This window comes from Carica papaya, chromosome 8, assembly GCF_054855325.1.
Source record: "Carica papaya isolate Zhongbai chromosome 8, ASM5485532v1, whole genome shotgun sequence".
NCBI classification, from domain to species: Eukaryota; Viridiplantae; Streptophyta; class Magnoliopsida; order Brassicales; family Caricaceae; genus Carica; species Carica papaya.
The window spans coordinates 27,114,658-27,256,578 of NC_142316.1; the positions used below are offsets into that span (position 1 = coordinate 27,114,658).

At 36.1% G+C, this 141,921-nt stretch overlaps 11 protein-coding genes and 1 non-coding gene across 30 annotated transcripts in view; 6 read left to right on the forward strand and 6 right to left on the reverse strand.

The window, feature by feature from the left end:
- Positions 1-1,144: 1,144 nt before the first annotated feature.
- Positions 1,145-4,272, forward strand: LOC110817119 (dnaJ protein homolog). The gene is made up of 7 exons (XM_022045525.2): positions 1,145-1,284; positions 1,438-1,612; positions 2,095-2,260; positions 2,351-2,492; positions 2,611-2,887; positions 3,020-3,218; positions 3,688-4,272. The coding sequence occupies exons 2-7, from the start codon at positions 1,463-1,465 to the stop codon at positions 4,005-4,007; spliced, it is 1,254 nt and encodes a 417-aa protein (XP_021901217.1). The 5' UTR covers positions 1,145-1,284; positions 1,438-1,462; the 3' UTR covers positions 4,008-4,272.
- An 800-nt stretch (positions 4,273-5,072) lies between these two features.
- Positions 5,073-5,145, forward strand: TRNAK-UUU (transfer RNA lysine (anticodon UUU)). The gene has a single exon. It is a non-coding gene; the product is annotated as a tRNA-Lys (tRNA).
- A 974-nt stretch (positions 5,146-6,119) lies between these two features.
- LOC110817227 (Glutaredoxin family protein) lies at positions 6,120-7,617 on the forward strand. Its single transcript, XM_022045673.2, has one exon. The coding sequence runs from the start codon at positions 6,270-6,272 to the stop codon at positions 7,494-7,496; it is 1,227 nt and encodes a 408-aa protein (XP_021901365.1). The 5' UTR covers positions 6,120-6,269; the 3' UTR covers positions 7,497-7,617.
- Positions 7,618-7,658: 41 nt separating this feature from the next.
- LOC110817218 (obscurin-like protein) lies at positions 7,659-13,415 on the reverse strand. 2 transcript variants are annotated; one of them, XM_022045666.2, is made up of 6 exons: positions 11,297-13,415; positions 11,004-11,154; positions 10,713-10,860; positions 10,379-10,624; positions 9,785-10,051; positions 7,659-8,245 (listed from the first exon to the last, which is right to left on the reverse strand). In XM_022045666.2, the coding sequence occupies exons 1-5, from the start codon at positions 12,963-12,965 to the stop codon at positions 9,794-9,796; spliced, it is 2,472 nt and encodes an 823-aa protein (XP_021901358.2). In that variant the 5' UTR covers positions 12,966-13,415; the 3' UTR covers positions 7,659-8,245; positions 9,785-9,793. The 2 variants fall into 2 exon arrangements, with proteins under 2 accessions (XP_021901358.2, XP_021901357.2); XM_022045665.2 differs by having other exon boundaries at positions 9,785-10,072.
- Positions 13,416-13,566: 151 nt separating this feature from the next.
- LOC110817219 (5'-nucleotidase / magnesium ion binding protein) lies at positions 13,567-28,408 on the forward strand. 3 transcript variants are annotated; one of them, XR_015814051.1, is made up of 10 exons: positions 13,567-13,724; positions 13,889-14,015; positions 14,380-14,440; positions 14,518-14,650; positions 24,403-24,526; positions 25,282-25,338; positions 25,415-25,511; positions 25,959-27,227; positions 27,768-27,828; positions 28,256-28,408. XR_015814051.1 is itself a non-coding variant. In XM_022045667.2 (10 exons), exons 1-10 carry the CDS (start codon positions 13,648-13,650, stop codon positions 28,322-28,324), a joined length of 1,014 nt encoding a protein of 337 aa, XP_021901359.1. In that variant the 5' UTR covers positions 13,567-13,647; the 3' UTR covers positions 28,325-28,408. The 3 variants fall into 3 exon arrangements, 1 of the variants encoding a protein (XP_021901359.1); XR_015814052.1 differs by having other exon boundaries at positions 25,959-26,733; XM_022045667.2 differs by having other exon boundaries at positions 25,959-26,166.
- Positions 28,409-29,139: 731 nt separating this feature from the next.
- LOC110817076 (splicing factor 3A subunit) lies at positions 29,140-33,681 on the reverse strand. The gene is made up of 4 exons (XM_022045472.2): positions 32,587-33,681; positions 31,331-31,480; positions 30,534-31,187; positions 29,140-30,427 (listed from the first exon to the last, which is right to left on the reverse strand). Exons 1-4 carry the CDS (start codon positions 32,917-32,919, stop codon positions 29,408-29,410), a joined length of 2,157 nt encoding a protein of 718 aa, XP_021901164.2. The 5' UTR covers positions 32,920-33,681; the 3' UTR covers positions 29,140-29,407.
- Positions 33,682-34,919: 1,238 nt separating this feature from the next.
- Positions 34,920-39,094, reverse strand: LOC110817228 (Mitochondrial glycoprotein family protein). 3 transcript variants are annotated; one of them, XM_088209782.1, is made up of 4 exons: positions 38,769-39,094; positions 37,398-37,732; positions 36,705-36,757; positions 34,920-35,512 (listed from the first exon to the last, which is right to left on the reverse strand). In XM_088209782.1, the coding sequence occupies exons 1-4, from the start codon at positions 38,940-38,942 to the stop codon at positions 35,493-35,495; spliced, it is 582 nt and encodes a 193-aa protein (XP_088065908.1). In that variant the 5' UTR covers positions 38,943-39,094; the 3' UTR covers positions 34,920-35,492. The 3 variants fall into 3 exon arrangements, with proteins under 3 accessions (XP_088065908.1, XP_021901366.1, XP_088065909.1); XM_022045674.2 differs by having other exon boundaries at positions 34,920-35,516; XM_088209783.1 differs by lacking the exon at positions 34,920-35,512 and having other exon boundaries at positions 36,284-36,757; positions 38,769-39,092.
- A 625-nt stretch (positions 39,095-39,719) lies between these two features.
- Positions 39,720-46,010, forward strand: LOC110817208 (ubiquitin carboxyl-terminal hydrolase). Of its 3 annotated transcripts, none has more exons than XM_022045650.2 (3): positions 39,720-39,879; positions 39,974-40,212; positions 45,378-46,010. In XM_022045650.2, the coding sequence occupies exons 1-3, from the start codon at positions 39,831-39,833 to the stop codon at positions 45,726-45,728; spliced, it is 639 nt and encodes a 212-aa protein (XP_021901342.2). In that variant the 5' UTR covers positions 39,720-39,830; the 3' UTR covers positions 45,729-46,010. The 3 variants fall into 3 exon arrangements, with proteins under 3 accessions (XP_021901342.2, XP_021901343.2, XP_021901339.1); XM_022045651.2 differs by having other exon boundaries at positions 45,381-46,010; XM_022045647.2 differs by lacking the exon at positions 45,378-46,010 and adding an exon at positions 43,857-44,162.
- Positions 46,011-47,300: 1,290 nt separating this feature from the next.
- NUP1 (nuclear pore complex protein) lies at positions 47,301-55,920 on the reverse strand. 2 transcript variants are annotated; one of them, XM_022045493.2, is made up of 9 exons: positions 55,488-55,920; positions 53,909-53,955; positions 53,209-53,324; positions 52,467-52,665; positions 52,025-52,318; positions 51,848-51,940; positions 51,030-51,737; positions 50,089-50,558; positions 47,301-49,528 (listed from the first exon to the last, which is right to left on the reverse strand). In XM_022045493.2, the coding sequence occupies exons 1-9, from the start codon at positions 55,762-55,764 to the stop codon at positions 47,701-47,703; spliced, it is 4,032 nt and encodes a 1,343-aa protein (XP_021901185.2). In that variant the 5' UTR covers positions 55,765-55,920; the 3' UTR covers positions 47,301-47,700. The 2 variants fall into 2 exon arrangements, with proteins under 2 accessions (XP_021901185.2, XP_021901184.2); XM_022045492.2 differs by having other exon boundaries at positions 53,209-53,333.
- A 4,908-nt stretch (positions 55,921-60,828) lies between these two features.
- Positions 60,829-69,242, reverse strand: LOC110817101 (calcium-dependent protein kinase 1). 3 transcript variants are annotated; one of them, XM_088210033.1, is made up of 9 exons: positions 68,925-69,238; positions 68,512-68,677; positions 67,468-68,370; positions 66,835-66,978; positions 66,561-66,713; positions 63,860-63,975; positions 63,570-63,737; positions 61,655-61,879; positions 60,829-61,209 (listed from the first exon to the last, which is right to left on the reverse strand). In XM_088210033.1, the coding sequence occupies exons 3-9, from the start codon at positions 68,267-68,269 to the stop codon at positions 61,084-61,086; spliced, it is 1,734 nt and encodes a 577-aa protein (XP_088066159.1). In that variant the 5' UTR covers positions 68,270-68,370; positions 68,512-68,677; positions 68,925-69,238; the 3' UTR covers positions 60,829-61,083. The 3 variants fall into 3 exon arrangements, with proteins under 3 accessions (XP_088066159.1, XP_088066160.1, XP_021901192.2); XM_088210034.1 differs by lacking the exon at positions 68,512-68,677 and having other exon boundaries at positions 69,088-69,242; XM_022045500.2 differs by lacking the exon at positions 68,512-68,677.
- A 25,223-nt stretch (positions 69,243-94,465) lies between these two features.
- LOC110817139 (fasciclin-like arabinogalactan protein 17) lies at positions 94,466-99,771 on the reverse strand. Of its 2 annotated transcripts, none has more exons than XM_088209377.1 (3): positions 98,121-99,769; positions 96,134-96,260; positions 94,466-94,924 (listed from the first exon to the last, which is right to left on the reverse strand). In XM_088209377.1, the coding sequence occupies exons 1-2, from the start codon at positions 99,424-99,426 to the stop codon at positions 96,187-96,189; spliced, it is 1,380 nt and encodes a 459-aa protein (XP_088065503.1). In that variant the 5' UTR covers positions 99,427-99,769; the 3' UTR covers positions 94,466-94,924; positions 96,134-96,186. The 2 variants fall into 2 exon arrangements, with proteins under 2 accessions (XP_088065503.1, XP_088065504.1); XM_088209378.1 differs by lacking the exon at positions 94,466-94,924 and adding an exon at positions 95,801-96,022 and having other exon boundaries at positions 98,121-99,771.
- Positions 99,772-102,463: 2,692 nt separating this feature from the next.
- Positions 102,464-141,921, forward strand: part of LOC110810403 (ubiquitin C-terminal hydrolase 13-like) — a 71,403-nt gene continuing 31,945 nt past the window's right edge. For 2 of the 8 annotated variants that reach the window (XM_088209082.1, XM_088209084.1), the window contains exons 1-22: positions 102,465-102,707; positions 102,913-102,976; positions 103,609-103,756; positions 103,861-104,018; positions 110,213-110,478; positions 110,580-110,798; positions 110,920-111,028; positions 111,113-111,228; positions 111,620-111,718; positions 119,726-119,835; positions 119,929-120,003; positions 123,578-123,656; positions 123,741-123,887; positions 123,975-124,055; positions 124,190-124,309; positions 136,573-136,695; positions 138,822-138,899; positions 139,011-139,099; positions 139,198-139,306; positions 139,398-139,466; positions 139,552-139,593; positions 139,697-139,777. In XM_088209082.1, the coding sequence (XP_088065208.1) occupies positions 102,687-102,707; positions 102,913-102,976; positions 103,609-103,756; positions 103,861-104,018; positions 110,213-110,478; positions 110,580-110,798; positions 110,920-111,028; positions 111,113-111,228; positions 111,620-111,718; positions 119,726-119,835; positions 119,929-120,003; positions 123,578-123,656; positions 123,741-123,887; positions 123,975-124,055; positions 124,190-124,309; positions 136,573-136,695; positions 138,822-138,899; positions 139,011-139,099; positions 139,198-139,306; positions 139,398-139,466; positions 139,552-139,593; positions 139,697-139,777 (2,403 nt within the window). In that variant the 5' untranslated portion in view covers positions 102,465-102,686. Of the gene's footprint in view, positions 102,708-102,793; positions 102,827-102,912; positions 102,977-103,608; positions 103,757-103,860; positions 104,019-110,212; positions 110,479-110,579; positions 110,799-110,919; positions 111,029-111,112; positions 111,229-111,619; positions 111,719-119,725; positions 119,836-119,928; positions 120,004-123,577; positions 123,657-123,740; positions 123,888-123,974; positions 124,056-124,189; positions 124,310-136,572; positions 136,696-138,821; positions 138,900-139,010; positions 139,100-139,197; positions 139,307-139,397; positions 139,467-139,551; positions 139,594-139,696; positions 139,778-141,921 lie in introns of those variants that run through there. The other 6 variants (XM_088209089.1, XM_088209085.1, XM_088209086.1 and 3 more) reach the window with 6 other exon arrangements.

The following is a 141,921-nucleotide window of genomic DNA, read 5'->3' on the forward strand; positions in this document are numbered from 1 at the left end:
TGTAATTAAGCTGGGATATTGTAGATGATTAATGATTTTGACGTAGAAATTATTTATTATGATAAATTATTTAGTATTATTATGATTAACTTTTTTTTTTTTTAAAAAAAAAAAAAAAAAAAAAAAAAAATTTATTAATTAAGTAGACTAACGAACTGTCCCAAATATGAAAACAAGGAAAGAGTTGTTCAGCTCTGGCAATCCTATGAGCTACGTGCTTACATTCGCATCTAACTAACTAATAGTTATACCATGCATGCCTTTTAAAATGTCTTTACAATTTTGAATAACAAACCTCAAATTTAGAATTATCTTCCTTGCAAGATTGCAAAGTTGCAAAAACAATTTAGGCGTCTATTTTTTTCGTACTAAATCTTAGAACATAATCGAAAATATATTATAACGTACGACAGTAATCCAAAACATCAATAAGGTAAGATAAAGAGTGTCAATTGAATATACTCGTGAATACTACAGTTACGCGTCCGGTTGAATTTCGTATAATTGTACTAAAATCTGAATTAATATTAGTACCATACACTACTCTATTTATATTGCATTTGCTGTCGTGTGCTCTTCTGATGTCTTTTATCTGTTTTTATTTATAGAGATATATGAAATTTTATTTATTTTATCATTTTATTCATTTTGTGTCTCAGTCTTCATAAATAATATAAAAATATAATTAAATTTAATATTATAAAAATTTAAAGTTTTAATATTTTATTGAATCAAAATATTTTCTTAATTATTTTCAATAATAACAAAATTCATGTACTAACCTAGATACTTTTGTAACTAACGCATAATACATATTTACTTATTGTTTCATTTTTGTTAAATAGTTTTCAATTGGGCCGAACGAACGCAGCCCCTCGTGGCCCAATATGCTGCAGACCCTACTGGGCTAAATGTACAGAGTGTATAGGCGCAGCTTGTCCCACTCTTATTTTATTATTATTATGTGAAATTTATTAATATTTATATTTTATTTTTGGAGGTTGTAAATTCTCAAAATATTTTTTTCCCAGTAATACAAAATAAAAGTGTCACAAACGAAATCAACGGTCGCGATTCCTTCTAAGACCAAGAATAGCACGGAGAATTCTAGATCCTTCTATTGTTTCAAAACCAAAATCCGTAAGAATAAATCTGGACCGTTCACTAAATCGAATATAATCAAAGATCTAACCTCAGATCCACCCTCTTTCTTTCTCTCGCCGTCTAGCGGGTGCTCTGCTCTTTCGTTCTCTGCGGCCAATCCTCGGAACCTAAACACTGCGAGTAAATCTCTCGTCACTTCTCTTTCTGTCTCGATCTTTTTTTCTTTCGCTGCTGATCTTCATTCTAGGATGTGGTTTTTAAATTGATTATTTCGATTGTTCAATTTATTGCTTTTTTGGTATCTCTTGATCTTTTTTGTCTGTTTGGAATCAGATAAAAAGAGAAAAAAGAGGTAAAGATGTTTGGGAGAGCTCCAAAGAAAAGCGACAACACAAAGTACTACGAGATTCTTGGAGTCTCAAAAAATGCTTCGCAGGATGATCTGAAGAAGGCTTACAGGAAAGCCGCAATCAAGAACCATCCCGACAAGGGTGGTGACCCTGAGAAGGTCAATAACAATATCTTGTTTTATATTTGGGGATTGTTTTATATCTCAGTTTTCTTTTTCTATTGGACGGGTAAGCTTGTGAAATGGGGTTTCTATTGATTGAAACTATTCAGTATTTTGATGGAGTTGAGTGTCTCAGTAGTTGATTTGATTGTATTAAAGGACTTGTTTGCTAGGACTTTCTGGTTCTAGCTTGCAGATCTGGTGTAATATGAGACTATATCTCTTATTTTACTTGTCACTTTCTGTGTATATGCGTGCGCTTATAGTCACATAATTTTGGCTCCGGTGTTTGTTACTCAAAGCAATAGATCTGGGGAGCTAATGTTTGGTTTTTGCCCATTGGTGACTGTTCCCTGGATTTGTTTACTAATTAGGAAAGAAGTTGACTATAAACAGTTGATTTCTTTCTTAGAATTTTCATATTGGCACATTTAAGTTGTTAGTAGATGAATCTCTAAAATGTGGAACTGCAATTTCAGTTTAAAGAATTGGCCCAAGCTTATGAGGTTCTAAGCGACCCGGAGAAACGTGAGATTTATGATCAATATGGTGAAGATGCTCTCAAGGAAGGAATGGGTGCAGGTGGAGGTGGCCATGACCCATTTGATATTTTCCAATCCTTTTTTGGTGGCAATCCATTTGGTGGTAAGAAAATTATTTTAATTTGGGAGTTAGATTTGATGATTAAGCAATTTGTTGTTTCATTATTTAAGCTAAAAATTATTGTTAATCTAGGTGGTGGAAGCAGCAGAGGGCGAAGACAGAGGCGGGGAGAGGATGTTGTGCATCCACTAAAGGTTTCTTTGGAAGATCTGTATAATGGAACGTCCAAAAAACTCTCTCTTTCACGTAATATAATCTGCTCCAAGTGCAAAGGGTTGGTGTTTGAAAATCTTATTTAATACACCCTATCCATTGTCTATTTTGCCTCTTTCAAGTTCACTTTCTGTAAGGTTAATGTGCCTAACATTGGTATTTTAATATGAGTACCACAGAAAAGGTTCCAAATCAGGTGCATCAATGAAATGCCCTAGCTGCCAAGGTTCTGGGATGAAGATTTCAATTAGACAGCTTGGCCCTGGTATGATCCAGCAGATGCAGCATCCTTGCAATGAGTGTAAGGGTACTGGTGAGACTATTAATGATAAGGATCGCTGCCCACAATGCAAGGGTGATAAGGTTGTACAGGAGAAAAAAGTATTGGAAGTCATTGTTGAGAAGGGAATGCAAAATGGACAAAAGATTACATTCCCTGGAGAAGCTGATGAAGCGGTATGCTAGAACATCCGTTTGTTTTTGGTGGCTTTTGTATCCTGTCATGTTTATTTTGTTAACAGCTGTGTAGGGCTAGATACTGCCATTTGTTTGTTTTTGTGGGCTTATATGAATTTTGGTCTCTTGCAGCCTGACACCATTACTGGGGACATTGTATTTGTCCTACAACAGAAAGAACATCCAAAATTTAAGAGAAAGGGTGATGACCTCTTTGTGGAGCATACTCTGTCCCTCACAGAGGCGCTTTGTGGTTTCCAATATGTGTTGACCCATTTGGATGGCAGGCAACTTCTAATTAAATCTCAACCTGGGGAAGTTGTAAAGCCTGGTAAGCGTCCTTGTGGCCCATTTGGTTTGCATGAGAATACCTGGTGTGCAATAGCTGTTTTTAGTCTTTCTTTATTATGTATTTTGGTTCACGACATTTAAGGAATAGCAATTTATGTGGGCATTTTGCTTCAAATTAGCTGCACGATTAACCTGGTTGGCGTTCAGTGATTGCAACTTCCAAACCTCGTTGATTTATCATGTCCAATTTCTATATCATTTGTCTCTCTTGTTTTTCCTTTTGCTATATGATCCCAATGATGTTCCCAGTGGGTTTTTGAATTGTTAATTTCATTTTATTAGAGGGTTGTATATATAGTGAGAAAGGTTGTATTTATGCTGCTCTAAATTAGAGCTGTCTTTATACATTTCCAGAACTTTGAAATATGAAGTTTTCTTTTGATACTCACTTGCATGACAGTAGTTTTATTGTTTGTGCTATTGATTTTCTTAATCTCTCGGTAACACAGATCAATTTAAGGCCATTAATGACGAGGGAATGCCAATATATCAGAGGTCATTCATGAAGGGTAAATTGTACATTCACTTCAGTGTTGACTTCCCAGACTCGCTAAGCCCTGAGCAATGCAAATCTTTGGAAGCTGTGCTACCGCCGAGAACCTCAGTTGAGCTGACGGACATGGAGCTCGATGAATGTGAGGAGACTACTTTGCATGATGTTAACATTGAGGAGGAGATGCGCAGGAAGCAGGCTCAGGCTCAAGAAGCATACGAGGAAGATGATGATATGCATGGAGGTGCGCAGAGAGTGCAATGTGCTCAGCAATAATCAATGACTGGAGACTGAGGGAAAGGATTTGACATCATGGGCTTTACAAGATCACAGAACAGATTCTTCTAATTGGTATCTTCTACTGTTATAATAGGGGATTACAGTTCTAGCTTTTCCTTGTTTATGGGATTTTCGTTGTGCTTGCTTACATTTTAATGTGTATTTCAGGTTTAGCACCTGAATTAGTTCCATATCTCTTGCGTGAATAATTTAACAATTCTCTGTGATGCTGCGATCAATTATATGATTGATAATTCTTGCATCTATTTGAACTTAAGTAAGTACAGGACTTAGGAGCTGGAGGAAGGAGTCACCCAATTTATATTGAAAAAAATCGATAAACCCTTGAGGGATGAGTATAATGTGTTTTTCCGTTTAATTATTTAAGAAGAATCCAAGTCCATGGTGAGGTGGTCTTTTTCTTGGTCGGTCACCTAATCAATAATTTTGATGATAGTCAAGGCATTGTGATTTCTCCAAATTGTAATATAGATTTTAAAGTTATTGTTTATAAAAATTTACGAAAAAGAAAGATTCTTAAAACAAATATAAAATTTATAAGATTTCAAAGAAATTACTCTAATTTGATAAATTTCTGTTTTTTCAAGAAAGGGTTTTTGTCAATTTTTTTTTTTTTTAAAAAAAAAAACATTTTTCAAAGATTGCATGTGTTTTGAGATGATGACTTTTTGGGAGTGTCATTTTGAGGGAGGGGGAAGAAAATGATTAAAAAAACATTCATTGGATTGAATATGATAAATTATTGTTTTATTATCTGGATTATATATGAAATAATTTTTAGTTCATGGTTTCTTATGTAATTGTAAAAATTTAAACAGAAAATTATAGTTCATGTTTGTTTTTAGCGGAGTTTCAAATTTATAATAACAACAGGTAAAATTAGATGAAAAACTAATGGATTGCTTGACTTATATTGTAGTTCCGTTAATCACTGGATGGAACTGTTCAAGTCTGGTATCTCTTAGTCTCCGGTTGGGTGAATTCCTCCATCAAAGATACGTCCTTTGCGCCATAATAGTTTAATTATCCCCTTATGACGCAGCCGTCTTAGCTCAGCCGGTAGAGCGCATGGCTTTTAACCATGTGGTCGTGGGTTCGATTCCCACAGACGGCGTTTCCCCGACGATTTTTTTTAAAACGTTTGCTTCAATCCCGTCCGATTATTTGTGTGGGCCATGGTCCGGCCTCCAACAGCGAACTCCACGCCCATCTCCCTATTCCAGCCCTAGTCATCTTCACATATGATAAGTGGGCTAAAAAAAAAAAAATATTATTAAATTAATTTTTAAATTTTAATATTTATTACAATTTTATAATAATTTAATTCTGGATAATTTTATTTATTTATTTTAAAGTTTCATTTCTTTTTATTCCTTAACGAAAAATTTTAAACTATTTAGTGTATATCTAGACATTTCAAATAATACCTCAAAATTTTGATTTTAGTTAATAAACTAAATATAATATAATAATTTTTTTTTCTTTTATTATTATACTATAGAGTTTAATTTTCCTCTCTAATTTTTACATATAAATAAGGAAATAATACTAGAATGCATTGTTCCTATAAAAAAAAGGGGGGGAAATATTAGAGTATTTAAGTAATAAATTCTCTCATATAAAAGTAATTTTACACTAAATTGTGAAATTTAGGCTCCTAATTTATTTCATAATTTTTTTAATTTTTAATTTTTAAATTTATGTGTTTATGCAATAACCCAAGACTAATCCTTTTTTCCTTTTAATTTTTCAATCTTCCTATTCATCAAAATATTCTCTTTCTTCAAATTTTGCTTTTAGAAAATCGAAATAATATGTTATTTAATTAGACTGTGAACTACAAATTTATGAAAAAATTTAATATTTTATTTCAAGATAATTCACAATGATGGAATCCATGTGCTATTGAAAACGGAAATTGAAATGTAAAGAATTATGACCGTTGCTACTGAAAGTCATCCGATGGTTCCACGTGTCAGCACAAACAATTGTGATGCGACTATGCCTGTCCTAATGCTACACCTGATTAGTGCCCGTTCGCCCACTTCAACGCCTTTGAATTTTAAAATTATTTCTTCTTTCTAGCCGTTGAAGCTCCACCTCCTTGCAACAAACAAAAAGGAAGAAAACTTTTTGACCCACTCTTTTCTCGTGTTTTCTCTCAGCTTAATCACCCAGAAATTTTATCTCGCAAACCCAGATTGGATTCTACCGGCTGAATTTTCAGCAAGGGAGAACATGAAATCAGTGAAAGGCAGGTTACTGAAGAAGCTCAAATCAATCAAACCCATTGGCTATTTACAACAGGATCGAGTTCTTCAGGTACTGGCAGCAGATGCCATTCTTGATTTTTATCCCAAGAGGAGTAACTCCACATCAGGAACACAAGAGACCCAGTTGGTCCCAAAAGACCAAGATAAAGAAGAGGAGAATAATAAGGTGAGCACTGTAGCAGGTCAAGAGCCCGACATGATCGATGTGGCGGAGCTCATGAGAGAACTCAGAGAAGAAGAAGAAAAAGAAGAAGAAGAAGAAGAAAAAAAAAAGGAAGACATGGATTTGGATCATTATGACGACGATAAGGAAAACGTTGGCATATCCATGAAGGGTAAAGACCCGGTAATTTCTAGCAATGAAAATGTGAAGACTGCTTCAAAATCAGAGATGGGTGAGTGTAGGCAGAAACCCTTATCTGAGATCGATATATCCTCGTTCCGGCGGCCGGAATTGGAGTCGAACAGCCTTTTTGATCCAAACCTACTCGCGGCCTTTGAACAAGCAGTAAAAGAGCACATGAGGACGAGGGAAGCAGAGAGAATAGAGAGAACAGAACAGAAGGAGAAGCTTGGAGAAAACAGAGAATTAGAAACAGAGGAGGAAAATGATCTCCAGGAAATCGCAGAAATGGAGCCCCCCCAAAAAACCCGCCGACTAGAAGACGACGGCAACGAAGTTGTTAATAATAATTACAGTGACAATCCATTATTAGAATTCGAAGAGAGGTGTCCGCCGGGCGGAGACGGGTCAGTAGTCTTCTACAGCACGACGCTGAGAGGGATTAGAAAAACCTTCGAAGACTGTAACAGAGTACGGTTCCTGCTAGAGAGTTTCCGGCTGGTGTTTTTGGAGAGAGACGTGTCAATGCACAGGGAGTACAAGGAAGAGTTATGGAGAATAATGGAAGGGAAGACAGTTCCGCCAAGGCTGTTTATAATGGGAAGGTACATAGGAGGAGCTCAGGAGGTATTAGGTTTGCACGAGCAGGGAAAGCTCAAAGTGCTTTTCGAAGGGATCCCGCCTGCTGACATGTTCAGCGAGCCATGTGAAGGATGCGCTGGAGCTCGGTTTGTGCTTTGTTACAGATGCAGGGGAAGCCATAAGCTTGCTGCGGATGGTGATGGGTTGTGGAGTAGATGCCCTGAGTGTAATGAAAATGGATTAATCATATGTCCATTCTGCTGCTAGTTAAACTTCATCTTGTGTATCATTTAGTATTTGATTGGATTCTTTTGCGTGTTGAGATTTCTGTATACAATTTCCAATGTTGTAAAATTGGTTTACAATAAATTTTTTGGGCATTTTACCATCGTTTTGGTCATAACTGTCAACTAGGACTGGGTATACACATTTTAAAAAATAACATCAGTTGTTTCATTATTGTAAAATTACAAGAAGTTCATGTACAGTTATACATGCTGTTCCTATGTTCTAGCTGTTATTAGGCCAGTTATGTCCACATTGAAAGCTTTGATGCTTGGCGTCTTCCCCATATAAACATTAATTCTCATCTTTCATGTCTGACCCTTTCGCTGAAATGCCCTTCTAAGCTTCTAACAGAAAATAATCGCTGAAGAGCATAGCCAACATCAAGTGAACCATACGTTGTAACAACAGGAATACAGAACAGATGCCACATGACAATCAAGATTTTCATCCAAACTTCAGAAACCTCCCAGGCAGGTTGACTGTTGAGTTGAGCTATGTACTTGCACCTCTCTTGGGATCTTGCACCAAAGAGAAAGATGTCAACTTTAGCTTCACATGGGACTAATTGAACCCATAAATTTTGATGCCAGCTATAATTTGTTCCGTATCAATCAAATTTGTTCTTGAGTTTGTCTGTGAAGTGTCAATTTCAGCTTTTGAGAGAATGCACTAATTATTCTGCACGGTCATGAAGCCTGAAGTCTATTAACTCCCAAAGCAAGGAGACCCTGCAAAAATTATCTCACAGGTAAAACCTATCACCACAAATACAAAGAATGCAAGTATCTGAATACAGATAGAAGGCCTTTCTGTTTCAAATTCAATTCATCCATTCCGAGAAATCAGGTAGTTGTCAGGATCTGTTTCAAATTCAATTGCCAGTAGCTATATATAGATCAGTCTCCTGTGCAATCTTAATCAGTCTTAAGTAACAAAAAAGTACTACTAACATAAGATATGGCAGAGAAGTAAGGCCTCTTCCGTAGATGGTCATTTCTTGGCCTCCATGCAGTCAGTAACAGGGCTCAATTTCAAACCTAACAATCTGTACTAACACGCCCTTCTCCAACCAGTTTAAAGTATGCAGAGAAGATTGAAGGAACAGGCATGACATAAAATAGCAACCAGCTAGAAATGCTCAACACAGGCTACTACAAATTATAGCCTTCTTTTCTATTATGTTCAAGACATGAACCTACAACAATCAGTTGGTTGAAAGTACTATGTTGAGACATGCACCAACATACATTGTTATTGCATGGCTAAGCATTTGGTTATCATATGAAATACAAATAAAAGGTTATTGAGATGTATGGCAGACTAATTATCTGCTTTTAAACCCTAATCTGAGCAAGGCCAGGACCAGCATATTCCACCTCTCATCTAACCCTCTTACTTATTGTCTTAGTATATTTAGTCCCACTTCTTCCCTACTTGTGTTTCTAGATTTATTCTTCTTTTAGATGTCCATATTGTTATGCTGGTCTAAATTTCTCCTCCCATAGGCTACAAATACTTAACCTTGGTTAAATATAAAAAAGCACAAGCATGTATATTAGTTAAGTCCCATCTCTTAAGAGGAGAAATTTAAAATAGCCCAGAAAGCATTTATCAGTCTGACAGCACCAGCTTGTTTAGGGATGGAATCCAGTCAATAATCCCCCAACTGTGGCAAAGTTATTAGGCTAGACAAGTTGGTTTCTAAATCTCCCAGTAGCAGGGCTGTAGAGCAGATCTTTAGGATGTGACACGCCATTTTATTCTAATACTCCCCATAAAGAAGTTGCCCGGGCCCTCAAATTTATTATTGGATTTGCTGTGGAAAAAATGTTTTCCAAAGGGTGTTAGAAACCAATAATAATACCAAAAGAACAAAGAGCCACCACTTCTACACTAAACTTGGATGGGAACAGACGATTCCACATCTCACCTTTCCCGCTTCCACTTTCACACTCTAAACCTATAATGCTCTCGCCCCTCCATCAAAATTGATCCCCGACAAATGTAGCTAAAATCTCTCTTTCTAAAGCTTTCAATCTACCCTATAAACCTCCATATATGTTTCCATAATGGCCCGTATATGAATTTCTATCAACAAACATTAGAACAAAATTGCAAGATAGAATTCGTTATTGAAATCAACAACATATCTAGGCAAACAACCATTCATTGAATGTCTCTATCAAATATTCCATAATAGGACTAACTCAATGATTGAACCAGCTGAAAAATAAAATTAAGGATGAAAAATGATTCCAACGCCTCACCTCATAGTCTTAGAGTCGTGCATTTAACCTATTCAAGCTTAAAGCATCTGTAGTACTTGCAGCACAAGAGCTTTCTTGGTGTGTAATGCCTTTGGAAATTGCACTCCCAATCATACTTTGAGAACAAAAGTAAGATAGTGTCTGCAACCAAGAAACTAAAGTGGGCTTGCGTATGACATCTTCAGATTCAGAAACTTGTGAATGTAGCTCATTAAGAACCAATTTCTGCCCATCTTTTGGTAACTGGACAACCAACTGTGCTAACAGCTTCAACAAGTTTGGCAACACCTAGGCAAGTAATTATAGATATCACATAACTCGATAAATAGTAACAGCTTCATCACATAACTCGGTAAATAGTTTCAAATCTCACATTGTTTAAGGACACTGGTGTATTAATTTCCGTCAGGACAGGCAATCCAGAGAGTGAATCAACATACATATGAAAATAGAACTAAGGAAAAAGAGAAACACTAGATTTAAACTCAAAAGAAAAAAAGAAAAGGAAAAGGCAATAGACATAAATTGTCCTGGATAACTTTGCATTCGTTACAAATAACTTATACCTGCATTTTTCTGAAAGCAACTTATTACCTGTATATCAACCAGAGAAATAAGCCTCAATAGCAACTCTATTATCTTTTTACAAGGCTCAGATTCTCCTTGCCAATTCTTCCAGACATCAGTCTCCTGAGTGAAAACTTCGGTGCAAAGTTTTGTAGCTTTCTCAACAAGAGAATTGACACAAAAAAATATGGCTGGACTTCCAGCAGGAAGATGTCGAATCAATGCTGCAACCCCAGAAGCCATACCCTCAAATGGAGTAATCCCAGGATATCCCTGCATTCACATCAAAGAAAATTTTCATTACCAAAACTTTATTGACACTGCTAATATAGGATCATCAAGATTCTGTCACTTTCAATACCTCCAAAGATCTTTGCATGTAATAGAAAACAAGTTGCTCCTTCAACAACCTTCTTTCATTACCATCAGAAATTTTCTCGGAAGAAACAAATGCTACAAACAGAGAATGTGATGCTCGAGCTACTTTTCTGTTTGGATGTCCCATATATCTAACCGTACATGTAATAAGGAACGGAAATTTGTATTCCAAAGCTATAAATACTGAAAAATAGAGTGTACATGTAATCACAATTTGTATACTATACCTAAGTACCAAAAAATGGAGCGAAACTAGTTATTTGAGTGAGGATACAGAAACATAATTGGAGCAACCACTCTCCTAAATAAAGGAGCTGGCAAATGTTCAATGCAAGTTGGAATAACTCTCAGGTAGAACAACATGCGAGCAGTTTGTACCTCATCCTTGGACCATATATTTTCCATTTTTGGCATAAATGACGAGCCTACAAGGCAAGAAGTTAAATTCTACCAAAAGCTAGCAATTCAATGTCTAAGATGAAAAGAACTCATGTGAACCTTCATATTATCACATGAATTTCTGGATCCTGAAGATGAATGGCCAATTAAATGGAAGACAGACATTACCTTGCTGATTTGTCAGATCATCATAAGATGGTATCGATTCTATGAATGACACAAAAGCAGATTCATTCTTCTGAACATTGGCAATGACCGCTCGAATTGTGTCCATATATTCTGGCAAACGCATTCTGCGGAAATACTCCACACAAGAGAATGAAATTAATATCTGGACTGATGTTTCCATTTGTAATTCCTGGGAGTATTTTGAATTTAGCCTGTGTTTTGTAACAGCTAATGCGAAAAGTACAACCATAAGGAAAGCAGATTCAGCTATCTTCTCCATATCCCCAAGCAATTCATCTTCCACACCACGAACCAACAAAGCAACCTGTCGGTGTTTCAAGTAAAGATCTTGACAGAAATCCCATATAATTTTTTCCACTATTCTTCTGTTGTCTTCATCTGCTGATGCGTACTGATTGCAAAACACACCAGTTATGGCCCCAGCTTCTTTAAAAGGAATACTATTAAGATGCTCTTTAACCATGTTGAGCCCTAGTCCAGGAACAATACCGTTATGGGACTCAAGGACCACTTTATATATGTGCCGTAAAGGAAACACTTCAGTTGATAATGTTGAACCCAAACATATAAATAGAGGATTGCTGAAAGATATTGGCCCACATCGAGCCAATGCTACTGATAAACATTGTAGCAGAAGACTGTCTGCAGGACTTTTGCCCCAATAATAAACTCCTTTGATGTTAGCAATCAAACATTGTGCTATAGATTTTATCTGATTTTCTGCAGAGATCCTTAGTTTGAAGATGTTGTCCAATCCCTGCCCACCTGATATAAATCTATTAAAAGCTCTCAACACTCCAGCTGCAGTCATGACAATGGCAAATGGAACATAACTGGGCTTTGAAGTTTCTAAAGCCTCTTCAACAAAGACTTGAATTTTAGCAAAAGACTGAGATTTGATGAAACTAGATATAAGCCATTCAACTAAATGAAGAATCATAAGCCCATGAGAAACAGTCCCAGCAGGTCCCCCTTCCTTACCCCAAATTCCAAGCAAAGCATCCAAACATCTGGCGCTATAAACATCTAAAGAAGAAGATAGAGCATACCCAATCCCTGCAAGGATTTCAGAAACAAGTCCTTCTTCTGATCCAATCAGTCTGTACTCTCCTTCCAGAAGACCGCAAAGCAACTCCAAGCAAACATTTTTTGACGCTTCAGACAACAGAGGCCTGCAGGCAAAAGCCCCCAAAAGAAGAACGCCTTCGGCCAACAAGGAAGGACTGCTGTTAGAACCAAGCTTAGAAGTAAACACTTGAGAAAGGACTTCCACAGCTGAATCAACGAGCACCAAGGATGGCCTAAAAGACTTCCTGATCCAGACATAAAGAAGCCTGAGAAAGAGAGGATATGACTCACAAGGGAGAGCAAGATTCTGAGAGGATAGAATGGATACAAGAAGCTTTGCTTGTGGGTCGGCAACGTGAAGAGTAGCTTGCGAGTTAAGTAGGGTTTTTAAGGCTTGAAGGTGACGGGTATTGAATGATTGATTCTGTAGTGAATCTCTAAGCTCGGCCCATGCTTGAATAATGGCTCGTGCAGACGATGCAGGTGGCCTAGACGCAACAGTACCACTCCTACTATCACCACTGCCGGTACTGCTCCTCAACCATTCTTCAAGAAAAAGGGTATTCGCTTGTCTTGCCATTTTTATTATTATACCCGGCTGCAAATGAACTGGAAATTCCCAATTCAGATAATTAACCTCTAATCATCTACCTACAAGTTCCATATTCTAAACAACATAGCAAATGAAGATTGAAGCAGAGGACTGAAAACGCATCAAGTTCAGCTAAATCTATCAAGTTCCAAGCATTGAACAGTGATTTTCAATTCTACAGATGTCCCATGTTTCCAACAACCAGAGTTCGACAAAAGAAAATAAGCATATTGTTAGAATCCAAGACGGAGAATAACGTCGAGAGAAAATTCATTAGATTGAGAAAGAAATGGAAAATCAAACGTTTACGTCATAAACCGCAAAGCTTCTTCTTTTCAGTTCTCCTCACTGTTTAATTTTCCCTGAAAAAAAATAAGAAAGTGAAGCAGTCCAAGACAAACTGCTTCTCATCAGAGTTGAAGGCTTCTGTTTACATACCTCGGGATGCGGCCCTGTTTTATTATTTTATGTATTTAAATTAAACTATATTTACTAAAAATCATAACTTTTTTATTTTCTTCGGTAAAATTCGTAACTTTTCGTAATTTAGACATTATGTAATTTTGATATTATCTTATTTAATACCTAAATAACATTTAATTGAGAGGGTTTTTTCTTTTTTGGTAAAAGAGTTAAATTATTATTTGAGAATCTCGTTGCTTCAGCTGTGATGAGTTATCGTCTTCCAAGTATCTTCACTCTCTCCCATTCGCTGCTTATTCTTCCCTATTCTCACTTCACTCTCAGGTGCTTCCTTCCTCACTTTATCTGCAAACCCCATGGCTCATGCGTGTTTACACAATTTATTTGCACATAAAAGCTTCGCTACATATCTTACTTCACTTTACGCCAGCTGGAGTTTTGCTCAGTGTGTTGTAACTTTTATGTGCATTCTTTCTCTGATTTTGTAGGGTTTGGTATTGCCGGGGTAGTGAAATGGAAGGCCGTGATCTCTCGGGGGTCACAGTAATAGGTGATCCACAGTCTCTGGAGAATAAAATTTCCGCAATTCGCGCCGCGGGTGCGGCCAAACTCCAGGTTTATTGTTCTTTTTTTTTGTTTCACTTCTTGTTCAAGTATTGTAATTGGCGGCTTTACCTTCTGATACGTTGCTTGCAATACGTAAAAAAGACGGGAATGATTTACAAAGATATTTATGTTAGTATATACCAATATATTAATTGTACTCATTTGGATTTGTTCATCTTTGCTAGATATTCTAATCTTCTATATAGGTGCAGTGCCACAATAATGATGTGCTATATTAGAGGATTGGTTTTTCCAAGTATGAATTTAGAATAATGACTTGTCATAGTTTATTAGTAGGAATTCGAAGTATGTGTAGCATGCGCAGTCTGCATGATTCTACTGGCATTGTGTTTATTTGGGTTTTGATTATCAGGTAATTGCTGATTTTGATGCAACTTTAACGAGGTATTGGATCAATGGGACTCGAGGACAAAGTATGTTTTTGTGATTCCGGTTCTTATTATGATTTTGTTTCATACTCTATTCCAGTTTTCTCTAATAACATCTGCAGCCAGTCATGGCCTTCTGCAGCAAGGGAATCCGGAGTATGATGCCAAGAGGCAGGCATTATATGAATACTATCACCCGCTTGAGTATTCTCTAACACTCCCTATTGAGAAGAAAACAAAACTCATGGAAGAATGGTATGTAATTTGATCATTCAATACTGAAACTGCTGTGTCCCAACAATTTTTGTCCTTGCAAGTTCATTCCACTATATATTTGTAGATAGCTACTGCTGTTCCTTTTAGTGAAAACAAAACGGACTTCCTGCTTGCAGGAGGTATAGTATATCGATTGGTTCTTGTTCTTCCATGTAAATAAATGCAACGATTCACGCATATATTTTGCATATTAGTTGAAGAGTTGAAACTGTAACGATGCGGAACTTAAAATAAAGTAAATTATAAATTAAGTGCGGAAGCAAAATAATTGCGTTAAACTTTACATTCCTTACACAATAATTTAGAATACCCAATAGGAATACGGCAATAACCCTTCTAAAAGAACAATTAATAATTGAAGGAGTAAATGAAAAGTAAACAAACTGAACATTCTAATCGCAACTCTCTTGTGGATCGGGATCTAAATCTTGGTTCTCTTGATCTGAAATAGTTAACGAAAGAGTGAATTACACTCACTCAGTAAGAATGTCACACTACTCAAAATGAAGGTTGGTAAAAATCATGAAAACAACTAATGAAACTCTTATTTTAAGTAAATTTATTTATCATAAGTAAATTTATTTATCATAAATAAAATCATTTATTGTACACTTACTGTAGCGAAATTTCCAAAATTGACTTATAGAGTCAATAACAGAAACAATATTATAATCTCATGTATAATTAAATAGAATAACAACTTTTCTTTTTTATCTATCTACTGGTATTCATGGGGGTTCATAGGGATGTCCCCACTATGCGTGAACCCTTATTCAACATTTTCAATTAACCGGCCGTTCCCATACCCCGTCCAGTATGATCGTCAAAAATACTATCCCTCAATACTCTGTCTGATATGAGGGTGAAATAGGCTGCCCTCATACCCCGTTCGGTATGACCACCAAAGTACCAATCATGCATATCCCGTCCGGTATGAGACAATGTTTACGGTAGGGTTCCTTATGTACTCGGTCCGTCCACCATCTTTCAGGATATCCAGTAAAGCTATCATTCATTCACTCACTTAATCAAATAATTTTCCGTTTACATTTAATTTCTAGTTTCACAATTTAACTGTAAATTACGCAAAACAAACAATACATGTATCAAAGAAACACAACTAAATCATCTTACCAACTCCAACGTCTTATCATGTATTAAAAACTGTAAAATCAATCAAACAGGATAAAATATGGATAATAACCGGTTCCGCCTCTATTAGTAACTTGTGATTAATTATCGAGATTTCCTAAATTATACAAAACACCACATTATTTATAATTAAACTTCAATTCTATAACAAGGAATAGGATAAGTGATTTTTACCCAAATCGGTATCCGAATGCTAAACTTTTAGCTGTGCCTATTAGTGGTCCATGGGTTCCCTGAATTTTTTTCGGAGATTAAAACACACTTCAAATACTTAGAAATACCCCAAAAATCCAAAATCAGTGTTAGAAACCCTTTCCGGCCAATTTCGGGATTCTGGTACGATGGCGGTTTACCTTAGATTGGCCATTTTCGGTCAGTTTCGGTCAATTTTGGCCTGTTTTGTACTCATTCATGCGAGAAAACACGTTAAGGGGTCTCGGTTGGCCAAAAAAAGTCGAAAAACAAAACCTTATCGGCAGCGGGGTTTTCCGGTGCAGCGACACCGCCAACTCACCTTCGCGGTTGAGCATTTTTCTTCGGTCAACCTGTGAAAAACAAAATGAGAATCGGGAAATGCCTCATCAGAGGCAGTTTTTTTATTTTTTCCGCGCGGTGCTGTCGGGCTTTACCTATGGTTTCGACTCATTCGCCGGTCCTTTTGCTCCGATTTGGCCATGAGGGTGTTCAAAATGAAATTTCGAGTGAATGAAATTTTTTTTACCTCTTTTGGCGGTCGGAGGTGGCTCTAGCACAGCGGCGGGTGGCGGTCAGCTCCATTCCCAGCGACTAGTTCTTCTCCGATGAGGAGTCTGGCGGTTAGGGGTAGGATTTGGTGTGAAGTGAGGTATTTACATCCATTTCCTTCTAATCTGTACTGTCCATCGCGTTTGATTTAAATCGTCCGATCGCGTTTAAATAGAAAATCAATTTAAACCGTTCATTGCAATTTGATCTGAACCGTACGATCGCGTTTAAAGAGAGAACAGATCTGGACTTTCTGCACACGCAAGAACAAATCTGGACCGTCCGATCGCGGGCACACTGATTGCTCGCGTGGTCTCCCACATGGCATCGCGCCAGCATGCCTTGCCACGCAGCCGCTCCAGTTTGTCGGGGCTGCTGACTGAGCGACCCTACGTGGCATATTTTTCCTAAATTGGGTTTTGATCCCTAGTTTCTGATTTTTCTTTCAAAAACACCCCCAAAACCTAAATTTTCACTATTTTTTTCTAAAATTGTTTTCAATTTCATCATCCACATATTTTTCTTCATTTTTACATTAAATAAAAATTCAAAAATTTAAAAATTATATTTTATACATTAATTTTAAATATATTAAAATTAATTTCGGGTATTACAACTCTCCCCTCCTTAAAAGAAATTTGATCTCTCAAATTTTTCTCTCTCATTCAATCAAATAGTTGGGGATACTGGGTTTTAAAATCTGATTCTAACTCCCATGTGGTCTCTCTTTGTGTGTGATTCTACTATACGACTTTAACGAAGAAAATTTTCTGGTTACAGAGTATTCTGCTCTTTCGGTTCACAATACCGATCGGTACCTCCTCGTAGGACAGATTCTCCTGAAGTGAAAGAGACTCGTGGGTCAAAATGTGAGAGGGGTCTGGGTTATATTTGCGTAGCATGGACACATGAAATACATTATGAATCTTGTAAAGTTCTGGAGACAGTATCAGTCTGTAGGCGGCGGTGCCAATTCTGTTTAAAATTTCAAATGGTCCAATAAATCGAGAATTTAGTTTCTCCCTCTTATCAAACCTACTGATTCCCTTGAACGGAGTGATCATAAGGAACACCCGATCACCTTTCTCAAATTCTAAATCTCTCATCCGGTTATCCGCATAACTTTTCTGCCTGCTCTGAGTCGTCTGGATGTTTTTCCTGATCTTAACCATTTTGGCTGTAGTGTCTTACACAAGATCTGGACCAAACAATTTTCTATCATCCACCTCTTCCCAACAAATCGGTAGTTTGCATGGGCGGCCATACAACATCTCGTACGAAGCCATGCCAATACTTACTTGGTAGCTGGTATTGTAAGCGAACTCTATTAGGGGTAAATGATTATTCCAATGGCCCCTGAAGTCAAGAACACAAGTTCGGAACATATCCTCCAGTGTGCGGATCGTTCTTTCTGATTGTCCATCAGTCTGAGGGTGGAATGTAGTACTAAGGGATAGTTCGTTCCTATGACTTGCTAAAAACTAGACCAGAATCGAGAAGTGAATCTGAAATCCCTGTCGGACACTACTGTTACTGGCACTCCATGTAACCTTACTATCTCCCGGATATACATTCTTGTTAGCTTGTTCAAGAGGTCGGTCATCCTGATGGTTAAGAAGTGAGAAGACTTGGTGAGGCGGTCAACAATTACCTAAATGACATCATGTCCCGAGCGTGCCCTAGGCAATCCTGTCACGAAATCCATTGCGATATGTTTTCACTTCCATTCTGGAATTGGTAATGGCTGAAGTAACCCGCCTGGCATTGATACTCTGTCTTGACTTGCTGACATACCAAACACTTGGAAACAAAGTCGGTCACTTCTCTCTTCATCCTGTTCTATCAAAATCGGGATCGCATACTTTGATACATCTTAGTACTTTCGGGATCCATGACAAACTTTGAGATATAAGCCTCTGTCATGATGTCCCTTTTTAGCTCACTGTCACCTGAAACACACAGCTTGTCCTGAAATTTAAGTAATCTATCAGCAGAGACTCGAAATTTTGAATTACTTCCCTGTTCTGCATCTTTTTTGAGAGCTGTTAGGGTGGAATCAGCGGATGAGACTTCCTTTATTTTATGAATCAACTCAGGTTGAACAGTCAGGTGGGCCAAACATGTGACTCTCTTCAGGTCCTGAAATTGTAACTGTTATGGCCCATATTCCCCTGCATTCTGAAACCATTAGGTGAGCTAATATACCTGCATTTTTTCTGTTGAGTGCGTCGGGTACCACGCTGCTCTTACTCAGGTGATACAAGATGTTGCAATCATAGTACTTGAGGAGTTCTATTCATCTTCTTTGACGCATGTTGAGATCTGAGTGAATATGTGTTTCAAGCTCTTATGGTTGGTGTAGATCTGAAAGGTCTCTCAATGCAAGTAATGGCGCCAAGTCTTCAAGGCGTGAATAATCGTGGCAAGTTCTAAGTCATGGGTGGAGTAGTTTTTCTCATGACTTTTCAACTACTGGACCCATAGGTTATGACATTTCCATACTGCATCAGAATACAATCCAACTCCAGGTAAGAGACATCACTATAAACTGTATATCCATCTGTTCTACTCGGCAAAGCCAACACAGGTGGAGTAGTCAATCACTTCTTTAATTCTGAAAAACTTCTTTCACAGTTTTCGTTCAACTCAAACTTGATGTTCTTCTTTGTGAGTCGAGTCAAAGAAGTAGGTAGACTAGAAAATCCTTCCACAAATATGCGGTAATAACCTGTCATTCCCAGAAAATTACGAATCTCCTTGACCGAAGTTAATTTTTCTCAGCCGAGCATTGCCTCAACCTTTTCGGGGTTCACTGAGACTCCACTTGATATGATGTGCCCTAGGAAAGTAGTTTGCTCGAGACAGAACTCACACTTGCTCAGCTTTACATACAACTTCTTTTCTCAGAGGACCTGTAAAACCTGAGTGAGATGGTGAACATGCTCTTCTCTGCTTTTTGAATAGATCAGGATATTATCGATAAATATAATAACGAACTGATTCAGGAATTGTCTGAAAACCTTATCATCAAATCTATGAAGATGGCTGGTGCGTTGGTCAGTCCAAATGGCATGACCAAGAATTCATAGTATCCGTACCTGGTCCGAAAAGCTGTTTTGGGAATGTCTTCTATCTTGATCCTTACCTGATGGTAACCTGAATGCAAATCTATTTTGAAAAAGACTTTGGCACCCTGCAACTGATCAAAAAGGTCATCAATCCTGAGGAATGAGTACTTGTTATTGATCATGACCATGTTCAGTCCTCTGTAGTCAATACATAACCTTAATGTCCCATCCTCCTTTCTTGCGAATGTGACTTCGACACTCCAAAGGGACACACTATGTCGGATGAATCTACTATCCTGCAATTCATTGATCTGTTTTCTCAACTCCTTCATCTCAACACGACTCATGCGGTAAGGGGCAACCGAAATAGACTAAGTGTCTTGCTGAAGGTTTATGGTGAATTCAACTTCTCTGTCCACTGGCAATCCAGGTAATTCATTCGGGAACATATCTGGAAAGTATCGGACTACCGGAATCTCTTGAATACAAATTTTTTTTTAGATTTGCCTAGTTAGAAAAAACAGTCGGCTTAAAGCACTTGATAGTAGGAAAATTTGCTATGAGGGAACATATGTAAAATAATTTTATTAATTTCTAAATGACTTCTCATTAGAAGGGTTGAATACAAGTTTCTTATAAAAATAATCTACGGTGACGTGATACGCCAGTAGGCAGTTCATTCATAGGATTACATTAAAGTCCCCCCGTGTCAATCTTTATTAAGTCCACACTCAATTTTTTATCTGTTATATTTATGACACAGGCTCTGTATATAATCTCCCCCAGTAGTGTCCTACTCCCAGGAGTAGATACAAACAGTACAAAATCAAGTCTTTCAAGTAATACATTTAAATTTGATGCAAAAGTATGTGAAATAAATGAATGTGAGGCACCAGTATCAATCAAAACATGTGCAAGATGATTACAAATAATGTACGTACCATGTATCACGTCTGGGTTGGCCTCTACATCCTGCTGAGTGAAGTTGTAAGCCATGTTCTGGATTGGAGGTCTGGTCTAGTTCTGATTCCTCGGACACTCCCTCGTGTAATGCTAGGACACTCCTACATATGCAGCAGGTATTGTTGAAGCGATAATAGGGTTGGTCCTCATTACTCTTATCACAGTGTTGGCAAGTCTTGCCGCGTCCTGTTGTTGGAATCTGATGAAGAGCCTGAGTCATTGGTCTAGTCCTCTTGTTCTGCTGAACAGATGCAGTAGGTGCTGGTCTACGGTGTGAAACCGGAGGCCTGAGGTTCTCTACTGCTGGAGGAAAAATGTGAAGGTTCCTCTCTACTAGTTGTGTTTTGGCCAGAACAGCCTAGTAAGTACTAAGCTCGAATACATACAGCTGCTGTCTGATATCAGGATGGAAGCCCCACTCGAACCTTCTTGCCTTTCTGTCTTCATCCATCATACTCTTAGGGGAATATCGGCCAAACTTTAGGAACTTTCAGACATATTCTGATACAGTCATGTCACCCTGGATCAGGTGTGCAAATTCTATTTCTTTCAGATGTCGGAAATGTTCTGGTAGGTACTCTGCATTAAAGGCCATCAAGAATTGTTCCCAAGTGACTGAAACGTGCAGGGTGGTCTGCTTGAGTTGTCACCAGCGGCCTGCCTCTCCCACCAGCATGTAGGTGGCAAGTATAACTCTCTGTTCATGAATCACCCCAAGAGTCATGAAGGTGATAAATATAACTCTCTATTCAGGAATCACCCCAAGAGTCATGAAGGTCGTCTCTGTCTCAGCTAATCAGTACTCGATCTCTTCAAATGAAGATCTCCCTGCAAAAGTAGATGGGTTTAGTGTTTTATATCTCTCAATGTAGTTTGGGTCCATCATGGGAGGAACTGGGTCCCGTGGGAAAGGGACTGGATTGTGCTGGGGATGGACTAGATGGCCCTGTGGTGGTACTGGATGATACGGTGGAGGCGTCGGATTGTACTGTGATAGTGCCGGGTGACGCGGTTGGGACACTGGGCTATACTATGGTGGCTCCGGATGGTACTATAGTTGGGGCACCAGATGAAATTATGGTGGTGCCGGATGGTACTGTGAAAGAGCAGGGTCGTACCGAGGTGGCTTAGGATTCTCCCGCTGCAGGGGTGGCTTAACCTGTGGTAGCGAAAGAGGGTCAGGTAGCTCTCTTTTTTCCTCCCAGGCCTGCTGGGCAGCGTTGAGTCTTTTCAGCATTTCAAATAATCGGTTAACATCCTCTCAAAGTGAACCCTCCCGGGCTGCTCGGTTTAATGGGGGTCTTTCTCTCCTCATCTATCTGTACCTGCATTTCATAAGTAATAATTGAGTGATAATTCATTATTTGATGTTTTCTAGGATTTTTGTGTAAGGAATGGTTTCGAGAAATGTGGTTCTGATACCAACTGTAATGACCCGGAACTTGAAAGGAAGTAAATTATAAATTAAGTGCGGAAGCGAAATAATAGTGTTAGGGTTTACATTCTTAGTAAATTATAAATTAAGTGCGGAAGCGAAATAATAGCGTTAGGGTTTACATTCCTTACACAATAATTCAGAATACCCAATAGGTTTACGAGAATGACAATTTTAAAAGAACAACTAATAATCAAAAAATAAATGAAAAGTAAACAAATTGAATATTTTACTCGCAACCTTCTTGTGGTTCAGGATCTAGATCTTGGTCATCTTGATCTGAAATAATTAATGAAAGAGTGAGTTATAATAGTCCAGCAAGAATGTTACGCTACTCACCGATATAGAAATGAAGGTTGGTAAAAATCATGAAAACAACTAATGAACCTCTTATTTTAAGTAAATTTATTTATCATAAGTAAAATCATTTATTGTACACTTACCGTAGTGAAATTTACAAAACTGACGTATAGAGGCAATAACACAAACAATATCATAATCTCATGTACAATTAAACAGAATAACAATTTTTCCTTTTTATTTGTCTACTGGTATCCATGGAGGTTCATAGGGATATCCCCACTATGCGTGAACCTTTATTCAACATTTTCAATTAACCGACCGTCTCCATACTCCGTCCGGTATGAGTGCCAAAAATACTATCTCTCAATATCTCGTCCGGTATAAGGGTGAAACGGACCGTCCCCGTACCCCGTTCGGTATGACCGCCAAAGTACCAATCATCCATACCCCATCCGGTATGAGGCAGCGTTCACGGTAGGGTTTCTTATGTACTCAGTCCGCCCATCATCTCCCAACATATTCAGTAAGACTACCATTCATTCACTCACTTAATCAAACAATTTCTCATTTACATTTAATTTTTAGTTTTATAATTTAATTGTAAATCACGCAAAACAAGCAATACATGCATTAAGGAAACACAACTAAATTATCTTACCAACTCCAGCGTATTATCATGTATTAAAAACTGTAAAATCAATCAAATAGGATAAAAAGTGAAAAATAACCGGTTCTGGCTCCATTAGTAACCTATAATTAATCATCAAGATTTCCTAATTTGTACAAAATACCACATTATTTATAATTAAATTTCAATTCCATAATAGGGAATAGAGTGAGGGATTCTTACTCGAATCGATGTCCAAACGCTAAACTTTTAGCTGCGCCTACTAGCGGTCCCCGAGTTCTCTGAATTTTCTTTAAACATTAAAACACGCTTCAAGTATTTAAAAATACCCCAAAAATCCAAAATCGGTGTTAGAAATCTTTTCTGGCCAATTTCGGGATTCTGGCACGACGGCGATTTGCCTCAGATTGGCCATTTTCGGCAAGTTTCGGCCGATTTCGAATGGTTTTGTACTCATTCCTGCGAAAAATACGTTAAGGGGTCTCAGTTGGCCCAAAAAATTCGAAAAATAGAAACTTACCGACAACGGGGTTTTCCGGTGCGGCGGCTCTGCCAGCTCACCTTTGCGGTTGGGTGTTTTTCTTCGGTCAACCTGTGGGAAACAAAATGGTCAATATAATGATGGAAAAATTACACGAAACGAGAATCGAGAAGAGCCTCATTGGATGCGATTTTTTTTATTTTTTTCGCGGTTTCCGGCTTATCCGCTGGTCCTTTTACTCCGATTTGGCCATGGGGTGTTCAAAATCGAATTTCGAGTAAATAAAATTTTTTTTACCTCTTTTGGCGGTCGGAGATGGCTCCGGCATGGCGGCGGGCGGCGGTTGGCCCCCTTCCCGGCGACTGGTTCTTCTTCTCCGACGGGGAGGTCTGGCGAATAGAGTTAGGATTTGGTGTGAAGTGAGGTATTTTATATTCGTCTCCTTTTAATCTGATCCATCTATCGCGTTTGATCTGAACCGTCCGATCGCGTTTAAATAGGAAATGAATCAGAACCGTTCATCGCGATTTGATCTAAACCGTACGATCGCGTTTAAAGAGAGAACAAATCCGAATCGTCCACACGTATAGGAACAAATCCAGACCGTACGATCGCAGGCACGTGGATTGCCTGCGTGACCTCCCGCGTGGCACCGTGCCAGCGCGCCTTGCCATGCTGCGCGCTCCGGTTTGTCAGGACTGCTAACTGGGCGGCCTTACGTGACACATTTTTCGTATATTGCATTTTGACTCTTATCTTCCAATTTTTCTTTCAAAAACACCTGCAAAATCTAAATTTTCACTCATTTTTTTCAAAATTGTTTTCAATTTTATCATCTACCTATTTTCTTCATTTTTATATTAAATAAAAATTTAAAAATTATATTTTATATATTAATTTTAAATATATTAAAATTAATTCTGGATATTACATAAACATTTAACTTATTTAATGCAGGTGGGGTAAAACACATGATCTGCTTATTGAGGGAGGCCTTACATATGATGCAATAAAGAGTTCTGTTGCTAGTGCCTACATTGCTTTTAGAGAGGGTGTAGTGGAACTCTTTGAATTTCTGGAGGTAATTCTCTCTTTCTATGGCAATCTTCTGAGCTTTAGCTAGGAGTATGGGTGAAACACTGATAGTGCCCTCAACTAGCCAAGCACTTGACATGAAAATTCTTTCCATTTCTATCTCATTTCTTCATAAACTATGTTATTCTTAATTTTTCTTTTTTTTTAATCAAATTTATGGATGAGTTTGCATATTCAACTATAGAGATTGGATTAGCTTATGGACATTTTTAACTAGATAGACATGAAACAAAAAATTGTTCATTTTTGTGCTCAGTTTATTGACAGTAACTTAATGTAATCTTGAGATTTCTTTTTTCATGTCTTTCTAAATCACTATCCTTTTCTTTCTGGAACCATTGAAGCCACATTCTGCAATATCATCCAAGAAATGTCAGGAAAAAGAAAAGAAATAAACAATACATGCCTATGTTTTTCAAAGGAGTGGACAATATAGAGGCATTAGCTTCTTACTATAAGTACCAGGCATTGTTCTGTATTCCACCTCATCTGATTCATCATGCCATTTGTACTTGAGGATAAGATACTTTATTCCACATATCTTTCCTCAAAACTTGTGTCAACTTCATATTTGTAATTTTTGTTGCATATTTTAACATAGTTGATCCTTCAAAGTTACACTTATTGTAGCAATATAAGGCAAAGGGCTTCCACTATGTATAACATGTAGAGAGTTAACTATCAACCAGCACTATTCATGTGAAGTTCTTGCCATTTACCATGTCTCTTATAATCATGCAGGAAAGAGAGATTCCAGTTCTTATTTTTTCAGCTGGGCTTGCAGACATCATAGAGGAGGTAGCTTATAAACTTACATAATGCATCATTTTTATGCAGTCCTCTCATGCATTGACCAATTTTCTCAATGAGCTAGGTCCTGAGGCAGAAAGTTCACAGATACTTTAAAAACATTAAGATTGTGTCAAACCGAATGGTATTTGATGACAATGGTCGCCTCATATCTTTTAAAGGTACCCTCAGTGCTTGTTGACTTAAATGATACTTCTATGGATGATATATTTGATGAGATAGTCTGCTGTTCAAGAAATGTTCTTGATACTTCTATTGGTTTGCTCTTCTAAGATATTTCTGTTGGTGTTACTCTTCCAAGGAGTGACACAAGAACTTGTCTTATAATTTGCAACACCATCTTATGGCTTGAAAGAGGAGTATCTTGCACTAGTAGCCACAATTATGCAAAACAATTTACATATATCATCCAGAATAGGTAATTCTTTGCAAAAAAGCTGGAGAGATCCATCACACTGAATCATGTTTGGATGGATACTTATGTTTTAGACTCTTATTTTAATGTTCTTATCCAAATAAGATATTGTAGGAATTCAAAAAATATATCTTTTGTTGCTGTGCATTTTTGCTTTCTGTTGACTTTTGCTTTAACACCAATATGTGTACAGGGAAGACAATCCACAGTATGAATAAAAATGAGCATGCTCTTGATATGGCTGCTCCTCTTCATGATCATTTAGGGGATGCTAATGGGCCGATGAATGACAATGCTTCTGTGAAGCAGAGAACCAATGTCCTGCTTCTTGGTGATCATATTGGAGATTTGGGAATGTCTGATGGTTTAACTTATGAGACTCGAATATCTGTTGGGTTTCAGTGAGTATATTAGATTTACTTGCTGTCAGATGATATCGATTCTTGACTTATATATATCTGTGGTTAATTGATAATATATTTTCCAAAAACATGGTTGCCTTCTCTCTATATGGAACAGCATCCGAAAACAAGCTGAAGGCGGCATCTATTGAGAATAAGTTCAGAGAAGGTTGTTTAAGATGATTTTGACATGCTAAAGATGTCCTAGTTCCAAAACAGTGAGTTGCTCCAAATGGGAAGATATCAAAACAGGGAAATGGTTGACCTAAAATAACATGGATTGAAATGCTAAAGAATTTACTGCACCAGCAAATATCAGAAATTTCAGTTCTAATAGGACTTTAAGATAAGCACATCTCAAAAACATAGTTACTAAAATTGGAGCGAACTGATATCAACCGTATAGCGAAGTGGGAATATTCGATGTGGGATCCAAGTCTTATACTTAACAAATAACACATAATAATCCACCACAACTTTGCAGACAGACTTCAGCAACCATGCGGGCCTGCTCTGCATTAACTGCAATTTTTGGGGTCACCATCTATGCTGCACAATTGCAACTAGGTATGGTGGTGGAGGGCTCTGATAGACTGATACCATTAACATGAGTTTAGAAGAACAACATGTTTAAAACTAACTATTACGATCGGAGAGTCTAAACTTCTATAAACCCCACAATAGAGTTGCGTGCATTTGATATGGGATTCAAGTCCTAATATAATTAAATGGGGTCAAGCAACGAAATGATTCATATGGAGTCACAGCTTGCTGAGAATTAAGGCCGCACAGAGTCAAGTGAGAAATATTTGTCTCCACATGTTTTTCTATCAACTTCATTGTATTTAAGCTGTATTTTCTGTGAGGTTTTTAACTTCTCCTGGTTATGACTCATCTTCAATGGCCTTCATACACAGCTTTTTCATCTGAACTAGTCAGAAACAGATAGATAAGCTATCAACTTTCATCTGCTTGTCTTTGTTAGATTTCAGTCTGCGTCTACGAGCCAACTAATCCCAATTTAGATTTGTACCCTTATGATTACAGAAACAGTTTGCGAGGTGATTCCATTTACTTCATTCAGCAATAAATTTGAAGCTTTCGTTTTCCTAACTACTTTCATTTAGCTACATGATTATTTCCCTGCATCCCACAGTTCAAGAATGAGTCTTCCAGAACTAGCTACTTTATATACTTTATTTCATGTTTTCAATCCCATAAATTAATACACTGTTTTGGAAGCCCTTTTTCTTTTGTCCTGAACTTACAGTCTTCTGATGGCAGTTTGATTTTGTTCTCATGATTTTTTCTGTTTTGAACTTACATTTGTCTGGTTATCTGACTCGCAAACTATCAATTGCCAACATTCTTCCATTTCAAATTTTAGCTTGAAAGTTTTGCTTGCATCCAGATTTAAGTTTGGTCTGAATGGAGTTAATAGAATTTTTCTGTTCTGTGCTCTCTGCCTATGTTGCTTCCTACATTCTGATTGTCACGGCTGTTTGTTTGCTTTCAGTTTCTGGTTTTGGTTGTGATTATCTTCTAGATATATGATAACTTAGTTGACATGCACTATCTTATAAACTGCTCTTTTTTGTTAGGAATGACAACATTGAGAAAAATCTTGATCGTTATCGCGATGCCTTTGATATTGTTTATCTGGTGAGATGCTTTTGTATTCATTCTCCCCGTTTTTTGGTTATTGTTGTTTTCTTTTGAGTGTCGAGAGGGGTGAGTGGAGGCTGTGGAAGTAATCATGTTGATGTAGAAACTCATTAATTGAACTGCGACTCAAAAAATTGCATTTTGGATTTTTTTAACAACAAATAGTTCTTTTTCTTTTTGTCTTAGTTAATAGCCTTGGACCTCCCTCTAATTGGTTTTAGAAACACAGTTGAATCTGAATTCCAGTTAGCTTATCCTTTTCTACCTTGGTTGATTTCGGGTTAAGACATGCATTATATGACAAATCTGCCTAGCAATATGGTAATTGTGTTTGGGGATAGAGTGAGCCAAGGATAAGAAAGAAGAGAAACCCTTCTGGTAAATGCTCTATGTGTAACTTCCAACATTCATGCTGTTGTTGCAGAATGATGCTCCAATATGGGGAGTGGTTGACCTTGTCTCTCGGTTGTTCCCAACAGAAGCCAAGTTATGACCTTATTTTCGACTTGCTACTTTGTTTAGGAAGTCGGTGGTGACTGATGGCAACTGCAGAATGTCACATACCTACACATGAAAAGAGATTCTTCTAAAAGAGTAATGATCGGATGAATTTTCCAAGTCTTAGGCTGCAGCCACACCTATTCATCCAAGTCTTTTAGGCCATAGCCACCTGAAGCAAATGCCTTGGCAATATTTTGAATGAAATTGCTGGATATTGGAGTTATTGATCTACTTAGGAGTTTGATATCTGTAGATCAATCAGGTGAAATCACAACATACATCTTATTACTATTGATTTTGTGCAAAAAGAAGGTAGAAACACTAGACCTACTCTAAATTCTTTTAATTTTCTTGGTGATTAGGGGGCTGGTTTTGAAGATTTCGTTTTTGATGGTTGTACTGATGTTCGGAGGAGGGATGTGATTAAATTCCAAGAAAATATTCTTGTACTATTTGTTGTGAAAGAAGTAAACATTTGCCTTTCTAAGGCTACCTTTGGACAAAATAAATAGTTTTTGCGAAATTATTTAAAAGTTTACACTTAGCTTAAAAGATAATGAAAATTAATTTTATAATAAATTTTATATGAAATAAAAATAATGCACTTCAAATTTTTGTATCATTATATTAAGTTTAAATTTTTATTAAGTTTCACACAGGTAATGTTTATTTGGTCCAGCTTAGATTTTGAGCATCAACTGAAGTTCTTTCTTCTTTCTTAATCAAGTGTCTTAGCCACAGTGCTGCCAGTCACTGTAGTCTGTAGGCCATAGTCTTGTCTGTCCTTCAAAATTGCATCAAATCTGGTTCAGACTAAGGGTCTAACCTCAATAATAAATTGCAATGTCTTTAATTGAAAAGACAATTTGAGGTTTATGATTCCACTTGCTGCCTTACAAATGGAATGAAACCACCCCTGTACAAAAATAAATTCTTTTATTTTTAAACCCTCTTAATAAAAGTGCATCACCATGCAGCATTATTGCGTGACAAAGAAGAGTTGAATGATCACAAATATGGAAGAATATACAATTCCATGTGGGTCACTTTATATGACAAAAACTTTATCTGCAAATCACCTTTCCGCTTCTTCTATTGCACAGTCGATAGCAGGCTGTAAGAACTGGGCATAATGGAACTCAATCTGGAGACGATGATGAAGCACGGATCCCTTCAAACCTTTCTTCATATCAGCCTGCAATTCCCTTATTGGGATTGCTGCTAGAAAGCTCTTGATGTACTCCTTGCATGACACCTTACCTCTGCACACAACAACTGAGTTCGCGCTTGTTTCCGACTTAAGGGCAAGATCTGGAGCTCCCTCGTTTACAATATTTTTTGATGCATCTGGCTTCTTATCATTGGAGTTCTCATTTGATGAGTTACTGTTGTTGTTAGGAATTTGTTCAATTACTGTGTCTTTGTCGAATTTCAAGACATAGGCCTGATTACATCCCTCGTACAGTCTCTCCCCTAGTGTGTCAATAATGTAATACGCATCCTTCTCTACCTTCAGGATAAAAAAATGATCATTCCAGCTGACAATATAGACCAGGGGCTGGATATTACTTTCCAGTTCAGATTCCTGATGACTGAGTTCGTCCCAAATACTGTCAAAAGACATTGCACTGTGAAGAAAGTCAAACCCTCCATCTTCTGATCCTTCTGGATGAAAGAATCCAATGAATGACTTCTCTGGAACTACAGTGAGGGGACGAATTTTAGCTTCAATGACTGTCTCGAGATCAAAGTGCTTATCAAGAAAACGTTCTCGATAGTCTTCATTCTTGCAGAGATTTCTCCATGCTAGAGATCCTAGTCTAATTAGGCTATCGAATTCAGACTTAATTGGCATTTCATCTCTGTTGGATTGCAACCAATTGGCAATGACAGCAACGAGGACTGTGCATGCGCTCTCCCCAGCAGCACGTTCACTTCTTTGGTCAATTGAAGCAAAAAACACCTGCGCTCTAAGCTTCATGAGTCCATCACGACTGATAATTTCTTTCATCTCCCAGCTGCCAACAGCAAAGTTGTCATCCCCAAATTCGGAGTCTGATGTTCGAGTAGTTGTGGAACCATCTGACTTGTACCACTGAAAGGGAAAAAGAAAAACTTAAAAAATTGATGATAGGTATTTGAACCAATTAATGAACCAAATGAAATGCTCAGTCAAGAGTATCAAAAGGTTAGACATGTACCCCAAAACTTGACTCATCGGAGGAACCAAGCTGCCTTCGATCAAAATCAATGTCATCACCGCCTTCTTCTCTATAATCTTTTCTAAGAAGAGGCTCCCCTTTGGGTTTAGTAGATCTGAAGCTCAATTGTCTCTTCTTCCAAGATAAAATTCTGCGTTTTGAACCTTCCTGTGAAGATTGATCAAGTATTGCTGCATCTGAATTCTCGACATGGAAGCGTAAATCATTTCTGTGGCTGCTATAGTAAATCCAACTCTCATCCTTACAATTCATACTGGAGTGCAGTGATCCTCCAAACCAGTTTGCATGAGCCAATGTTTTGTAACTGATTGACTGACCACTAGAACCTTCACTACTCTCTTCTGATTCTCCCTCAGCATCATCGAGTGAATCTGTATCAAATGGATAATTATACTCGGGATCCTCACCTCCGTCAAAGCTCCTTCTACCACTGACTTCTTTGTGATGGTGCACAGTCGTCTCATTCTTTGCTCCTTGGTATGATACACAGCTTGTAAACAACTTGACTTTTCTTAACCCTTCTTTACTTTCTTCTGCTGCAAAAGCTCTTGGAGAACAAGGAGACAACAGAACAGGTAGTACCAATCTACGCGTTGGCTTTGGAGATTCTTGATCAGTTAACCTGAGCGATAGCTGCAGCACCATTGCATTTTTACTCAGATAAAAGAAGGAATCATATAGCAATTAGCATCAAAACTAATAAAGGAATCATGTTGCTAGGAGAAAATTAAGAATTAAGAAGCATATGAGCAAAAGCATGTTAAATGTATACTTACAAGAAGAATTGGACAAGCCTTGATGTTGCTACCAGGAACCACCAGAGGAACTTTAACTTCTTTCTCTTCAGTTGAGGAAGCAAATACTGCAAGGTTCAAAGATGCAGTTCCAACAATGGAGGTTTTGTTCCTTGGATCATGGTTCAAACTCTAGTCATTATAAACAAAAACATCATTTCATAAGTACTTTTTATATACATTGTAGCACTACTTGTCCAAAAAGCATTCACTAAACTAAGAGAGTACTTGTGATTACTCAAAATAAAAAAATACTTGAAAGCAATGTAGTACTTTATGCTACTTCTTTTATTACTCATTTAGATGAAACACTGAATATAAAACTAACAGTTTTTTTAAAATATTAATAAAATATATTTACTTATCATAAATATTTTATTATTATATTATCTTAATTTTAAGAGACACTGAGAATGTAATTAAGTAAATTTATTAAATAAAAAAAATCTAAAATTTAAAATTAGCAGCTTATTGTCTACTTTCTTTTGTTACTTCTATCTTGTTTTTGTGCTACCAAACTAAAATCTCATAGCTTAAAGCTGTCTGTAATCACCTAGTAATTCCAAACACTCTAAACTGCCATTAAAATGAGTATTAACGTTATAGAACATTATTGATTTATGTTGTATGAACATCTTTCAACATTTTTATAGCAGATATTATTAGATCCCAATTCCTTTTTAACTGCATTAAAAGATTTGCAGAAAATTCCAAAAGTATATATGTTTTTTATTGCTTTTAATTATTTAAAGAAAGCTTCAGGAAACAAATTATTCTTTTTGTCAGCTTTTCTTATTGAGTTTCTTCCCTCTGGCATATTTTCTTTCTGTAGCACAAAACTGTATCTTTCTACCAAAAAAAAAAAAAGAGTTTTTGAAAAAAAGGACAAAACCATTGGATAGCGTTGATGAATCCACACAAGTGCATCTTCTGTTTCAACAGAAAGTTTCAACTATGAAATCTTCATCATCAGTATTTTGGGAGAGAAAATCTTTTAACTGGAAAAATCCATTCAGAAATAATCAATGGAATAAAATAATTGAAACAGAAGATGCAATACCCAATGATGATTTCAAAAGTTAAACAGAGCAACATAAGATAACAACATAACAAAAATTAATCTGGATATATCAACATAAGTAATAATAAAAACAGAGAGAGAGAGAGAGAGAGAGAGAGAGAGAGAGAGAGAGAGAGAGAGAGAAGAAGAATCAGAGGCGAAGAGCACGAAAACTCACATTAAAAACTGTAAAAACAACCTCCCATGGCAAAAACACGCCGTCTTTATAAGAAGAGAAAGAACATAGGGTTGAAAACTCCTCGTTCCACTCGACGATTCCATCGCCCGAGCACTCACCTTCCTCTGTTATATTCCTCCTGATCGAGCGTTTCAACGAACTTAACCCCACACTCTTTTGACCCGTCCAGTTAATCCGAACCACAAACCTTCTCCTCACCTCTTTCTCCCCGCCAGATTCGCCCGAATTCAGACCTTCAACTCGATTGACAACAATACCCACCTCCATTTTTCTTGAGATTAACAGTGGTTGCCATGGTCGCCACTTCATCATTCTCACCACCAGGGACTAAGACACAGAAACTTATCTCAACATTATCCCAAAATCAACACACGCAAGAAAGAAAAGCCAATCCGCTGAACTGGGTAAGGTTTGATTTCATGATTTGGTATCAGGATTATTTGGGTAAGAACAGATTCTTAGAGGAAATGGGCATTGAACATATATGGTAAGTGTATAAGAAGTACCAAAAGAAGAAAAAAAAAACAAATGAATTTGACTTTGTAGAAAATGGAAAAAAGAGAAGGAAAAGGAAATGGGTATGGTGCTGTTTGGATCTTGGAGAATGATGATGAGATTTAGAGTAAACAAAATTAAATTGAATAGATATCTTTTGCCCTTTTTGGATTTTTGAAATTTGAAGTGTCGTTTTGTTTGTTTAGCAAATAGTGGAATGTGCCGTTCGTTGTTTACGACATACAGATTTAAAAGGAGCAGAAGGAAAAGGAAAAGCCGGCCGGATTTAAAATAAATAACCGGACGAACAAATGTCTCTCTGAGCCGAGCCGAGTCGAGCCGAGCTGGCTTTTTGAAAGATTAATAATTCGAAGAACTAACTTTTCTATACAGTTGAGCTGAGCCGAGCCGATCCGAGCTGTGTTTAAATGTCATCATTCAATTCTAAAGTGCTTGCTTCCTTCTCCTCTGTTTACTTCTTCTACTGGTCAACCCTGTATCTGTTCCTCATTTATCTCCGCAACACACTGGTTAAACTGAAATTATCTTATATAGATTATTAATTTTTTTATATTTTTATGTATTTAATTTTAAAATTTTACATGTATTTATATTTATATTTATATTTAAAACTTAATAGAAATATAGGAAATAAATTATTTTTACTAAAAATTTAAATTTAAATTACATCAAACAAGGGATAATTCACTACATTCTAAATCTCCTGCTATGCTTGTAAACTGACTCAATTATTATTTTCTAGATAATTGTTAATTATAATGAAATTCTCTGCATTTTTAAATTAATATTAAATTGAATTTTGAACTGACTAATATCAATGTTTCATTAAAGTTGTGTTTCCAACAAAATTTCAAATTTTTTCGAAATTCATTTATAATTTTAATGATTGGATTGAATTTTCCAAATTCCAAATTCATGGAATAAGCATGAAATAAAATATATAGTATAAATAAAAATAAAAATACCATTTTAATTCTAAATCAATTTTATATTTAATTAAAATTAAATATTTTTTACCTTTTATTATTTGACATATAGGAATATAAATCAAAACTAATTTTTATATATTAAATAACTAAAAAATTTTAAATTAAATATATAAATTTAAAAGTAATGGGTATAATGTACATTAATTTTTTTTTATTTTGTATAAAAATTTTAAAACTTGTAAAATTATAAATAATTTGCACCTAAATCGACGTATAGATCATGCATTAATTTAATTTATTCCAAACCAAAAAGCTTTGAGATCGTATATATAATAATAATAATAATAAGAAAGAAAAAGATGACGCAAGGGTGTCTCAAAGTCAAAAGTAATGGCAAGCGATTCATGCTTATGCATTTGGTTTTGACAATTATGCGTTGACTTCAAACCGTATATTTTTGTATATTCAATTTATATTGTTTACTAGAGTTGTAAGTATTGCCTACATACTACACAGAGAAAGTTGTGCTAATTTTTTTTGTTCTATTTTTCTCTTTCTCCTTTTTTTTTTTTTTTGTAAATTTTCTTCAATTTTCCATTTCCTTTTAATTATTTAATTATTTATTTTTTAATTCAATTTCTTTTATCTATATAGTTCTTTAGTTTTATATATTTATGTTGAAATCTTAAAATTTACTACTAGAAAATTTCACGATTTTCTTCTGTTAAAATGATTAAAAGTTATTAAAGACCAAAAACTAAAAGTGTACCAGGTACTTTCTATTAAAAAGGTAGAGTTTATTTTGGAGAATTGTATAAGAGCCATACCCAGTCTGTCAAAATAGTGCTGCAGATCAACACCATAAGGTAAAATCTGAACAAATGAAGTGTATTTACATTTATTTAAGCTTCAGGGTGTTCAGAAATGAAATAGAGGATAGCATGCATGCTACGAAGAAATGAAACATAAAACAAAAAGTTCAGCGAGTGGCCTAAATATTGGGACATAAATCAATGCTAACCTGATTGTACGTGTAGGTTGGATGCCATACTGGTTGCACTGGACCAGGCAAAAGTTGTATGTTTCTACATAATCTCGTTGGATTATGGAACAACAGATATTCACAATGGGTAGCAAGATACCTGAATGAAGCTACACGATACATAATTCACATCAGATTCAACAACGGCTCAAATCTTGCAACTCTAGGTTTTTTAAAGCTAAGAAGTCTTAGCATCTAGGTCAACATCAAGAGAATTGCAGGTTTCAGCTACAAAATCTCTCATCCTTTGGTCGTGGCTCCTTATTAACTCCTCCACTTTGCTAAGATACCAAGAGTCTACTGGCAAGCTTCCCTCTTCATCCGAGCAGCTTAATAATGGAAACTAATATTTCCTTAGGCTTGGACGGTTCTGATATCAAAACCTTCAAGGATCCAACTCATCTACTCCACAGCAATACTAGCTAGAAGAAAGAGAGGAAGAGAGAGAAGGAGAAGAATAGGAAAAAGAAGTAAACAAATAAGTAAAAAGAATTTGAGAGAGAGAATATTATAGATTTCTGAGTAAAACAATCAATACTCATACTATTCCTTTCTTGACTAATATTTCAAATATAGTAGCTATCGTTGCCTCACTGAAATCTAGGATAATAAAGTATGCTGACTCAGCTTCTAATGGTAATATAAAGCTAGCAATAATCTGGCACAACCATCGATGACTAGGAAATGACATTCAATCTACCAAATCTTAACTTAATTAAAGGAAAAGGAACTAACAGTAGCAATTAGGACGTTTAAGAGGAAATTTGTTAACTGTCTGATCCCTTTAGCCAGTTCTTGCGCTAGTTTGTTATGCTTCAGATGTTACTTGGCGCACTACTTGTACTTAACCCTCGCATAAGAATTACCTTTTTCTTTTGAGAATTCGCTAAGAACAAAAGATGCATATGCAGCAAATAACTTATTTTAAGCTGAATACAGTATGGAAAGTGTTTGTTTATGGAGTTCAAGACATGATTTGATCTATCATTATGACCAAGTAAACTACATACTGCCAAGGACTTAGGACTATGTGTCCAATATGAGGAATTTGTGTATGACTACAAAAATTAGGATATGTAACGATCTCTAAGTAAACCACAAACCATTAAGAAAAGCAAATAATTGCACAGCAAGTGCAAGGAAATGAATTTACATTGCAAAACGTAGATAATAGATAAAAAGGGGCATATGACAAAGAGAAGTTATCAACTTTCAAAATTTCATGTGAACCATACAAAAGCTACCAACTATCAATATGTTAAACTATCAATATGTTATGTGAACCATAGAAACATGTCGCATTTGCAAATACATGGGGCAATAAATTGCATGTGCTTCAATTGCCTTCCAAAGCTGCATTGAACATAACCTACACTAACCACCAAGCTCAATAACTTGGCAACTTATAACCACCCAACAATGTATCTTTTGTAAAACAATCTCACCGCATATCATTTTTTTTTTTTTTGAGATAAATCTCTCTGCATATCATGAATTTGATGTCTTCTCATTAACAAATGTACCCACTGATTTGAACCAACGTAAAAGATTCCTGTGATCCTTTACATAAAGCCAAGCCTGAAGGAAAGGAAACAAACTCTCATTCACACCTCGCACTTCGATGTAGCTGTGAAATGCATCTCTCATCCCTTCATCGATGTCTCTATCAAATTAAAGCAACAAATCTGTTTCAATTATTCTGTAACAAATAGTAAAATATACATACAATACATATATATATATATCTGCATCAAGTCAATCTTCACTAGCATCCATTAGAAAATAATTGAAACCATCTCTTATTTTTAAAGTAAATGATTGTCTCAAGCCCGATAGTCCTTGAGAATGTCCTGAAATGTCTATTTTCTAACTATTAAGATGAAATAACATAAATGCATTTGATTTCATAATTTTCTCCTTTTTTACGAAATAACTGAACAATGGCTGTCATGTGGAAAGTACAAATCTTAACCCATACCAAGAAATTAAATGAGAATTCACATCTCAGCTTCAAAGCAATGAAACGATGAAATGATTGACCCAATGCAAGGGCTGTTTCTATATGTGAACTTTTTCTATCACAAAAAAAAATAAAGACAACATGGATGTAAATCTCAACAGACAGGAAACTAAGTTGGCATTTGTTACAAACCAGGCCTACGTGGTTTAGAGACATATACTTGCGTATGTATGAGCACGTGTGTGTATGTGTACACATATCAAAGAGCTTGAAAACACTCCCAAGCATGAAAATATCAGTGAAAAAAGTTATCAAAAAATTTCATAACCAAAATTGCACTTACTGGAACATAGGACCATTATATTTCGAGGGTTCAACAAGAAACTCAGACATCTCAAGCTTTGGCCTCATAGAAACAGAGTGAATTCCCAGGGCATCCGGATACAACCCACAAAGAAAGTGCAATGAGTTATCTTGGCCAGGTTTTGAGACACTGACATGAAGAAATAACTGATTGATCCCATCATCATCTTCCTCGTTCCCACCACCAGAAACAACGTGAGCCAACCGCATCACATAGATGCTGATTTCCTCATTACCATAGGTTCGCTTGAGAACTGGGCCGTTGGAGTCAAGTGCACCTTTCACTATTGTAAATGGTGAAGGAGGGCTCACTTTCTGCAATAAGTTATCCATCCATTACATATCTTGTAGAAATACTCTTATTTACTGAACTAAAACTCCACGCCACGAACACAAAAAATTACATGCAGCTTCCTTGTCCGTAATAGCATAAGAGCTTGTTTGTAAGTTTTATTTTAAGGGCGAGGAAGAGCAGAATATGGTAGAGTATCTATCAATTACTGTTTGGAGGTTCTAAGGGAGTAAGTGAGATGAAATTAGAGGAAATGAGGAGTTTTAGAAATGAAAAACCCACTTCCAACCCTCTAACTCACATTTATCAATCCTAGATTAGGTGGGAGGAGAAGTTTTTTTTTTTTTTTTTTTGAGACAAGGAAAAGAGGAGAAGTTGGGAGAATTTAAACAATATTTTTCTAATTAAATTTCTTAAACAGCTCCACTCTACATATAACATAACAACTAACTTTTAATAAATAGTAGCACTTTCATTATGTTAGTAAACCTTCCTCTATTTTACTCTTTATAACAAAACAAGAGTGCAAGAGTGCAATCATTACTTTATTCTAATTTATATCTTACTCTTGATTATAATTATCTCTTAAGCAGTATTTCACTAAAACAATTTCTTTCATCTACTTTAGCTTCCTCTATTTTATTATAAAACCTCAATTTTAAAACTCATATTCACTAACAAAGCAAAAGATTAACAAGGAAATGCATACACGAAACATACATTAGCCTACATAGATTTCAAACATGGAATTAATAAATTGGGTTTTACAAGAAATTCAAGTATATCTCCCATCTAATACATAACATGTATTAAAATGACAATTTTTTTTTTCTAAAACACAAAGGCTTCTCGAGGAATTAGGTTTGCAAAAAAATGGAGGCATATACCACAGTCGTTCACAGATACCTAGAACAGATGTCATGTGCACACACGTGTGTGTGTGTGTGTGCATATATATATGCATATAGGGAGAGAGAGAGAGAGAGAGAGAGAGAGAGAGAGAGAGAGAGAGAGAGAGAGAGAGAGAGAGAGAGAGAGAGAGAGAGGTGGTGAACTCACAGGGGGAGGCGTCATTTTGGAGACTTCTAAGTAGTGATCTTTGAGGGAGCGGAGCAATATAGAGTTCACGGCGGAGGCCGCGCCGCCGTTGGCTTGAGTGGCCGTAGACTGACTTGCTAACATGCGCAACGGGTGGCCCGATGCGCACCCTGCAATCACTCTTCTCCAAAACATACCCAAAACTGGGATTCTGTTATGCAAGCTTTGATTTTTCCCTACGTAAAGATTTAGGGTTTGAAATGCTCTGAAATTCCAAGTGATGAACGGGCAACTGATTCTAGCAGTGCTTGTTGCTGAGCAGAATGCAGTAAAAATAAAATATCCGAGCGCAAATATTTCTTTTCTGTTTATCCGAGTAATTTATTTTTTTACTTTAAACAATTAAACATTTAATATTGTAAATTGCATAAGCTACCTACTAATTTAAAAAATACGTTTTAGTGAATTTAAATTATAGAAGTATTTTTCATATTTTGTTTTACTATAAAGCAGTTAATTAATATTATATTAAAAATTTTAATAATGTAAAATTAGTCATTTTGATAATTATAAAACAATATTGTGTTATCTGATATATCTTAAAATTCTTAATTTGTAATGATTAATTAATAAAATATTAACTAAAAATATATTTGTGATAAAAATTAGATTTTTTTTTTTTTGTAATTTACTTAAGTTATAGATTTTGTTCAAGTTAATTAAAAAAATATTTTTAAAAATAAATTATAGAAAACATTTTAATAATTATAAAAAATAGTCTCAAATTTCATTTTTTATTTATTTCTCTCCAAATTGAAGCATTTTTTTAACCGAATAAAACATCCCTCCACGTTTTTATCATTTTTTTCCTCTCACAAACACACGCGAGCGAAGACTCGGAAAGGGCCCCTAGGCCCATAAGAGTTGAGCTCTGTAGGCTGGTTTAGTAATTTTTTATTAACGAGAGGGGTATTTTGGTAAACATATATCATCCTTCATTTAATTGTTTTACTGCCCTATCTTTTCTGTTTTTAAATAATTATTATCATTTTCCCGTCTTTTCTTCTTCTTCATCTGCTTCTCATGGCGTCTGCCCAGCCCCCTCACGGTTTCCTCTATCTTAACCACTACGGTATAATCGATTGCATCACCGTATAATATACTCCAGTTGCTTCACGAATTTGAGAGAGGAGAGTGATGGATTTTGTCTTTGTGAACTGATGCAGGACAAGGCGGCGGTGGAACAAGATCTTACTATCAAGGAGAGTCAATAGAGTCTTCAGAGAATCAGGTCAAAAAGGAAAATAAAACTCAGCCACAGGAGCAAGACATGGAAATCGGATACGAAGATAATCCATTGTTGCAGACATTTGAAGGTCTTGACAAAAAATTCCTTAATGAAATTATGAAACTCGTCAAAGAACAGACTGATGCAGAGGATGCAGAGAATGTTAGGCACAGGGAGGTCAGCATACATGAAATTTCTCCTTGCTTATGTCCTTTATGTTGAAAATAACAATATTTGAATATTTCCTCCTTGCTCAATCTAGTTAGGTCTATTTTGAAGCAAGAGAAATTTCATATATATAATAAGTAATAAGAATCAAACTTTTATTGGGAACAGTCTTTCTCATTATTCAGATTTGCGAGAGTTACGAATACATCAATTATTGGAGTAGAAAGAAACGCATCAGATGCTTGGCATTATGCACATGTTCATGGTGTCCAGAATATGTAACAGAATTTCTCTTGCAATGCAATTGAAACAAGCAAAAAGGATGTCACCTTACAGCGTTTAATCGTTTTAGCACGTTGAAATGGGAGGAAATTTCTCATATAGTCTTTTCCCATATGACCAGTTTTTAACGTAGTTAAGTTCCTTTATATATTCTTTCCCATTCTTTTCATAGGTTTCTCTATATTGATTTTCAGCTGAATATTTAAAGTAATACAATATTATGTTTGTCTATTCCTCTTGATGGTATTGTAGCCAGAGATTTACTAGAATCTTGTTGTCCCGTTTATGTTAAATAAGTTTAAAAACAAGGAATAATGGTTTGCAGGTGAAAGAGCATATTAGAATATCAGTAATGAAGTTAGGACCTTTTCTTATCGGCTTAAGTTGTTGGATAATTGGTGACTCCAACACATGGTGTTATGTTATTAGGTCTGGTTGATTCGAAGAATTTTTATTAGTTGCCATCTGGTCATATCCATCCGTGTAAAATGAAAAAGGAAAAGATAAACTTTCCTGTTATCAATTATGTCTTTTTAGAGGAAGAGTTTCCTCCTATGATTAAACAACTCAGATCATTGGAAACCTTGCTATCATATAAAGGTTTAGACAACAATGGAAGAAGTTCATGGCTTTCAACTAGAGCTTATGCTCAGCCTGAGGAGAATGAGAATTTTGATTCCTCATCTTCCTTACAGCAATACTTTTGCTACCAAAGTGAGCACCACTAGTCTTCCAGAAAGGAAAGGTCCTTCCGTTTTTTTCTTCCGCTATAATATTTTATTTCCTTCACTCCCTAGTTGTCTTTTCGTTTTTCAGTCTCTCTCTTCAGAAAAGATCTTTAGTAGAGAAAGTGACACATAGTGCATTACTTTGAAGTATTTTTCATCTGTTTTTGAACTCGTTTGTCTTCATTGCCAGTTGATTTGGTTTCACTGAGGATCCTTTGCTGCTTGTTGTCTCAGTCCGTTAATTGTCATTGCATGATCTCATATGTTCGCAGAGTGTCTTTTGGCAATCCATTCTCCTCTCATAATGTCCTCATCTTGGTTACAGGGCACATATAACTTCTGGTCATTCAATTTAATAGTTTTTGAGATGCTTTGTTATGGTGGTCTATGCATTCAATGCAAATTGCTGGTTGTCCTAGCAGTGGACCTGTTACTTGTTTTGTGCTGTAGGCTTCTCTTTGGTAACTTCTAGTAAATATTTTGGAAACTAAGCTTGGCACCCATATTTGAAAAGAGAACTACCATCACCACTAACTGCAACAGCAACAAAAAGTCTGTACTAAGCTGTGAACCTCCAGAGCTTTTTGCCAAAGGAGATTATGAGCTAATTGTTCCTTGAACTTGAAACTGTGAACCCTTATAGCTTGTAACGCAAGGGGAGTAAAGGCTAGTAACCATGCTTGAAAGGTTCAATGCTTGCACTCATTGCTTGACACTTGATCATTTTTTTTTTCTTTTGAAATAAAAGAGAAATATTATTATGTACAAAGGTACCAAAGGGGTACTACCCCAATAATATAAAATTGGCGATCGATCAGGTGGTCCATAACAGCCCCTAGATCATCACAATCAGCTATGTCATGTTCAATCAAAATAGATGCAAAAGTATAAAACCATCTATTACTAATATTTACAATATTTGTTTCAAGACCCTCAAAAGCCCTAGCATTCCTCTCCCTCCAAACCACCCATATAATGGAAAGCGGGATAAGAAATAAATCTTTTTTCATTTTACTTAATCCAACCCACGCCCACAACTCCTTGCTAACACTACCCGCCATGGCCCACTTCAAACCCAAAATTCCATACAAATGCTCCCAAATTCCATAGACCATAGGACAATGAAGTAACAGGTGATTGCAAGATTCTTCATCAGCTTTGCACATATAGCACCTATTGGTTATTATCATTCCTCTTCTTCTCAATGCATCATTGGTCAAGATTTTTTCTTTGACAGCTTCCCAAATGAAAAAAGCCATTCTGGGCGGATTTTTTCACCTCCAAATATGCTTAAATGGTTCTGTCCTGGCATTCACCTCATCATTTTTGGCAATGAGGTTATAGTAGGACTTCACAGAAAAGCCATTTTTCATGTCCGGTTTCCAGATTCTTTTGTCATTCTCATTATTCACCTTATAATCAGCAAGCCACCGCAGCAGATTATAGAATTCAACCTCCTCATCCTCCTTTAAACTTCTTCTAACCTGAATACCCCACCCCCCAACCCCTTGTCCCTTCTCAAACACCTCCTCCTTTGAAACTTGGAAGTTTGTGACCAGTTTCACTATATTCATTGAACTTACTGGCTAATTGTTTGCCAAAGCTTTTAGTTTCTGTTTAACACAAATCTCAGCTCACTTTTGTCCAATTGAGCTGTTAAATTGTTATTTAGCTAAAGGTTTTTCCTTCTCATATTCATTGCACTTAGTAACTAGCTCTTTGGCTTAGCTCTTCAGTTGCTGTTCAACTCAAATTTGATGTCAACTCATTGTTGTTAAATTAAGCTATTCAATTATCATTTAGCTAAAGGTTACCCTTCTTCAACTAGATTGAGCCTTTATGCAAGCATATAACAAGTGGTAGTTCGTGCAACTCATCAAGTTACAAGTTTTTCTTCTTTGTTTAGGTTAGTATTTTATTTGCTTAAATTTATTTATGGCAAATGGAAAGCTTATGAAAGTTATACCATGTGAGGAAAAGTCTGGAAGTTTTAGTCATGTAGAACGAGTAACATTCAAACTAACTTGTCCGAGAGATAATTTAGATTATTGGAAATTTAGGCGATAAACAAAAAATTAGAGACCAGTCACAGGAAATTGGAAATTGAGATGAAGAAATATATAGAGAAGAAGGATGAACGACATAGTTGGACAAAATAAGTAGAAAAGAACAAACACAAATAGATAACGAGGAATATAATCATAATGGAAGGAGTTTTTAATTCATCATCGTCTACTTAATTTTTTTGACATATGTCTACTATTTTTGTTATTATTACATATGTTTTTCTTATTGAAACTATTTCAATTTAGGATCATCTTGTTCTCTATCATTCTAACCCATTTGCTGTTATGTTTGGTTCTCTTTAATTATCTATATAATGTTAAAAAATTTATAATCAAAATTGACTATCTTATTTATTTCTACTATGTAATAATGTATTCAAAATTGTTATGTAATGATGTAGCATCAAGATTGAGAAGAGTCAGACATGTTCTCTCAAAGTCTTACAAAAGTCAAGACATGTGATAATCTCTATGGAAAATTTAAAAGTTGGACAGAATTGTATCTTCCATAAGCATAAAACCAACATAGCAAATGAAAATTGCCCCCCAAGAAATCTGTTTAATACAGTCATCATAGACAGGAACAACTTCAAAGGAGTGTGAAGTAAAACAAAGTCGTTGGAAGGAGGAAGATGCTCAGCATGGTCAACTCATAATTTGGACAGAAACAACTTCAACGAGAGGCAATGTTGTGCCACCAATGCTCAAAACGAACTTCAGGCTTCTCATATTTAAACAATGGAGAAGTGTTATTCCCATTCTTAAGCGCAGTTTTGAGTTCTTGCAAAAGATTTGTATTTTCCTAGCCTTTGAATACAATTTTCTTTTGTACTCAGTATTTAATTGACAACAATTATCATATATACAATGACCATTTAGAAAACTTCTAGCATGTATAGCATTTTCAATGCATTAATATTGCATACAAGCTATGGCAGATAGTGTAAAAGATGAATTCTGGGCCTGGATAGGTATAAGTGGGAGGAGAAAACAATTGGTCTAACACCATTGACATTTTTTTGGTGTTAGAAAAGAAAGAAATAGCAAAACTTTTTCGGGGTGGAAGAGGATATTGGTAAGATTAGAGCAATATGGTTTCAACTCCTAGTTTGTGTGATGAGTCAACCTTTATACTCCATGGAAGATTTTGAGAAATTTGATAGATATTATGATTGATTTGTAAATATTTTTGTACATGGGTTTGCACCCACTTGGTGTTTATAGTTAATGATAATTTATACTTTCTGTATAAAACAAAATATTGGGTATAAGCTTATCCCAAACAAATGTCAATACTCTCCATGCATCCATAAGAACCAAAAGCTAGGTACAAAACATTATTGTCATTAGGTAGATTATACGTTGAATTTTAACCGGAAGTCCTTTTTATTCCATATCAAAGCCATCATTTTTAATCATGATCTTCTCTAAAAATGTGTGTAGTGCATTAATTTGACCAAACTTACCTCAGGAATTGATAAAACACTGGAAAACCTTGGAGGTCATATTCTTTCAAGTATGAACACATTTCATATCAAGCCTTGCTGTATCAGCTTCCCTTGCTGTATCCCCTCTGTCTGAAATCAAGCCTTTAGCTAGTTCTACTTTTAATAATAAAGCTGAGAATGATGCTTCTGATCAAATTTTGAATGCTGGAAGGAGCACTGAAAATTGTCTTGTTGCCTGCATCAAGCGGAATTGCTGTCCATCAATCTGTTGTAGTCAATGAATCACCCCCAATTGGTACTCCTGCTTCTGCAAAGGAATCCAGTGCTGCGCCTGCTATATCTAGCTTTGGAGAGAAAATTCCTTTATTTGGGGATCCAAAAGTTGCTTTTTCCACATCTTTTGTGGCTCAAAAAATGTTGACGAGGCTCAACAGTTTATTGATGCCCCTGCATCTTCAGCTGTTAGAGTAGAGAAAGCACATGGCAGTTCACATAACATTTGTAGGGTCAATTTAATCATAATTGATTACTAAACCATAGAAATACTAGATAGTTTTCCTGATAATAGATATTTTTTTGGATTTTGGATTATATGATATAATATTATGATTCTGAATATTAACACCTCAAATGTATCTTTTGTGCTTCAGAAGATAATTAACATCAATACTAAGTACCTGGAGAAACTGTTAGCACTCAGAGCACAACATGCCACTCGAAGAGAAGAGTTCCTCCGCAAGGAGTCAGAGGCCCGGTTACACCAATACGAAGAATCTGGAATCAGCAATTATCAGAGCAGTGCCTTGCAAGACATTCGTGGGTATAGTGGCACTATGGGGGCTGCTACTGGTGGGGAACCAAATCGATCATATGTCAGTGGTCAATTTGAATCATATAGAGAAAGGCCTCAATATATGGGGAGTGGGAGAACTCAAGGTGCTGAGAGAAGGGTTCCATACCCAGAAGGCCGTGTCTACAATACCGGTGCCCGCTATTACTAATGGGAACTTGTTACCTTTGCTAAATTGGACACGTCCTTGCTCTCAATGGCTTTTGGAACTTTTGAGTTATCTGGCAATCAGATTTTGAACCCTAGTTGCTATATTTAGAATTTGCTGTAAATACAAGTATCTATAAGCTCCTATCTGACCCTCTTACTAGATATATGGATCCTTATCGCCAAAGTTTCTGTTAATTGACACTGGTTTCTTGGCATGCTGGGATCCCTTTCAGTTCAAGAACCTAAGAATGCTTGACGACGATAATTGGAACAGGTTTATGCATATTGATAGCTGTGAGAACCATGGACTGCATGATTTTCCATCATTATTCTTCTAGTTTTAGCCATCTTTATGAGTTATTTTTTCCGCCCACAGTTCTACAAGCAGTATGTTAGGCTTTTTCCACCCATTTCAATCAGTCAAGCAATTGACAGATTGAAAGAAGTTTTTGGATACTAGAATAGTTAACACTTGCTTGAGAGTGAAACCCTGAAGTTAATTTTAGTTTTCTGCCATCGCCAACTACATGTCTCTCCCGTCCTGTCCTGTCCTGTGTGTCAAACACTAGCAACCCTAGGTGCCTCGTTGGTAAAGATAAGATGAGACTAACTTCATTATCAAGTTATATCTGAAATGTAATAAAAGGTGACACCATCCTTAGTATCTTCCTATCAATTTTATTCTTGATTTAGATCTGAAATGTGATAAACTTAAAGTTTGATGGTTCTCTGTCTTTGTTTTGGAAGCTCGGCTCCTACTGCTGTTGCAACAGCAATTAGATATCTATTACTCTTCGTTTGGAACTATTACACACCATTTGTTATTGCCACAAGGGAAAACAACTAAAGAGTCGACATAATCAAGTGATCAAGGGCAGGAAACACTCTGATTCAATGATGTGCAAAACTAGCACTGGCTTGTCAACTAATTGATTACCCTTTTCTTTTTCGTTTACTAAATGTGCTTCTCTTTCCTTGTTCATTGAGTCTCCAGAAGACATTTGGAAGATCAAGCTTTTTATATAACTAAACGACATACATGAAAAGCAGTGTAAGGTTTTGTTAAGTAATGTGCGCTCGACGAGATAATGGTGAGTTAATGTTAGTGACTCGTAATCTAAACTTGAGAGTCTATCTGGTCCAGGAGCTGCTTCTGAACTTTTCCAAAAAAAAAAAATATTGGGCTCTTATGCTTGTATCTCAGCAGAGACTATCAACCATATGCTGAAAATATTGGTTCAAAGAATAAAATATAGTTTTGACGAGAGATTAGTGATAACTTATATTAAATATTTATTGTAAGAACGAAAATACACCAGCGTGAGATCTTTAAAGAAAAAACAAATTTGAACGCATATCCCCCACAAGAGGTTGTTGAGAATTTCATTGCTAAATTTCTGTAATTTATTATTGTATGCCACCTGATACAATTGAAAATTTACTCGGGAGTAAAAATTGAAATCGTAGCTTTAAAAGGTTAATTTAGACCCACGGACAAACGGAAATGAAAATTTATCATTCTATGATTTAACAAGTGAAACGAAAAAAAAAAAAATCAAAGTCAGCGAAAGAGTAGTCAGGAGAGGAGTCTTCCTCAAAATTTCATATCCATTTCCTTGTATGTTACATATATCAGAACACAGCCAAGAAGTTCAGCAGAGCCATGGCCCATATTCAAGCCCTATGAACATTACAATTACAACCAATGTCCTTGGATTTTGATTGAAAGACATACAAAATTGTGACAATCTATGCTGGCAATGCACCATAAATTTACCCCAATAGACCGAGAAACTTATAGCAAACACAACTACTGCATTTTGAGGAAAGCCTAACTGGTGGCATACCTTTGCCAGCAGCATATAAATTCCAGGAGACTGGCTGAAACAGCAACCTCCTCAGTAAATCTCCTATCATTATAATTGCCAATCCATCAAAACGGACGATACCCATCTGCTATGTAATCGCATTATTCACTTCTTCCTCTGCTTATGCTTAACTTTGACAAATTTTCGGGCTGATTTATCACCCCCACCAGTGCCCAATGAAAAACTACCTCCAGCATTAAATTCAAGACTACCAGAAGCCTGAAACGGAGAAGGGTTTTGTGGGGCAGCTATATTCTGCTGGCCAAACTGGAAGGGACTAGCTCCTGATGGAGCAGTTGCACCAAACACAAAACCTGACTGAGGTGGCAAGATGGTTGGTTGACCAAATGCTGGAGTTGGAGGTGTCGTTGCCTGAACAGTGTCTTCTGCCATGCTGTCCTCCATGTTCATCTGTTCATTATTGCTCGTGGGAGCTGAATTGAAAGCAAACCCTGGGGAGTTGCTAAAAACTGGCTGTGAGGAGGTAGCAGCTGCAGCTGAACTAAAAGAAAAAACTGATGATGATGATGGTGCACCGGTGGATGATCCAAAGAAAATAGGTGAACCATTAGATGCAGCAGCAGAAACTGAGGATGCACCATAAGAAAAGCCAGTTGACAAAGATGAAGAGTTAAATGCAGAACTAAATATGGAAGAACCGGGAGATTGCCAACTAGAACCAAAAACACCTGAAGTGGAGCTATTTGCGGAGCTACTAGAGTTGGCAACTGAAGAGGAAGACGAAAGTCCGAAAGTAGAACCTGAACTAAAAGTTTTAGATCCTGTGGCTGAAGAGGCAAACAGAGAACCCCCAGAAGAAAAAGCAGTGTTCCCAGCTAACCCAAATGAAGGAGATGATGCTGACGAACCAAAATGAATAGGGATGCTTTGAGTTGAAACTGCTCCTCCGGTTCCAACTGCAGATATTTGGACATTATTGGCCACAAACGGATTTGAACATTGCGACTGATTGATAGCTGCAGAAGTAGTTGAAGCACTACATCCAAAAATGCTACTTCCTGTACTCAAAGAAGTGCCACCAAAAATGCTACTTCCTGTACTCAAAGAGGTACCACCAAAAATGTTACTTCCTGTGCTTGCCATTGTGGAAGTCGCGCCACAAAATATGTTGCTTCCTGTGCTTCCCATTGTGGAAGATGTGCCCCCAAAAATGCTGCTTCCCGTGCTTGCCACAGTACTGCTTCCTGTACTTGCCACTGAGGAAGATGGAACACCAAAAATGCTGCTTCCCATGCCCATGATTGTTGAAGATGTCTCACCAAAAATGCTGCTGCCATTATTTCCAATTGCAGAAGATGTGCCACCAAAAGTAACGCTCCCAGTGCCTGCAGCTGTGGGAGATGTAACACTGAAAGGGCTAGCCACTAGGCTGGCACTCATGGAAGATGTGTTAGCAGGTTTGCTACTTTCTGCGGTTGTAACTGATAGAACACTTGTAGATTTGCCAAAACTTTTCTCTTTGGCCTTGGCTTCGGTGTCTGACACATTGTCTATAGAAACTGTTGAAGCTGAAGTCATAGGGGACCCAAACTTGAAAATAGTTGGAGCACTGGACAAGGACGGTGATGAAGCTGGAATAGGAAGGCTACAAGGCCCGCTGGTTTCCATGCTGTTACTTGTGGCTAAGGTTACAATGCCACTGCTGCTGCTGGTTGCAAGAGACTGAGAAGAGCTATTTAAGTTTGTTTCATTAGGGCCATTACTGGAAGCCAGAGGTGAAATTGAGGAGAACAGAGGTCTTGTGGGAAGAGACCCATTATTTACACTAGAAGTGTTGGTAGCAGTACCAAAGGGAAATATACCCCCAGTTATTGCTGAGGATGCAGCAGCAGAAGACAATCCTTCTTTCGAAACATCATTATCAACACTCTTGTTTGATTCAGATGCTCTAGTCAAGGAATCAGCTAAAATGCTGCAAATTAAACATAAAAAAAACTTGTAGGCTATAATTCAATAACACATGATGACATACAATAACAAATCTAGAAAAGATATGGCTGGATGACTTCAAACTCAAACAGAGAGGAAAAAGGGGCAGGCATCAAAGTGAAGTACATAAACACCATATTAACATACGACTATCAACTTTCATAGCAGCTACAGCTCCCAGCTCCTAGAAATATAAACAGGATTCATTCAGAAAGATTTCTTTTCAGGTTCCCTGTGCTGCTTTATCTTCTATCAGCCAAAACTACACAAATTACCTAAGAATATGATTATGCAAAATATGCTTCACAAGATCTTAACTCAGACCTATACAGCATAAAGCCCATTTTATCAGGGAAGTAGAACCGCGTGACTTGTTATAACTTCTAGATTTCTCCCTTCACGGTTATATCCAGCTTTTAATTGGGAAAGAAAACAGTAATCATATAAAAGACCCTTAAAACCTGAACAAAAAATAAAGTAACAAAGAAGTTACCCTGAAAAGATAACCTTTCTAGATACGAAAATTGCAAGAAATATACTAACCTGCTTGGTTTTGCTGGGTTTGAATCTGACGAAACACCAAATTTTGCACCCAAAGATTCACTAGCAGCTGAAGATGCAGGGGCATTAGTAAACTGTTGAGCCTCATCAACATTTTTTGAGCCAAAAATAAATGTGGAAGAACCAACTTTTAGATCCCCAAATAGAGGAATTTTCTCCCCAAAGCTAGATATAGCAGGAGCAGCACTAGATTCCTTTTCAGAAGTAGGAGTACCAATTGTGGGTGATTCAGTGACTACCACAGATTGCTGAACAGCAATGCCACCTGATGCAGGCAACGAGACAATCTCAGTGCTCCTTCCAGCATTCAAATTCTGATCAGAAGCTTCATTCTCAACTTTATTATTAAAAGTAGAACTTGCTAGAGGCTTGATTTCAGACAGAGGAGATACAGCAAGGGGAGCTGATACAGCTTTATTAGAATACTCGTCATCATCTAGCTCCACATAATCCTAAAATAAGAACAAAAATACTTAAGTTGCCATAGCCTTTTATCAAGAACAAAAGTGAAAAATGTCTGTTAGGCAATAAGTTAAGATTCTGTAGCCAAAGAAATATCAAGAACAACAAGAGTGAAAAACGTCTGCTAGGCAACAAGGTTATTCATTATGCTGTGACCTTGGACTAGTCTACTAGAAGTGCTACAGAAGCAGCAACTCTTTTTTTTAAGACAAGAATGTAAAATAAATAAAAGATCTTGAGAAACAGCATCAAACAGATTCCCCACAATAGCTTCAGCACAAACCTTAAATGGGAATTCATGATATCTAAATTAAACAGAAATATACCAAAAGCAAGAATACACCAGAACTATTACTAAACTGATAACAGATCAATCAGTTACAATAAGGTACAAAATTAACGAAATGAAAACTAAATAGTGCTTAATCATTAGTAGGTGGCGAACAAAAAGCACATATTACCTCATGTGCACTCATCCGAAAGGCTCTTTTACTTTGTGAAGGGGGGTCCATACAAGAGTTCACACCTGGTGAACCTGTAGCTGTTGCACTAGGCACAACAGCTTTTGTGAAACCTGTAATAACTGCACCATTCACAACCGAGCCAGACTTATTATTGGAAATAGAGAAATTTTCCCGGGCATTTTCTTCAATGACATCCTGCTTTTGGGAAGTCAATTCCCAGGTATTAGGGGGCAAAATATCTAGTGGAGCACTTGACTTCATATCATCCTGTAGATTCACCAGAAACTTAGAAGAATCAACATTCTCCAGGCTTCTAAGAGCTGGTCCACGTAGCATGGATGGTGACAACTTAGAAGGTGATTTATCCTTTGATGAGACCAATTTATCAAGTTGCTGTAATATTTTGGCAGCCATCTCGCTGGACTTGGAGGGAACAGGAGTCAAACTTGTACTACGAATGCTGCTTTCTGCATTGTCTGCAGATGTTTTTGCAAAACAATGATCTGCTGTAAGCAGCTTCTTTGTGGATAATGAATTATGCTCAGCATTGAAATCAATTCCAATTGCATCAACAGAAGGTGGACGTCCAGAGACAGCTAAACTCAAGTGCTTAGGAGAAAGAAGGCCAGCTTTCTGACGAATCCTACGAATAGGGCCTACAGAGCCTATGTCATTTTCTAAGACTGAACTCCCACGTTTTAGAGTCTGCAAAGTAAGAAAAAAACCAGTTATTTTATGAAATATATCCAGTTATCCCACTTTCCAGCCCAGCTCAAAAAAATGGAAAATAGCCAGGAATTCTTCCTCCAATATACCCCTTGTTTTGATCCTGAAACTCTGTTTTTCTCCCATGTACTTTGAGATGATGATGACAGCCTACCAAAAACTTCACCTGTGGGCCTAGCACCCTGAAAAATATAAAACAGTAAGACTTATCCTACAAAAGAAATATGAAGCTCCAAACAAGAATGGTTATGCTCAAACAAACGCACCCTAGTAGTAGCAGTTAAGCCATCCCTGGAATATGGTGTTCTAGCCATATTGTATAGAGCAGATCTGCCTCTGTATCTTGGAGTAGTAAAACCATTTTCAGAAACCTGAACACGACTAGACGACCTTGGCACAAGTGACATAATTGGTGTTTTTGGTGGAATTCTATTACCGAACATATTTGAAGCTTCACTTTGACTGCTTATACCTGCCATTGAAGGCGATACTTTTGAAGGCCTACTGCCCATGTAAGCTTTTGCAAGCTCTGCAGGTGAAGCAATATCCTCATCAAGAACCTGAAGACATTTTAGCCACTCAATATCATAAAGCAAAATGCAACATACATTCATATCAATGTTGCAAGAAATTTTATCATGTGCAACCAGCAAAGAGCACTTGCACATCTCAAAATATAAGTATATTAAATATTGATAGATTTCTTACACTTGAACTGATAAAAGGTGTAGATATAAGGTGTCCCTGTGTCCCATTTTCCCGAATAGGTGTGTTAGGTAACTCTTCCTTTCTTTCTTTAGATGCCAAAGACTTTAACGGGATCACTTCTGATATCTTCTCCTCATTTCCATAAGATGCATCAATAGTTCTTGAATGCAGTAAACTGGTTAGTCGATTAATCTCAGATCTGTAGGTTCAAAATTAAACTCATCAATAACATCGTATTTAAAAAGGCAAAAATATTTCTATCCATGCAATGCTACTGATCATAAAATATGGTTTTGCATGAATCTCCTATTGAAGCAACAGTAAAGACAATCAAAATGACAACCTTAAAAAGTCAAGAAACACATTGGACATTGGACATTAGCCAACTAAAGCAGCAATCTGTGACCTAACTGCTAAAAACTGGAAATAATCTGACTCCTTTTGCTGGTTTCAGATCAATTTTCCCTCCTGATTGCTGCTTTCAACTTCTCCCTGATTCTAGGAAGTGATGTTTGCTTGGGGAATGGCAAGAAAATTCTGGCCATAAAGTTATGGAAAAGCGAAGACTATAACAAAAACAGTTATATTTTGAAAAGGAATGACTGCCATGCAAATTAGTTTATACATCATAAGGTAAAATCACCAAACACAAGCCATGGTAATTCTCAACTTTTTAAATCACTTCTTTCTATCTCAATATCTTATACAGAAAAATAAAAACATGCTGCTTACGATAACTTGCCTTGTAAAAGTCTTCTGCCTTAATATTTGTTCCAGTTCAATAAATCCATCTCCATCAGAACTATTACATGGATTATCACACACATTGCTATCTCCTTCCTTAATGATGGATGGATTCTGCGCAGGCTTACAAAAATATCTATCAGCATTATCAAGATAGGGATAATATTGTGAAGAAACAACACCTTGGAACCAAAAATAACCAGCAGAGAGCAAATTTCTTGACGTGAAACATAAAGACAAATATGATCTTACAAAATGAAACAAAAAGTTAGATGACAGATAAAGGATATAAATTACAACTGAGACAAAAATCATAGTTCAATATACAGGTCAGCCAGATTTAAGTAATCCTCCTTTCTGACCTTTTCTGTACAACCCAAAATAAAACAACTGTCCTAGTAGACCAGAATGGTGCCACTTAAAGTTGCTTCATTATTTAATATAACCAATTAACGACGCCCTAAAGGCAAGGAAAAGGTGCTCCTTATGGAATGTAATATTTCAGTCCTTGCGGTCAAATCCCAAATGTTCACAATCCCAAAAACAAAAAAGCTTAATGAAAGGATGATTGCAATTCATGAAGGTTCTTAGATTTATTGGATAAAATTTTCGTATATGGAAATAGATGCTAAAATAATGCAAGATAACTTATCATAAGTACAAACTTAGTATAAGAAAAAAAGCTAATTGCAACTCACAGGAGAATCTTGTTGATGGTCTTCAGCCGTCATTTTTGCATTTGCCTCTGGTGAAAACAGGTAATTCAAATTAAGCCCATGGAAACAACTCCAACATTAAAATATGATGGAATAAAAATTATATTGACTCCACCAAGCAAGAAGCAGTCTCACGTCATCCTTGCACAAAAATATCATATTTCATACAGCATCCAAGTCTACACAATATATTAAGTGTAAATTAGTTTCTTAATGGAGAACAATATATTGAAAGCCTATTTACCATGTCTCAGTTGTAAAATGTGGAAGCTCTTTGTTTAAAAGCAGATACCACTTTTTCAGCTTTTGATAAATGTAGCATAGAAGATAAAGGTGAAATTTTTTTTAAAAAAAGGCTTTTAAGTTTTTGGCAACGTTAACATGGAAGTTAAGAATAAATGCCCAAAGTGCATCACTTTTGAAAACACACACGTCTTTAATGAATATATTTATTAATCTTCCTTTAACAATTCGTTTATTAACATGTATAATAGTAATCTATTATTATAATTTTAGTTTCATCGTAACTATTTACATAATTTTAATTTTAAAACCCCATATATGGAGAACTAAATAGATAATCATATTAAATAAAATGATAGCGAACTTAAACTTAAACTGAAAAGAAGCCAAATGTTAATAAAAAATTCATAATCATATTTTAAATCATTTACAATAACAATTTCCATTCATTTTTTTTAATTCATTCCAACATCCATACTATTACATCGTCACTATCAAACACAATAATCCATTATATACTAATAGCAGTTGCTAGAATAAGTATATATTCATATTAAATGTATTTCTATCAAAAAATATTCTCACGGCTCAATTAAGTCAGAGAGCACCAGCTTGATTAAATAGCCTCTAAATCAACTTTTATAAATCCTGAAATGTGGAGTTTATTTACAAATCCAATTTTCATGCTTATGATGTGAATAGAATTGAGTATTTGCAGAATGCTACATTTTTTAATGAAATTCATTTGTCGAGACATAGTCTCAATAACTAAACTCCCATAAAACTGTTACAATATCATTTGCAAGTAAAATTCTTTCCCTGGCCTAGTTATTTTTTTCGAGAAATAAAAAGAAGAAATAACATAAAGAATTACATTTCCAAGCATCTATCTCACTCAAAATGCATCATTATTGATATGAAATTGAAGGCACCCAAATACCAAAAACAAAAAGTTCAACCAAGTAGAGTAACCCGTACCCTAAAACGCTCAAAGAATTTTCTAAAAAATAGTAGGTTCAAGATAAAAAACAGCGTATGTACAAAATCAGCCAGAACCTAAAAGAAAAACCATAAATATTCCCACTACCGATCCCAACTCATAACAAACATATCTCCCCAAATGCAAAATAACCCGATTCCCTAATCGCTACCTAATTCAACAAAATTAAAAAAAAAAAGAAATAACCCTGATAACAATACAAGAAGTATCGAAACCCTATCACCCAGCTTCCTATACGTAATCCATACCGGACAAAGAAAGACGATTAATACAGAAAACAAGACTGCTTCCATATGAAAAAGACATGAAAACACTCACCTGTCTCTGGTGGCTGCGGAGGAGGAGGAGGAGGTAGCTGTTTCCGGAAAACAGAAGCGAATAACCTGTGAGCGCTTGAAGTTATGAGCCTCTGCGCCGGATCCATCAATTTCGATAACCAGCCATTATTGCGATTGCTATTGCTAGGGTTTCTTAGGCCAGTCGGCGGCCGATCGTATGGCGTCGATTGCCCCCTTCGAAACGGCCGCTTCCGAAACTTTCCCCCGGCCCCCAATCCACCGTCATACGGATTGGCCTCTTCTCGCGCCGTTGCCATGAAAGAGAAATGATGGAGGAGAGAGGGAACGGAAGCTAGGGCTTAGGAAGTTCGTAGAGAGAAAAACTTTAGAGCGAAAGAAAACGAATAACGGGACTAATTAGGGTTTTTAATGGTATGGTACAGAAAGCAGAATAATAAGAATCTTTTAAAAATGAAAGAAATTGGGGATCGAAATGGACAGTGGGTGTAAAATATTTCCCGTATATCAGCCACATGCTTTTTGAAATTTGCCTTCAGTATACGTTTACGCATAGATAACTTCTCTTGAGAAATTCAATTTTACACCTTGAAGCTTTGGTAGAGTTACCATTAAAATTAATAATGAAATATTAACTGTACATTAATATAAATAGATAAATCTTTTAAAAATATAATATAATAGATAAAAAAATTCCTAAAATATGTATAATATTTCAATTTAAATTAATTTTATTTTTAATTTAAAGTATATGCTTTTGTAATTTTTATAGATAGGTATAGTACAAAAAATTATTATTATACAAATAAATAATTAAGATAAAATAAAATAAAATAAAATAAATTTAATCAAAATGCAAAAATAAATATAATTTAAATGTTTAATCAAAATCCAATTAGCTATATAAGTTAAATGTCTCTGTAACGTCATCGGAAATTTAAATGAAATATATGTATTAAAAATGTCAAATGCGGAAGCGTAATAAAAATTTTTGATTAACATCCGTTACACAATAACCAAAACATGAAAGAACAAACTAACTAAAACAGATACTCGAGATAAGAACTATAAATATAATTATGAAGTCTTTAGGCGTCCCCTTCATCGTCTTCCTGCGGAACGGGCTCGGGAACAATGTCTTCCTGATCTGAAATGGTTAAATAAGGAATGAGCTACATCAGTCTAGTAAAGATATCACACTATCTCATCGCCACGGAAGTAAAGGTGGGTAGAAAACAAAAATGACCAATGGAGCATAATTTATAACGAACTCGTTTATTAACATAAAAACTTTTACTGTCTACTTACCTCGGTGAGATCCATGAAAGCAATAACGTTATCATCATCATGAAATCATATAAACTTTATAACATAACACACATCATACCTTTACATTTCAATCATCAGAAAATATATTTCCTCTTTTACCAGCCTACTAGTATCCCTGGAGATCTATAGGGAGTCCCCGCTACACGTGAACCATTAATATTTACAACCTGATTCCAGGGCCGCCCCCATACCCCGTCCGGTATGGGCGCCAAAATACATAAGGTCTCCATACCCCGTCCAGTATGAGAGACCACGTTTCCGGTAGGGTTCCCTATGGACCCGGTCCATCCACCATCTCTTAGGATATCTAGTCAGGCTGTCTATATTATCCTATTATCAATTCACATAACCTTTTTTTTATTTTTCTCGGTCTCAATCATCCAATCATACACAACATGTAAACCAGTAATTGACACCAAACAAGACAACACAGTATCGGGTTAATCATAATATCAACCATAATAAAAGAAACCGTGATTCATGCATACGGGACCATAACATAAATACATCAGACATCATGCTGCATTTAATACTGAAAAATATATCAAACAATAACAGACCAACACTGTATTAGACTCGGGCTCCATTGGCAACCTTAATCAATTATACATCTATAAAGTCACACAGTACAGTTTAATTATTTGTTTAGCTTTAATACTGTGATAGAAAATAGGGTGAGGGGTCCTTACCTGTTTTGTGGTCTGAATTCGACTCTACAGTGCGCTTATAAGCTGTCCCTAATTTTTTCTGAATTTTTTCCGGGAAACTGAAACGCACTACTGGTACCTGCACGTGTCCCAAAAAATCCCAAATTAGACCTAGCTTAGAGCCCCTTTTGGCCAATATCGCAATTCTGGCACGGCGGCTCCGCCGTGCTCCGGCGACGCCGCCGTCGTTTGCAGCGGCGATTCGCCTCGGGTTGGCCGTTTTCGGCCGAATTCGGTCACGCTTGCATCGGTCCCTGCGATAAAACAATCCTAGGGCCCTCGGTGGGCCAAAAAATCACGAAAAACCAAAACTTACTGGCGGCGGTGCTCTCGGGTGCGGCGGCTCCTCCGGCGTGAGTCGTATTTTGATGTTTGACTCTGATCAACCTGTAGAAAAAAGAACGGTGATCACAGTGGTATAAAATTTGCATCAAACGGAGGCCGGGAAGGGCCTCATCGGAGGCAAAAAGCGAGGAGGGGCATGGCGGCGCCGCTGGGTTTCGGCCGTTTGGCTGGTGGTTTGGCTCCGGTTTGGCCATAGGCGAACTTAGCATCGAAAAACGAGCAAGGAGGAGAAAATTTACCTCGATCGGCGGTCGAAAACTTCCCCGGTGCGGCGGCGGGTGGCGGCGACCGGCTCCTCCGGCGTCTGGTTCTTCTTCTCCAGCGAGGCACTAGCGGCTAGGGTTTTCTGGTCAGGTGTGGGTGGGGTTATTTATACCCTTTTCCTTTTACTCTCAGCCGTCCATCAAAATTAAATCTGGACCGTTCGATCGCGATTTAATTGGGATTAAATCTGGGCCGTCCATCGCAATGCAATCTGGGCCGTCCGTGCCTGATTGAATCTGGACCGTCCATGCGCGTGAATCTGGACCGTCCGTGCGCACGTTTGATCTGGGTCGTCCGTGCACGCGGGAACGGATATGGGCCGTCCGTGCGCGCGGGAACGGATCTGGGCCGTCCGATCGCGCACGCGCGAATCGCCCACATGGCCCGTTCCCTGGTCAGTGTTTTCTTGCCACGCGGCGCGTCCTGGTTGGCCGGGGCTGCTGAACGGGCCGCTGACATGGCTGCTGACGTGGTGCTGACGTGACACAACTTTTTTAAATTGCGTTTTGACCCCCGATTTCCGATTTTCTTTTAAAAAACACCCCCATAATCCAAATTTTCACCCCTTTTTCCCAAAATCAATTTCAATTAAATCCAAATAATATTTTTATCCAATTTTATCATTATTATTATTTTTATTTTCATAAAATTAGACTAAATTAAATCAAATTAAATTAATTAAAAAATAAAAAAAAATCAAACAATTACAAAATAAAATAATAATAATAATAATAACACTTGGGGTGTTACAGTCTATGTGAAATCTGAATATCCTACTTATCTTATTTTTAATAAAATAGTCAATAAACAAATAATTAAAAAGAAAATATAAATCAAATAAATGATAAATAGATGAAATTATTGTTATATTGGGGTACTTAATGAAGAAGAATAAATGAAGGAAGGAATATGTGCTTCGATGGCTAGTCAATGGCTTCATATCACGTGGTATATGATTAAGCGATCTTACGTTAGATTGATTAGAGAACAAGTGAAGTATGATTTACGATACGAGCACGATAACTTAAGAGTGGGAGAGAAATGAGATTATGGACCATAAATTACATATTATTACTATCATTTAGTTGTTTTATTTACTTTACCTTATAACTTATGGAGATTAATAAATTGTTCTTTAAATTGTAAAAATATGAATAACTCAGTCTTTGTGAGTAAGTAATAAATTAATTTCAAAAATTAATGATTTAGCATTTCATCAAAAGGATACAAATGGTTTAGCTTTATAAGCAAGTAGTGGATTAAGCAGTAATTGACAGAATATAGACAATCTTGAATAGATAAGATTTGTTCGAGAGCATTGTGGAAAAATTCAACGGTATCAATTTATCATGAGTATTATATCATATATTATTATATAATTTATTAAATATCGTAAATTTTTAGATGTATCAGTTATAATTTTATTGTTTTTTTTAGAATTAATAAATTATTAATAATAAAATAATAAACATGTAAAGATATCAATTAAAGCAATAATAATAAAAAATAATGTGATCCAAAAAACCTAAAAATTGTAATGTAACTAATTAATTACAAATTGAGTTAATATTTATAGAGAATGGGAAATAATAAAATATATGTGATTCTTTAAATATACATATAAAGTGAGAAATTTGTACATAAAAAGGGTATTAACATGCACAACTAATCAAAGATAAAGTATAAGATGTATCCAAACATGTAAGTATGTTATTGAAGAAGATCCACTTACACCATTTGATGATTGGGAAAAAGAAAATTCTAAATACAAAGAATTAGTCTTAAAGCCTGTATGCAGTGGTAATAGACCCAAAAAAAAAAAAGAATTAAAAGAACATAAGTTCACAAGCCAGATTTCAGACGCCATGAAAGAAGTAGAGAGATGCAATCGATTATAATTTCAAGTTTGAAAGTTGGTCAGAACCTAAAGGAGCCAATTGGCTCTCAGCCCATCCATAAACATAACCGAAATGCATACTAATGACTATTAACGCAAATTCTTGAATTAGACACCTTAGTTGACTAAATAGATAGAGTTTTGTAGTTTTTTAAACCAACAATTATTAAAAATAATAATATAATAAAAAATAACTTTTAAATAAAGATAATAAATAAATATCGCCCGACTTGAACCTACACCTACGGCTAACAAGTTAAATTCACCCCAAGTTCTAATATACCGAGTTGATTAAGAACTTCTACAGTTGTTCTTATCGTCGTGCTTTAGAATATGGTTGGTTGGAGGTAAATGAAGGAAAATCAAAGGTAATAGATGAAGGGAAATAAAGAGAGAGTGTCCGAAAATTATTTACTGCCTCTTGTTTATGAGTTCACTTTTTGGTAGAAAAGAACTAGCTGCTTAAAAATTTCACCTTCTATTATTTCTCTCTCCACTAATCCAAAATGAGAATTAGATTCAAAAAATAACCCAGCTTAGCAAAATTGTAAAAGTAGACAGTTTATTTTCTTCTTCATTCAATTCATTATTATAGAATGAAAAGGCGATAAATTAATCCAACCATCCATCAAATATGTAAATTATAATTAAATTTTAGATATTAGATAATTATGATGAAAATTATAAAAGATATGAATCAAACATACTCTAAAAAAAAGGGTCTAAATTCATTCCTTCCTATTCTTTATCGAAGAAAAAGAAAACAAAAAGAAACTGATGCATTTACAACGTAAAAAAAAAAAAAAACATTTGAAACATACTTGTCCTCAATAAATAAGAGATAAATTAATTCATGAATGTGACAACAAGGTGGACTTTATATGCAAAATCCATAGAGACAAAAAAACAAAGGTGGGGGGGGGAAAGAGAGAAGAAAAATGAAACCTAAACAAATTGTGTGGCTTCATGTTTCACTGGTTTGGCAGCTTCAGAGATGAACAGTTGCACTCTTTACTATACATTCCTATAAATCCCTCAAAGAATTAACAAGGAGAATCTCATATCTGCCTACACAACTAATGTTTTAAACCATCTCTAAAGGCAATGCTAAAACTATTCTGCAGAGCCTTACCTGCGGCTGGGGCAACTACATTTCCTTTCTGCATCATGGCCACAAATTCATTGTAGTCAATCCGCCCATCCTGTAAAACATAATAGAAATGGATTCATTAGAATGTGTACATTTGATTGGTAGAATTCCTCACCATAAATTCACATTCCAGAGATTTATACCATGTACTCCCGACATAAAATCGTAATGGCAACTAGTTGGCTTGCATGTTTCCTGTCCTCCAACCTTTTGATGTAGTTAAAACTACTATTTTAATAAACCTTAAAAAAACCACTATTTTTTATGGGTGTGTAGGGGATTTAGGCAGGATCAGAGATAGGTAGATACAAACTTTTCGGATTCTAATTCTGGGACATGATTTATATGGGTGGACGATTTCGAGAACGTGTTTGATGGTTTAACTAATATGTAAATACATTGTACAGGGGCGACACCCTTTTGGTGTCTTATACTTAATATACATTCTTTTTATCTCAAAAAAAAAACCACTATTATAACAAGAGAATAACACTTACATTGTCTTGATCAACTTCCCGTATCATTTCTTCCAAGCGAACATCTTCTATGCCAAACTCCTCACAAGCTTGTTGAAGCTCATCTGGAGTAATATAGCCACTCCCATCCTTGTCAAAATAGGAGAAAGCTGCAAATAGATGGTCTTCTCTCTCTATTTTATTAAGATGCAACGTAGCAGCAACAAACTCCCCATAGTCAATAGTTCCACTATTATCAACGTCAGCCTGAAATTTATTTAAGAATAAATTTTGGATTAGACACACTTTAATGTACATAATTCTCACTTTATCTCACAAATTTGTTTTATAGTCGGGAAAAAAGATTATAGGAAAGATAACAATTTATGCAAGTGAATGATCCTAGATCCTTTCACTCACATGACAAAAGTACCATGAAATGGAAACAGCAAGAATACAACGTAATGTGTTAGAAAATATTGATATGAGCCTATCTCTTCAACATTATTGAAAATAATAGAAATCAATATGCTGAAGGGAAGTAAAGCATCCAAAGATTTAATTCAGCTATTTCTTGCAGAATATTTTGAATTTTAGAAATTAACTCATAGCACTAAGTGCAAGCAATCCATCGGTATTGTTTGGATAGATATGGTGATTCGAGCAGTATAATGCCGATGATACTCCCACAAGATTTATCACCTATATGTAGAACTCATAAGCTTGCGCACCTTATGTTAGTTTGAACAATTAGAAAGTTGATTATTTACTTCCACAACCCCCTCGAAAAAAAGAATCACTACTAAGTGATGTTATGTTGCAATGCTCTACCCAACCATAACTAAGAAAACACTGAAGTAAAAAGGTCATGACAAATTCCCATCTCTTTACTTAAGTTTGAAGAGATTTAAAACTAAAGAAATAAATATTTCTTTCGTCCATTACATCATCGATCACTAATCTTACCTGATGTAGCTACTGTACAGGTCAAATCCAAGTGAAATTTCTATCTCGTTAGAATTTTGTCCTATAAAAGGTGTTTCTCTTATAAAAGAGCAGTGCTTTTTTTTTTTATGAGTAAGTAGATTCCCTCAAGTCAAATGGATATGAGATGAAAAACTTTTTTTATATACCAACATAACCATTAAATGTTGTATGTCTATCCTATCATTTATAAGAAGAGTTCTGAGCATGAGGAACTATGCTCATGTACAAAAAATTCTCCACCCTACGTTGGTTTGGGTTGAAAAAAAATCTTACTTATACAGAGAAGCTACTCCCTCCTAAATGAAGAATGTTTTTACTTAGAAAAATCCTGAAAAACAATTCTAGTTTTAACGCAGACCCTGAGCTTTTTGATACCTTTTTTCTCATTCTTTACATTTTCACAACAATCTTTTCTTTCTTCAGAAATAAGAGACACAAACATGTATATAAAAGCACATGCATGCACAGACAGACACGGAATAGTTGAACACTGAGTTACTAAAACTGAAAAAAGAAAAGCCATTGAAAATACAATCTACAAATACTGCATTAATATATTCAATATATCAAAACTGTTTCTCACAGTTATCTCCATCTATGCATGGACTTTTAAATATGAAACTACCTACTGGAAAGAACATTTCTGATCTATTACTCTACCATAGAGGAGAGCTCGTCTGCAGAAAGAACAAAACATCGCCTATAATTTTAAATGTTATTGACTGCTGCTACTGGTAATTCTATATGTTGCGATTATCTTCCTAGCCTACAACTCCCAATACCTCACTTAACTAATTTTAATGCATATGTAATCCCCCATCTATCATGCAGGATGAAGGTAAGTCTGCAGAAAAAAAAAATGCCAATCTTCTCCTAGTTGTAAACTTCCAAAGAAAAGGATAAATTCTTTCAAATTGTTTGTAGAATTTTCTATCTCAAATAACCAGGCTGAGATTTGTTTGGTTCTTACAGCTTGCATTAGGTCATAAATTTCAGATTCTTTAAGATTAGCTCCAACTCTTTTTAGTCCCGCTTTAAGTTCCTCGAAAGTAATCTGACCACTATTGTCAGCATCTATCATCTTGAACATCTCTTTCAAGCCAGCTATTTCTTCGTTAGATAAGCTTTCTGCAATGACCTACAAGAAAAGATGTTGAGAAATCAGGAAATATTAAAATAAAACTTGTCAAGACTTTTGATGATAGTCAAAGCATTTGTCATTTTGTTTCGTATTCGTAGGTAATATATTCAGAATCTTACCCTAAGAGCCATTTTCTTCAACTTGTTCATAGCAGAGAATTGCTTCATGCGACTGAGTACAGCAGAATCCAGAGGCTTGTCAGGAGCTACACCATCAACTTGAACCCAAGGATGGCCTGTGAGGAATTTAAGCCGCATATTACAAATAAGAAAATAAGCAACCTGAAGCTGTATCACAGTTAAACGTAATATATTTCGAATTGTGATATGGGAATGAAACGAGATACCCTAGCCAGTTAATTTTTTAGAGGAGAGGGATCGACTTAACCAGTTGCTGTTCATAGTACAATTTGTTGATGCTAAGATAGCGTACATTATTTATATAATAATTACTATTATTGCTTGAATATTCATTATTTGTAAGTTTGAAATGAATATCAGCAACCTACTTTCAATCAACTCTCATGCTTCTCTTCAAGACTGCGCCAAAATTCTTAAAAAGTTAAAACTCCACAGTTCTCCTTTTTCTTTTTGAAGAAAGTTAAGACATTCGAAATAGTGATCTATTTCCTATTCCTACTCTCTTGTGTTACTGATAAAAAGTAACAATTAATTCTCTTTATTCACCCATCTACTCCCTGACAATTCTCAATTAACGAAGGAAATCACAATTCTATCAACGAATCTACCATCTTTTCTAAAAAATTATCATATACAATTGCAACTATTACCATCTTACACTACTATAATTCTTTTTTCCAACTTGAATCAAGGAAATCCCCAATCATGGGAATCCAATTGCATTCCACATGACCCCAGGACACAAAAGTGCCGCAACCTGGATTGCCCAATCGAAAGTATTGGATCTTTTACATTGAGTTAGTAACATTATACAAGCAGTGTGGTAACTATGATGGTGAAACCAAGCTCCATCGATTACAGCTGCACACTGTTCATGAAATTTCTTTTGGATAAACAATATTATAGTCATTGCCCTCCAGTCAATAGAAACATATAATTACAAGTACAGAAATCTTTAGCTATTTTGATCTAGCTGGAAAATACATTACTTTTGAGTACGATAACATTGGGGCTCACAAGAAATAGAAAGCATTAAACAAGAAAATACCCTCATATGTCACAAAGAAGAAAAAACTTATAAATCATATTACTCTAATTCTGTTATTTTGCTCGCTGGATTTTAAAAAGCAACTAATATACAGAATCTAAAGAGTGCAAGTGAATTGAGATCTATATCTGCCTCACCAGCTTCACCAATGAATTGGATAAATCTTAAGCCTACGCTTGGAAGTTTCAGGTCTAAGGTAAAGTAGGGATTTTATAGTAAAATAAAGGAGTTACAATAAAAAATTATTGGGAGTTGACTATAGTTTTTTTAAAATAAAAAGTATACATAAGTATAATAAATCGCAGGCACCAAAAGGGTGCCACCCATGTACAAATTTATTGATATGTACAAAAGATTTGCAAGTCAATAAACATATCTATAATTGACCCCAAATCATCAAAATGGACAAGATTATGTTCCAGAACAATCGAACCAAAAAAATAAAACCATCTGTCATTGATGTTGCCAAAAATATCTTATCTTCCCTCAAAGGCTCTATTGTTTTTTTCTTTCCAAATAACCCAGAAAATGGTGAGCGGTATAAGTCTGAACTTCTTATTCTTCTTGCACATCAATTCCCATGAAAACAGCTCATCTTGGACAGAACCAGCCATGACCCAGCATATTCCTAATAGTCTGTAGACCATGGTCCATAACATGCAAGTGATAGGGCACCAAAGCAAACGGTGATTGCTAGACTCAGCATTGTTTTTGCAAAGGAAACGCCACCCGTGTAAAAAACTATTTACAAGTTAGTAAGTATATCTACAAAATTCCCAATCGCTATCCAAAATTATTGGGAGTTGAGTATAATAAAAAAGTTGAAGTAATGTTTCTGGCCATAACATATATGGTTAAAGAGAATAAGGTAAAGTCTATAGGAAGGCGATATTCTTACCTAAATTTGCAATTCACAGTAAAATTTGATAAATAAGAAACTTTAATAGGAAAGCTTTACTGAATAAATTATTAATTCCTCGCAAGTCCCAATTTAGGTAATTGAATGATTAGGGGTATAGAGAACAATGGATTTTTGTGAAGAACTATCTACCCTACTTTACTCCCTGGAAAAACTGCCACTTAAGAATTAATGCTACTCCCTACTTTGAAGAAGTAAAACAACTCCAAAACAACCTATAGAGGAAAACTGACTGATTTGTGGTCAACAAATGCAGGGTTTGGCTTGAATGCACAAGTACACTATTCTCTCTTCTCCATTTCCTATTAGGACTTCTAAGATTCCTGCCATGCATATTTGTATCTAGTATCTCCAGATTTAATAGAACTGGCATGAACTTGTTTTTGGTTAGATATAGCCTCGTAATCTTAGGGTAGATGTATTTTATAAACTCGTATTCCCTGTATTCTTGCATTTGACAGATGTAGGAGACAACTGGCACAATTTCTGCCTTTTTTGGCGCTCAATCTTGTCACAGAAAATACCAAACTTATGATGTTGCAAAGCCTGAACAGGAACCAAATTGACGGTGCATTTCAAGATGTCGTGGTATATGTTAATGGAAACGGATTCTGCTAACCACCATTCTAGACCGATCAAGTAATGTTCAGGTCAATAAAAACAAATTCAATTTTGAAAACAGGAAAAAACAACCAAAGGAAAATAAGACTCACATAAAACTTGATGTGCAGTCAACCGCATTCTAGGGTCTCGAACAAGCATTCTCCTAACTAAATCCTTTGCACTGTCAGAGATAGCAGGCCAAGGGTCGGAATCAAAGTCAAGATCACCATGCAGGACCTGTTCAAATATCCCTTGCTCGGTTTCTAGAGCAGTATGAAAAGGGGTTGGGAAGATCAAGAGAGATTAGGAAAATTGTTCCATAATCATATTACTACCAAGATGCAAAAGTTGAATTTCAAGGATTTGCAAGTCTAAAATTCTTACCAGCCCAAAAGGGAGGAACTCCACTTAACAGAATGTAAAGAATCACTCCAGCACTCCAAACATCTGCTTCAGGACCATAACGCTTTCGCAGAACCTCAGGAGCAACATAATAAGGGCTGCCAACTACATCAGTAAATCTTTCACCTGGCAAGATAATAAAGTTAGTTTTGAGTATAATCAAACATGTAAAGTCGGACCCATGACATGTCGAATAAGCAAAAAAAAGAAAAGGCGAACTACAAAAGCAACAAAACTATGGATTTCAGAAATGCTTGATTCTTTTGGATATGATTAATTGACGAGACCCATAATTAACCATAAAATATGCAGTACAAAAACACATGCAAGAATTGGAAGAGCATGATAGCACCGTTAAACCATCAACTGAAGACTACTGTGAAGTTAAATATGGATAAATCTAATAAGGTTAAGTTCTGCACTGTGTATTTGATGTGGGAGCTGTTGCATACATGACTTTCGTTCTTTTACTTTTAAGGTGTTTTTCTCAACATACTTTTTCTAGCACAAGATAGTGTTTATCTAGTCTGTAATTTAAGAGGCTTGCAAAAACTGAAAATTGAAAAGATATCCAAAAAGAGAAATATCTATACCTGGATTCAATCAATAACATACCTGGTTTAAAGAATATAGATAATCCAAAGTCGATTGTCTTGAGAAGTGAATCCTCCTCCGGCCCCACAAAAAGAAAATTCTCAGGCTTAAGGTCGCGATGCATAACCCCCAGAGAATGGCAGGCCTCCACAACCCCAACTATGGTTCTGGTAAGCTCAGCTGCCTTCCTTTCTGTATAATGTCCACGCTGAACTATCCTATCAAAGAGCTCACCACCAGCGCATAGTTCCATAACAACATGGACTGCCACCACATCCTCATAAGCCCCTTTAATGGATATAACATTTGGATTTCCTGCCAAGTGGTGCATAATTTGAATCTCCCTCCTCACATCTTCCACATCCTCGTCAGTTAACAACTTTCTCTTTGCAATTGACTTGCAAGCATAACTTTTTCCTGTTTCCTTCTCCACACATAAAAATGTTGTACCAAATTGTCCTTGTCCTAGTTTCCTTCCAAGAGCATAGAATTCCTTAAAGTTTCCAGTTTTTGTTTGCAACACGGACTCTGTCCTAAGCCCTGCACTAGACACCCTCTTCATATGATGGGGCTTCTTGGGTTTCGCCTGATGTTCAGGTTTAGTTTCCTCTCTAGCTTCTGGTTTAGGCATTGTAACTTGTTCCGGGGGTTTATCTTGGACTGGTAAAGGTGATTCAGGTTCTCTAGATGCTGCCTCGCTCAACGTTTTCCCATTAGCATGAGAAATGGAGTCATCTGGTGATCGGGACCGCCACATTGCACCAGAAACAGATTGGAGAAACCCATTCTTTGATATGCTTGGTCCCACACAAGTATTACCCATCTAACCCTAAAGCTCAGAGTCTTCTAAATGCTTCTACTTCAAACATCAAGATAAATTCTTAATCACTGGGTAAGCACAATCTGATCCTCAGAAACTGCATTCTGAAAAGAAAAATCAAATCCCTTGTATCTTAATCTATACTTTGGGAAAAGAATGTAAAACCAAAAGCTGAAGACCATAGGCAATGAATAGGACAGAAATAAGAATCACCAGATTTTGAAGTAGCCAACTACGGCACTTACCGGATCGTATGATACAGAAGATGAGTATTAACTAATAAATTGATTGGAGCAGAGAATTTAACACAAACCAAACTCCAAAAAAGTCAAACACAACTCTCAGCCAATTATTAAATCAGTCGTTCATACAAGATCAACACATAGTTGGACAGGGTTTTGATCTCGGATCCTAAGCCAGTGAGCAGCCAAACAAAATCAATCAGTCAAGAACCAAGAGCAAGAACCAAGTCTCTCAAACCAAAAAATAGAAACAGAAAACCAACACCAAAAATCAAAGCGCACCAATATTGAATAATTCATTCAACACCCCTAAAGAGAATGACAAAAGGGAAAGAAACCAAGCTGACAACATACAAAGGAAGAGGAAAAAGGAAGTGAGATCTAGAGAAAAAGCATCAGTGGGTAGTTGAGCTTACCGGGTCTGGGATTTTGGGTTTTGGTTGAAATGGAGAGACGGCAAAGCTCGGCTTTGTTTATACCCACTACTCATGCATTACTTTATTGCATATATATAATAATAATAATATATATGCATAAACTTGTAATATAGTGCAAAGAAGTTTGAGTAAAGAGAGAGACATATTTGTTGTGTGCGTTAAGACTGAGCAGAGAAAACGCGTTTGGGGGTTTGGTCGGATATTCAATCCCCGTGCTTCTCGGTTGATTGTAGAATTGCAGGGGTTCTTTTTCTTCTTTGCTTTGCTCCTTTGGCTGCCACTGGTCAAAAGTACAACATCTTAAATTCTCAAATTTTGCTAATTTTGGCATAGATAAATATCATTTTATAAAAAAAAAAAAAAATATATATATATATATATATATATATAGACAAATAAATATGAACTTGGGTGACTTTGAAGCGCCCTGCTTATATTGGTGGCAAAATACCAAGAGAATAATTTGGCGGATTTGGCAAAATGAATGAACAAAATATCATAGAATTGAGGAGAAAAACATAAGTTTTAATAATGATAAATTGTTAATTATTATCTAAATTTTAATGTAACGGTCCCGGAAATTTAAAATGAAATATGTGTATTAAAAATATCAAATACGGAAGCGAAGTCAAAATTTCGATTAATATCCCTTACACTAAAACCAAAAACGTGCTCAAAATATAAAAGATCAAACTAACTAAAAGAGAAACTCGAAAGTAAAAGCTATGAATATGACTATGGAGTCTTTAGGCGTCTCATTCGTCGTCTTCCTGCGGAACGGGCTCGGGAACAATGTCTTCCTGATCTGAAATGATTAAATAAGGAATGAGCTACACTAACCCAGTAAAAACATCACGATATCTCACCGTCACGAAGGTAAAGGTGGGTAGAAAACACAAAAAGACAAATGGAACATAATTTACAACAAATCCTTTTATCAATAATAAAACCTTTACCATCCACTTATCTCGGTGAAATTCATAAAACAATATAAGAAAGCAATAACATTATCATCATCATGAAATCATATAAACTGTATAACATAATACTTATCACGCCTTTTGTAATTCAATCATTACACAACATATTTTTCCTCTTTTACCAGCCTACTAGTATCCATGGGGATCCATAGGGGTCCCGCTACCCGTGAACCCTTAACACTTGTAATCAGATTCCAGGGCCGTCCCCATACCCCGTCCGGTATGGGCGCCAAAACTATAAACCTCAATACACTGTCCGGTATGAGGGTGAAACGGGCCGTCTCAATACCCCGTCCGGTATGGGCGCCAAAACACATAGGGTCTCCATACCCCGTCCGGTATGAGAGACCACAATCCCGGTAGAGTTCCCTACGGACCTGGTCCATCCACCATCTCCCAAGATATCTAGTCAGGCTAATCACATTGTACAATTATCAATTTACATAACCTTTCATTCCCATTTTCCTCAGTCAGCATCATCAATTCACACAAACAAGCAAAACAGTAATTTATATCAAACAAGATAACATACAACATCGGTTTCTCAGTCATTCAACCCATAATCAATAAAACAGTAAAATATGCACACGAAACTATGAAATGAAAACATCAGACCTCATACTGCATTTAAAACTGTAAAATAGGCCAAATAACAGTTAACCGACAAACACACTAGACTCGGGCTCCATTAGCGACCTTAAGCAATTTTACACATTCGTTGATTCAAGAAATACCGGTTTATCATTATTGAACTTTAATACCGTGATAGGAAATAGGGTGAGGGGTTCTTACTCGTTTCGGGGTTCGAACACGGCTTCACAGTGCGCCTACAGGCTGTCCCTAATTTTTTCTAAAATTTTTCCGGGGAACTGAAACGCACTACTGGTACCTGCACGTGTTCCAAAAAAAATCCCAAATTAGACATAGGGCCCCTTTCGGCCAATATCGCAATTCCGGCACGGCGGCTCCGCCATGCTCCGGCGACGGCGCCGCCGCTTGCAGCGGCGATTCGCCTCGAGTTGGCCATTTTCGGCCGAATTCGGCCACACTTGCATCGGTCCCTGTGATAAAACAACCCTAGGGCCATCGGGGGGCCAAAAAATTACGAAAAACCGAAGCTTACCGGCAGCGGTGCTCTCGGGTGCGGTGGCTCTCCGGCGAGGTTTGTGTTTTGGTGATTCGGCTCCGATCAACCTGTAGAGAAAAGAATGGTGATCACGGTGATATAAATATTGCATCAAACGGAGGCCGGGAAGGGCCTCATCGAAGGCAAAAACCAAGGAGGGACGCGGCAGCGCCGCTGGGTTTCGGCCGTATTTTCCAGCCGTTTGGCCGGAATTTTGGCTCTGATTTGGCCACAGGGGAACTCAGCGTGGAAAAACGAGTCGGGGGTATGAAATTTACCTCGATCAGCGGTCGAAAAACTCCCCGGTACGGCAGCGGATGGCGGCGGCCGGCTCCTCCGGCGTCTGGTTCGTCTTCTCCGGCGAGGCCAGGCGACTAGGGTTTTTGTGGTCAGGTGTGAGGGTTCTATTTATACCCTTTTGCCTTTTGATCTCAGCCGTCCATTTTGATTAAATCTGAGCCGTCCGTTTTTGATTGAATCTGGGCCGTCCGTACGCGTGCATCTGGGCCGTCCGTGCGCACTCTTGATTTGGGCCGTCCGTGCGCGCGGAGACGTATCTGAGCCGTCCGATCGAGCGCACGCGGATCGCCCACGTGGCCCGTTCCCTGGTCGACGTGGTCTTGCCACGCGGCAGATCCTGGTTGGCCAGGGCTGCTGACTGGGCCGCTGACGTGGCATTTTTTTTTTAAATTAAACTAAATAAAATTAATAAAATACTAACAAAAAATGCCCAAATTGTTTGGGCGTTACATTTAAAGCTTATTAGAATTTATTTTCTAGTACTTTTTACTATAATTTTGATTTTTCATATTTCTTATTTATTTTATTTTAATTAATTAATTATATTATATAATTAATTTATGAATTATTTTTTAAAGTGTCAAATATGATCCGATCAATTTTAACTTTCTTATTTTGAAATAAAAGAAACTGAACAATTGATACAAAAAAAAATATCTATGACCAAATTAAAATAAAAAATGTTATGAAAACTAAATTATATTAAATATCAACATTTTCAAAACTAATTAGACAATTTATAATTTGAATATTTATACAACACTCATACATCAACAATCATACAATCAGTAATATTGTAATAACATAATTAGAATATATAAATCAACTTAAATTTACAACACCGTATATAATTGTGAAAGTACTCATCTAACTTATGGATAGTAAAACATTAATAAATTAGTATATATAAAACTATATTGGGTAAATTTATGTTGACAATATACAAGATAACTATGATATACTAAAAGAGTGTTTAATGTTCAATTTTTAGTTAATAAAATAATATTTTATATTTATTTATATATTATATTATCATTTTACATAAATAATAATGTATATGTGATATGAAATAGTAATTAATTTGTTAGAAATATGTTATTTTTAACTGCATATTAAAAGTTCATCCAAACTCACTTTTAGCGCGATTCTAAATTTATTAAAAACAAAGCCAATCCCGTGTAAGTTTACTTTTATTTCTTTCAGTTTATTTGTGTGTGTATATTATATTTGGTGTATATTTAGAGCATAGCAATACTAAATTTACTTATATTAATAAAACAATCATTAAGTTAAAATGTTATAATTTATTAAAATGTTGAAATTAAGAAAATGAGGGAGCTATCGTATAAAGAAAATTAATTAATTGTAAAATATTATAAAAAAATAAAAAGATTGAAATTAAAATCAAACTGTTGGGCCTAAAGCCTGAAGATTGCATTGGATAAAAGACTAGAGCCTAATCTGGCTTGTCATTACCTTGTAGTGCTGTAACCGGGATCTTACATTTAAAATACGAGATAAATACATACTAAGTTATTATCTTTTTTTTTTTTAATTTAAACTATTACACTTTATTTTAAATCTTGAAATTTTTAAAGTATGTTAAAATAAACTTCCGTCAGTGAATATTATTTAATTTTTAAAAAATATCACATATAATTCATTTGGTGTCCAAATTTACGATAAAACAATTTTATTTTTTTCCAATATAACATCCATGTGAATTTCGTATCAAATAGAAACCCCCTTGCTCTTTTCTTCTCATCATTTTTTTTAATTTAAATATTTATACTATTTTTTGTCTATTTAAATTTTTAAAATTTTTAGAATATGCTAAAATAGATATTTATTATTATACATCGTTTATCTTTTGTTAACAGAATGTCATGTAAAATTAATAGAGTATCAAAGTGGACGATGGATAAATTTTTTTCAAATGTGGCATCCACGCGAATTTCATGTCAAAAGAAAACACCTTTAGCGTCCCTAATTTCTTCTCCTTTGTCCTACTTTATTCTTGTCCTTCATTCGAACATGGTCACTTCTTCATCTTTTTTAAAAAAAAAACTTTCCTGATTAAAAATTACAATATAAAGTATAAAATACTTGAATTCTGATTTTTAATTATTTGAATACGCATGTAACAGTTCAGAAAACTCCAAATGTGATAAATTATAAATTTAATGCGGAAGTGAAATAATAAATTAGGGTTTACATTACCTACACAATAGAACTTACGGGAATAACCCTTATAAAAGAACAACTAATAACCAAAAAAATAAATTAAAAGTAAACAAACTGAATGTTCTACTCACAACCCTCTTGTGGATCGGGCTCTGAATCCTGATCATCTTAATCTGAAATGGTTAATGAAAGAGTGAGTTACACTAACTCAGTAAGAATATCACGCTACTTACCGACACAGAAATGCAAGTTGGTAGAAATCATAAAAATAACTAATTGAACTCTTAATTTAAGTAAATTCGTTTGTCATAAATAAAATCATTTACTGCATACTTATCATAGTGAGATTACCAAAAATAACCTATAGAGTGAATAACATAACACATATCATAATTTCATATATGATTAGTCGGAACAACAACCTTCCCTTTTATCAGTCTACTAGTATCCATGGGGGTCCATAGGGATGTCTCCACTATGCGTGAACCATTTTTTTTTCATTTTCAATAAATGGGTCATCCCCATATCCCGTCCGGTATAAGCGCTAAAAGATACAATCCCTTAATACCTCGTCCGGTATAAGGGTCAAACGGGTCATCTCTATACCTCGTCCGATATGAGTGCTAAATTATCAAATCTCGATACCCTATCCGGTATGAGACAACATTCACGGTAGGATTTTATATGTACCCGGTCCATCCACCATCTCTCAAGATATTCAGTAAGGCTGTTGTTTCATCCATACATTTAATCAAACAATTTTCCATTTATTTTTAATTTCAAATTTTTTTTAATTCAACCGTAATAACATAAAACAAGTAAAACATATATTAAAGGAATACAATCGCATCACATTACCAATTTCAGTGTATTATTATGAATTCAAAAATCATAAAATCAGGCAATCGGTTAAACATAACAAATGATAGTAAATAACTGGTTATGCCTCTATTAGTAACATGTAATTAATTATGAATATTTTTTAAGTTTCACAAAATATCATATTATTTAAAACTAAACTTCAATTCCATAACAGAGAATAAGGTGAGGGATTATTACTCAGATTGATGTCCGAAATGCTAAACTTTTAACTGCACCTACTGGCGAACTTCGGGTTCCCTGAATTTTCCTTCAGGGATTAAAACGTGCTTCAAGGACCTAAAAATATCCCAAAAAATCCAAAATCAGCGTTAAAAATCCTTTTTGGTCAATTCTGAAATTCCAGCATGGTGGCTCCGTCGTGCTTTGGCGACGGAACCGCCACCCGCGGCGGCGGTTTGCCTCAAGTTGATTGTTTTCGATTGAATTCGGCCGATTTTGTTCCAATCCCTGCGACAAAAAACGTTAAGGAGTTTCAGTTGGCGGAAAAAAGTTAAAAAACTGAAACTTACCAGCAGTCGGGTTCTCTGATGCAGCGACTCCACCGGCTCACCTTCGTAGTTAGGTGTTTTGCTTCGGTCAACCTGTAGAGAAAGGAATGGTGATTACAATGGTGGAAGAATTACATAAAACGGGAATCGAGAAGGGCCTCATCAGATGTGGTTTTTGCTTTTTTTCGCGGCATCACCGCTAGGTTTTATCCGCAATTTTGGCAAATCTGTTGGTTCTTTTGCTCCGATTTGGCCATGGGGGTGTTTAAAATCGAATTTCGAGCAATAAAATTTTTTTTTACCTCTTTTGGCGGTCCGAAGTGGCTCCGGCGTGGCGGTGGCGATGGCGGCGGTCGACTCCCTTCCCGGTGACTGGGTTTTCTTCTCTGGCAGGGGGGTCTGACAGCTAGAGTTTGGTGTTAAGAGGGTTATTTATATTAGTCTCCTTTTAATCTGGGCCATCCATCGCGTTTGATCTGCACAGTCCGATCGCGTTTAAATAGAAAGTGAATCTGGACCGTTCATCGCGATTTGATTTGGGTCATTCGATCGTGTTTAAATAGAAAGTGGATCTGGACCGTTCATCACGTTTAATCGTGGCAGTCTGATCGCGTCTTAGAATGGAACGAATCTGCATCGTCTGTACGCACGGGACCGAATCTGGACCGTTCGATTACAGGCACGCGGATCCCAAGCGTTGCCTCCCACGTGACACCGCGTTAGCGTCCCTTGCCACGCGCGCACTCTGGTTCATTAAGGCTACTGGCTTGGCGTCCTACGTGGCACAATTTGTTTAAATTACCTTTTAACCTCCAGTTTTTAATTTTTCTATCAAAAATACCCATACAACCCAAATTTTCACCCATTTTTCTAAAAATTATTTTCAATTTCATCATCCATTTAATTTTCGTCATTTTTACATTAAATAAGAATTAAAAAATTATATTTATACACTAATTTTAATTACATTCAAAATAATTAATCAATGGTATTTCAACTCTTCCGCCCTTAAAAAAAAATTTGTCCCTCAAATTTGTCTCTCTCTCACTCAATAAAACAGTCGGGGATATTGGGCTCTGACGGCTGATTCTAGCTCCCATGTGGCCTCTCCCGATGTGGGATTCTACCATAGGACCTTAACAAAGAAAATTTTCCGGTTGCGGAGTACTTTGTTCTTTCGGTCCACAATACTGACCGGTACGTCCTCATAGGACAGATCCTCCTGCCGTGAAAAAGGCCCGTGGGCCAAGATGTGAGAGGAGTTCGGGTTGTACTTGCGTAGCATGGACACGTGAAACACATTAATGGATCCTGAAAAGTTCTGGAGGCAGTGTCAGTCTGTAAGCAGCAGTGCTAATTCTAATTAAGATTTCAAATGACCCAACAAACCGATGATATAGTTTTCTCCTCTTGTCAAACCTACTGATTCTCTTGAAATGAGTGACCTTGAGGAACACCCGATCACTTTTCTCAAATTCCAAATCTCTCATCTGGATGTCCGCATAACTCTTCTGTCTGCTCTGAGCCGTCTGAATGTTCTTCCTGATGTTGACTATTTTGGCTGTAGTCTCCTCTACGAGATTTAGGGTGAATAATTTTCTATCACCCACTTCTTCCCAACATATTGGTGATCTGCATGGGCGTCCATACAACGCCTCGTACGGAACTATGTCAATACTTGCTTGGTAGTTGTTATTGTATGCGAACTCTATCAGTGGTAGATAATTATTCCAGTGACCCCCGAAGTCAAGAACACAAGCTCGGAGCATATGCTCAAGTGTGCGGATCGTCCTTTCTGACTATCCATTGGTTTGAGGGTGGAATGCAGTACTAAGAGATAGTTTTATTCCCGTAGCTTGCTAAAAACTAGAGCAGAACCGATAAGTGAACCTGGGGTCCCTGTCGAACACTATTGTCACTAGCACTCCATGTAATCTGATTATCTTTCGGATATACATTCTTTCTAACTTATCTAAGGGGTCGGTCATCCTAATGGCTAAGAAGTGGAAAGACTTGGTAAGTCGGTCAACAATTACTCAGATGACATCATGTCCTGAGCGTGCCTTAGGTAATCTTGTCACGAAATTTATTGTGATATGTTTCTGCTTCCACTCTAAAATTGGTAATGGTTGAAGTAGCCCGCCTGGGCGTTGATGCTCTGTCTTGACCTGTTGACATACCAAATACTTAGAAACAAAGTCGACCACATCTCTTTTCATTCCGTTCCACAAAAATCGAGGTTGTATACTTTAATACATCTTAGTGCTTCCGAGATGCATGACAAACTTTGAGCTATGGGCCTCTGTTATGATGTTCCTTTTCGATTGTCACCTGGAACACATACCTATATTGAAATCTAAGTAACCCATTGACAGAGACTCAAAATTTTGAATTAACTCCCTGTTCTGCATCTTTTTTGAGGGCTGCTAAGGTGGAATTGACGGACTGAGTTTCATTTATTCTCTGGATCAACTCAGGTTGAACAGTCAGGTGGGCCAAACATGTGAATCTCTTCAGGTCCTGAAGTCGTATCTGTTGCGCGACCCCTATTACCCTGCATTCTGAAACCATCAAGCGAGCTAATATACATGTACTTTTTTTGCTGAGTGCGTCGGCTACCACGTTGTCTTTTCCTCGGTGATACAAGATGTTGCAATCGTAGTCCTCGAGGAGTTCTATCAATCGTCTCTGACGCATGTTGAGATATTTTTGAGTGAATATGTGTTTCAAGCTCTTATAGTTGGAATGGATCTGAAAGGTCTCCCCATACAAGTAATGGCGCCAAGTCTGTAAGGCGTGGATAATTGTGGCAAGTTCCAATGGATGGGTGGGGAAGTTTTTCTCATGACTCTTCAATTGCTTGGACCCATAGGCTATGACATTCCCATACTGCATCAGAACACAACCCAACTCTAGGTATGGGGCATCATTATAAATAATATATCCACCAAATCCGCTCGGCAAGGCCAACACAGGTGCAGTAGTCAACCGTTTCTTTAGTTCTAAAAAACTTCTTTCGCAGTTCTCGTTCCACTCAAACTTGATGTTCTTCTTTGTGAGGCGAGTTAGAGGAGCAAGTAGGCTAGAAAATCATTTCACAAACTTGCAGTAATAACTTGTCATCCCCAGAAAGCTACGAATTTCCTTGACCGATGTCAATTTTTTCGAGCCGAGCACTGTTTTAACTTTTTTAGGGTTCACTAACACTCTATCCTTTGATATGATGCCTTAGGAACCTAGTTTGCTCAAGCCAGAACCCACACTTACTCAACTTTGCATACAACTTCTTCTCTCTAAAAACCTACAAAACCTGAGTCAGATGGTGAGCGTGTTCCTCTCTGTTTTTTGAATAAACCAAGATATCGTTGATGAATACAATGACGAACTAATCCAGGAATTGTCTGAAAATCTTGTTCATCAAATTCATGAAGATGGCTGGTGCGTTGCTTAATCCAAATGTCATGACTAAGAACTCATAGTGTCCGTACCTAGTTCGAAAGATTGTTTTGGTAATGTCTTATGTCATGATCTTTATTGATGATAACCTGAATGCAGGTCTATCTTGGAGAAGACTTAAGCACCCTGCAACTAATCAAAAAGGTTATCGATCCTTGGAAATTGGTACTTGTTCTTGAACATGACCCTGTTCAGATCTTTGTAGTCAATACATAACCTCAATGTCCAATCTCTCTTTCTTACAAATTTGATTCCAGCACCCCAAGCGGACACACTATTTTGGATAAATCCATTGTCCTGTAATTTATTGATCTGTTTCCTCAGCTCCTCCATCTCAATACAACTCATGTGGTAAGGAGCAACTGAAATAGGATAGGAGTCTGTCTGAAGCTTTATGGTGAATTCGACTTCTCTGTCCATTGGCAGTACAGGTAGTTCATTCGAGAACACATCCAGAAAGTCTCGAACTACCGGGATATCTTGAATACAAATTTTTTTCTTAGGTTTGCCTAGTTAGAGAAAAAACTGGGTTAAAGCACTTGATAATAGAAAAATTTACCATGAGGGAACAAATGTTAAATTTTTTTATTAATTTATAAATGACTCCTTATTAGAAGGGTTGAATACAACCTTCTTATGAAAATAATTTACAGTGGCCTGATACACCACTAGCCAGTTCATTCTTAAAATTACATCAAAGTCCTATGTGTCAATTTTTATTAGGTCCACACTCAATTTCTTATCTGTTATATCTATGACACAAGCTCTTTATATAACATCTCCCAGTAATGTCCTACTCACAAGAGTAGACACAAACAATACAGAATCAAGTATTTCAGGTAATACATTTAATTTTGATGCAAAAATATGTGAAATAAATGAATATGAGACACCACTATCAATCAAAATATGTGCAAGATGATTACAGATAATTTACGTACCCTGTACCATATCTAGGTTGGCTTTTGCATTTTGCTGAGTGAGATTGTAAGTTCTGCCCTGAATAGGAGCTCCGGCTTGGTTCTTTTTCCTCGGGCACTCCCTTACATAATGTTGGGCATTACCCCATATGCGGCAGGTGTTGTTGAGGCGATAGCAAGATCAGTCACTATGATCCTTACCATAGTTCAGACAAGTCCTACTGCGTCATGTTGTTGGAATCTGAGGGGGAGCCTGAGTCATCGGCCTGGGTCTCTTGTTCTGTTGAATAGGTGTAGTAGGTGTTGGACTGCGGTATGGAGCCGAGGGTCTGAGGTTCCCTACTGCTGGAGGAAAAATGCGAAGGTTCCTCTCCACTAACTATGCCTTGACCAGAACAACCGAGTAAGTACTGAGCTCGAACACGTCAACTGTTGTCTGATCTCAGAACGAAGACCCCATCGAACTTTCTTTCCTTTTTGCCTTCATCTATCATACTCTCAGAAAAATACCAGCCCAACTTTATGAAGTTTCGAGCATATTCTGATACAGTCATGTCCCCTTAGACCAGGTGTGCAAATTATATTTCTTTCAGATGTCGGAGATGCTCTGGAAGGTACTCTATATGAAAAGCTGTCAGGAATTGTTTCCAAGTGACTTGAATGGGCACGGTGGCCTGCTTGAGTTGTCACTAGTGGGCTGCCTCTCCCACCAGTATGTAGGTAGCAAGGATGACCCTTTTTTTGGGAATCACACCATGAGCAGGGAAAGTCTTATCTGTCTCAGCTAACTAGTACTTAGCCTCTTCAAAGGAGAATTCCGTTGCAAAAATAGATAGATATAGTCTTTTATACCTTTCAATGTAGTCTAAGTCCATCATGGGAGAAACTAGGTCCCGTGGAAGAGGGACTAAACTGTGCTGAGGATGGACTGGATGGCCTTGTGGTGGTATTGGATGATATGGTAAAGGCACCGGATTATACTGTGATAGTACCGGAGGATGCGGTTGGGGCACTGGGCCATACTATGGTGGTGTCGGGTAGTACTGTGACTGGAGCACCAGATCATACTATGGTGGTGTCGGGTGGTACTGTGGAGGAGCAGGATCGTACTTGGGTGGCTTGGGATCCTCTCGCTGCAGGGGTGGCTCAACCTGTGGCAACGAGGGAGGGTCAGGTGGCTCCCTCCTTTCCTCCCGGGCCTGCTGGGCAGCGATGAGTCTCTTCAGCATCTCAAGTAACTGGTCAACATCATCTCGAGGTGAACCCTCCCGGGCTGCTCGATTTAGTGGGAGTCTTCCTCTACTTATCTATCTGTACCTGCATTTTCAAAAGAATGGTTGAGTGATAATTCATTATTTTTTGTGTTTTTAAAGGATTTTGTGTAAGGAATGGTTTCGAGAAACGCGACTATGATACCAACTATAACAGTTCAGGAAACTCCAAATGTGATAAATTATAAATTTAATTCGGAAACGAAATAATAAATTAAGGTTTACATTCCTTACACAATAACTGAAAGTACCAAATAAGGCTTACGAGAATAACCCTTCTAAAAGAACAACTAATAATCAAAAAAATAAATTAAAAATAAACAAACTGAATGTCCTACTCGCAACCCTCTTGTGGATCGGGCTCTGGATCCTAGTCCTCTTGATCTCAAATGGTTAATGAAAGAGTGAGCTACACTTGTCCAGTAAGAATATCGCGCTACTCACCGATACAGAAATGAAGATTGGTACAAATCATAAAAACAACTAATGAAGCTCTTAATTTAAGTAACTTAATTTATTATAAATAAAATCATTTATCGCATACTTACCGTAGCGAGATTACCAAAAATAACATATAAAATCAATAACATAACACATATCATAATTTCATATACGATCAGTCAGAACAATAACTTTTCCTTTTATCAACCTACTAGTATCCATAGGGGTGCATAGGGATGCCTCCACTACGCGTGAATCGTTTTTTTTTTATTTTCAATAAACGGGTCGTCCCCATACCCAGTCCTGTATGAGCGCCAAAAGATACCGTCCCTCAATACCCTGTCCGGTATGAGGGTGAAACGGGTCGTCCCCATACCTCGTTCGATATGAGCGTCAAATTACCAAATTTCGATACCCCGTCCGGCATGAGGCAACGTTCACAGTAGGATTTTCTATGTATCCGGTCTGTCCACCATCTCTCGGAATATCCAGTAAGGCTTTCGTTTTATCCATCCACTTAATCAAATAATTTTCTGTTTACCTTTAATTTTTAGTTTTCCAATTTAACCACAATCACATAAAACAAGCAAAATATATATCAAAGGAATACAATCGCATCATCATACCAATTTTAGTGTATTATCATGAATTCGAAAACTATAAAATCAGTCAATCACTTAAACATAAAAAATGATAGTAAGTAACCGGTTCCGATTCCATTAGTAACTTGTAATTAATTATGAATATTTTTTAAGTTTCACAAAATACCATATTATTTAAAATAAAACTTCAATTCCATAACTGTAAGGACTAGAAAGGAAAAAAAAAAGAAAAAAAAATATAATAATAAAAAATAAAAAAAATATATAATAATTAAATAAATTTCTATCAGGTAGGAAACGACGTCATTTTGGGATGAAGGAAAACGAAGTCCTTTTGGGGTAGGCTGGCAGAGTATAAAGGGAGGTCGGGAAAGGGAGAAGAGGAAAAAAGAAAAAGAAAGGAAAAGAAAAGGAAAAAAAAAGAGAAAAAGAGAAAAGGAGGGAAGGAGGGTAGCGGAGACGAAGAAGAAGAGGAAAGTTCCAGAAGGAGAGAGAAGAGAGTCGGGGCGGAGGGGAGCGAGAAGGGAGAGGGAAGGAGGCCGTGGACGGACGACGCGATCGACAGGAAGAAGGAAGATGGAAACGGGAGGTACGGTGAAAATTGAGCTGTTTGGTGTGGTGTGTGTGTGTAGTGAGTTTTTGTTGCAGGTTGCGGCGTCGACAATGGCGCGACGGAGTGGAGCGGTGAAGGTAGGCCGTAAGCGTGGGGTTATCCCGCGCGCTCACGGAGGTGACCGGGGGAGGAATTGAAGGTGTTACGGTGTTGGAGGCGTGTGGGGAGCCGTGGGGAAGGATGGGGGTGGTACGGGTAGAACAGAGTGAGGAGGATGTGAGAGGACAATCTAAGGGGCGCGGGTGGGATAAAAACTCGAGAGGACAGAAGAGGTGTGTGCGTGGTGTGTGCGTGGGTGGGGATGTGGAGGGAGCCGCTAATAGGCGGCGACGTGTTTCCCCGGAATGTACGGTGGTGAGGGCGTGTGTGTGGCGTGAGACGGTGCAAGCTGAGAGGTTAATCGCCCTAGGTAGGCAAAAGTGTATAGGAAACGGGAGGTGGCGGGTAGGAGGCGGTAGGAGAGGGAAGGGGGCTGGAAGGTACGGCAGAGGGGACTAGGAAACAGGATTTGAGGGGGATTGGATGAGAGAAGAGGAGTAATGTGGTCAGTAGGATTCAGTAAGTTAGAGCGCTTGGGATTAGCATGATATAAGGGGAGATGGGAGCGTGCGGTTTGGGATGAGGGATTTGGAGGCCGTTGGTGGGGGCGGTTGAGCTGCCAATGTTGGTGGCGCGGGGAGGGGATATGTGTGTGGGAGTGGCCTAGCAAGGTCGAGAGGGGTAGGAGGGTGTATGAGTCACGGGTGGTGGTGACGGGAGGTGGAAATGTTTGTGTGTGTGCGTGGCCCAACGAGGTCGAGAGTTGGAGGAGTGAGTATAAGTCGCCGATGTTGGTGACGTGAGATGATGGTGTTTGTGTGTGTGCGTGGCCCAACGAGGTCGAGAGTTGGAGGAGTGAGTATAAGTCGCCGATGTTGGTGACGTGAGATGATGGTATTCGTGTGGGTGTGTGGCCTCTTTAGGTCGAGAGTTGGAGGAGTGAGTATAAGTCACCGATGTTGGTGACGTGAGATGATGGTATTCGTGTGTGTGTGTGGCCTCTTTAGGTCGAGAGGTGGAGGAGTGAGTATGAGTCGCCGATGTTGGTGACGCGGAATAATGGTGTTTGTGTGTGTGCGTGGCCTATTAGGTCGAGAGGTGGAGATATGGATATGAGTCGCCAATATTGGTGACGTGGAATGAAGGTGGTTGTGTGTGTGTGTGTGGCCTCATGAGGTCGGGAGATGGGGGAAGAGCGTATGAGTCGCCGATGTTGGTGACGGGAGTTAATGGATGATTGTTGGGTGGGTGTGGTTGCTTGGCCGTGCTATTTCCTTGGAATAGGACCTTGATGATTGGTGTAGGGAGGGGGTTATGAGTTGTTTTGGGTCGGGTAGGATAAATGCATATAGACATTTCTGGAAATTCTTGTCACTGCATATTGCACTTACAACTTGATTTTTATCGTATTGAGTTATGTGAACTCACCTCTCATCATTCACAGGTGGAGTAAGAACGGAATTGGGATCTGAGCGGCTGGTAACGGAGCCCCGTCGGTAGTGCCATAGGGCACAAGTTTTGTTTGTGATTTAAAGTAGTTTGAAAGGATGGTTTAGTCTGGATATTGAACATCTAGGAATGTTTGATATTGTGTTACTATGTGTTGTAGAGGTAGAGATGTATGTACAATTGATTTGGAATAATGAAGGCAGACAAGTTTCTCTTGTGCATGGTTGGAATAATATGGGATTTCGGTATTGTGTTGTATGAGTGCTTTATCGTATACCGTTAAAAAAAAATGGGGTGTTACAATAACAGAGAATAAGATGAGGGATTATTACTCAGATTGGTGTCCAAAATGATTAACTGGCAGTCCCGGGTTCTTTGAATTTTTTTTCAAGGACTTAAAACGCAATTCATGTACCTAGAAATATCCCAAAAAATCCAAAATAAGTGTTAGGAACTCTTTTTGACCAATTCTAAAATTTCAGCACCGCAGCTCCACCGTGCTCCGACGATGGCACCGCCGTCTGCAGCGGAGGTTTTCCTCGGGTCGATTATTTTAAGTCATTTTCTGTCGAATTCGATCAATTTTGTACTAATTCCTACTAGCAAACACGTTAAAGAGTCTCGGTTGACTGAAAAAGTCAAAAAACTAAAACTTACCGGCGGCAGAATTCTCCAATATGATGGCTTCGCCAACTCACCTTCGCGGTTGGGTGTTTTGCTTCGATCAACCTGTAGAGAAAGGAATGGTGATTATAATGGTGGAAGAATTACACAAAACGGGAATCAGAAAGGGCCTCATCGGAGGTAGTTTTTACTTATTTTCGACCGAAGAAAAATGAAGGTTGGTAGAAATCATAAAAACAACTAATGGAGCTCTAAATTTAAGTAAATTCGTTTGTCATAAATAAAATCATTTACCGCATACTTACCGTAGCGAGATTACTAAAAATATTCTATAGAGTCAATAACATAACACATATCATAATTTCATATACGATCAATCAGAACAACAATCTTCCATTTTATCAACCTAATAGTATCCATAGGGGTGCATAGGGATATCTCCACTACGCATGAGCCCTTTCTTTTTTTTTAATAAACAAGCTGTCCCCGTACCCTGTCCGGTATGAGCGCTAAAAGATACCATCCCTTAATACCCTATCCGGTATGAGGGTGAAACGAGCCGTCCCCATACTCCGTCCGGTATGAGCGCCAAAAGATACCATCCCTCAAAGTAAAATTTTTTACTTTTTTTTACGGCGGTGCCGCCAGACTTTACCCGCAGGTTCTGGCCAATCCACCGGCTCTTTTGCTCCGATTTGACCATATAGGTATTTAAAATCGAATTTTAAGTAAAGGTAAATTTTTTTACCTCTTTTGGCAGTCAGAAGTGACTCCAGCGAAATGGTGGCGGCGGTCAGCTCCTTTCCCGACGACTGTGTCTTCTTCTCCTGTGGGGGGCGGGGGTCTGGCGGCTGGAGTTAGAGTTTGGTGTAAAGAGAGTTATTTATATCAGTCTTTTTTTAATCTGAGCCGTCCATCACGTTTGATCTGAACCGTCTAATCACATTTAAATAGGAAGTGAATCTGAACCGTTCATTGCGATTTGATCTAGGCTGTCCGATCACGTTTAAATAGGAAGTGGATCTGAACTGTTCATCACGTTTAATCGTGGCTGTCTAATTGTGTTTGAGGAGGGAACGGATCTGGATCGTCTGTGCGCGTGGGAACGAATCTGGACCGTCTGATCGCTGGCACGCGGATCTCCAGTGTGGCCTCCCTCACGGCACCGCATTAGCGTCCCTTGTCACGCAGTGCGCTCTAGTTCGTCAAGGCTATTGACTGAGCGTACTACGTGACACAATTTTTTTAAATTGCGTTTTGACCTCTAGTTTTCGATTTTATTTCCAAAATTTCACTATTTTTTTCTAAAATTATTTTCAATTTCATCCTCCATTTAATTTTTTTTTATTTTTACATTAAATAATAATTAGAAAATTATATTTATACACTAATTTTAATTAAATTCAAATTAATTAATCAAGGGTATTACAATTCAGGTTGTAGTTGGGAATTATTGTGCACTCAATCGTATTAGGTGCTTCTAATGATGTGGACATGGTAAGAAAACTCTAGGGGATTTCGACCTTTCACCAATTTTTTATATTTTGTTTGGATAATTTTTGTGACAGATAATTAATGTATAGTAATGTATGGTAATTGCACATAATAATAATTAAAAAGTTATATTATATTCGGAAATATTGTGTATTAATGTATGCTAATGACAACTGTTTTATTTGAATTGATAAAATGGTATAATTGTATATTCAGTCAAATTATTAATTTATCTATATTTTATTATTTGTAATATTAAATGCAAAAAAAGAAGAAAAAATGTTCATTTAACTTGTAATTCAGTTACTTAACTTACAAAATTATTTAAACTGTAATTTTTAATAGATTTTTTTCTTAAAATATTAAAAAATAAATTAATTTGTTATGAAGAATAAAATTTTAATTTTTTTAATTAATATAAAAAATTAATTTAAAACTATAATTTTTATTTATGATTATAAATTGAGGAAAAAAAATCTAAAAACTTAACTATTGCATAATATTTATTATTATCATTTCTATAAAATAAATAAATAAATTTTATTGAGAATAATTTTCAGTTTTAATAATTTTTAAATCATTGAATATTTATATAAATTCAATCAACTTATCTATTTTAATTATCAACTTATTAATATATACTCGATCAATATTAAAAAAAAATTGCTTAATCGCATAATTATAAGAATTTTGAAAACACAACCCTCATTAAATCACTCCAATTACAAATCCAACATAAATTAAACATTAAAAAACATGAACATAGTAAAAATTAAACACTAAAGTAAAAATTAAATCAATTCAGTCTAAAAATGTATACAAATAGTTGTTCATGATTATGGATGAAAAAGAGGTGGGTAAAGATGAGTATAGAATTTCTATTTCTTGCTTGGATTTTCATAATCATCTTCATTTTCATATTTTGTGAAAGTTTTTGTGGGATTTATTTCACTTTCTGGTTTTATTTTATTAAATTAAAAAGAAAACTTAAATTGTTGAGTACAAATACAACGAAAATTATTATAATCGTTCTATATATTAAAATTTCAATACAAATTATTTCATAAAAAGAGTGTAAATTAAGCAATAAAGAAGAAAAATGAAATAAAAAGAAGAAATATAAGAAAAGTGAAGAACAAGAGACTAAAAAAAGTTATGAAAAATATGAAGTAAAAAAGACCATGTCACTTAGCTGAAAATGAAAACAGTTAGTAAAAAAATAGAAGGAAATAGTACAAAACAAGACTCCTCTTAATAATTTTTCAGTTTTAATAAAATTAAATTATGAGACAAAATACAATAATTATCCATATACTGTAATTGTATCTACGTATTAGAAAGAAATAGTATAAAATTTATCATTTTATACATTTATCAGACAACTATTGTTTTATGTATTATTTGGTATTTTTATATAGGTAGCATAATCTAACGTTATATCAAATTACTTTCACATCTTTTACAACAAAATATTCAACTGTTTAACTTCAATCAATTCTCAATCAGTTTGTAACTTGTACGTGATTTGTAACGGCCCCGGAAATTTAAATGAAATATATGTATTAAAAATGTCAAATGCGGAAGCGTAATAAAAATTTTGATTAACATCCCTTACACAATAACCAAAACGTACTCAAAACATGAAGAAATAAACTAACTAAGAGAGATACTCGAAATAAAAACTATAAATATAACTATAAAGTCTTTAGGCGTTCCCTTCGCCGTCTTCCTGTGGAACGGGCTCGGAAACAACATCTTCCTGATCTAAAATGGTTAAATAAGGAATGAGCTACACCAGTCCAGTAAAGACATCACACTATCTCACCGCCACGGAAGTAAATGTGGGTAGAAAACAAAAATGACCAATAGAGCATCATTTATAACAAATTCATTTATCAGTAATAAAATCTTTTACTGTCCACTTACTTTGGCGAGATCCATGAAAACAACATATGAAAACAATAACCTTATAATATCATGAAATTATACACACTTTATAACATAACATATATCACACCTTTACAATTCAATCATCAGGAAACAGATTTCCTCTTTTACCAGCCTACTAGTATCCCTTGGGATCCATAAGGGGTCTCCTCTACACGTGAACCATTAACATTTACAACCTGATTCCAGGACTGTCCCCATACCCCGTTCGGTATGGGCGCCAAAACACATAAGGTCTCCATACCCCGTCCAGTATGAGAGACCACGTTCCCGGTAGGGTTTTCTACGAACCTGGTCCGTCCACCATCTCCCAAGATATCTAGTCAGGCTGTCCACATTATCCACTTATCAATTCACATAACTTTTCTGCCTTTTTCCTTAATCTCAATCATCCAATTATACAAAACATGTAAACCAGTAATTGACACCAAATAAGACAATACAGTATCGGGTTCACCATAATACAAATCATAATAAAAGAAACATAGTTCATGCATACCAGACCATAACATAATTACATCAAATATCATGCTGCATTTAATACTGGAAATTAGATCAAACAATAACAGGCCAACACTATATCAGACTCGGGCTCCATTGGCAACCTTAATCAATTATGCATCTATAAGGTCACATAATACAGTTTAATTATTTATTTAGCTTTAATATCGTGATAGGAAATAGAGTGAGGGGTCCTTACTTGTTTCGGGGTCTAAATTCGACTCTACAGTGCGCCTACAGTCTGTTCCTAATTTTCTTAATTTTTTTTCGGAAAACTGAAACGCACTACCGGTACCTGCACGTGTCCCAAAAAATCCCAAATCAAACTTAGGGCCCCTTTCAGCCAATATCGCAATTCTGGCACGGCGGCTCCGCCGTGCTTCGGCGACGGCGCCCCCACAAGCGGCGACAATTTACCTCGGGTTGGCCGTTTTCAGCCGAATTCAGTCACACTTACATCGGTCCCAGCGATAAAACAACCCCAGGGCCCTCGGTGGGCATAAAAATTAGGAAAAATCGAAACTTACCAGTAGTGGTGCTCTCAGGTGCGGCGGCTCCTCCGGCGTGAGTCGTGTTTTGATGTTTGGCTCCGATCAACCTGTAGAGAAAAGAATGGTGATCACAGTGGTATAAAATTTGTATCGAATGGAGGTCGGGAAGGGCCTCATCGGAGGTAAAAATCGAGGAGGGGTGCAGCGGCGTCGCTGGGCTTCGGTTGGGTTTTTCGGCCATTTGGCCGGTGATTTGGCTCCGGTTTGGACATAGGCGGACTCAGCATCGAAAAACGAGCAAATGGGAGAAAATTTACCTCGATCGACAGTCGAAAACTTCCCCGGTGCGGCAGCGGGTGGCGGCGGCCGGCTCCTCCGGCGTCTGGTTCTTTTTCTCTGGCGAGGCACTGGCGGCTAGGGTTTTTGTGGTCAGGTGTGGGTGGGGTTATTTATACCATTTGCCTTTTAATCTCAACCGTCCATCAAGATTAAATCTGAACCGTTCGATCGCGATTTAATTGGGATTAAATCTGAACCGTCCATCGCGATGCAATCTGGGCCGTCCGCGCGCGTGAATCTAGGTCATCCGTACGCATGTTTGATCTGGGCTGTCCGTGCGCGCGGGAACGGATCTGGGCCGTCAGATCGCGGGCACGCAGATCGCCCACGTGGCCCGTCCCCTGGTCAGTGTTTCTTTGCCACGCAGCGCGTCCTGGTTGGCCGGGGCTACTGACTGTGCTGCTGACGTGGTGCTGAAGTGGCACAACTTTTCTAAATTGCGTTTTGACCCCCGGTTTCTGATTTTCTTTTCAAAAACACCCCCAGAATCCAAATTTTCACCTTTTTTTTCCAAAATCAATTTCAATTAAATCCAAATAATATTTTTACCCAATTTTATCACTATCATTATTTTTATTTTCATTAAATTAAATTAAATAAAAATCAAATAAATAAATAAAATAAAATAAAAATTTTTAATTTTTATTTGGGTGTTACATGATTAATAAAACAGAATTCCCAGTTAAATGAGCCTTCGGTGTGTCCTTTCTTTTCTCTTATGGTTGGCTTATATATGATTCATTCCTGCAAATCGAAGCAAAACATTAACCCACATAAAATTTTACCGGACAAAGAGCGCAAAGACAAAAATAGGTAACGGAGTAATTCAAGCAAAGATGAATTGTCACATAGAGAGCTCTATAAAACGTGAACAGAGTAATTAGCCAACTATTTGTTCTTGCAAATAGAATTTGTCAAACAACTTAGCAAGTTTTCGAGCATCTTATACCAAGGTAATGAAATGGTCTAGAAGGAGCATCTACATTATCTTAAGATCAATTACCTTCTGGCTCGTTTTATGGCAATCACCTGGCCATCTTCCAGCTAAACCTTGTAAACAGTCTCAAAGCAAATATTGTAATATCCGGATCCAGAATTTGGCCTGAAATTAATTTTAACATTCTAAAAATCTATAAGAATCTATTTTCAAAATTAATAAATTTTAATTTAATGTCGAATTATGAAAAAAAAAATAGGTTGGGGATGAAATTAAAAATAATTTTGGAAAAAAAGGGTGAAAATTTGGGTTTAGATGGTGTTTTTGAAAGGAAAATCATAAACTAGGGGTCAGAACGCAATTAGAGAAAATTTTACCACATAGTACTGCCTAGTCAGCAGTCTCGACGAACTGGAGCGCTCCGCGTGACAAGGCACGTTGACTCGGTGCCATGCGGGAGGCCACACTAGCAATCCACGTGCCACGCAGGAGGCCACGCTGGCGATCCGCATGCTCCGCGATCGGACAACCCAGAAGTGTTCCTACAAGCGTGGATGATCTGGATCCATTCCCTCCTCAGGCACGACTAGACAGTCGTGATCAAACTCGATGAACGGTCTATATTCGTTTCCTCCTTAGGCGCGATCGAACAAGTGAGATTAAATATGATGAACGGTTCATATTCATTTCCTTTATAGGCGCGATCGAATAGTCGAGATTAAACGTGATGAACGGTCCAAATTAACGTGAGATGAGTACAGATATTTCGTATCACACAAAACCTGAACCCTAGCTGTCAGCCCTTCGTCGGAGAAAAAGAACCAGCCGCTAGAGAAGGGAGCCGACCGCCGCCCGCCGCTGTACCAGAGCCACTTTCGACCGCCAAAAAAAGTATAAATTCTTCCATCCGCTTAGAATTCGATTCCGAGCACCCTTGTGGGTTATATCGGAGCAAAACAAATGGTGGGTGAGCCAAAAACTGCGAGCAAAACGCGACGTAGCTGCCCTGGGCAAAACCTGTAACCGCCTTCGATGAGCCCCTTCTCAATTTCTATTTTGTGTAATTTTTTCATTATTGTGTTCACCATTCTGTTTGTTACTAATTGACAGAAAAAAATGCTTAGCTGCAAAGGTGAGTCGGCAGAGCCACTGCACTGAAAAATTCCACAATCGGTAAGCTTTTACTTTTTTATTTTTTTGGGCCAACTAAGACCCCATAATGTGTTTTCTTGCTGGGGTAGGTATAAAACCGGCCGAAACCGATCGAAAATGACCAGACCGAGGCTAACCACCCCCGCGGGCAATGGTGCCGCTGTGCCGAAACTCCAATAATGGCCAAAAATGATTTTTAACACCAATTTTAGATTTTTGTGATATTTTTAAGTATGTGAAGTGTGTTTTAATCTCCGCATAAAAATTCAGAAAACCTTAGGACTGTCAGTAATCGCAGTAAAAAGTTTGGTGTTGCGAACACCGATTCGGGTAAGAATCCCTCACCTTACTCTCTGTTATGGAATTGAAGTTTAATAATCGATAATTTGATATTTTGTGTAATTTAGAAAAATTTATGAATAATTACATATTACTAATGGAGTCAGAACCGATTAATTATTTATTATTTGTTCTGTTTAACTGGCTGTTTGATTTTACAGCTTTAAATACATGATAATATACTGAAATAGTTAAATGATTCAGTTGTGCTTCCTTGATGCATGTATTGTTTATCTTGCGTAATTTACGGTTAATTTGTCAAACTAGAAATTAAAATATAAACGAAAAATTGCTTAGTTAAGTGAATTAATGAATGGTCATCTTATTGGATATCCTAAGAGATGGTAGACGGACATGGTACATAGGGAACCTTACCGTGAACGTTACCTTATACCAGACGTGGTATCGAGGGATGGTATTTTTAGCACTTATACCGGACGGGGTATGGGAACAGTCCGATTTACCCTCATATTAAACGAGGTATCGATTGATAATATTTTTTGTACACATACCAGACGGGGTATAGGGATGACCCGCTAGTTGACAAAGTTTAGATATTGGTTCACGCGTAGTAGGATATCCCTATGGACCCCTAGGGATACCAATAAACAAATAAAAATAGAAAATTATTGTTCTTACTCACTTAAATATGAGATTATGATATTGTTTGAGTTATTGTTTTTATATATCGGTTTTAAAAATCTCGCAACGGTAAGTATGCAATAAATGATTTTACTTATGATAAATGAATTTACTTAAATTAAGAGTTCCATTGGTTGTTTTTATGATTTTTACCAATATCCAGTTTCTGTATCGGTAAGTAGTGTGATATTCTTATTGGGTTAGTGTAGCTCACCCTTTCATTAACTATTTTATATCAACAGGATCAATATCCAGATTTCGATCAACAAGGGGGTTGTGAATAGTTCACCACCTGGACTCCTTTCAAAAGCTAATGAATGTCATCATAAGATGATCAGGTGTTTACTTTTCGTTTATTTCTTTGATTTCTGTTTATTCTTTTAGAATCGACATTCTTATAGCCATATTGGGTATTCTAAATTATTGTATAATGAATGTAAACTCTAACTCTATTATTTTACTTATGTATTCAATTTGTAATTTTATTTCCTTTTAAGTTCCAGACTTTTACAAATATGTCAGGTTAGTCCCAAAGCAAATATTCCATGAATTCTCTTTAATTATACAATAAGATTGAACTGATCAAATGGCAGAATTTCATCAAAACTTCTTCATGTCTCCTAACGACCAACGACTCCAAGAAGACAATGGTGTACAAAAATTTCTCCTCTTCTTCTTGCAAACAAGTATCTTTCTTCTTATCCTTTATAAGTCACAACTTTCCCCAATTATCTCATGTACAAACCTCAATCCGAGATAGTAACGAAAAATAGAACACCATCTAACCGAAATTGATTAAACATAAGGAATTACCTGGCAAAGGAAGAGCAATGAATGTTATAGAGAATCCCAAATAGTGATGAACTGATGCCAATAGCAACAGAGAATGGAGCTGAGTAATTAAACCAACAAGAGGAAAAAAAGACCAAACTGTGACAACTGATGCAATCACCAACAGACAATAGAGCTCATCGATTTGGCCATCGAGAAGAAGATTTCCACTGTGAAGCAATTTCCACTGTTATGCAATCGTGAAAGTGGGAGTTTATGAACAGTGAGTCGGATTGAGAGTTTAAGAAATGGTGAACGGAAAGAACTCGAGGGTTTATGAAGATTGTCAATGGCGAGAGCGATGCTAATTTTAGTTGGGAAAACCAGAGGTATGGAAAAAATAAATAAATTTTGAGTTTAAAGGCAAAATGAGAATTAATAAAATATTGTGAGGGTAAAAAGGGAGAAAAAATATTTGACTATCAAAATTCACCTAATCAGAAATTTGAAAAATCTGGAAAAAAAAAAAGTGAAAAATTTACCATTAAAGACCACCCAAATCACCATAATATATGTTTAAAAGTAATCCAAATAAAATAAAATTATAGAATTATCATACTGTAGATGAATTATCCATCATCCAAACACATTGTTAAAGACATGGGACTCACTGACTGTATTTTTCAGGTAATCTACAACAACAATTCTCTATTTTTATCATTTTAATAATAATTTTACTTGTTTTGTACCCAATAAATTTTCCCTCCCTTGATGTCAATTTTTCTAGTTTTATCATGAAATGACATGTATTTATCAATTTTCTGTTATTTAATTTTTATTTTTTACTTAGAAATATATATTTTTAATTTGCCCTTAAAAGAATTAATCAACCATGATTAATGTCAATTTCTTGCACTAGGTATAATTGCTTACTTTTTTTTATATATATCTTTTTATAGTGACAAAATTAAATTATCGAGAAAACCAAACAAACGAAAATGTCTCCATCTGTCGTTAAATTTTAATATAAAAAAGATTAATGCAAATTTATATTCCATGCAACTAAAGAATTATCTAAAATTAATTTGACAACATTAAAGTACTGTTCAAATCTATCAGGAAATTCCAAAAAAAAAAAACTATTTTGTTTGTTAATTAAAGATAACTTTTATTATTTTTTTTACTTAAACTAAAGCTGTTTTTGGAACACATTTAGGAATTGTGTAAGATTTATTTTGTAGTACTATAATAAATACAAAGTTGTAAATCATTAAATCTTTCTAAACATAGATTTACAAACCAATTACTCAGAATTTCTAAATTTATTTCAAAATAGTTCATTGGAGGTAGGATTTGACATTGCTTAAAATTTTAAACTACATAATTTAATAATTGAAAGTAGAAATGCGAAAGTTGATTAAAATCTAAAATATGTAGTGTTTGATATTTTCTCCCAAAAAATCTATATAACGAAAGATAAAAGAAAACAAGAGCAAACAGCAAAATAGAGTAATTACAAGTGCCATGGAATATTTGACTGTGAACACAAAAGAATTTCTTTTTATTTTTACTTGGATTATTTTCACCATATACTTGACATTTCTTCCTGGTAACTTTTATTGAGTGGGGATGCCCGTATAGTACATTCTACTCTGTACCTGCCCCATCTGTCTCACACAAAATTAATTCCTTACCTCCTCCCCACCAACCAGCAGTTGACACCTCGTCACCATAACCATATCACACACAGATTACAAAATACAAAACACAAAAAATCTGCTGTACTTCACAGTATCTGTAGCTAATCAACAAGTTCCATCTTTCTTTGCCATGCGCTGATGAGATTTTCAGCAACAGAGTTAAGGCATAATCCAGTACTGGTTGATTTCCCTTTGTCGCAGCTGCAGGCTCCCATCTATAATTCAAAACCCTACTGTAGAGAGAAGAAGCAAATCACATTTAAACAAATTTTTTTTACAGTCTTGGTTCACCTGCATATCACAATTAAAACAAAAGTTAATACACCAGTTACCACACAACTTTCTACTTCTTATTGATTTGTAAAAAGAATAAGGAACTTCATAATATATCTCAGTATCAAGATTGTCAAGATTTCCTTGTTACGTGCTAATTGGAAGATATGATACTCAAATAAGAAAAGGTGAGTTTTTGGTATAAGTTTATATGAGTTTGGACTTTTCAATGTTAATAGAAAGATATGATTCTCTTAAAGCTGTATTGCTTCTTCTTTTATCTTGACAATTCTTTCCAATTTTTTTCTGGGGTCAAGACTGGGGAGTGATACTTGAGCTGAAAGCAAACTCTAAAGTGAAAAATCTTAGGGCCCTTTTCACATCTACTAAAATAAAGAAGTGGTTCAGCAGAAAAAATAAATTAAAAAGAAAAAGAAGAAGAAGAAAGTCATGTACCCGGTAGGGTATCGTGAATTAAATGGGATATTTTCAATCAAAAGCACACACAGCTGTAAAGATATTTGTATCTTGCATGAGTTAGGAAAAATCTAGAGATTTCAACAAATAAGTTTTTTTGGTTTCTTGTCTCCCTACTTGATAGTTTATAAATCAATTTTCAGCAAGGTCAAATGTTTATACAAATCAGGTTTTAGTTGAAGTATATGGTTAAAACTTACTTACACTGAACTAGATCCCATTCTGTAGCTAGACATCTAAAATCACATGCCAGACAGATAAGACACCAGAGAGCTCATAATTGTTAAATTTTCAGTTAGTTTCCAATCGTGATGCAAGCCACTACGCATCATTTTAGAGTAAAATTTTCCCCCCTTATTTACGTAGTTGTTAATAATTAAATTGGACAATCATTATTTTAAAAGTTTGAGCCGATCAAAAAATAAACATAATTATTTATAATTATATTTTAAGAGTTCTTCTCTCAAGCCAACAAATTGTACATCAACACAGGCATGCTTGTGTTGGTTGGATCCATGGATCTAGAAAAACTTGAGCACAATTTTGAGTCCAGAAATATCAATCTGAATTGAAAGGGACTTTGAACGTGAGACTGCCAAATTCAACGTGCTTCCGAATGGACATGAGGAATTAGACATGCTAATAAAATGTAAGAGAGTTATAAATTTTTCTGGCAGGATGTATAGGAAGTATCAGAAGATGAAACTAAGTATGCATGCAAACAATATTAAACCAGAAATAGAAATTTACCTTTTTTCTATTTCATTCAAGTTTTGTGCCTGATTTAGAAGCAAGAGATTTCTTCAGTGGCAGGTAGTGAACCGAGAATCTTGCCCAAAAGCACTAAGCATCCTGCAAGCTACTTCAATCAACTTCCCTGCCAAGTAAAGAGTATTAGCTCATTGAAATGTGACATCAGAAAGCTGTGTATTAACTTCAATTAGTTGATGAAAATAACATCCTACCAACAAAAAGACATGTAAATCAAGAGCTCCTACTTTATCATCAGGCTTCCTTGCACCAGAATTTATTAAGAACTATTGGATCAAATAAATGAAACATTGACTATGACATTCATTTAACAAAAGATCATTATTCAGATTTTGTTCAGAATTTTAAACACATATTTCAAAGGTTCTGGACTTCAGATGCACGGTATGTCCAGGAGCAACATAAAGTTCTTTTCAATCCAACAATCCAAATGGGAAAAGCAATGTCTTTACTTCTCTCACTCTCTCTCTCTCTCTATATATATATATACATGTATATATTAATGTACATACATTTCTCATATTTAAGGCAGACATAAGAAAAATATTAAAAAATGGAATGGACTATAAATGGCAGACTGCAAATTGCTGTAACAAACAAAGAAAAATGAGCTGATTCTAATAGGATAGCACATCAATTTGCATTATATTGACAGAGAACTCCCACCAGATTATTGTGGTCCCATATCCACAGTAGTTAATTAATCACAATTAAAGTATATAATAACAACAAAAATAATCATGCCTAATGAATATTTAAAAGAAAAAATACTACTGTGATAAGAATATATTAAATATATTAATAAACTGTTGTTCATGTAGGAGTAGGAGCAAAGTCAGTCAAGATTCCACAAAAGTATAATTTTATTTCCATCAATGTGGTTGAAGTTCTGTTTTCATTTTATTTAAACAATTTCCATATCCTCTCTGAAATTCTCTGGTGTAACAAGGATTGATTATAAGTAAGATCTAGAATTCATTTTCTTTTGTTTCTTGGTGGGATATTTTTACACCCGACTTCTTGCATTGAGATTACATTTTGTCTAAAGACGAGTTTACATATCCAAACTAAAAAATTCACAAGAAAAATCTCGTAATCTCATCCCAAATCAATCAAATTCTAAATTTCACCTACAAGATTTCTTGAAAAATCTAAATTACAAAAACGTTATCTCTGGGAATTTGATATTTTTCTCACTTAAATTCCGAATCAACTACTTAGTGAAAAATTATGTTTGTGAACACCGACATTTCTAATTGGAATAGGATTCTTGTCGGTGGGACTATTGCATTCTTGCCCTGCACCTAATGAAATACATTAAAATAATAAAACAAAAATAATTAAGTATAATAAGTGATTCTTTTTTTTAAAAAAAAAGGAAAGAAGAATAGTGCTTTGAAGTTTTTGCATAAATAAGTATGAAAAATATAGACTTTTTTCTTTTTTTCGGAAATTGTAGAAAAATAGATACTTAAATTTCAGAAATAAAAAATAATTTAGAATACCAAAATAAATTTAAATAAGCGAAATAAAATATTTTAACAAATAAATTAAAATATGTATTTCATCATTTATTATTATGACTATTATTTAAGTTTTATACGTCTTGTGTGTACGAAACGGATCCAGGGGCCCAAAAACCCATCAGAAATCAACAATTTACAAAAGAAACAAATAACAAAGACAAATATATAAAAGGACAATTATGCCCCCTGACCAAATCTGACCCACCGACACTCCCCTCACAATCTCAAGACAACTAACCCCTCACCAAAAACCCACCTCACCTTCGCCGGGATTTTCCCCTCTCCGGTTCCGTTCCCGCCCAAAAGAAAATATCTCACGAATAGAAAGATCGCCAGAAATAAACGATGGAAATGAACAAAAATGTGAATGACGAAGGAATTCACAAGTTCGGGTAAATTAAGTAAAATTATTTTTTATAGAAAGAAAGGAAAGTGGATACCTCTCCTGGGCTTTGTTGCAGCAACTTTGATGCTCTTTTTCTGTGTTCTGAAATCGGAATCTTCTGTTTCCTCCGGCGGAAACAACACGCCGTCGATCCCCTGGACTGAAATCCGCCCATCAGTGTAAATATCGGGGTCGAACAAATACGCTGACGTTTCGCCTTCCCCGAACTTCACGGACCCATCAGCCTCCTGGGCAACAACCTTGTGGGGCAAACGGAGCGTATCGTATCGTATCTTGCCGAACCGCCTAACAGCATTGTACATGCTTTCTTCCGTCTGAAACTCGGGAATGATGTGATAGTAGACTATTTGCTCAGGCGCACCAGGTTCGCTCAGCTGGTCCGTCGTTAACTTAGCCATGGCCTCGTCGTTAGGAGCCAGAACTGTGAGCACGTAGCCCTCTGATACGAGCCGGCCCATCTCGGTGGCTAATGATGTTAGGTTGACGAGAATATCCGCCATCTCGTTGTACCCACCGTACTGGATCAAAGTTTGAATGAAATCTTTCACTTGCCGCATTCCGTCGAAGTGATGGTGAGGCCCTCCAGGACCTGGTGCTGGAGCTGGAGCAAGAGAAGGACCGGGTGCCATCGCGTCATAGATCGGGAGAGCCGGAGGTGAGCCGGGAAGAGATGGTGGGGCGGGTTTCTTTAGCCGGTGGGTCTTCGGGTCGACTTCCGGCGCGCCCTCGGGTTTCACGGCGGAGATCGACCGGAGACTACGCCGATTGTTGAAATCCTGCTGAACGGAACGGGGGACGAGGAGCCGCTCGATCCCGTGGATCACTCCGTCTGGTCGGTCCACGGAATTCGGGTGAACGACGGCCGCCGAGCCAACCAGCTTGACACCGGAGTCATGACTCGTTAGCTCGAGTCTATCATTGCATAGAGTGTGATGGCGGGTGGAATCATTAGATTTCTGCGGCCAGTCGTGAAACTGAATCCTCCCGGGCACTATGTGGTGAAGAAGGAGAGTCTGGAGGGACCTGAGGTTTCTCGGCTCGAGCAGGAACCGCTTGAACTCGGGGTCAAGATCGCGCTCCAGCGCCTCGTTCTTGGGTGCGAAGATGGTGATGTTGTGGTGGCCCACCGCATTCTCCAGCTGCTGCAAAAGCAGAGCCTTCTCCACAAGCTCAGCTAGCTCAGTATATCGAGAATCAAGAAGCGCGACCAGCACAGAATTAGAATTTACTATTTGGCCCGAGTGACCGGACCCATCTTGCAATGCAGCTCGAAACTGAAGACTAGAGATAAGAAGAATGACAGTAAAGAGAACAGAGGAAGAAGAATGAACCCTAGCCATTGAAGAAAGCAAACCAGCTTTGTATCAAAACTCTGGTTTCTTGAATAGATTGATATAGAGAAAGAGATGAGAGGGAGCTTTATTGGCTTCGAAGGCTAACCTTTCTCTCTCTCTTTCTTGCAAATCTCCTTTGATTTTCTGTCTATCAAAATATTAACGCTGTGAAACTGTTGCTTTCTACTTTTACACAAGGTGGGTAGTAGTAGAATAAATGGGAGTTTTAGGAACCACGAAAGCCAAAACAATGGAGGAGGGTAAACTTTAAAGGAGAAAAATGGTGACTGAAAGTGAAAAAAATGGAGAGATTAGGTGAAGATAGCGTCGGTCGGGGGTAAACAATGGAGCAACTCACACGTGGGAAAATCTAAAAATAGAAAAAAGGAAAAAGAAAAAAGGCTTCCGGGCACATCAAGAAATTTGGTGGCAGAAACTTCTTTGCATCCTCAAGTTTGGTTTCAATGGCGTGCGTGGCCCAGCTGTCAACGTTACTGCCTCACTGTTTATTTTCATAATATTTATTAAAATTAAAAAAATAATAAATACGTACTTATTTGCCACCTTCTTAATTAATACCATGGATAATTGCAAAAAGTTCAAAACCCATTTCTTATTTTTTTTTACTTCGTATTTTGAGAAGCACTTCTAAGTGTCTTGATTATTACTACATTTCGTAATTTCTTAATTATCAAACAAATTATGTCCTTTTTATTAAAAAATATTGTGATTTTATAAATTATTGTAAAATTTTATTAAGTAACTGAATTATTACAAAGATAAAATAAAACACGATTAAGATTAAACCCTCCTATTTTATGAATATTAGTACATTTACTTAAAAATTTATCTTAACAAATAATATATTTTATATATAGTGAATTTATTTCAATTATAAACTTTAAATTATTATATATGCAACAAAATTCAAATTCGTATATGGTATGCATGCAATGAGCGTCTCCACATTAATTTTAATTTGGCTCTTGTTTGTTGCATGCTGCGTTCATACACTAATAATTTTTCCTATTTAAATGATGAATACTAATCTCACATAAATTTTATAACTATATATATTTTGTTTGTAGTTGTAAATATTTATTTCTAAATTTGAAGCACCTACTCAACATTGTTTAATAAATTTTTCATTTATTAATGCAGTTTAACCTAATAAAATTATAATTTTTTATAGATGTATTGATAATTTAATTAAACTTATATCATCAGTAAAATATATTTTTTTTACTATATAAATATTTTTTAAATTATAAATTTTACAAAACCTAAAATTTAGTAAAAAATGTTTAAGAGTAAACAATTACCAAAATAATTTTAAAAATATTAGCTAACAGGCTTATATGTTGAATGATATAACTGTTTGGCCTTTTTTTTTTTTTTTTTTTTTTGCAAACTACCTTAACAAATAAACCATAATTTCCGGTCAAGTTTTTTTCTTTCTTTATTTTCTCCAACTTATACGCCACACAAACAACCCACTTCTTTTTTAATGTTTTACCAAATTGTTCTCATTGAAAATTCAAAATTACTTATGCATATGTAGTTCTACTAAATCTTTAATTTATAAGAATAATTTTAATTTTTTTGATATATTATAAGTTTCTGAATTTATATATATATATATCATTAATCTACCTTATTTGACTTATAAAAAAAAATAGGAAAACAAAAAACATACTTTCATGTATTCTTTTTTCTCAAATATATAAGATATTTGGTTATGAAGTAACTTATAAATTAAATTATGTAAAACAAAAATTTATTATTTCAAAACAACTTATAGTTAAAGTAAGTTGAATAAATGAGTTAAGTTTATTTTTTACGACAATTTTACTTATTCTTCTTTTATGATAAAGCATAAGTTTAACCAAATTCCAAATACAACAAAGAAATTAAGTAGAAATAATATATTTTTAGCTTTTGAAAATCATAAAATCAAAATGCCAAACTTTATTATATGTTTGTTAATTTATAATCTACTGCTTTTAATTAAATATTTTAAAATAAACAAATGATCGTAATAGTAATTCTATGATTTATTATAGTTTATTAAACTATCATTTAAATTTATCATATTTCTTATAATTCTTACATATATTTAAAATACATTTTGATCTCCCTCTCCCTCTTATACATATAGATTTATGGTTGTTATGCATATACATGTGTGGAGGCCAACAGAAAAGAGGCTCGTTAGTCGTAAATCTTATCCCTATCTTTATTGAGGATTATGGTTTCCTTTATTGATGATTTTATTTAATCCATGGCAACAACTGAATTTGGCTTTTAAATTATTATTAGATTGTGTCATATAATAATAATTGCGATGTTATTTATAATAACTTATTATTAGATTGTAAAAAATAAATTATGTATAAATTATTGATTGTTCGTTAATTTTATAATTGTACGAGTATTATTAATTTTTTTGGTGGTCAATATTATGCATGGATTCATGTGTCAATTTCGCATGAATCTCCTCATTATTGAATTTATTCATAAAGGATTTGGTTTTATGTAAGTAAAAGTTAAAATTTATTAATTATATGGTAAACATATTTGTATTGTTTACCATTAAGTATTGATTTTAATTATATAAAATATAAATAAAAATATTATTAAAAAAACAATTTGGTCAATAAAATCTATATAAAATACGAGAAGGACGATAATTGACATAAGATAAACAAAAATTTTGCTTATATAATATTAATGTCACGTAATTAAAATGATAAAGAATAATAATTAATAATAATTAAATTTTCAGTTAAATAAATTTTATTTTAACTATTTGAAAAATATACAATGTATTTAAATATAAATATGGCATGTAGTTTATATACATATAGGAAAATAAAGCATAAATCCATAATACATTTTAGTGTCATTAAAAAGATTAATTAAATAACAAATATAGCTCAAAACAGTAGATATCAATTTCTAGTAGACACGGCATGCAACAAAAAAAAAAAAAAAAAAGAAAAGCCCAGAGGTAATCTTTATCAATTTTAAGTTCAAAATAAATTTCAAGTTCTTCCCCCTTTTCTTTCGAGGTGTTATATTTTGCAAAATTCTCCATTTGTCTTTTCGTTGCGGTGCTCCCTTCAACTTTTCAGCGCCTCGTCGTCTTACGTTGCACGTCGTCTCTCTGTCTCGTTCTTTACGCGCACAAATACTTATATCAGTGACTGCAGAGTTCCTTCAGACTCACTTGATCGGGCGGTCACAAATTTCCACCGATTACTCTGATGACGACTCCACCAATAGATGTAATTACCAATGCATATATATATATATATATATATATATATCTATCTCATACATTCAGTTTTTCAATCTCAATTCAAATTGCTTCTAGTAGGTTGCTTAAGTTTCCTATTAGCAGAAGGTATCGGCGGGTGTACAATTAACTTCCAGAGTCTCTATCGGCAAATTCAAACTCAATGTCTCACATTCATTTGTTCTCTTTTGCAGCAGGAGGACGGTGAGATGTTGGTCCCTCACGCGGAATTCACTGATGGTCCTCGGCCTATGGAAGGTATGTTCATTCTTATTCAGTTCTCACTCTACATGTTGCCCGATAAAACCGTACAAGAAGCTTAAGAAATAAAACATATATTCTTAATATTTTCTTTTGTTAATCAATCTTTTCGGTTGTATTACTTACTCTTTATATTTTAAACTCGATTGAACTGTTTTAAACGGGCATTTAGCTTTTTAACCGTGTGTGTGTGTGTTATGTATACCGTATTTCGAATTTAGTTTCCTTTGTTATGTTAGGTTCCAGAAACTTGAAGGTAATTCGAATATGAAGGAATATTTTATTTTTCTAGTGCTTTCTAATAAGTGGCCTAGGGTTTCTTTTTTTTTTTTCCTAAATTTTTTATTTTACTGTCACTAACTTCTTTTGGCGGGAGTAGTGTTGTTTCTTGTCAAATGTTCTTTAGCGGGGATAAACAGTAAGATTCCACTTTGGATTGCTTTGATCATATTTTGTCCCTGTTTGGTTAGTGGCAGCTTATCCTGCTGGTAGGTGAAGGTGAAATCCTTCATCTCCCATCTTACTTCTTTAGACATCCTGTTGTATTTTTGTTGTTTATTCTCAATCATTTTGGCCTTTCTTGATTTAATTTTGGGTTTTTTAACTCTTATGATTATAATCCATTTTAGTGGTACAAGCAGAATCAGCAAGCACGCATAATGGTCAATCAGTCGATGATTCTCCTGCTGGAAGGTTCACTTGGACAATTGTGAATTTCTCAAAGCTTAATCTGAAGAAGCTCTACTCTGATACTTTCCCTGTGGGAGGTCATAAATGGTAGTTTCCTCTCCTCTCATTTTTGGAAGTTTGTATGCATATAAATGCTTGACTCTGTTCACTTGGATTGGTCATTAAGATTTTGCAATAAATCCAATTGGCAGGCGAATACTTATCTTCCCAAAGGGGAACAATGTGGATCATTTGTCCCTATATCTAGATGTTGCAGATTCTTCAACTTTGCCATATGACTGGAGTAGATGTGCGCAATTCAGTTTAACTGTTGTGAACCAAATTCATTGCAATTACTCAATTAGGAAAGGTATTCTTCTTATTGCTGGTGTTTATTGGAGCTTAAAGAATCTCTAGAAGCATTCTAATTACTGAAGGTTTTGTAGTTTTCCTTTTACAGCTTCATTTATCCTTTTTCTTGTGGCAGAGATTCTTTAAATTGTTGAAACTCTTATTCTTTCTTTAATATGTTTATTAATATAGTCTAGGCTACTTAATGGAGATAACTCTTCTCTTCTTTTTTTCCCCCTAGGTTAAGTACCCGATATTTGTGAGTGAGCTCGATTGAAAAATTCCTGTATGACATATTTAGCTTATCTTGCACCAAAAGTTAAATACCTCATTTACACAACTAAACTGTGTGCGTCTTTATTAAAGTTTACTGTCTAATTAAAAGTAAAAATATGTTGGAAAGATGACATGTTATATATGTACTTTCGAGTTGGAGAATCTACTTGTGGATATCATATGATTATTTTCTCTCATAACCGTCATCTTATGCCTTAACCTATCATGTTATTTAGTTTAGGGACGGTAGTGGGACATCATCTATGGTGATGCTTCCTCCAGATCCGAACCCTTTCCACTATTCTGCTTGCCACTGTCATTTATGTAGCAGGAGATAGAGTAATTTGGGGAATAGAGTTTAGAGATTTGAATATCTAAATATTGAATGGAATTCTAGTTTGCAAAGAGCTGTTGAAAATTTCTCATTAATAAATATGACATTTTTTTTTTATAAGAAAGAAATACTTTTACAGAGGGAAAAGAAGTATATAAAAGGAGAATGAGTAATTCTCCAAACCGAATGAAAGAAAAAGATAAAGAAAAAAAAACTAATGCATTATGTTTCCAGATTTATTTGTAAAATAAACAGAGAGATATCTCTATAATGCCCATTCCCCTTAGCCCAAAGAGACTACCAAGAGAAACTTTGTGATAAGAACTTTATGAGTTACGGTCCAAAGAAAGAACCTTTTTTTTTTGAAAATAAGAGTCGAAACAAAAAATTTAACATTACTAGACTGCCTAAATGGTTCTTCTTGGATACACTTGAAGCAGACTAAAGGAAGTTTCTCATTGTCCTCTCAATGATCTCTACTATGTATCTAGAAACTTTTAACAAAGAGAGATAAGTGTAACACTAGAAAAACACACCTGAATAAGAGTGACTCTACCACCAAGGAAAAAATGGCACCTTTCCAACACTCAAGATGCTTAGAGATCCTATGCACTACTTTACCAACTTTTCCTAAGGTTAAAAGGCAGATCTGATATACTCTCAAACATATGCAGGGTGGTACTAACATTACAGACCTTTCCATGATCATGGAAGAGAATAGAATCAAATCATCAACAAATGAAGTAGGAAATCTCCACTCTATCATATGCTCCACGTAATGGCCCTCGAAAACTCTCCTCTTTATACTGCAAGATAACATCTGACTAAGAACATCCACCCCAATTGTGAAGAGAAACATCTTTGCCTAGAAAACCAATACCTAGGCTTGTCATTCACCAAAAGACGTGGAGGAAAAATACCAGAAATCCAACTCTTCCATCTAGCATGAAAGCCTTTCTTCCCCATTTTCTTGTATAAGAAACCTTGACTCACCTTATCATAAGTCTTCTCGAGATTCTAGTTGGATAACAATCTTATATCTCAGTCTTTAGCCTTTCTCTGCCAACTCATTAATAATAAGAGCAGTACCAAAAATTTTCCTGTCCCCTACAAAAGCAATTTGGTACAAACAAATAGTCTTCTCAATCACTTTGCACAATCTCAACAGAAACACTTTAGTTATGATGTTATAAACACTAATGACCAAGATACTGGGCGATTTTTTTTTTTGGTGACGAAAGTAATAAAGTAGAGTTAATGTTAGTGGCACCATTTAAGTAAAATTCCCCAAACACCCTAACCAGGTCTCTCTTAATAATATCCCAACTACTTAGAAAGAAAGTTATAGTAAAACCATTTGGCCTTGGAGCCTTATCCACTATGATAGCCAAAATAGCTTTCTTGATCTCACCCTCACCAAAAGATCTCTCAAGCTAACTGGCTCTTGCCCTATCAATCAGATGCCAATCAGACCCTCAATAAAAGGGTGGTGATACTTTGATTCTCCTGCTGTTTCTTTCCATTAAACCATCCTCAAGCTCTAGCTCCTTAAATACAACTCTTTCTCCTCCTTCCACTAACCATCTTATGAAAGACACAATGTTGACTTTCCTCATCTTACCCAATCCTTCCTCTCTTTTGCCTCCAACTAATTTCTTCTTTTACCGAAATCACTTGAAATTCATTCTTAAGGTAGGATAGTCTCTGGTAATTGAACGCCAAGAGCATTATCTAAAGGCAATATGTTAAGAATTGAGACCTCATCAAGAATTTCAGTTTTTTGTAGCTCTAATGTTCCCAAAAACCTCCTTATTTGGCATTTTTGATTTACTTTTGAGGGATTGAAGCTTTTTCCATTAATTTAAACCCCTCCCAACCAATAGGTACACTCTGCAACCATCAACTCCTAATATTCTCAGTGAAATTTGCATGGGTCAATTACATAAAAATGGAATGAAGTAGGATCCCCACCTTAGGCAACTACGACCTAGGAGAACAGGAAAGTAATAAGAAACTAGGTCGAGGAGGACCTCCTCCACCAAATCATGAAAGCTATCTTCCCAATAATCAGGAACAAGGAAAGTTCAATACAAGAGGAGAAGAGACCTATTTATCAACCAAGCAAATTAAGCATTAAAAAATGTGAGGTATAAGCTTGCAATCTTGGATAAAATTATTAAACTCCCTCATACTTGAAACTTATCCTATTCCTTGCTCTTGAAGGTTTTATATGGGTCATCGTAAACACTTAAATTACCTCCTATACACAATAAATGGTTGCATAAACTTGACATTGATACAACATCTCCTAGAGTAAAAATTGAACGCTTGGGCATGTGGTACCATAAAAACAAAAAAAACCTCTAACAACCCTTACCTTTGCCAAAAGAATAGAAGTAGAAAAGGAGCCCTCAATAGAATCAACAAATAATACCACCCTAGTAAGTTCTCATTGCCAAAAGAGAAGGTGTAAATAACATAAAAGATTTCGGGCCCATAAGTCTTGTGAGTGGTATTTACAAATTGATATCAAAAGTGTTGGCTAGGAGGTTGGTTATAGTGCTCGGGGAAGTGGTTGGGGAATGTTAGCATACTTTTGTTGAGGTTAGATAGATCTTAGATGCGGGTATGGTGGTGAATGAAGTTATTGATGACTTGGTGGAAGGCAAGAGAGAAAGGATACTATATCAATGAGTTATGAAAAAAGCCTATAATTATGTGAGTTGGGATTTTGTTGACTATATGCTAGAGAGAATAGAGTTTAGATAGAAGTGGAGTAGATGGATGCTTTGGTGTATATCTAATATTTCTTTTGCCATTTTAATTAATGGGAGCTTGCTTACATTCTTTAAAACTTCCAGTGGTCTACGTCAGGATGATCCATTGTCTCCTCTTTTATTTATCATTGTTATGGAAGCTTTTCATAGTTTAGTGGAGAGGGCAAATGAGTTAGAATAGTTGAGGGGTGTCGAGGTGGGAAAAGGCGAGCGTAAGATAGAGAGCTCACATCTTTTCTTTGCTGATGATACTCTTATCTTTTGTCAATTGGAAGAGAGAATGCTATTGAATCTACGGTGTGTTCTTCATGTTTTCAAGCAGTGTCGGGTCTTAACATTAATTTACGAGAATCGAGACTGTAAGAATTGGTGATAAGACAGACGAAGAGTACTTTGCGGGAGTATTGGGATGCAAGACAATTAAGCTACCAATCAAATACCTTGGTCTACCGCTGGGTGTTAAGTACAAAGATGGTAGAACGTGGGAACCCATGGTTGAGTTATGTGAGAGAAGACTTACTTGATGGAAGAAATTTTTTTTATCCAAGAGAGGCATGTTAACTCTTACAAAAGCACATTAACCAATCTTCCTATTTACTTCTTGTCTGCGCTTAGGATACCAGTGAAAATTGCAAAGAGATTGGAAACTATACAATTTAGATTTTTTTAGGGTGATGATGAAGGGAGAATGAGATATCATTTAGTGAAGTGAGAGGATGTTAAATTTCATAATAATCAAGGGGGCTTGGGTTTAAGATTTTTGACTGATTTGAATATGGCTCTATAGGGTAAATGGTTGTAGAGATTTATGAAGGAGGATAATAGATTATGGAAGAGTGTGATTGAGGCCAGGTGGGGGGGCAATAGTGAGGAGGGGGATGAGAAGCGGGATGAGACCACATGGGTTGGGACTTTCAAGGATGATTATGATGGATTGACAAAATCCATGACTGCATCACTTGGAGAGTTGGTAGGGGTAATAAAGTTAGGTTTTGGTTGGATGAGTGGATGACTGGTTCAAGAGATGGTTCTCAAGAATCTATGCAGTTGCAAGATCCAAGAATATGCTGATTGAAAATGCCTATAGAGATAATAATGGTCATAGAGAATGGTTTGTGAATGTGAACAGGAATCTAAATGATTGAGAAGTTGAAGAATATGAAGCTTTGCTACAACTTCTTGCCACTGTGCACGTTACTAATAACATGGACCTGACTGTGTGGAAACTGAATAAGAAGGGGAGTTTCACTGTTAGGTTTTACTACAATTACTTGGTGAGAAGAGAGCAAGAAGAAGTCCCTAGTTTTTCGGTCCATCAGATTTGGAGAGTTAATACACCTCCTAGGGTTGCTTTTTTTGCTTGAGAGGTGTGTCGTGAATGCGTTCTTACAATTGACAAGTTTATGGTTAGAGGAGAGATTATCATTAACGGTTGTTATTTTTGCAAAAGAGTTGCGGAATCTTGTAATCATATCATTCTCTTGTGGCCAATGGCTTATGAACTGTGGATGATGATCTACGGGTTGTTAAGAATTAATTGGGTTATTGCAGGATTGGTGAAGGATGAGATTTGAGCTTGGGAAGGTCTATGTAAAAAAAGAAAATATGTAAAGCTAATACCAGTTACTATTATGAGGGTAATTTGAAAAAGAAAAAGCAATAGAACTTTTGAGGGTATTGATAATGAGGTCTCTAAGATCAATGATAGGTTGTTTCATTCTTTTGGATCCTTGATGTTTGGGCATGATATTTATATGGTGGAAGATTGAAAATATTATGGATATATTAACTAAACTGTAAATTTTGTATATGAGTGATACTCCCTTGATACCTTTGTGAATAATATTTTTCATTTTTATTTCAAAAAAAAAGGTACCACCCTAGTATTTTGCATTACAAGAAAACCCTCAGAGACCCCACGAGGACTTGAGGACAAACCTTGTACTTAGAATGCCACACATTTTGACCAAGGGAGTCACTAGCTCCCTTGGTCTCTTAAAACATCAGTCCTCATACTTAATTTTTTCCCTCTCAAGGGCGTTACTCAAACCATTAACATTTTAGTTGGTAGCCTTCATTAAGAGCAATTTTATGGATTGATTTGTAAGATGGGCATGGGAGACATATATGCTGTAAAAATTCTTGATATATTCTGTTAAAATTCTCTACTTAATTTATAACCTGGAAATTAGTCATGCTGTCCATAGTGTCTCTCTAGAAACTGTGTAAATGCGTATAAATATATAAAAGTTTAAAGCAGCAAAATATACCAGAAAACCCAACTATCATTTTGATTGATCTCTTCTTCTCTGATTTAAGACCATGAATTACATTAGTTTATAAAATTATATTATTTGTATCATTAAATGCATAAGTAATTGTTTCTTAAATAATTAATAAATTTATATTTGTTATAGGCAAGATACACAACTCTTTAGGACATTACATGAAAAATTAATTCAAAAATTTATATTGTTTGTTATTATTGTAGCATGCCACTTATCATTGTTTCCTCTATATGCATTGTATTCTTTGTAGAGATACAAATGGGTGGTACCTTCTTGGTGCCTCTCTATGTATTCTCTGTCTTTAAGAAAAACTAGTACACATTCTTTTATCCATGGGCGGCATTGCATCCCTTTGTTGCCTGTTAATGGTTTTTACCTTAAAAAATTTATTATAATTTTTTATGCTAGAATATATGAGCAATTCGATGCTGCCATAATGTCCATGGCCACCTCCTGCTTGGAAGTAATGCTAGTGCTAATGCGTAACATGGTAGAATTGAATAGGGAGTATAATTAGGGAGTTTTTTCCATTCTGCAGATACACAGCACCAATTCAATGCACGGGAGAGTGATTGGGGCTTTACTTCATTCATGCCTCTTGGTGAATTTTATGATCCTGGTAGAGGTTATCTTGTCAATGACACGTGCATAGTCGAAGCTGATGTTGCTGTCGGAGCGGTTGTTGATTACTGGTCACATGACTCCAAGAAGGAGACTGGCTATGTTGGACTTAAAAACCAAGGAGCTACTTGCTACATGAATTCTCTCCTTCAAACACTCTATCATATTCCTTATTTTAGAAAAGTTGGTCTAGACTGCTATTTAGGACTTGGAAGCCAACTCCATTTCTGGAGCTGTTTTATCTGTCTCTGTTGAACTTCAAAATAATTTGTTTGTTATTTCAGGCTGTATATCATATGCCAACAACTGAGAATGACATGCCATCTGGGAGCATTCCTCTGGCTCTGCAGAGTCTATTTTACAAGCTTCAATACAGCCAAACTAGTGTTGCGACGAAAGAATTAACCAAGTCTTTTGGATGGGACACATATGATTCTTTCATGCAGCATGATGTTCAAGAACTTAATAGGGTTCTTTGTGAAAAGCTTGAAGATAAGATGAAGGTCTGTGTCTTCTTTTTTAGACTGCTTAAATTATGAATGTTGAATGATGTTTTTTCTCTCTCTCTCTCTCTCTCTCATTCTTTTCTCTTTTTTTTTTCACTCATGTTTTTGCTTGACTCAGGGAACGGTGGTAGAGGGTACAATTCAACAGTTGTTCGAAGGGCATCATATGAATTATATTGAATGTGTCAACGTGGATTATAAATCAACCCGGAAAGAATCATTTTATGGTACAACTTTAAGGTTACAATGGATGAATAAATTATTTGAGGATTGAATAGTGGGTCTTACGGAATTTGATAAATTACTTGTAGACCTTCAGCTTGATGTAAAAGGCTGCAAAGATGTCTATGCTTCTTTTGAAAAATATGTGGAAGTGGAGCACCTTGAGGGCGATAACAAATATCATGCTGAACAGCATGGGTTGCAGGTGAAATGCCTTGAAGTACATTTGTATGTTTTTTATTAGCTATAATTTTAAAGGATTTGAATGCTTTTGTTCTTAGCTGCTTTTTCTTTTTTTGTTGGTTTTTCCTCTCTTGTTCATTCTTAGCAGCTTTTTCTTTTTAGGTCGTTTATATTGTCTTCTCTCTCTTTCAAGAGCTTGCTCTCTTTCTCTCATGACTTCTATAAATGTTTGATTTGAGCTGTTTTCTTTTGGTGCACTTTGATTGATCTGTAGTTGGTATATGTTTACTCTGACAATTACCGATTAGATGATCTCTGTATCATATTTTCTGTAGTATAATCTTTTTGGCTTCTGCTTCAAGTTCTCTTTTAAGTACTTTCTTAGAAACCAAAATTTTTTGGTTCTTTTTCAGGATGCTAGGAAAGGTGTTCTTTTCATTGACTTTCCTCCTGTCCTTCAGCTTCAGTTGAAGCGTTTTGAGTATGATTTTATGCGGGATACTATGGTAAAGGTCAGTGATGGACTTATATCCGTTCGCCTTATATATTTCTATCATTGTCGGAAAAACTTAATATTTGATTTTTTTTCTAAGATTTAGTATCATATATTAAACTCCAAAGTGAATGGAAAGTGTAGAAAATTATGACTAAACTTTGATTTTTTTTTTGTTTTGCTTTTCAATATCCCCAATACTTCGCTTGAAGTATCTTTCTCTCTGGGGATCTTTAGAAAATGTGTGTTTGTGATACTCTTTTTGAGGAAAGAAGGGAATATCATTAGTGTAAAAAAACATGCACGTTTTCCTTCTATTGAAAACTATGATTGGAATTTCTGTCTGAGGTCAATTTGCTGCTCTCTTTTTTTTTTATTTTTGCAAAGAAAAGATGAAGAATTTGCATAAAGGGAGTTGATCAAAATGTTTATAGGATTTCTTAATGTTGAATAGGATATTTTATTATTTAATTAGTTGAGATTATGTAATTAAAATTTTACGAGAATAGTATCTCATATAATTAAAATTTTATTAGAATAAAAATTTCTTTATCAGTAGGTTAAAAATTTTATAAATACCCCAAATGTAATAACATAAGAGGTGAGAAATAAAATTTATATTTTTTCTCTAAAATTTACATGATATTAGAGTCAAAATAAAACTATTTTATAGTTCAAATCTTAAGTTTTTTTTCCAAACCCTAAAATAGTAAAATAGGCTTATTTGTGACTCAACTATCGAAATCTAATCTCACCACCACCCTAGACAGAGTCGCAGCCTCACTGCCGGCCTGCCCCCCACGACTCAGATTACCATTATCTGCAAACGTTGCCGCATGCACCGCCGCCAGCCGCCGCACGCACCACCGCTAACTGTCACGTTCTGCTGCAATTTCATTGGGAATCATCACGAAATTGCCGGTGGGTTCAGATTCGGCTCAGATCTGGTGAAAATGGCACCGGAACCGCTTGGATCTTTCTTTCCCGAGCCTGGCTGCGGTGGATCGTCTTCTTCTCTGGCTCTCCGGCTGCGTCTGCACACAAATAGGCCTTCTTTGCGCGCGAGCCACTCTGTTCGGCCTTTTCTGGTCCTTTTTCCAGCTCCTCAGTGCGCATTCGCCTTTGGCTTCGCGAACCGGTGCTTATTCAGTTTCTCCGCGCAGGAGCCACTTTAACTGGACTTCTCTAGTCTTTTTTTTTTTGGGTTTTCCACGCATGTCCACCTTTGGTTTCGGGATCCGACACCTATCCGCCTTCTCCGCTCGTGAGCCGCTCAAACCGACTTTTTCTAGCCTTTTTTTGGCTCTTCTATGCGCATTTGCTGCTGGTTTGCAACTTGGCCTGCAAGTTGGGTATGTGTGATATTATTGCACCAATTTGAGAGGGGCTGTTGAATAAGATATTTAATTTTTTTATTATTTAATTAGTTTATTATTTTGTTAGTTGAGATAATATAATTAGAATTTTATAGAAATAGAATCTTATATAATTAAAATTCTATTAAAATAAAAATTTTCGTATCAATAGGTTAGAAATTTTATAAATATCACAAGTGTAATAATATAAAAGGAGAAAAATAAAATTTATTTATTTATTTTCAAAATCTACACTTAAATCATTTCTGCCATGGGGAAGGAATGATTCTCTATTTATAAAGGTGGAGCTAACTCTATGTTTAATTAAGTGAAAACATTGTCAAGTTTAATGTTTTAAAAATAATATAGAGATGCAACGTTTGTTCTTATTGTACAATTGCTTGCTTTGTGGATTATGTTTTAGGTTCTAAAAGTCACTTGCCAGTTATGAGAGAATGATAGTGCGTGCATAGTCATGATATGATTTTATTTATTGTTGTAGTATTTTCAGTTTAATTTTTAAGAGTTTTATTAGAGTTATGAGTTTATTTTTTTATTAATATTATTTTCTGTGTTAAGAGTAGTGTTCCTAATTCTATTAGATTACTATTTTCTAGTTTAATTTTATTTAGGAAGAGACTATAAATAGTTTGTATTTTCACTTATTGATCATTCAATTATTTAATAATACTTTGAAAGTTTCTCATTTTTCCGGTTGTGTGATGCAATCAAATCCTTTAGTGTGATACTTAAGATTTTTTATATGTGATGTCTAAGAAAATCTAGATATGATGTTTAAGTTTTTTACTCCCAAATAACCTTAATTGGACAGATCAATATATTTGTCATATGTCAAGGGACTTGACCATTTTTCTTTTTGTAAAAATTAGAGAAAAAAATACTTAATATTTACTTGTGTTCTATTGAAATAAAAGTAGGAATATATATACATGTAGATGGATTTATATATGTTAACCAACATAAATTACTCTAATAATTTTCTTCTTAATTATGCTAGTATATTTGAAAAGATAATCATACTATTATGTACAGAGAATATTTTATAATATTCTAACACTTCCCCACTAGGTGGAGTATAAATATTAATCTTGCCCAGTTTGTTATGAAGATATTCAATTAGTGTTTCATTCGTAGATTTTGTGAATATATTACCAAATTGTTCTCCTATCTTCACATAATACTAGATGTAAAGTTTTCTTAAATCTTCTTTAGGATGAGGTGACAATCAATGTTAATATGTTTGGTTCTCTCATGATACCCAGGATTTGAGACAATATGAAAAGCAGCCCGATTATCACACCAGAGTTGTGCAGGAGATTTGGGATTCAAACCCACTTCATTTAAAATATGATGTATTCATAAGATTTCGCATGTGGATTGGACCATAGCTCTATATTTAGACTTTGCGCTTGAGCGAGATACAAATATTTACTTCTTACTTTTTCATGATACGAGATTGCTACCAACATCTATTGCAACCTTCAGAGCCTGACCCTTACACCAACTGAACATTAAAAATGCATTTTTTCATGGTGATCTCATAGAAGAAATGTATATAGAGCAACCATCTTCGGGGAGTACGAGAAAGTCTGTCATTTGAATAACTATTTGTGTGGTCTAAAGCAATTCTCCGTGTATGGTTTGACAAGTTTAGTAAGATAGTCTTTGAGTTCGGATTAAAGAAGAGCAAATGTGACCATTCAATCTTTTATGAACAATCAACAGCTGATATTATACTTTTTATTGTTTAGGTTGATGATATTGTGATTACAAGAGATGATCATGCAGAAATATCATTTCTCAAGTCATTCTTGCATACCAAGTTCAATACCAAAAATTTGGAACAGGTAAACTACTTTTTGAGGGTTGAAGTAACGAAGGAATTTGGTTATTTTAGAAGAAGTATGTACTTGATACACTTGTTGAAACAAGAAAGTTTGGAGCTAAGCCATGCAATACGCTTATGGCACCGAATGTACATCTTATAGAAGATGATAGTGATCCCCTTGATAATCCAAAAAAATACAAGGGACTAGTTGGAAAATTGAATTACCTCACTGTGACTCATCCAAATATTGTATATACTGTCAGTATTGCAAGTCAATTTATACTTGCACCTACAATTAAACATAGGGCCGTACTGAAAAAAATTATGTGTTACTTAAAAGGTGCCCCGTAACTCAACAAAATGTTTAGAAATCATGGACATACTCACACTGAATGTTTCACAAATGCTGATTGGATTGGATATAAGATTGATAGGAGGTCTACTACGAGGTATTGTGGTTTGTTAATAGACATAGGTCAATTTGGTCATTGGAGAGAATTTATCAAAATAGTATACTCCATAAATCTGAACATGATCTTTTGCTACCAATTGAGTTTTAAGTCTTGCCACAGAGCTATCTAGATTCACTTTGACTACAAATACCATTTGTATCCTACAACATTTTTTCCTTTGAGTAAATCTATTAGATCCCAGTTGTGATTATCATCAAGAGCATTTATCTCATCAAACATGACATTATACTAATCAGGGTGATTCACAGCCTCCTTAATTGCCTTGAGTATAGAAGTGGAATCTATAAAAATAATTAAAGAGATAGATGAATGAGGCAAATAATTATATGAAATGAAATTAGCAATAAGATAAGTAGGATAAGGAAAGATGCATTTACGTATACCTTTCCGAAAACTGATGGGAAGATCAAGATCATGGGTGGAAGGGTCAGATGACGAAGAAGCTGGTGCAAGAAATGTATTATTAGTCTGTTGTTTTTTGGAATAAACATGAATAATGGACGGTTGTTCTTGAGTTGAAGGCACACCATCATTAATTTGCTCAGAAGGCACATCAGAAAAAAATACCATTATTTGGTTGCTCCATAGAAGTAGTATTTTAGAATCTATAGATGAACCACTCATCGTCCTTCATCTGATTTGTAGAACTAGACTGTGAGGAGAAAAACGGTATATTATCTAAAAAGACTGCATCGATTGATACTAGATATTTATTGAGATTTGAAGAGTTATATTAATATCCCTTTTGTAGGTGAGAATATCCCAAAAAGACGTATTTCAAGGCTTTGGGATCCAACTTAGTAATACTGGGTTGTAAATCTCAAACATAATAAGTATTACCAAATATCCACGGTTGTATTGAAAATAATGACTTATTTGAAAAAAAATACTGTAAGAAATATCACATTCGAGTACTGTAGATGGTAGAAGATTAATCAGGAAACAAGCAGTGGATACAACATCAGTCCAGAATTGCTTAGGAACTTGTGTCTGAAACAAGAGGGCTTGAGCAGTCTCAAGTAAATGTCTGTTCTTTATTTCAGTAACCCTGTTTTGAGATGGTGTATCAACACAAGAAAACTGGTGAAAAATCCCATGTTGAGTCATATAATTCTAAAATGAATCTGACATATTTTTTAGCATTATCATTTCTTAGCACATGCACAGAAACATTAAATTGAGTTTTGATTTCCGTATGAAAAACAGAAAAATGAATAAACACTTCAGGACGATTTTTCACAAAGTATATTTAAGTCATTCGAGAAAAATTATCAACAAAATTAACAAAATACTTAAACCATGTTTTAGTCATAACAGGACATGAATCCCAAATATCAGAATGAACTAATGCAAAAGCAGACTCAACTAATTTATTAATTCTTGGACTTGATGAAGTACGATGATGTTTTGCAAATTGACATGACTCACAATCTAGTGAAGATACATCATGAAATTGAGGACACAACTTTTTCAACACAATGAAAGATAAATGTCCTAACTGACAATGTGCTTCAAATGGAGAGACAATATTAGAGCAGATAACTGATCGAGACACCCAACTATCAAGAATATAGAAACCTTCTAATACATGTTCTTTACCAATAATTTGCTTAGTTATAAGACTTTAAAAAAGATAATGATCAGGAAAGAATGAGATACAACAATTAAGATATTTGGTAAGTTTACTTATAGAAATCAAATTGAAAGTAAGTTTAGGTAGACTTGAAACAAATGTCTGGGTAATGGCAGAAGTTGGTTTTATAATTTCATAACCCTCAATATTATAGGTTGAACCATCAACAATAGTTATAGAAGATGGTACTCTATGTGATCGAAAACTAGAGAAAATATTAGGGTTGCATGTCGTGTGATTTGTAACTCCAGAATCAATCACCCATTTGTTTGATGAAGAGATAAGACATCTTTTATCTGATTCAGCAAAAGTAGTGATTGGTGTGCAGTCTTTCAAAAAATCCTGAAACTGAGAGAATCTTGCATACTCATTGGCTGAAACAGTAATAGTTTTCTCAGAAGAGAAGTTAGCAGTAGCAATATTAACAGTTTGTGTTCTCTGATTCCAGTTTTTTAATTTCTTGTATTGCCACTTCGTATGTACTTGCTCATGACAGTAATAACAAACAGTATTGCTTGAATCATTGTTCCAACTATCCATTGCTCTATTTCCTCTTCTGTTATTATTTCTTCATTCTCTTCTGATAATAAGAACATTAGTATGCTGATTAGATGCAGTAGTTTTTGTGCGTAATACTCTACTGAAAACTTCCTGAAGGGTTGTGATCTCGGAACTGGATAGAGTTTGAGATTTAGAAGTCTCAAATTTAGATAGAAGACTAGCCAAGAAACTCATTATGACCATCTGCTCTCAGTGTGTTTGCTGTACCTTGATGTCAGCACTGAATGACAAAAATACATTAAGCTCCTCATGTGTCTTTTTAAAATTCTATAAAGTACACCATGAGAGATTTGACCTCCTTTTCAGCACGATAGAAAACTTTACAAACATTATACATGCGGGACACATTCCTTTTGCCTAACTACAGAAACTCTAAATAATTCATAAGTTCTTTAACAAACTCACAGTAATTAATTAAGATAATTATTTTACTATCAGTTGAATTTCTAATATGCGAAACAACTGTACATCATCTCTTAGTCAGATTTGTCTATTTCCATAAGTGGAAGGGTCTTGAGTTAAGTGATCATCCTTATCAGTATTGCATAGATAAACCTTAATAGTTTTGCTCAACTTCAGATAATTTGTGCAATTTAATTTATGCTCAGTGATATTTGACATGACCGAGACTATCTCATTCACCGAAAATTTATTATCATTCATTTTTAACTCAAGAATATCCACAAATTATCACCCAAAAATATCCAAACACGACAGTTAGAGATACACCAAAAACATTGCAAATATACTAGAAAACTTGAGAAAATAAAGTACATCTTCTAGCATGACTGTCAACAACCCTACTAGAACCTCACTACCAACCACTGAAGAATTTGCGTTGCCCCATGCACCGTTGCCAGAGACCACCAAATAGCCTTCTTTCAGTCGGAAATCACCACAAAATTCCAATGCTCACCCTAATTTGAAATGGCGCTCGCAGAAATGCCCCAAATCATGTCAGAGAGCGGAGAATTGCTTGCTGTCGCGCGATATGCCCCCCCTCGACTTTCCCTTCTTTGGCCTTCTGGTTTCATGCATAGAGCCGACCGACCAAGCTCCTTTGTGGCTTCTTTCCTCGAACGGGAAACCAACACGCATGGGAATGCCCTCCTTCGGCAAACCCGACGCACGCAGCCTCAATCTACCCCGCAAACAACCTCCTTGGCTTCTCCCGCGTACACCATCGTGCTGGCCGCACTCTGAACTAGTCGGAGATTGGTGGTTGTCTTTCTCCGGCTCCGGGAATGGGTTGTTCAATCCTTCTGTTGGTCTGATGTAATTTAACCCATAAAATCCTAACTCTAACTCTAAATTTGATATCATGTAAGAATTAGGGAAATGAATATTGAACATTTACTTGTTTTTTATTGAAATAAAAGTAGGAATATATATACATGTAAACGGATTCATATATGGTAACTAACATAAATTACCCTAATAATTTTCTTTGTAACTACACTTACATATTTGAAAAGATAATGATACTATTATGTACAAAGAATATTTTATAATATTTTAACACTTTTCAAACTAAAACTATCTATCATATTCATCAGGTTCCTTTTTCAAATCGTGCTTACAAAATTCTTGCCTTATTTTTTTTTATAGTAAAAGAAATATTATTAATGACAGTATGGAGAAAGGTAGAAATTCTTGCTTCCTCCAAATCCCCCTTGTCTTGAGTGTTTCCTGTCTGCTTTCTTCTAGCTGGTTAAGGTGAGGAAGGAAGCTAAGTTGCTTTGGAGAGAAATTGTCTTTTGCTGGTTTATGGTTTTACAGCTGGAGTTAATGCTAGATTTTTCAAGAATCATTTCCTTCCTTTGTCCTTCCTTTGGGATAAATCGTCTTAACTTGTTTCTTTCCTCTGTCCTTCCTTTGGGATAGACTGATTTACATAGCTTCTTTCAGACTAAGGCTCATGGTTTATTTGGAGATGTCTCTTTGGCTATCTTGCATAGGGACTGGGATGCAGTGTTACCTTCACTTTTATGCGACCTTTCTCTTTTCTTGTATTGTTAAGAAGATTTTGCATCCTTTGCTTTTGTGCTTTTTTCTCCTCTTTTTAATAATATATGTATTTTCATAAAACTTCAATTTAGTGTAGATGTGGGGTCATAATGAATTTATAGCTATTTTTTGTTTTCATATTCAACAGATAAATGACCGCTATGAATTTCCTTTACAACTTGATCTTGATAGAGATGATGGTAAATATTTGTCTCCCGAGGCAGACAGAAGTGTTCGTAATCTTTATACTCTTCATAGGTATCAGTTTCATTGCTGAACATAGACACTTAATTGTCCATCTTGTTTTGTATGTATGGAGATTGTAATTACGAAATGTTTGTTTGTTTGCAGTGTTCTGGTCCACAGTGGTGGGGTTCACGGTGGACACTACTATGCTTATATTAGACCAACCCTCTCAGACCAATGGTGTGTATCATTTTGTACGATATTGTAACTCTCAATCTTGGATGTTAGCATGAGTTTCTCTACATTTGCTAGTCGTTCAAATATCACATTAAGCAATATTTTATTTAGCGTATATTTGGTGTGATTAATGTAGTCGGAGAGATGCTTAAATTATGAGGCTACTAATGGTAGACAGGTTTTTGGGAATGGTAGACAATTATCTTTCTTGACCTTATCTTTCTAATTCCAAAATCTTTCTTTTAGTGGAAAACACAAATATCATAAAAGATACCCAGGGGAGTGTAACCAATGTACAAAACTAGAAAAAAGAAGTAAGAAGTTGCATAAGGGGCTCAGCCGAAAAATAAATGAGCTCTCGTAAGTCTTTTCCATCAATAGTAGCATTCCGTTTAAACAAAATACTTATGATTTAGAACCATTGATCTTTAACACTAGCAAAACAGATGATACATTTGAAGATGTTTTATTTCTTTCTCTCCTTATAATCTAGATAACAGTATGAGAAATAGGGGGCAATTGGCTTATTTTTTTGGTGGTGGGACCATCCCAAGCTACTAACTAGGTTACCAGACCCATTCATCTTCAACTTAATGCGTAAAAGACTAAAATTTGAAACCCAGAGCCTTCTTCCTTTAAAACACAATAATATAGATGGTTGAGGGATTTATGGCCATGTAAGTAAAGTGGACAACGGTTGATAATGATGCAATCATTCTTCCTCAGACTATCATTGGTAGGATGCGATTCCGAGCGAGTTCATTGACAAAGAAACTAACTGTAAGGGAGGCTTTTTGTTTCCAAATAGGCTTTCGAGAATAGTTTTGTGATTAATGACAAATAGAGAGTACCTCGAGTTTCCAAATTCAGGATCAAGAGGGTAAAATAGGTAGACATGATTGAGAAATTAGCATTCTTAGAAAAGACCCCAAATCGGGGTACCCTCTAAACTCTATTACCTTGAGTGCACCTCATTGGCAATAAGCAAGTTTGCATACTTTACATCCCGATTGTTAGAATTGTGGCTTAGCCCAATGTTCTAGAAGTTCAACCCCCACTTTGCACGCATAGAGTGTAAATTGACATGTAGTTGTTGGAAGCTAAACAATAGATCGTGAGAAATGATTCTTCAAAGGAGAGTCACCACATCGCTGTTCTCCTAGAACATCATTCTCCGCTAGTTGCCAATTTTGAAATGAATAAGGTTATTAATAACAAGCGAAGCTTTCTTGATGCTTTCCGAAGGCTACAACCATAAGTGTGAAAAGGCATCCTTGTCATCTAATCTCTTGCTATAGGACGATAATCTTCCACCATAGCTTTCCATAACTCGAAGGAATTTTTAGAACAACTTGGTTCAAAGGCTATTACAGTTCCAATTTACGGATCTTGTTATGAGATTTTGTTAATAGTATGAGCTCATTAAAAGAGAATACAACAATCTCCTCGAGTTATAATTCTTAAAAATTTTTTTGACAGATTTTTATGAATATCCAGTTTCAAAAACGACAACTGATTTTTGAGGGATGAGGAGCAGTTGTTTTGGTGGTTATTGCCAAAGCAGTTACTGCTGCACATTCTCCTTATTTTTCTCTTACTATCCTACTATGTTATTAATCCACAATAAATATAGTAAAGAATCCAGTTCATCATCGAACTAAGCGTGTAAAAGTTGATACTCTTTGTTAAAGAGAAGATAGAGTCAAAAGCACTATTCTTGTGGCACATTCAGTCTTCCCATTAAGGCATGGATATTTCATGAAGGCATTATCTAGGAAGACTTTCAAATAATTGAGTTTTGGTTTGCTCAACATTTTCAAACCAACTTGAGGAGGAGCGTAAGGATCCTATTTCTTATAGAAGGCAATCCCTATATAGATTGGTATTTTTAAAGAAATCCTCTTATAAAATAAAATCATAGTCGATTTAGATAACTGAAAGTCTTTTTTTATGGGACTGATTTGTATTTAGTTTCCTATTAAAATTCTCTCAAATCTTCCCCTATATATATTTAGTTGTTGTAAATTAAGTATCATGTATAAAAATTCAGTAAATAAAAAATTTAATTATAAATTTTCACTTTTTCCCTTACCTCAGGTTATCAATAATAAGAATCTTTCTATGCACAGCCTCTCAAATAAAGAAAAAGCAATTCCCTGAGTCGTATTAGGCAGAGGGGGAGAGTGTAAGATGGAGATATCTTGCTGAGAAGCAGCCCTTGATAGTAGATTTCCACAAAGGAAAATCAACCTCTTAGGGCGAGACACTAACAAGAGAGATGAGATTATGTAGTCTAATATATTCCTTTTTCCTCCCAATTATTGAAGTTTCCAAAAAGATCCACTTTCCATATGAAATAGTAATAGATTCCTAGAAAGAAAGTGTTGATGAGTGAGCTTGGAAGTGCTGAGGACTCAAGCCAGTACCCCACCTCTGCCACAGGCTCTACCTGCAGGGCCCATGAAGCCACTGCATGTATATTAGCAGCGCTTACAATTCATTGTGGTAACCAAATAAATGGCTACCATGTTAGCAGTGTCAAACCTTAGTTCTTACAGCTAATTTCTGGTGATTTAGCTTAATTTTGGGATGAGTTACAAGTTGTTATTGCACGTATACTGCCTCTGGCAGATATGTTTTCCTTTCTCTTTTCTTTTTTGCCTTTTGGTTTTGCTGTTATTTGTCTTTATCTATGTCGGGAATCAGTAAAAAAGGGGAATGGAACGCCAGAATAGTGCATGACAAGCACATTTGCGAAATTCCTAATTCAATCGTCAGCAAATTCTCTGAATTCTTGGTGCCTTCCTCTCTTTCTCCTGCTTTTCTCTCTCTTTTCTCTCTCTCTACTCCCTCTCTTCTTTCTCATTCTGTCTTTCTACTACCAAAACCTTAATATTCTCAGCTCTAATCCTCGACTAAGTATATGTCTGTGGTACTTGACAGAGCTCTTTCTAGTCTTGGCTGGGCAGATTTTGATTGCACAAATTATTATTGCTCTGTCCTCCATTCTTCCACTCCCAAATTATTAGTATTCTGTCCACTATTCTTCTGCAGCACAAAGGCTAGTCTGAAGAAGCAGAAATGAAATTAGTAAAGGTCAAATTTCTAAATATACGGGGAGACAACCACAATTCAAAAACTTGGGAATCAATTTGAATCAAATCTACCACCCCTATTGACTATGAAAAAAAATGTGGATATTGCTCTGAACTTTCCTAGATTATATCATTTGCGTCAATCCTGTTCAGAACTGCAGTTAATACAAAAGAACTCTCAGCTCATAGTGGACTTTCATTTTTCAAATGGGGTGGGAAAGAGCAGTTATGGGCTAGTAGGTTGAGGGCAGGAAACTCGGAGAATATTTTTGTGGTTGACTCAAGAGACTGAATCTCCTAACCCTCATGACATAAGTTTTGATTGATGCATCTTCATGGGTGCATTTTTGGCTCTTAGAAAACATCCTAATAGAATATTTTGTTTCTCCAGAGAATGGTGCACCATCTTGCACAAGTATATAATTCTTTTTTCTTTTTTCTATGTATTATAACTTGCACAATATTGGTTGAGCCTGACCTAGGTATAAATTTGATGATGAACGTGTTACAAAAGAAGACATGAAAAGAGCACAAGAGGAGCAGTATGGTGGTGAGGAAGAGGTACTGTTCTCTGGTTATTTCCATCTGTTTTTATCCTTTCTCTTTTTAATCAACGTTTGTATTCTCCCTTATTATGATGAACAGTTGCCGCAAACAAATCCCGGGTTTAACAATTCTCCTTTCAAGTTTACCAAATATTCTAATGCATACATGTTGGTGTATATACGCGAGTGTGATAAGGACAAAATAATTTGTAATGTTGATGAGAAGGACATTGCTGAACACCTAAGGGTAAGGTGTCTTTTGATGCTTATTGATCGCAGAAAAGTTATTGTTCTGTTTGTAACAGTGTTGTGCCCTTTGAATGTTACATATCAGATAAGGTTGAAGAAAGAACAAGAAGAGAAGGAGCATAAGAGAAAGGAAAAAGCAGAGGCACATCTGTATACTGTAATAAAGGTTGAAATCTTCAAAATCTTTCTCTTTCTCTCTGTCTGTCTGTCTGTCTCTCTCCCACCCTTTAATCAGAAAAAATTCTGGATTATCCACTTATTGAAAACTACTTACTGGTTGAAAAGTTTTTGCATCTTTAGGTTGCACGTTCCGAGGATCTACATCAACAGATTGGGAAGCATATATATTTTGATCTAGTAGATCATAAAAAAGTTCCTAGTTTCCGTATTCAGAAACAGATGCCTTTTAGCCTTTTCAAGGTACTTATATGTTTTTTCTGATTTTGTGAAAGACATAAGGTTCTAATTAGCAGGATAGTAACACACTCAGAAAATTTTGTAATTAATTGATGCCTTTTTCCTAGTCTAAGGTATATGGAGAGATCTAGTCTGTGTGCAGTTGATTTAAAATTTATTTCAATATGACAGAAAATGGTTATTCATTAAGGCCTTTAGTGATGATGTTCACGTTGCAATTTGGGTTGATTCTGACAAGAACTATGGCCTTTTTGACAGTCCTAAAGCTTTCAAACCAGGTGTTAGGAAACTGTTTGAGATCATATAGAGATTGTTTTTTTGGTTTGCAAACTTTGTCGTTGCAAGAGTTTCTCATATCCTGGTGGTAGGCTCATAAACATTTCTTAGCTGAGATCTCGATTCAAGAAGGTATTTTTAACATCTAACTGGTGTAAGGGTCAATTTGAAGTCACAACTATGAACAGTAAGACTCTAATGGAGTTTATTTTTGTCACTGGAGCAAATGTTTTCTGATAATGAATTCCATAGGTTTCTGTGAATGCTGTTGCTACAAGTGTGACGTGATCCTAAACGGTCCAAAGTTAGTTCCAAAGATGCAATCCTGCATCAAGGAGGAACCCCACGGAAATCCAGACTCCGGCAGAACAATTACTTGCGAGTCCACTGCAATACGAGGTGGCGCACATGTAGCACAGCAGACGTGCACACGCAGGCGCAGACCTGCATGCGTGTAGAAGAAAAAATCTTTTCCCGCAAGGGTTCCAGAAGGTCCCGTTCCAAACAGGCGAGCAATTCCAAAACCCTTTTGTTTCCTAAACGGGATCAGCTCAAAAAAGAAAGTAAATTCTAGTTTCCTAATCGTAAACACTCTGAACAGGAAAGTAACTTCATCGCTAACTACTTTTTTAAATGCAGTTATTCCAAAGAATGGGCCAAATTGGTTTAAAGGAGGTTTAAGGCCCAATTGGATTCATGGGCTTGAACACAAGAAATGTCCATTGTTGACCCAACCCGAGAAAAGCCCAAATCTTGGACCAAAACAAGACATCAAGGTCTCACGGCCAAGGAGAGGCCCGACCCAAGGAGGTCGCACCAAGAGGAGGAAACTTGAGCCAAGACATGGGCTTGGAAGCCCATTGAGTGTGCACGTGGAGGTCCACGTGTGCGGGGTGAGCAGTCTGTGACCCAGCCTAGTCCGCACGCTTGGAAGCATGCTGGTGTGTGAGAAAGCTGAAGCCGCACGCAGCAGTCAACGCATGTGTGGAACTGCTGCACACGCACAATAGCAGACTGTGTGCCTGGGATGCACCTGTTCGGACAGAAGACTTTGCACGCACACCAGAGTGCATGCCAGAGCAGATCGTGCGTGGAGTCGCGCTTATACAGGCTGTTACTGCCGCACACGCACGCATGCCATGTGTACTTGGAAGTTGCCGCACCTACCTCATGCGGACAACATATTGAGTCCAAAGCTTTTCTCACATTTTCTTAATTTGCTTCTAATTCCAGCAAGCAAGTGACTTCTACAAATATTCCTATGTGTTTAAAATGCAAAATTGGAAGAGAATTTCCACTCAAATTGGGAGTTCAAAGAAGATCAAACTACATGGAGATTTGGACAAGGATAGAAGATTATTTTAAAATTTTATCAGATTATTTTAGTTAAATATGAATAAGACTTAATTATTTTAATATTTTTAAGTAAGTATTTTAGTTAAATTTTGTTTAAGAGTTCAAGTAGGAAATTGTAATCCTACTCCACGTCGGATTAGAACATAAAAACCTATATAAAGGTTTAAGTCTTTAGGTTATAATCACAATTTTCTTAAATGTTTTTTGTTAGTTCTTTAAGGTAGAGAGCTTCAGAAGTCTTGTCAAACTAAGGAATCAGGATCGACTTATCGGGTAAGCCGTGATGTCTTTCCTTATTATTTTTATTTCTCTATTATCTTGATTTTGAATGCCATATAGGTGGGTGTAGTTTCAAGTAGGAAGGGTAAATTAGGTGGTTAAGTCTTCTAATTACTTGTGTTGGTTGAGGTTTAGGGAGTCAAAACGATCTTCCCCATTCCCTTACTCATCAAAGTGTCAAGGGAATTAATTGACAATTAATCATCCAATAGATTTTATAAAATTAGTCAGCAGATGTTATACAATTAACCAACAGATTTTATACAATTATGACAGTAAATTTTACGCAATTTGTCAATATATATTATACAATCATGACAATAGATTTTATGCAATTAATCAATATATTTTATACAATCCAAAACTAAAATTAGAATCATGATTTAGAAAACACATTGTCACATTTTATAATGAGGTACATTTTCACATCTACTTGATCACTCAGCAAGTACAGTGTGCCGCATTGTACAACGAGCCACATGTCTCAAAATAAGAAAACAAATGCACTTCGCTACATTGTACAATGAGCTCCACTACAACACCGTTATGGAGGGCCATTCACATATTCCTATTGCCATGCATGCTAGGCGCCCAATTAACACTGAACACTTCTCTATATACCCGGAAACGGAACGGTTATGTATGAGTTTACACTTATCACTTTCTCACTACATCTAGAAACGGAATGGTTATGTAAAGGTACACTGAAGTCTAGCATCATGTAGGTGCTTTTGGAACGAGTTGACTCGATAACGAGTAATGCACATTTATCAAAATCACTTTTCATAACACATGGACAAAATAACATTTAAAACACAATAACCCTTTCACAAAACACTTGCACTTTATATATGAAATACGTATAAACTACTAATGAAAATACTTGAAAACTACATAAACCATGCAATTACAATATCCACTTACCTCAGGTTCGATGCAATCAATTTAAGCTCTCTCTATTTGAGAAGAGATTCCCCTTATTTTTTTCTCAGTTACCTCTAGTCATTCAGGTAGAGTCTCCCCTTATAAATACTTCAAATTTATCTTTTTATTCGGGTAGAGACTCCCCTTATATTTATTCAAATTCCTACCGAAATTTCGGTAGCATCTCCCCATAGAATTATCATCATTTTATATAAAAAAATATCCTCATTGTAAGTAAATTAATTCCCTTGAAAAGAAATTCGAAACTACATACCTTATAGAACACATTACTTCAACTTCGGCAGAGTCTCGACTTAATTTATAAGTTTTTTCTCTCAAAAATTTGCAAAGCTCCGGAATATTTTTGAGCAATATCTAACATCAAAAACCTCATATCATTTAAAAATCATCCTCAAATTTTCAAGAGAATGAAAGAGAAAACTCACCTTAACCCCGCGAGTTCTCCATAGTTGGCCGTGAGCTTTCGCTCTCCTTTTCTTTGTTTTCTTTGTTTTTCTCATTTCCTTCTTCTTTCCTCTCTCTTCCTCGCATAATTTGGGTCGAGTTTTCTCAAGGAAAAACTCCCAAATTCCATCAATTTCCCTCACTTTTATCGGGTTTCTTTCTTTTCTCTCTTTTTTCCTCTTTTCTTTCTCTCTCTAACCTTGCTTTCTCTCAACTCCAGAATGCTTCTACCACTCCCTCACCCCTATTTATAGGGGAGGGAGGCCACAAGAGTCGGCCAAGAGGGGTTTAGGTGTCAACTTGTGAGGTCACCTCAATTCCTCAAGCTTATCTCTTTCCCCCTTTTCCCTTTTCCTTCATCCTTAAGTAATTCTAAAGTATTCCCTCCTTATCCAGACGCCACACACATCTTTATCCTCCTTCCAGGAGCTTTCATACCAAATTTGGGCTCCATTCAAGCTGCTTTGGGCTGCCTTAGGCCCACGTAAACCCATAAGACCCAAAACCGCACTCCATGCACATGCCTTCACTTCAGATGGCCATGACTCCCTTGATTCTTATTAGTTTTCGGCCCATTTTATCTTCACTTGCTCGTCGAGGTTTCAGCTGTTTACAGACTAAATTTGGGCTTAAAACAGAAACATTTGGCCCATCTAAGGTTCACCTAGGGCCCAAAAGGTCCAAACCACAAGCAAAGTTAAGTCATTGCCCATACCCTTACTTCAAAACTTCGTAACTTGCTCAATTCTTAATTGTTTTGGACAAACTTGTGTGTTCATGTGTTTCTCAAGCAGACAGCTATCACATGGTTTTGGTTTGGGTTTCATCCGAGTCCATTTGACCCACTTATGACTCAAACAAGTCCAAAAGGTCAAAACTGTCATTCTTGTTTATATCTCTCGGGTTTGATCTCATTTTTCACGAATTTTCTTCTATGGACATTTTTCTTTTTCCACACACTTCTTCATTAATGTCTTGGGTAGTTCTTAGCCAAATTTGATATCAAATTCCAAGTAGTTTAGTCTCGGGGCATAAATCAAACTAAAGGGGTTAAATTAGAGCTTCATCGGGAACTATTACTTACGGTAAGGCTTCGGTTCCTTGCATTTTTCTCTCAATTTGTCTTCGTCACAAGTCTTTCTTTTTTTACAACTTTCTTTCCCATATGTTATCTAATGTCTCTTTTATCCCTAAATTCCATCGATCATGGTCTCAGGAAGTGTTTGAAGCACTAAAGGTCACTTTATGTTACTCAGGGAATTTTTGTCCCTCTCTCGGGGGATTATCTCCCTCTCTTGGGAGATTTCTCTCTTGATTCTTAATCTATTTACTCTCTTATGTTCCCAAAGCGTCTTTTATTTTCTACAAAGTCTTTTTAGTCTTGAGAACCGTTCCCAGAATTAGAAAATTTTTTTTCCTCCTTGAGAGAAAGTTCTCTTTTTGAGGGGTTCTTTTAACCCTAATTTCGCCGTTTTCACTTTGTTTGACTCGAGACTTAATTCTTAGCCTTATTATATCTCATTTCATATATATACACACTTAATCAACCATATCAAATACAAGAGTTCAGACAGGAGAAAATCCAGGCTATTATATAAAATTTCTGTGACTTTCGTCCATTTAGATTTCTAATAAGACCTTTATGAGAACATTAAGCTTTGTCTACAAATGAACCATCCCCTTAGTTTATCGAACTCAACGTTTAAGCCAGCTAGAAATTTAAAGGTACAATGATCCTCTGTCACTTTCTTGTAGTAGTTGTAGTCTTTAGTGGATTTCGATTTATAGTCATTGAACATTCAAGCATTGCCATAGACGTTTCAACAAGGTTGAAATACTTGATGACATTGTCATTTCCCCTGTTTAATTTCATAAAGTTTCAAGATTAGTTCATAATTATGAGATTGATTACTTAAGTCAAAATACATCTATGACATTTTTCTAAAGTTCCTTCGCCGTGGGTAAGCATATGTAGTTTGAATTGATGTCTTCCACCATGAAACACAAGCTAAGTCATCGACATGGAGTTTTCAACATCCCAAATTGATTGAAAGGGATCCTCTCGTGCTGCTTCCTTCACATCACCAGTCAAGTAGCAATCTTCCCTCGTCCTCGGATATACATGCACACTAAGTGTGACTAGCATAGGAAGTTGTCTCCATTCAGCCAGATTATCGTGGTCTGGACTGAATGATATGGCTTTGGGTTGATTGATCATGAATAATGTTGTAATAAGTGCACACTCAAACATAATATCATACATGATTTAGGTTTTTCTTTTCTGCGTGGCTCTCATGGTGGTTGCAGTAAGGTAAAAGGTTTGTTTTTTTTGTTTCTGCCTCTGTAGAGTGATTGATGCTAGTGTCATGTTGGATTCAGTATTTCTGAACTATCATTATCTTCTTTATAGGAAATGTTGGATACAAAAAATTGAAATTAACAACTAATTACAGCCAACCTTTCCTATTTTAATCATTGACTTTATTTTATAGGTTAGGGTATCTACAGAATTTATAAATTAACTGCCAAAATCTCTTAACAAATCTGCCAATAAATATGCTGGAAATTAATTTCTCAAATGATGAGCAACCTATGATCAACCAGCGTGATGAGGAACTCACACAATTTCATTTAAAGACATCAAAAAAATTGATCCTATAGAAAGTATTTCTAGTTAACCCGCTATAAAAAATGATAGGAATTAAAGTTATTTGAAATGAAAGAAATAGAATGGAGAAACGCAATAAGGTCGTACCTTAATAAGTAGATCCACTCCTTACTCAATAAGATGGTAGAAGAACCTCTATTGAAAAGAAACACTCTTAATTTTATTGAGATAGTTTTTGAATTCTTACAATAAAAACTTGATGACCTATGTATAGGATAGGTGTCAGGACATTAAGAGTAAAAAAAAGAGAAAAATAATAAAAGGGGTAAATTAGTCTTTTACAAGTATCAATTACGGTTAGGATTAGAATTAATGTTTTGAATTTATTTCATAGCAGCCACCACTATCGATGACCGAACCAGAAAATCTTGAATCACTTACCGTAAAAGAAGTTGATTTGAAGCTATCAGGATACATGGATGAATCACGCAGACAGTTCAACGTGATACTCGAGAACCGCTGACCAGGCCAAGGGAAACTCGGTGCAACAGGAAGCCGAGACCCATTCGAACCCGATCCGACCCAGTACCGATCCGAACCGGCCTACCCATAAATCACCAATTTGAGTTGTTGGATCGCATTGGACTGCCCGCAATCACGCACCGAACCGGCCCACCTCCCATTTACACACTCCCTAAAGTGGAAATTCCACTTTTTGAAGGAGGAAACCCTCGTGGATGGGTCCGGCGTTGTGAAAGGTATTTCATGGTCCACCACACTCCTGACGAATAAAAAGTGGAGATTGCATCTTTATATTTGGGCGAAATTGCTGACGTATGGTATCGTAAATGAGTAGCGAAGTTTGACACCCTAGATTGGGAATACTTCGTGAAAGAAATAGGCCGACGATTTGGAGGACCTTCCCGAAAAAATTTCATAGAAGAGTTCACCAAGTTATGCCAAGCAGGTACCGTTCTCGAATTTGTTGAAGAATTTGAATACTTATATTCTCTTATGGATGCAGATAACCCTACACTTTTAGAAAGATTTTTTATATCCATTTTTATCAGCGGCCTCAGACTATAGCTATAACCCATAATAAGGATTCATAAGCCACAAACGCTCAACCAAGCATTCGAACAGGTCTTACTGCAAGAACAATTAGTCATAGAGTTTCGCAATCCCTATCTTCCTAATTATGAAACTCCCTGATTAGAAAGAGACCTTTTCCATGATAGATCATTCAGGGACACAGGGAAGGGAGCAAATCCTAAAAGATCAATAGCCGGTTACAAATGTGGAGATATGTATTTTTCAAGGCACCGATGCTCTAACAAAGCAGTCATGGCAGTGGAGGAGATCATGCCATAAGATCATCTAGAGAACAAAGCCTTAAAGAGGTTGACGATGACCTTACTAGCACTCTGTCGCTAAAAGCAATAGAAGGGGTCACCACAGAGAGCACCCTGAAAATACGAGGAAAATTGTCAGGTCATGATGTCTTAGTTCTACTAGATAGTGGAAGCTCACATTCCTTTCTAAATGAAGGAGCTTCTAAATAGATCAAAAATCAGGTAGTCAACAGTAAACTGCTAACAGTTATGGTTGCAATGACAAAAGATATCTAGTCACCTTGAATGCCCAGATGTGACGTGGACCATGCAAGGCTACAAGTTCATATACGATGTCCGCATCTTCTCACTAGGAGGGTATGATATGATATTAGGGGTAGACTGGATGAAGCAATTCGGCCTAATGATGTTTGACTTCCTCCATGCAACGTATGATTCGATTATGAAAATTTACAAATATCATTGCAGGGTTGTGACTTTCGCGAAACATCCGAAGTAAGAGAAATAAAGGCGAAATAGTGGGCCAAACATAAGCAAACGGTCAAAGGTGGAACAATATTTATAATAATGGAAGTTTCAAATAGGGTATTGTCAGGATATTAAGAGTAAAAAAAAAAAGAGAGAAATAATAAAATCGGTAAATTAGTGTTTTACAAGTATAAGTTACGTTTAGGGTTAGAGCTAATGTTTTAAATTTATTTCACAGCAGCCACATCTACATTGATTCTGGCCATGATAATAGCTGCTTTAATTGCTTATAGCCTATACAAGGCTCAATCTTTATATTATAATTAATTAAAGAAAAAAATAAAATTATTTCTCAGATTTCTGTCTCTATTTCTCTCTTCTCTCTCTCTTTCTTTCTCAAGATCAGAAAGTCATGTTAAAGACGTCTGACAACAGGTCATATGAATAAAAAATATAATAAAACTCTTCTAATTTAAAATTGTAATTACATAAGAAATTAATTAAAATTAAAATCTAAATCCTTAATTAGGAGTAATTACATAGGAAATTAATTAAAATTAAAGTTTAAATTCCTAATTAGGTACAATTACATAGGAAATTAATTAAAATTAAAGTCTAAATTCCTAATTATGATAGATATGATTTTCCTTCTTTCTTGGCTGATTGCTTCATTTTCTTACCCATTTCCATCATGTGCTTGAAACAAATTGATGAGAGCATTATGCCCTTGGGTTAATTGGTTGGACTTGTTTTTCTCTTCCTTTGGATGAAGCCTTCTTTTTATGGTTTATGTTCATGCTCACATCATCCCCTCCTCAAAAAACGATTCATCCTCGACTCGGACACTTCTTATGTAGGGGTCTAACGAATCTTTTTTTTTTTAAGAAAATGTCCTGCAAAACAACACCATTAAACAAATAAGGTTTGAGGTAAGTTAATATTTTTTTCTTGAAAGTGGTCCTCCTTAGCTCATTTTCCTTATAGTAACATTCTCTCTTCATATTGCTCAATCCTTCATTTCCTCTAAACGCTATGGAGTTTTTAAGCTACTGCTGATCTTTAAATACCTCCTCAGGTGATAGCGGTGCAAGTATAAAATTATGACAGTTCATGTTAAAGGAACAACGATTCCTATAGCCATCATAAGTTGCACGCTTATTATACTGTCAGGTTCTTCCCAATAGGATGTGACTAGCATGCATGGGCACAACATCACAACGTACTTTATCAGTGTATCGTCCAATATAGAAGGAAGCTAATACATGCTTAATCACCTTTATCTCTCCACAATTAGTCAACTACTGCAACTTATAAGGGTGAGGATAGTGCATGCATATTAACCCAAGTTTATCAACTAGGGTAGTAGTAGCAATGTTGGTGCAAGTATCTCCATCTATAATGAGATTACATACCTTCCTATTTATAAGGCAATGAGTGTGGAAGATATTCTCTCTCTAGTTACTTTCTTCCGGCTAGACTTGGACATTCAGAACTCTTCTGATAACCAAAGCTTCCCTTTGGACTGGATATTCAGCACTTTCCTTAATATCCTCCAGTGGTAGCATGCTATCATTATCTTTGCTCTTACAATTGCTGGCATTATCAACTCCACTATCATCTCTTAGTAGCATGATCTTCTTGTTTGAGCATTGGGAGGCGATATGTCTGATTTTGAGACCATCCCTAAAACATTTAATTGTACTATACTTTTGAGATGAGTTAGATGTCTTACCTTTTGTATCAGTTGGTGCGGACTTTTTCTTTTTTTCGTCTATTCCCTTGTTTTCTTCTTTCTTGGGCTATTCTGAGCTATAGGTAGGGGTGGCATATGATGTGCTCCTATTTTTGTAACTGAGTTGTCTTTCGATTTTCATGATCACGTGGACTATGTCTTCCAACTCCATATAGTGTTGCATCTCCAAAATATTGACAATCTCCTTATTAAGATCTCCCAAGAATCTTGCCATGGTTGTTTCGGGATCTTATTTGATATTGACCCTAATCATGACCATCTTCGTCTCCTTATGATAGTTCTTAATGGATGTAGATCCCTGTGTCAAACAGCAATTTTTTGATGCATTTCTTTATAATAATAAGAGGGTACGAACTTTTTTTGCATGATGACCTTCATCTCTCTCCAAGTGGAGATTGGTCGTTCTCCGTTAGGGCATGTAGTGAGGATTAATTGATCCCACAACACTAGGGCATGATCAATGAATTCTATAGCTACCAACTTGATCTTTTTTTCTTTGCTGTAGTTGTGGTAGTTGAAGATCAACTCTACTTTTCTTTCCCACTCCAGGTAGACTTCTGCATCATTCGTATCTTTGAAGAGTAGTATCATCATTTTGATGGAACTAATATTATTGCCCCTCCAATCTTCTCTCTTTCTAACCCGGTCTTCCTCCTCATCGTTACAGGACCCGACCTCATTTTTAGGATGTTGAGTTCTACGTCGCCTTGTATTAGGGGTCCCATGTCTTGCTTCACTTCGACCACGACTCAAGTTATCTACCTTCTTATTCTTAGCGTGCCAATTCTGCATGTATAGACTCCATAAAGAGCATTATGTTGGCGGGGCTTTGATGCTTATTTGATATTTTAAGAAGATTTCCTGCAAAATGGTTAGTAAAAAAATTTTTCTCACCAGTTCTCACATATTTCGCTCACTTGGCTTTTAATCTCTGAGAATCTCATACACTCTTGCCTTTTACCTTTTTATCTTCCACCCTCAAGTTGAGTGCTAGATAGATATTCTTGAATCAAAGTATTCTCAAGTACTGTTTTAACACACCGCAAGGAGTCCTATAGAACAAATACTGCACCGATACTAGAATTAAGAGTGTAACACACAGATGAAGAGATAGTATGTTATCAATTACGCTAAGCTCTAAGATGCAATTTAAATGCTTAGATGTATCAGGAAACTAAAGTTTAAAAAAATAAAAGAAAATAGGAGTAGAAAAAAAAATTGATTGTTTATAGAAGATGTAGGGATTTGGTATCACCCCCAGGGAAAATCTGAAGGATATTTTTACCAATTTATTCTCGATGTACGTTGCGTTCTATATAAAAAAAAATATAACCTTTAATGAATTGTGTAAGTGTGAATGCACATAGTTGTAAAAAAAAATTGTAGAATAAAAGAAGATTTTGCCTTATAAAGAGTTGGTTCTTGCACTGTTTCAAAGAAGAATGGTTGAGTACCGAAATGGTAAGTACTCTCCCGATGAGTATGTTACTTGATTGGGATTTCTTTCATTTGTTTCCTTTTTTCTCTCTTCTTTTCTTTTCTTTTTTTTTTTCCTTTCCTTTTCTCTTTTTTTGGTACAAGAAACAAAATTGCAAGAAAAGTAGATTACAAAAATGGGTACTCAACAACGATTTTATCAAGCCAAAAAAGCGTCAATTGACATTAAGTTTTGCTCGGATCGATGTATGAGATAATTCTTTTTTTTTAATATATGAACAAAAAAATAAACGGTATAAGAATTTAAAAGTGTAAAAGTAAAAGATAGTAGGTTTAGATGAAACCAAAACTCTAATGCCAAGTGATGCGGAATCCAAGATCAATTAGCGTGATCAGAAACTTACACAATTTCATTTAATGACCTCAAAGGAATTGATCCTATAAACCCTCCCTACTTAACCCGTTATCAAGAATGATAGTAATTAAGGTAACTAAAAATGAAAGAAATAAAATAGAAAAACGCCAGAAGGTCGTATTTTGATAAGTAGATCCACTCCTTACTCAACAAGACGGTAGAACAATCTCTCTTGAAAAGAAACACTCTTAATATCATTGAGGTAATTTCTAAATGCTTACAATGAAGATTTAATGACCTATTTATAGGATAGGCCATGTGAATAAAAAAGATAATAAAATTTTTCTAATTTAAAATTATAATTATATAGGAAATTAATTAAAATTAAAGTTTAAATTTCTAATTATGATAAATATGATCCTCTCTCTTTTCTTAGCTGATTGCTTCATTTTCTTACCCGTTTCCATCATGTACTTAAAGTAAATTGATGAGACTATTATGCCCTTAGGTTAATTGGTTGGGCTTGTTTTCCTCTTCCTTTGGATGTGGCATTCTCTTTATGGTCTACATCCATGTTTACATCACCAAATCTCTCAACAAATCTGCTGAAAATTAATTTCACCAATATCTGAACAATAAGCAATCTCAAACACCTCAGGAGTAATGTTCAGGGAGTAGAAATCCAGTTTCTTTTTCGACCTAGTTTGGTTCTGGAACAAAGATGGCTGGACTCAAGTGCATAGGATGTTTGTAAGTACTTAAAAAAATGAAAACAAGGAGGTTCATTAACCAATATCTCCTGTTTTCTTTTTATTGATGGAAACAATTTGCCCAGCTACTTGTTATTCCTGTAATTTTGTTATTGGTGTTATAGTTTCTTTTTTATCAATACTTGTCTGAAATAGGATCTTCTTACAGTATCAATATCTATTTCCATGGATCTTTTTATGGTTTTATGTGTTGGTGGCATCTTAATTATTAAGTTATTCTTAGGAAGATGTTGCTAAGGAGTTTGGTATACCAGTTCAATGTCAGCGTTTTTGGCTGTGGGCAAAGCGTCAAAACTATACTTACCGTCCAAACAGGCCATTGACATCTGTTGAGGAAGCACAGTCAGTAAGTATTCTTTGATTGTTCAATTGTTTTTATCTATTACAAAGTATTAGTTATTCATGCTTTCTAGTGATAGTGTGGCTTATATATACTGTGCAAAATGTTGCTACTTGACTAACCTCTTGATCAGCCCTCCTATTTGTTTCACATGGTTTGATAATGTACCTATGTCCATGGAGCCACTAATGTATGACAAGGATATGGTTAAAACTCGGTAGCACCTAGAATTTCTCATATATCGCACTTAAAATTTTTTTAAGTATTACATTTAAGGGTTTAATTGTATGGCACAACCAGAAATATTGGTGACATTCTCAAAAAACTTTTTATTGAATAATCGGACCCCTCAAAAGTGAGACTACAAAAGCATACATAGGTGATCCTGGTTTGTTCTCTAGCTCTAGATCTAGTTACTGGTCCTTGTATATAAAAATCAATGAACTTGAACCAGAACTTTTCTGGTTTCTTCTTCCTTTTCTACCTATGATTAATAACTGCTTGAGCTCATTAAGAGAGAACCCAAAAATCTCCTTAAGTTGAGTGTTTAAGAACTGGTTGATGGAAATTCCCTGCATATCTCTCCTTTATTCAGGATAGCCTTTTAAGGCTTACTGAAATTACATAATAACTAGATCTGATAATTTCTACCTTAAAGATAGGAACTGCCCCTTAAGAATAGCTTAACTACTTCAAAGAAAACCTACTAACTTAGGAACTGACAGATTCAACAGCTCTTAGAAAAACATCAAATTAACTAATAATTCAACAAGCAATTAATTATGTGACCAAATGTTCTTATGCCTTCCATGAGAAAATATCTTGTAAACATAGCCCATGAGAAAATAGCTTTTAAACATAGCCCCAAAATTCTGAACAAGGTTGCAGTGATGGTGAATTCATAACAGTACTCTCCCCCTCTAAAACACGCCTCTGATAGCCTTCCCAATGAACTAAAGCTTCATTTGGCCAGCCCATGCTTGGTAATCCAAAATTGCTTGGGGAGTAGGAATAGGAAGACTATGGCCAAAGGCAGAATAGGAACCGCAGATTCTGCTGCATGGAACTTCTGCAGATAAGAAACATGAAATACTGGATGAATCTTAGAATCAGGAGGCCAATCCAAACAATAGGCAACAAAATCAATTTGGCCAAGGACTGGCAAGGGGCCCAAAAGGCCCACAGACATGGGGAGAATGCTTCTATTATGTTTGGAGCCATAGAAACTTTTTGCAAGGTTGGCGGCGTAAGGTCTCCAAAAACATAAGAAACATTTATCTGACGTCCATCCTAGCGATGTTTGTAGTATTTTAAGCTTCCAATAATGTAAACTTTGCAGCACGGAATCCCAGTTTGAAGCTCACAGTTGACCGCTCAACCTTAAAACAATATGAGTAGACATGGAGAAGGTCGACCATAAACAACTTTAAAAGGTATGCGCTGAAGAGAAATGTGTTTACTAGTATAGTAGCAATAGTCAAACCCAAGACACCCAATCCACTAAATTATGTAGGTTATGACCAGTGAGACAATGAGCAAATTTTTTTACAGTTCTATCTACCATTTTTGCTCGCCCATCGAATTGAAGGTGATAAGCAGCACTAAAAGAAAGATATAGTCCATTGAGTCAAAAGTATTCTTCTATTCTGTTGACAATTTCTGCTTGCCCGATGAATTGAAGGTGATAAGCAGAATTAAAAGAAAGATATGGTCCATTGAGTCAAAAGTGTTCTTCCAGAAAATACTGTTGAAAGTCACATCCCAATCATTCGCTTATCGTGGGACAAGTCAATTTGGAGGGTATTTGGGATCAAATTGATTCATAATCGATCTAGTCTTTTGACTAGTGATTTTTTACACAAACATATCTCACTCTGTCTGTTAAAAGAAAGATGGAGATTCAGTTATTGTGATATCTTGTGTGGCATTACATTCTGTGGTCTGAAATGACTTTTAAAAGGGGAATAACTTTTTGTTTTATCTTACAGATTTCCATGGTGTCCCAAGTGATTACATGCATGTATGCATATCTTGATGGTCATGCATGTTTGCATATCTCGATGGTTATGGCTTCACTATTTCAGTCTCCGATGCATATTTTATTTTAATAATAATACTCCTGGTCAATGTAGGTTGGGAAATTGAGAGAAGCGATCGATACAGCAAATAATGCAGAGCTGAAGTTATTTCTTGAAGTAGAACTTGGTCCGGTAATATTGTTTATAATATTAATTATTTTCAATCTGATGATTGTGTCAGAAACGTTTTGGTATAGATTCTAATTCGCTGTTATGTTGTCAATGGTCTTCACAATCATCCAGGATTTGCGGCCCATACCTCCGCCTGATAGGACTAAGGATGATTTCCTTCTGTTCTTCAAAGTTTATGATCCTTTGAGAGGGGAGCTACGGTAATTTCTACCTTACGTCTACTAAAGAAAAAACTTGTTTTTCTTTTAATATTTCAAAACTAGTTACCATCACAGTGGACTTTCTTTCATTGCATCAGTTATGTTGGAAGGCTGTTTGTGAAGGCTAATGATAAGCCAATGGATATATTAGCAAAACTAAATGCAATGGCGGGTTTCGCTCCTGACGAGAAAATTGAACTTTATGAGGTTGGTCATTCTTATTCTGTTATTATATTCTAGGTAGTTTATATCTTTGATGAATTTGAAAGATTATGAGCTCATATTCTTCCATGTTCAGGAAATAAAGTTTGAACCTGTGGTTATGTGTGAATCTATTGACAAGAGAACCTCGTTCCGTGATAACCAGGTCTAAAGTCAAGCTTAAGTGTGATTTCTCTTTTAGACATTGGTGTCTTTTTTCCTAGCAAGTTATGCTCGTTTCTTCTTTGCAGCTTGAAGATGGAGACATCATTTGCTTCCAGAAGTCCTCCCAAGTAGGGATTGATGAGTATCACTCTCTTTTTTGGTGTCTTTTCTTTTTCTAGCAAGTTATTCTCGTTTTTTCTGTTGGAGCTTGAAGATATCATTCACTTTCAGAAGTCCTCTCAAGTCGGGAATGATGATCAAGTCAACCATCCTGATGTGTTTTCATTCATGAAATACATATTGAGTCGTCGGGTAAAAGATTCTGTACATAAACTTTTTTATGCTAGATGTTGCAATCTCTATATTTTTATTTCTCTAGTTACGGGAATCTTCTAGCAACTTACGTTGTGATAAAAAATCATAAATATTCTAAAGAAGATGAAAAAGGAATTTTTTCTTATTCACACACTTTTCTGCATCTGTACATGGCAGAGTACATTAGGTTAGGTAGTATTTTGTCTATCAAACATTCCTAATTAATTCTTCTAATAAAATATCATAATTTTAACTAATTTACAATCAACTTAGCGGAAGATCATTCTCTCAGTAAAATAAAGAAATAGAATAATCCTAAAACAGAGACTAAATTTACAAGGTTGGTGGAGAATATTCGTTCCCTAGAATAACGAAACAGAACAATCCTAAAACAGTGAAATAAATATTTATATGCTGATACAGAATTATCTGTTGAGAACTACAAATTAAGGCTTCATTGGGTAAAAGGTACATAGTAATATAACCTAGATCTTTGTAATCTTTATAATTACTAATACCCTTGATATTTTTAATCGTTTTGATTAATACTGTTCTCCTTCATTGTTTCTATTCACTTGTATATATAGACGCTAGTATTCAGTGAAATATACACCAATTTATTCTTTCACATAGTATCAAAACCCTAAGTGACACGGGAGGGTATGGGGAAGATCATTTTGACTTCCGGAACCTTAACCCAATCGCATGCAATATCAAAACTCAAACAACCTAATTAAAATCCCTCCCTTTAATTGAATTTACAATCGTAAAATAAAAAATGTAAAAACAAAAATTAGAAAAACAAAAACGAGAAAAAGAAAGACGTCACGGATTTACCCGATAAGTCAATCCCAACTTCTCAAGTCAATCCCAACTTCTCGGCTCAATCAAGACTTCTGCAAGCTCACATAGTTTGGAAGAACTTGAAGAGAAAACTTAGCACAAGACCAATAAAAGCTCAAAGCGTAATTTTATTAATTCTCAAGAAGATTGTGTTTACAATGTTTTAGGTAAAACCTTTATATAGGCTCTTAATTACTACTTCTACATGGAATAGGATTTAAAATTTCTATTCATATTCTAATTTCCAATTTAATTGTGAAACAAATACTTAATTAATTAAATAATAAAATTTTATCTTAATTTGAATTTAAATACATAAAATAAATACCTATCCTTCTCCAAATCCTAAAATAACAATTAATTAATTCTATGTATAAGGCTTGCATTAAAATATTAATTAAATAATATTAAATAATGGTCTCCTCTTCCTAATTCTTCAAGAATATCTTCTCTTCAACCTTGAGTAGAATTCCACTTTCATAATTGGCATATTTTGCACATGGAAAAATTTGGGAACTTGAATACCGTGTAAAATAGGAAAACTAGTGATTTGGGAGTCCAAAAAAGGACTAGGGGAATCCAACCGCACGGGTGGGCCGGTTTTGCGTGCAGGTTGGGCCATGGGCCTTTTATGCTGGGCCGCGGGCCACGCAAGTCGGGTCACGCGGGCTGGGCTGTGGGTCGTGCAGAAGGGCTGGTTGGGCCGTGTGGGTCTGGTTCCTGGGCGCAGGCTGCTTGGGTTGAGCCTGGATTGCGTGGGCTGCTGCTGCATGGGCTTGGGCCGCACGCGTGCACCCTTGCTGGGCGTGAACTTTGCTTCGTGCGCTTGCAGGCTGTTGTGCGCATGTGGGGTACTTCCTGCACGCATCCGTGCGCGCACTGGGCGTGCAGAGTTGTTTGTCTGCACGCCTCACGTGCTGTCTCACGCAGGCGATGGACCCGCATGTGCAGGTGGGCTCTCCCTCACACGTGGTTGCCTGCACATGTGCTGAAGGGATGTCACGTGCGGCACATGCTGTCCACCATTCTCTTTTGGGTCTTGGCCCACTTTGGCCATGAGGTCTTTGAGCCACTTTGGGTTGGGCCACAAATGGGCTTTTCTTGTTGTCTTGTAACTTCTCCAAGCCCATGAAGCATTACTTGGGGTTCAAGTTTCCTTTGGACAAAATTGGTCCACTCCTTGGAAAAGTCCCATTTAGAAAAGTAGTTAGGGATGAAATTACTTTTCTGTTCAGAGTGTTCCTATTTAGGAAATTAGGATTTACTTTCCTGTTCAGAGTGTTTCCATTTAGGAAATT

What these genes read in the sequence shown, in the direction of transcription:
- LOC110817119 (XM_022045525.2), top strand. Translation starts at nt 1,463, where the DNA reads ATGTTTGGGAGAGCTCCAAAGAAAAGCGACAACACAAAGTACTACGAG. An exon ending in AGGGTGGTGACCCTGAGAAG is followed by an intron (nt 1,613 to 2,094) that starts GTCAATAACAAT and finishes CTGCAATTTCAG; the next exon opens with TTTAAAGAATTGGCCCAAGC. An exon ending in ATCTGCTCCAAGTGCAAAGG is followed by an intron (nt 2,493 to 2,610) that starts GTTGGTGTTTGA and finishes TGAGTACCACAG; the next exon opens with AAAAGGTTCCAAATCAGGTG.
- LOC110817227 (XM_022045673.2), top strand. Translation starts at nt 6,270, where the DNA reads ATGAAATCAGTGAAAGGCAGGTTACTGAAGAAGCTCAAATCAATCAAA.
- LOC110817218 (XM_022045665.2), bottom strand. Translation starts at nt 12,965, where the DNA reads ATGGCAAGACAAGCGAATACCCTTTTTCTTGAAGAATGGTTGAGGAGC. An exon ending in GTTGCTCCAATTATGTTTCT is followed by an intron (nt 10,861 to 11,003) that starts GTATCCTCACTC and finishes ATGTACGGTTAG; the next exon opens with ATATATGGGACATCCAAACA. An exon ending in TTTCTCTGGTTGATATACAG is followed by an intron (nt 10,073 to 10,378) that starts GTAATAAGTTGC and finishes TTACTTGCCTAG; the next exon opens with GTGTTGCCAAACTTGTTGAA.
- LOC110817219 (XM_022045667.2), top strand. Translation starts at nt 13,648, where the DNA reads ATGAGTTATCGTCTTCCAAGTATCTTCACTCTCTCCCATTCGCTGCTT. An exon ending in CAATGGGACTCGAGGACAAA is followed by an intron (nt 14,441 to 14,517) that starts GTATGTTTTTGT and finishes TAACATCTGCAG; the next exon opens with CCAGTCATGGCCTTCTGCAG. An exon ending in AACTCTTTGAATTTCTGGAG is followed by an intron (nt 24,527 to 25,281) that starts GTAATTCTCTCT and finishes ATAATCATGCAG; the next exon opens with GAAAGAGAGATTCCAGTTCT.
- LOC110817076 (XM_022045472.2), bottom strand. Translation starts at nt 32,919, where the DNA reads ATGATGAAGTGGCGACCATGGCAACCACTGTTAATCTCAAGAAAAATG. An exon ending in TTGTTTTTACAGTTTTTAAT is followed by an intron (nt 31,481 to 32,586) that starts GTGAGTTTTCGT and finishes TATAATGACTAG; the next exon opens with AGTTTGAACCATGATCCAAG. An exon ending in CCGATGAGTCAAGTTTTGGG is followed by an intron (nt 30,428 to 30,533) that starts GTACATGTCTAA and finishes TTTCCCTTTCAG; the next exon opens with TGGTACAAGTCAGATGGTTC.
- LOC110817228 (XM_088209783.1), bottom strand. Translation starts at nt 38,942, where the DNA reads ATGTTTTGGAGAAGAGTGATTGCAGGGTGCGCATCGGGCCACCCGTTG. An exon ending in CCAAAATGACGCCTCCCCCT is followed by an intron (nt 37,733 to 38,768) that starts GTGAGTTCACCA and finishes AACTTATTGCAG; the next exon opens with AAAGTGAGCCCTCCTTCACC. An exon ending in TATAATGGTCCTATGTTCCA is followed by an intron (nt 36,758 to 37,397) that starts GTAAGTGCAATT and finishes TTAATTTGATAG; the next exon opens with AGACATCGATGAAGGGATGA.
- LOC110817208 (XM_022045650.2), top strand. Translation starts at nt 39,831, where the DNA reads ATGGCGTCTGCCCAGCCCCCTCACGGTTTCCTCTATCTTAACCACTAC. An exon ending in CCTCTATCTTAACCACTACG is followed by an intron (nt 39,880 to 39,973) that starts GTATAATCGATT and finishes GAACTGATGCAG; the next exon opens with GACAAGGCGGCGGTGGAACA. An exon ending in AGAATGTTAGGCACAGGGAG is followed by an intron (nt 40,213 to 45,377) that starts GTCAGCATACAT and finishes TTTGTGCTTCAG; the next exon opens with AAGATAATTAACATCAATAC.
- NUP1 (XM_022045492.2), bottom strand. Translation starts at nt 55,764, where the DNA reads ATGGCAACGGCGCGAGAAGAGGCCAATCCGTATGACGGTGGATTGGGG. An exon ending in TCCGCAGCCACCAGAGACAG is followed by an intron (nt 53,956 to 55,487) that starts GTGAGTGTTTTC and finishes TGTTTTCACCAG; the next exon opens with AGGCAAATGCAAAAATGACG. An exon ending in TTTCAGGATCAAAACAAGGG is followed by an intron (nt 51,738 to 51,847) that starts GTATATTGGAGG and finishes CTTACTTTGCAG; the next exon opens with ACTCTAAAACGTGGGAGTTC.
- LOC110817101 (XM_088210034.1), bottom strand. Translation starts at nt 68,269, where the DNA reads ATGGGTAATACTTGTGTGGGACCAAGCATATCAAAGAATGGGTTTCTC. An exon ending in ATCTATATTCTTTAAACCAG is followed by an intron (nt 66,979 to 67,467) that starts GTATGTTATTGA and finishes TTATCTTGCCAG; the next exon opens with GTGAAAGATTTACTGATGTA. An exon ending in TTTATGACCTAATGCAAGCT is followed by an intron (nt 61,880 to 63,569) that starts GTAAGAACCAAA and finishes AATAAATTTCAG; the next exon opens with GCTGACGTTGATAATAGTGG.
- LOC110817139 (XM_088209377.1), bottom strand. Translation starts at nt 99,426, where the DNA reads ATGGCTAGGGTTCATTCTTCTTCCTCTGTTCTCTTTACTGTCATTCTT. An exon ending in TGCAACAAAGCCCAGGAGAG is followed by an intron (nt 96,261 to 98,120) that starts GTATCCACTTTC and finishes TTTACTTGGCAG; the next exon opens with GGAAGTTGATTGAAGTAGCT.